Here is a 144,179-nt window from a genome sequence, read left to right on the forward strand (position 1 = left end):
AGGGAGGTTGTTTCTAGAAAAACTTTGGAGGACTTCATTTTCCCAAGTAATCTGTTTTACCAATGTGGCCAATTTGTTTTTTATCGTTTGTTGAGTTCATGTTTTGAGACTTTTTAGTTGGATGTTTTAAAGGTAATGTCAAATCTTTAGATATAAAATCGATTTTAAGTACCAGATTTTCCCAGAGCAAAACAGGCAACATGCCTGTATTATGCTTATATTTAATAGTGACATCTGACTTGATTTTTATGTAAATCTATTTAAATGCTTATAATTCTGAGTAGAGAAAATGCATACTTTTAGTTTTTGTTGTGGTAACCATAATAGAACCCATAAAATTGCTAGGGTAACCCAATCTGACTTAATTCAGCCCCGTCCCCCACCAAAGCAAAGGACTTAGTAGCTCATGTAACTGAAAAATCCAGTGTAGAGTTGTCCTCAGGGATTCAAATACGATTATCGGGATTCTCCAGCTAAGTTGGTCTCACTTCTCCATGAGCCTTCCTCAAAATGGGAAAAGAGTGCTTGGGGCTGGGGAGGATGGGGGAGTAATGAGAGCACGGATAAAGTCTCAGAAAACTACACTGGTGCAAATTGGGTCACGTTCCTATCTTTGAATCTTATTTCTCACTTGATAGCCACTCTAAAAATACTGTGTTCTGTTAAGCCTTCCTTTCCTCTAATTAGTGACTTTACTCCCTCCACCCAGTCTCCTTCCTATTTAGGATTATAATTATTTAAGACAAGCTTATGGCTTTGTGGTTGGTTATAATCTCAGATTAAGTGCTTAACTATTTGGGAATCAATCTGGAATGGATAGAGTCAGCTTTGGATCGCTTGGCCTGGTTAATACAGGTATCAGAACCTGGCTAGCAGATTCCCAAATTCCCTTGGGCCACTTCCTATGCTCATTTACTTTGTGTACTAGCAACTATCCCTAGAGAAAAAAAAAAAAAAGAAACAATTACTGCTCTTCGTTTATTGTTACTGTTGAGTTGCTAAGAACACATCTGTTTGCAGGTAAGCGTGCTGATGACATTTTCCCCAAAACTTTTTTTGTTAAGTATTAGAAGATCTGGGTTTCATCTCTTAAGAGCCCATGGAATCTAGAGATGAGACACTCTTCTTAAGGTATTAAAGTACACGTTTAAACAAAATAGGTTACCTATTAATGTGATGGTCCCAGTAAAATTCTATAATATACAGATATATAGGAATTTGGTGTGAAAAATTTTGAGATCTACTTCAGTACTTGAAAGAAGGGGCAAGAGAAGTATCTTGCCTGTGGTTCTATAGTTTTGTCAAAAACATGTCGTTTTGTTAAAACTACATCCTTGGTGAGAGTTGGGGAAAGAGCAGTTAACAGCAAAGAGGCTTCATTAGAAAAGACCCCAAGTGGGAAGACTTAAAAAAACAAAGCAGACTTAAAGATTTAATCTCAGTTTCACTTGACAACTGTTTATTTACTTTTTTCTTTTTTAAAGATTTATTTATTTATGATACACATAGAAAGAGAGAGGCAGAGACACAGGAGGAGGGAGAAGCAGGCTCCATGCTGGGAGCCTGACGGGACTTGATCCCGGGTCTCCAGGATCATGCCTTGGGCCAAATGCAGGCGCTAAACCGCTGAGCCACCCAGGGATCCCGTTTATTTACTTTTACTTTAGCTAAGATGGACTGGAATTTTCCAAATCAAACTAAAAGCGAGGGAGTGCAGGAGACAATAGGAGAGAAGGCAAGTTTACATGACAAATTCTTACCCTTACACAAGTAAATGCAAGCTCCAGATTGATTCCGCGTGTTTCCTCATCTGGAAGGACCCTTCCCTAAAATTGGATTTGTGAATTGCAGTTTTCTTAACCACTTACCCTCTTCATTGCTTATGTGAAAATTGCAAAGCATATGGGAGAGATTTCTGTGTACATGTCCTAGGCAAGGAAGTTGCCTCATCCATGAGTTTAAAAACACACCTGCTTCTGAGCTGGAGTTTTGGTCATATGTTCTTGCTAAGTTCTTGAATTTTTAATTCAATGAAGATTCTTCATCACTAATGTTTCTCAATGTTTCTTCTGAAGCACAGGTCTGCCTAGGGCTGTGGCTCCATGTGACGCATTGCAAAACAATTTTGTTGACGTATTTAAAATCCATACCAAAAAACTCATTTCACTTCAAATTGGTCATGAAGTATTGGTTTTACATAAAAATTTTAATTACATAAAAATTTTTATTAATAACTTCCTAAAGCTTCAAGCAAATCCATTCTCAAAAAATTGTGTTTCTCCTGAGACTATAACTTCTGTTCCGTTGCATCTTACTCTGAGTATGGGGGGAGTGTGCTTGTGTGTACATATCCTAGGAAACAAGGTGATCTACATTATAGACTCTTTTCCTTGAAGCTTATAGGAACTTTCTGTGTAATCTGCAGTAGAACACTATGCTTAAGAATTACTATAGTAACCAAAGGAATGTGTTCCAGGAAACCCAGAAGATGTGTGTGGAAAGATCATATGAGAAGCACAACTAGGACTTCTAAAATGTTGCATAAAGAGAGTTATAATGCCAAAAAGCTTAATTAAATACTGTACAGAGTAAAGTAATGACAAACATGCTGAAAACATTGGCCTCTGAAAGTCTTGAGGAAGGCAAAAATAAGTGCTGCCTATGGATGAGTGAATGGGTTTTGTTAAGGCGGAGGTTCTCATGGGAGTTTTACCCTCTAGAGGATATTGGTGATGAGGTACTTTTGGTTGTCATGACCAAGGCAGGGGTGCGTTGCTCCTGGCAGCTATGAGTAGAACCAGAGATGCTGCAAAATAGTCTACAATGTCCAAGACAACTTCTCACCACAACGAATAATCTGGTCTAAAATGTCTATACGGCTGGTGGTGAGAACTCTGGGTTAAGGTTAGGAGAGTTGGAGGAGGGTGCTGGGAAAGCAGAAGAGCAGTCAGGGAACACATGCCTTGGCCTCTTGGAGGCCTTGGAATGGAGCCTCACAACAGCCTCCAGCTGGGACCTGGGAGGGAAGATGCTTTAGCCAGATCTGCCCCCTGGGGTGGGAGAGGGCAGCCCTTCTCTTGGAGCCCAGCCCGAAAGGAATTTGCTATCAGAGGGGCCTAGTGTGCTTTCGGAGCATCTCTTTCATCTCTTTGAAAGGTTTTTCTCTGTTTATGTTTAAAATTACCTTAACAGAGGAAGCCTTTCATTCCAATAATGAAATAAAGGCTAAATTGAAGGTGACCAACATTTTCGTGGGAAAACGACTGTCAAATGTAATGAGCAACAACAAAGAGAAATGGCTCTTGTTCAATCCTTTTCCTTTGAATACGGGAAAATGAGGTGGTAATGGGCCACCTCAGAGGACGGAAGGGGAACAGAAAGAAATGCTTTCTAGAGAAGTTCCTGATCCCTTCGAACGTGTGGGCAAGTGAAGCTGTAATTAGCAGCTTTGAAATCTATAACTAAAGAGGGGGGAAAAGACGAACTCTGCTGTAGAGTCCCACTGCCGCCCACCCCACCCACACCCCCCCCCCCCCCCCCCCGTCCCCGCAGCTTTTTATTAATGAATTGGATGGTAAGATGACATTCCGGACTCCTGGAGTTCAGAAATGTTTCCTAACAAAATAGTCTGTTTTCATCTTCTGGGCTTCCACCTTTCCTTAGGCTCACTGAGGGGGCCGTAGGGGAAACTAGCTTTGGAATCTACACTGAAAGCCAAGCAAATCCACACTTTAAGTCAACCCGATTCTTGGAAATTCCCTCCTTCAGAATTAAATTTCCATTTAGTTTTTTAAGAGCTCTTTTTGGAGGGGCTCCTAGGTGTTTGGTGGCGTGGAAGGTAACAGTTGTGAAGACGTATAACACGATTTCTGCATTCAAGGAGCTTAACAGCAGAACGGACAACCACACGAAAACATCAAACACGGCAAAACGTGAAATCCTGGAAAAAGAAGCTTCATAAACTGGCTATGGGAACAGAAAGGGATGGGGCATTGGATTTAATGCTTGCTGATAGAGTTTTCAGTAAATGGGTGTGAGGGGAAAGGCACAGAAGGGAAAGCATGTTAGAGAGAAGGCGGCACAGGGTCCTGTGGTAATTCCTGTAGGGGAAGGGGCTGGAGCAGGGGTGGGAGGGGGCAGGCGGATGGCGAGACGGTGGGGTGGGAAGTAGGCTGGAAAGATGGGAAGAGATAAGGGAAGAGGATTGAGGACATTGAGAGCTGGGAACTGGACTGCTATGGGTGATAGCCAAGGGCGGGGGGGTGTGCGGACGTGCAGTAAGATGAGCTCTGGGTTTTAAGAAGTGATTCTGCCTGTAGTGCGGGTACGGCGGTGGGAATGGGAGGCAGCAGGAGGAAAAGAACTATCCAGAGGCTCTAGCAAAAACATTCTGGCATTCTCTTAGTATCTCATTAGACATCTTTGACCTTGGAAATATATACAGTAATTTATTCAATTAAAAAATCACTCAGCTTTTGTGGTCACAGTCCCTTTGTATTCCAGAGTTTTCTTTTACTTTAGGGTTCAGTGTCCTGCTGAGTCTAGACTCCCTCAGAATCCTCCTTAAATCTAAAGTTTCGTGTTTACAATCTAACCTTTAACCCTTGTATATCATTTACATTCCTCTTGGTGTCTATTTTCTGCTCTTTGGATAAGGAGCTTCCCTTCTTCCCTGAGAGTATGAAATCCACTGTAATTAAAGTGCCAGTGGTTTAGTGTGATTGTTCTTTCTTGTTTTTCTGAGAAGTCCTCCTTGCCCTTTGTGGCTCAGCCCAGGTTATAATCTTGACTTTAATCTCCAGGGACAGTACATGTCCTGTGAGTACTGATTTCAAGAAGGACACTGAGCCTAAACATTCACTTGGAGTAAATTATTTTTTTTATTCCAAGGAAAATTGATGGAAAGTAAACTGATACCCTCTCGGACTGAATGAGAACTCCCATGTTGGTACAAGTGTGAATAGGACTGGAAGTGTTACTTTGCTGAAATCTGAAATCTTGCTAGAACTGTGCTGGGCTGCCTCATATATAGGATCCTCACTCCCACCCCAATCAAGGGGGCATAATGTACTTGTTTTTTTTTCTTGGAGAATAGCAAGTGGTAACAAGACATCTTAAGTGTCCCTCATGGGGGGTTGTAACTCTCCATCTTTTCCTCTTCTCAGTGATTTTTGAAAATCCTTTAGTTAAAAGATAATAAAACATGTTGCAGAGGGACTCATGTTTCTGGCCATGATGGGTTAACTGGGACTGAACTAGCCTTCCTGAATAAACTAGAAGTAGATGAAATATGTGAAGTGACTGTTTTCAGAAATTGGACAGCAGATAGTGCAGGATTCTGATCCCTAAGAGGAATATAACAAGGAACTGTATACCGTGGTCCCGGCTTTCTCTTGGAGGCTGTATTGGCTCGGGCTGCTTTAACAAAATACCATAGACTGGGCGGATTAAACAACTGAAGTTTATGTTTTCATAGTTCTGAAAACCAGAAGTCCAAAACCAGGGTGAGATCAGGGTTGGTTACTAGGGAGGCCTTTCTGGCCTGTGGATGACTGTCTTCTTACTGTGTCCTCAACGTGACTTTTTTTCTGTGCCCACACGGAGAGAGAAAGAACCCTGGTGTCTCTTCTTATAAGGACCCCAGTCCTACGGGATTAGGGCCCCATTCTTCTGAGCTCATTTAGTTACCTTACTAAAGGGCCCATCTCTAAATACAGTCACATTGAGGGTTAGGGCTTCAACATATTGGAGGGAACACAGTTCAGTCCGTAACAGGGGCACTTTCCAGACCAAGGTGCAGAGATCTCAGGCAGAGCGTGTCATTTTACCAAGCAGGGAATGCAGATTGGAGTTCAAGGAGGTGGCTAGAATTTTAGGGCAGAAACCACAGAGATCGGAGCTATGTGAAGAAAGATCCCCAGAAGTCTCTGTAGGAGCTCCCTTGAGTGTTGCAGAAACCCCAGAAGGTTGCAAAAAGAACAAGGAGTTGTAGGCTGAACAATTACTAGAGCTCAAAAGGACTGGGAAACATTCATGTTTTGAGCTGCCAGAATGGACTTATAGGGCATTCAGTCAAGACCCCAGAAGGGTCACACCTTGGCAAGAGGGCCAAACTAGCCCAGAGTAAAGACTGCCCTCAGCTCGCGCCTATGAGCTTAATAAACCTTAAAAGGCTTAACATGATTCAAAATTAATCTAACTGCCTCACAAAACACTCCTGACCCCCAGTAAAAGAAACAACAAAATTTAACACTCCCCAATATAGAGCTTGCAATGTTGATTTAGTAAGAAATTACTGCACGTGAAAAGAAGCAGGAAAATTGTGGGTCATAGCCAGTTGAAAAACCAATAAATAGAAACCACTCAGAAAGGACTAAAATGATGGAATTAGCAAAGATTTTAATAGTCTTTATACATATGTTCAAATATTTAAAAATGAATACAATAATGAGAGAAGTTGAATTAAAAAAAAAAAACAAATGGAATTTCTAGTAGTGAGACAATGCAATATCTTGCATGACTAATTCACTGGAGGAGCTTAAAAGAAGATTAAACACTGATGGAAAGATTGGTGAACTTGAAAACATGGCAAAAGGAGCTAAACTGAAGGAAGAGACCAAAAGACTGAAAAAATTAACAGAGCATCAGTGGCCTGTGGGACAATATTATGAGACCTAATTTTTGAGTAACTAGGATCTCAGGTAGGGGGAATTAAAAAATTGAATAGTGGGAACCCTGGGTGGCGCAGCGGTTTGGCGCCTGCCTTTGGCCAAGGGCACGATCCTGGAGACCCGGGATCGAATCCCACGTCGGGCTCCTGGTGCATGGAGCCTGCTTCTCCCTCTGCCTGTGTCTCTGCCTCTCTCTCTCTCTGTGACTATCATAAATAAATAAAAATTAAAAAAAAAATTGAATAGTGGTGAAAAATGTTCCTCCCAAAATTTTAAGTTTTATCGAAATATAATTCAACCTGCCATACAATTCACTCATTTAAACTATATGATTTGGGACACCTGGGTAGCTCAGCGGTTGGGCGCCTGCTTTTGGCTCAGGTTGCGAGCTCAGGTCATGATCCTGGGGTCCAGGATCAAGTTCTGCATCAGGCTCCCTGCAAGGAGCCTGCTTCTCCCTCTGCCTGTGTCTCTGCCTCTCTCAGTCTGTGTCTCTCATGAATAAACAAATACATTTTTAAAATAAATAAATATATGATTTGAGGTGTATTTACAGGCTTGTGCAACTATCAACTTCAACCTAATTTTAGATCATTTTTGCCCTCCCTAAAACAAACCCCTGCAATCACAGTCAGTTTTAGAGTATTTTCATTCCTCAACCAAAAAGCCTATGCCCATTGGCCATATTCTGCCTTTTCTAGCATCTTCTAGCCTGAGGCAACCACTAATCCTTGTTCTGTCTCTATAGATAATGCTAATCTTGGACAATTCATATAAATGAAGTCCTATAATATGTGGTCTTGTGGGACTGGTTTCTTTCATTTAGCCTAATATTTTCAAGGTTCATCCATGTTTTAGCATGTGGTCAGAACTTCATTTCTTTGTATTGCTGAATAATATCCCCTTGTATGGATATACCACATTCTGTTGCATCAGTTGACGGACATTTGGGTGCTTCTTTAGGAGTGGAGTTACCAGGTCATTTGGAAGCTTTATGTTTAGCATTTCGAGGAACTGCCACACTGTTTTGCAAAGACGCTGTACCATTTTACATTCCCAGCATCACTGTGTGAGTATTCCAATTTCTCTACCTCCTTGCCAACCCTCGTTCTCTCATCTCATTTTCTTATTATAGCCATCCTTGTGGTTATGATGTATTTCATTGTGGGCTTTATTTGCGTTTTTTTTTTTTCTTGAGAGTAAATGATATGGGTCTTTCCAGGTAGTTCTTGGCCTTTTGTATATCTTCCTTGGAGAAATGTCTATTCAGGCCTTTTGCCCATTTTCAATTGGGTTATTTGTCTTATTTATGAGTTGCAAGAGTTCTTTATATATTCTACACACTAGATTTTTGTTACGTATATGATTTGCAGATATTTTCTCCCATTCTGCAGGTTGTCTTTTTACTTTCTTGTGTCTTTGGAGGCATACAAATTTTAATATTGATGAGTTGGTGTCACTTTTTCTTTTGGTATCATATCTGAAAAACCATTGCCTAATTCAAGGTCATTGAGATTTATGCTTATGTTTTCTTTTAATGGTTTTATAGTTTTAGTTCTTACAGTTAGGTCTCTGATTCATTTTGCATTAATTTTTATATATGGTAGGAGGAGGGGGGCTCAATTTTGTCTTTTGCATGTGAGTATCCAGTCATCCGAGACCATTTGTTGAAAAGACTATTGTTTCCTTGTTGAATTGTGCTGTCACCTTCTCAAAAATCAATTGAGTATAGATGTGAGGATTTATATATGGATTCTCAATTCTATTCCATTGATCCATATGTCTAGCCTTATGCCAGGATGACACTATCTTGATCACTGTAGTTTTGTAGTAAGTTTTTTTTTTTTTTTTTTTTTTTTTAAGATTTACTTATTTATTTTGAGAGAGCAAGAGCGAGGGGAGGGGTAGAGGGAGAATCTCCAGCAGACTCCCTGCTGAGCATGGAGCCTGTTGCAGGGCTCTTAGGGGGGGCTTGATCTCTCCACTCTGAGATCATGACCGGAGCAGAAATCAAGAGTCAGACACTTAACTGACTGAGCCACCCAAGTGCCCCTGTAGTAAGTTTTAAAATAGGGATGTATGAATCTTCCAACTTCATTCTGCCTTTTCAAAATTGTTTGGGGGTATTCTGGGTCCCTGGCATTTCCACATGAATTTTAGGATCAGTGTGCCAATTTCTGCAAAAAACCCAGGATTTCGATAGAAATTATGTCAATTCAGGGTGCCTGGGTTGGCTCAGTGGTTGAGCATCTGCCTTGGGCTCGGGTTGTAATCTTAGGGTCCTGGGATTGAGTCCCAAGTCGGACTCCTTGTGTGGAGCCTGCTTCTCCCTCTGCTATGTCTCTGCCTCTCTCTCTGTGTCTCTCATGAATAAATAAATAGAATCTTTTTTAAAAAAAGGAAATTATATTAATCTGTGTATCAGGTTGGTGAGTATTGCTGTCCTAACAATATTAAGTCTTCTGATCCCTGAACATGGGTGACATTCCATTTACTTAGGTCTTTAATTTCTTTAAACAATGTTTTGTAAATTTTAGTGCATGAGTCTTGGCTTCTTTTCTTAAAATTGTAACTAGATATTTTATTTTTTGGTGATATCATAAATGGAACTGTTTCCTTAATTTCATTTCAGAATGTTCATTGCTAGCGTGTAGAGAAATACAACTTATTTTTGTACATTAATCCTATGTTCTGTAACTTTGCTGAACTTGTTTATTCATCCTAAAATTTGTGTGTATGTGTGGACTACTTTGGGTTTTCTATATGTAAGATCACCCCATCTGCAAGCAGAGATAGTTTTACTTTTTTCTTTTTCGATCTGGATGCTTTTTCTTTTTCTTGCCCTGACCAGAACCTCTCATACAATGATAATCAGATCAGAGCAGATATCCTTACCTGTTCTGATCTTGGTGGAAAGCACCCAGTTTTTCACCTTTAAGCCTGATGCTAGCTTTGAAGTTTCCAGAGGATGTCCTCTGTAAGGGTGAGGAGGTTCTCTGCTTTTTCTGCATTTATTGATATGATCATATTTTCTCCCCTTTACTCTGTATTATTGTCTGTTATACTAATTTTCAGATATTAAGCCAGCCCTACATTTCTGGAACAAATTTCACTTGGTCATGGTGTATAATCTTTTCTATATGTTGTAGATTTGGCTTGCTAGCATTTATTGAGAATGTTTACGTATCTGTTCACAAGCAATATAGATCTTTAGTTGCTGTTCTTGTGCTAGTTTTGTCTGATTTGTTATTGGGTTAATACTGGCCTCATAAAATGGTTTAGGATGTGTCTATTCCTCATCTATTTTCTGGAACAACTTGTGAAGAATTCATAATAATTCTTCTCTGAATGTTTGGCAAAAGTCACCAGTGATACTATCTTTTCCTTGGGGTGGAGATTTTCATTGTGGAAATTTAAAAATTACCAGTTTTATCTCTTTACTTATTACAGACCAAGTTACATTTTCCATTTCATTTTATGTCTGTTTCAGTATTTTGTGTATTCCTGGCAATTTCTCCATTTCACTTAAATTATCTGATGTGTCAACATACATCTATTCCTCATTTTCCCTTATAATCCTTTTTATTTACATAATTTTGGTAAACATCCTCTTTTATTCCTGTTTGAAGTGATTTGAGTCTTCTCTCTTTGGCTGTTCTAGCTAAAGTTTTGTCAATTTTGTTCATCTTTTCAAAGAACAAATTTTGGTTTCATTGATTTTTTTTTTCTATTGCTTTTCTACCTTCTGGAAACCAGTAATAAAGGAAAAAATCTTTAAAGCAGCCAGTGAAACACAAGATACATTGCTTATAGAGGCAGACGAAGCCCTGCAATACAGCAGATGATGGAATAGCGCTTGAAATGGATGCATTGATTCTTTAAAAACAGTTGATTAAACAAACACACACACATATTTCCTTTGCATCTGAAGTTGTCAGCTTGATCTCTGCATGAGGCAGCATGTTTTACCAAAAAGAACCCTTCACTGCCCCTGAGTGCCCAGACGACCACTGTGTTCCAGAGTTCTTCAGAGCAGAGGTGGTGATTTTTCTTTCCAGCAAAAAGGAAAAGAACACAAGTAATAGGCCCACTGCCACTGGGCTAGTCCCAGTGTAGGCAGGAGTTTGTGCTGATCCTGATGCTTTTAGGGAAATGTGTTTTCTTCCTGATTTTAGCCCTAATCCAGTCTTTATCAACCTTGGCTGCTCTGTAGAATCAGCTGGGAAGCTTTAAAAAAGTACCGAGGCCCATCTACATGCCAGACCAATTTAAATTTAGAATCTAGTGGTGGAACCAGGCCATCTGATTTTGTGCATATGTGTGTGTCTCTAAAAAAATGCACATATATTAATATAAAATATATGTACATATACTTATATGTTGTATGAGGTGGTTTTTGTTTTGTTTTGTTTTTGTTTTTACTTATGTGAAACTTTTAAAATATATACCAAAGTGGGAAGAACAATGATCTTCAAACTGGTGGTATATTAAAGAAGAGCTAGTTCATATATTTTTTAATGGATAGAGGTGGGTGTCCTATTACATTAAGGTGGGTGGCATTTAGATTCCACTGAATTCATTTTAGAAAGTGATGTTTTATTTAAAAATATCAAGATTCACAGTGCCTTAGAAATAACATTCTTCACAACCACTTAAACTTATTATGAATCCTTATAGATTCAAATGAAAAATATGCAAGGGAGAGCATACATTAAAAACATTTTTTAAGGGCATGAGAAGGGGAAAGTATGAACGTTACTGGTCTGGGCCTTGTCTTTGTAGTTCAGTGAAACAGAAACAGATCCATACTCTAGAACTTCATCTGTTTTAGGATTGACAAACAATAAGCAAGGCAGCAACTTAAATGAGCACTTACAGAATTGTGGGGTATGTGTGATCTAGCACTTTCTATCTGCGATCTGTGGGTAACAGAAGCCAATGTGTTTGTATGGTACAAAGTTACTTTCACTATTATTAATACTTACTGGTACACGTTTTTGTTTTTGTTTTTTTTTAAGATTTTATTTATTCATGACAGACACAGAGAGAGAAAATGAGAGGCAGAGACACAGGCAGAGGAAGAAGCAGGCCCCGTGCAGGAAGTCCGACGTGGGACTCGATCCCGGGACCTGGGCTGCCTTTAATATAACTTTTTAAAATAGTAATAATCATTCTCTTCTGAAATTAGCTTTCATTCCTATTAGTACTTTTAAATTACCTAACCTAAGTCTGTGATCTATTTCTAATTCTTTTGGTCCTCGGGAGAGAGGTGAGGTTTGCTGCGTCTCTGTCTCTGCCTTCACTGAGCACAGCTTGCTGCAGGCGGGACACCCTACCTGTAAGTCACTACCTCTGTGTGAAGTCAATTTTACCTTTTTCAGTTTACAGCTGAGAGAACTGAGGCTCTTGGAGGTTAAGTAACTAGACCAACGGCACAGAGCTAGTTGGTAGGGAGGTGGGACTCGCCCCTGGATTGTCTAACTGATGATTTCCACTTTTTAGCACATGGTTCTCGGGACTCTGGCTCTGGGAAAAGAGCTTCCAGGTGAGGAACCAGAAGGAAGAACATTGGATCAGGGCTGAAGACCAGGGCTCACCTTCTAGTTCCAGGGCCTGGTTAGCTGTGAGACCTAAGTAAGTCACTTAACCATCTTCCAGTCTGTCTGGTTGTTGGGAATTTGCAGGCTTGTGTGAGATTTAAACTGGAATCAATTTATGAGTATGACAGAGGATTCGTTTATCCGGTTTCCTAGCTCTTATTTTGTAGAATTATTCAAAAACCATCAAATTACCTATTGACCACAGAGGAGTTCATGAAACATCACTTGATTTTATGGAATTAGGAATGAGATTCCCCCCGCCCCATCTCTTTTGAATGCTACAGTGAATAGATTTCAAAGTTTGGAAGTATGGAAGTGTGTAGTATCCCTGCCTATTTTGGCAATGGGGAAAGGAGTCAGTGTGGACACAGGAAAATGTGCACATCTTTTTAGATAGAAAAATATTCCCTGTGTACATTCCAGGTAATCGATGAATTGAATGACCCTGAATAGAAAATGTCTAAATTGTTCATGTTAAGCTCTGAATCTGGTCTTTATCTCTGGTGAATTATGTAGAGTTAAAAAACAAGAATATCATTTGTGTTAAAGGAATTTCACTTATTCCTTGGATGAGGAGAGAAGAAATTTCTAAGTTCTGGCTTACATGGTCTGATTCCCTGCTCTAATTTCAAGAATCCAGTTAAAACTTTTGCCGATTCAAAGAACTGTTGCTTCTCCTAAAAAATTGCTTCAGATGTCTTCTATGTTTGTTCACTTATTTCTGGCTAGCCTTTTAAAAAAGAAAAAAGACTAATTTGGGATATTAACTATATATAAAGAGTAATTAATGCAAGCCCATGAACTTAACACTTTGCTAGAGAGATAATCAACGCTCCTGCATAGCTCCCCCCATCACATATGCCTCCAGTGGTGAGCACCAGCCTGAAACCTGACATGTATCATTCCTATGCTTGTCTCTTTCTTTCTTTCTTTCTTTCTTTCTTTCTTTCTTTCTTTCTTTCTTTCTTTCTTTTCTTTCTTTTTCTTTCTTTCTTCCTTGATTTTATTTATTTATTCATGAGAGACACAGAGAGAGAGGGAGAGATACAGGCAGAGGGAGAAGCAGGCTCCCTGCAGGGAGTCCATTGTGGGACTTGATCCCAGGACCCTGGGACCACGCCCTGACCTGAGCCACCCACGCCTTTATTTATGCTTTTTCTACATAGATGTGTCTAGCTAAATAATAGGTGGGATGGTTTTGCATGTTTTAAGACTTCATATAAATAGAATAATATTAAAGGTATTCCTCTTCCCTTTTGATTTTTTTCCTTCAAAGTGAGACTGTTTTGGAGGGCTGTTTATATTGATTCAGATAGTTCTAGTTCATTCATTTTCACTGTTGTATGAAATTCCACTGTGTGGAAATCCACGTCTTAGTTTGGATTGCTGAAACAAAACACCACAGACTTGGGAGCTTATAAACAACATGAATGTATTTCTCAAAGTTCTGGAAGCCCAAAGTCTGTGATCAGGGTGTAGGGTATGGTTGGGTTCTGGTGAAAGCCTTCCTCTTGGCTACAGATTGATTTCTCCTTTTATCCTTACATGGAGGAAAGAGCATGAGCTGACTCTGGGTTCTTCTTATCAGGGTACTATTCCCATTCTAAAGGGCTCTGTCTTTATGACCTAATAATCTCCCAAAGACCCCACCTCCAGATACCACCACCTTGGGGATTAGATTTCAACCTGTGCGTTTTGGAGGAACACAAACAGTCCATTATATCCCACAATTTACCTGTTCTTCTGTCGACGGAAAATTTGTTTTGCTATTACAAACAATGCTGCAGTGCCCAAGCTTGTTTTTGTCTCTTTTGTAAATGTGTTTTTCTCTGGGCTGTATCTGTGTAGGGTTGAAACTTCCATGTATTGGGTGTACACATCCTCATCTTTCCTAGAGAGTGTAGATCGCTGTCCAAAGTGATGCTGACAATTTACATTTTCTCCAAAGGTATTTGAGCATTCCCATAGCTTTTCATCCTTGCTCTCTCAGCTGTCATTACTGGATGGAACAGAGAAGAAGCGCGCGGTGACTCGCACAGAAGAGGTGCGAGTGGTTGGATCAACTCCGCAGACTGGAAATTGAAGCCCTTTAAGGAAAAGGACAAATGTCTGTGGAATAAAATCCAAATTCCTTACCATGACACGCACAGCACTGCCTTACCTGGCCAGCTTCTCCAGCCTCACCTCACTTAGGGTGGCCTTCCTTCTATTACTAGAACATGCAAACTCATTCCCACCTCAGAACTGGATGTTGTCTCTGCCTAGAACACTCTCCTCCCAGCTCATTGCATTACTGGTTTCTTCTTGACCGTTGTATAGCAGCCCCATCGGAGAGACCTTCTCTGACCACAAAATATAAAGTAGTCTTGCTATTTGTCTTCCTGCTTACCCCATAGCTCTCATTTACATTACTGGGTGTTGTGTTTTTTTTTTTTTTTTCATTGTGTTAATCGCAATTTGAAATGATTTACTTTGTTTCTCTCACTGGAATGTAAATCCTATGAGGGCCACATACAATGTCTGACATGTACCAATTTTTTATTGAGTGAGCGAATGTACACCTCGATGCCTTCTCCATTTGGTAACTTGTTACCCTTTCCTAGCACTTCTCCACATTTACTGTCCCAGCATTTTGCTGACCAGTAATGTATAGATTAGGGTGAATGTAAAAGAGCTTGATAGAATCCTATACAGACATTCCATGGTGTCTGCCTATTTCCGTCTGAGATATCCCAAGATCTCACCCATTGACTCTACCCACAGTTGAACCATTCTCTTTGGACTGAAGTCAGGCCATTCCCCTCTACCCGCAATGCCCAGAACAGATGACTCCCACCCTTCTCTCTCCATCTTTCTGGAGGTCAGTGTGGCTTCCATAAATGCTTGGTAAAGGACGAGGTTTCCCTGACTCATTTCTGCCCCTTTCTTACTAACTGGTGGTGTGGAAGACTCCTCAAGGCGCTGAGTGTATATTCATTTACTCATTGTCTGGGCAGTGGTGACTTTGTGGGCATCATCTGAATCACTTGTGATTCCTGCATCCAGCTGACTTTCCTTAAGGATTACTTGTTGCTTCTGGGAGACAATGCCTTGATTATTCTGAGATCGATCAGTTGATTTGCTCACCTTTGTGCCCTCCACCCCTCATGACACCTAGCTCCTGGGCTGGGACAGGTGGTCTCTTTTGGGTACTTCCTGTCCTACTTCTAATCACTGCACTCACCTATTGTTTTGTCATGGTCTCTTTCTCCCTGAGGAGAGGGAACTATGATTGTAAGCTTTGTATCACCAGTGCTTGGCACAAAGTAGTCATTTAATAAATGTGTATTAAGCAGATGGGGTGAATTCTAGACCTGGAATGAAAATCTGGCTTATTAATATATTTGATTTATGCAGAGAGTACCAGCTGTGTCTGACAGAAATTTGTAAGCGGTAGCAACTCAGCTCCAGAGAAAACCAGGTTCTCAAAAAAAAAAAAAAAAGAGAGAAAACCAGGTTCTCCACAAATAGTTGAGGTAAGAACTAGACTTTGCATGGGGCACTGTTAATCTGACCTCCAACCACAACATGAAGCATGGCTGGAGGTAACGCACCCGGAATTCCACTTCATGCCCGTGTCTGTCCCTGGTAGAGATTTCAGTTCATTCATTCGACATATGTCAGGTGTTTATATGTTTTCACATGAACAAGGGAGCAAGAGGCTGATTATTGTCCCATTGTGTTGTCACTTTGCTTAATAATTTCACACAGAGGGAGTGTCTGGCATATTCAGAAAATGACTCAATGGAGAGTATCATCTCTGAAAGAATCTGGGTGGATGTTACACTATCATTTTCTTCTTTTTAATTTTTTTTTATTTATTTATGATAGTCACAGAGAGAGGGAGAGAGAGAGAGGCAGAGACACAGACAGAGGGAGAAGCAGGCTCCATGCACCGGGAGCCCGACGTGGGACTTGATCCCGAGTCTCCAGGATCGCGCCCTGGGCCAAAGGCAGGTGCTAAACCGCTGCGCCACCCAGGGGTCCCCTACACTATCATTTTCATTTCCCAGTGCTAGCCCTGTAGAGCAGCAGTAGACAGTGGGTGCGAACAGCAGCGTTGTTTCACACCTGGGCTCCTCTGTGCATTGTCTACCGCTGGGCCACCACGAGGCATAACAGAGAAACTCCAGTGGTTCTCTTTCTGGCTGTGGACACACATATAGTCTTTTTATCACCTGCTTTTGATTCACCAGTTTGCCTCCAATCAGGGTATTCCTAATTCCTGGATCTCACTCTGTGTCATAGCGGAAAAACTGATAAGACGCTCCCCATCGCTTCTCAGCCTTTTAGCTAAGATCAAGTGTAATACCTGATAAGACATTCCCTCCAAGGAAATGTGTAACTTGAGGAGAGTTATCTTTTCATTATAGATGGTCTTGTTCCAAGTTTAGCAAGAAAGCTTGGGGGGGGGGGGTGTTTTTGAAACAATATAACTCATTTCATATTGCCTCAATCATATTTACATGCTTTAAAATTATTTTATTCTTCTCTATTGAGTATATTCCTAAAAGATTCCTTGCATTGTTTCTGGAATAAGGTAGAGCCTAAAATATATACATATGTAATATTTGTTGTCTCATAGGAAAATGAAACAATAGAATGATCATAATAAATTACTTAGTTTGAAGTAAAAAAAATGTTTTTTTCCTTAAGATTTTATTATTTGAGAGAGAGAGAAAAAGTGAGAGAGCTTGAGCAGCAGAGGGAGAGGGAGAAGCAGACTCCCCCACTGAGCAGGGAGCCCGACCCGGGGCTCCATCCCAGGACCCGGAGATCATGACCTGAGCTGAAGGCAGACCCTTAACCAACTGAGCCACCCAGGCACCCCTGAGGTAAAAAATATTTTTAAGTCATCCTTTGTGTATTATCTAACATAGCTGGGGAAAAGCACAGTGCATTTCTGTGTTTTAAAAAAAATTATTATTAAAGTATAGCATTTGCCTCCGAATATGTGATCGGCATCCCAAATGTTATCAATTTTATTTAGTACCACCGTTAAACCTTAGACTCTAAACGATTTTGCTTTATTTATTCATTCAGTTTTTATAAACTGGTAGTAAATTTACCAGCAAAAATGGAAAACTAACAGTTCCAGAAGGTATTTATTTCTTCACTGAGAAATAATGGACATTTATTTGGCTTATTTGGTAACTTTCTACTTAATAGAGCTTAATTTTCTATGAGTCTCTTTATTTTCAAAATTCGTATTGGCAATGACTTATTTCCCTGCTTGGAAAAAAATTCTTTTTCAAAAACATATCCATACACAAATACAGATAAGAGACCAGAAAGAAACAGAGCACAATTAAAGATGGCTAGCTCCCTGTGCTGGGGGTTATGAGTACTTTTAAAATCTTTATATTTTATACTTTTCTGTAATCTCCTACATTTTCCACAATGAGTCAGTATTACTTTTGTTAGCAGCAAAGGCCACCAATGAAATGTACTTTAAAATATTTGGCTCATATACCTTAAAAAGTTTGCATAGGCTAATACACTGGATGTGTTTTTGACATCTTGATACCAGCAGGGCTTTGCTGCCAACACTATCTAGAGCAAAGAGTTATATACTCTCTTTACTTACCAGTTATATTAAAGTGCATATATGCATGCACTTAATTTTTTTTTGAAGAACTTGTTATTGTGGGGGGGAAAAAAACAACAATGCATGAATTAACAGAGTGGATTATTCAGAACTGAGATTACCTAAAACAGACATATGGAAAAGCAGACATTAATAAATAAAACCTATGGCACACCCGAATCCGCTTTTCATCTATATAGATTTTCAAAATAAGACATACCCTTATTGTCACTTTTAACAAGCCAAACTGTTAAGTAAATAAAACTGCCTTGAAATATGACCCTGATAGATTAATAGATATAGATATGTTTTTTCACTTGGAAACATTTTTACTTTTAATACATTTTTAAAGAGGCAACATCAATTTCTATATTACATGTAATTATGATTTTTAAAGTAAAGATGGTTTTAAAAGGTGAAAGATTTATCTGATTATCTAATCCCCTCTGCTGTTTTCCTGCTAGAACTCTGATAATGGACACTTGGGCTGATTTGCTCATTGGCCTCAGTGGGGTGAGCTAAATGCAAAGAGTCCCAGAAGTGAGTTGTTTAGTTTTCTGACTGCGAGTGTAAGCTAGTGATGACTCAGGATGTGTTCCACATTTGTAAGAAAGCATATTTCTTGGTATTTCCTTGGTCATTACACTTTTCTCTAAATCCCTCACACCCCCTCCCCAAATAACAAAACACATGAAGGCCCCATCGTTTGTTAAGCGTTTTCATTTATTATAGCTGATATTGTTTTCATGGTGTCTTTCCTTACACCGGAATTGTGACAAAGGGCAATTAGTTTCAGAGAAAGTGAGGAAAGGTAGGAAGGTTGCTTTAATTTTTCCCAAACCTGGCTGGAGGGGAAACTTGCGCATCCTTCAAGTTTATGAAACAGGCGTCGAATCTTGATTAAATTGGCCAGTAGCAGCAGGTCATCCTCATTCAGGTATCGGAGAACTGGAATCTCCTCAGGGTTAGGTAGCTTTTCAGCAAAGAGAAAGAGAAGGGAAGCTCAGAGACCACCTGTAGAAGGTGGGAGGTGGGAGGTGGGAGCAGGCCGGTCACATAGAATTTGGATACTTTCAAATGCTTACAGTATAGTCAAGTCATTTACCAGCGTATACTGGGGGGCACCAAGATGCAGCAAACACAGTCCCTCCCCTGGGAGCTGCCCAGTGGGGAGAGCTTGGTCAGGGCTGGCCTAGAAGTGACGAAGGCACCAAGTGGACAGCCTTCCTCACAGAAGGTAGCACCAGAGTTGAGTGTTCAGGAGAGACCGGGATGGCTAAAACTCCTTCCCTTCTAAAATGTGCCCCTACCTCCAGGACGCCTTCCGCACTGACCTCTCCATGACCCTCCCTCGGCCTCTGCCCTTCCCCTTCCTCACAGCCTTTGGTGATTTAGGCTGATGTCTCCTTGCAGCTGCAAGAAGGGGAATGGATCTCTCAGGACACTCTTGCCTGTGTTTCCCATATGCAGATGAAGGACCAGCCTAGGAGGGGTGTTTGGCCTCCGTGGGGTGAGCTAAATGCAAAGAGAGTAACCACTTACCTGCAAGAGACATAAGAACACACAGCAGTTTCAGCCCTCCCTGCATCAGAAGGTAGGTGTGTGTGTAGCAGGGTGGGCATGGGGGGTATCAGATGGATGAATAACAAAGAATGAACTGGCATTTTTACCTTCCCTTCAATCCCAAATTCCATAAAATGACAGAAAATATTTTAAGGGAATGAATCAATAATGGCTCTAGGAAATAGGAAAGATTTTGATCAGCAGGCTCAAAAGACCAGAAGCAGGGAGACTCATTAGAAGCAACTGTAATGATATAAACAAGAGATGGACCAGGCCCAAAAGGCAGACAGGAGGGGTGGCATCAGAGGATGTGAGAAGGGTTGAGACCAGGCATATATGAGGTGAGGCTTGGAGGACTGGCAGGGAACAGATGTGAGGCTGTGACACCGAGAGGGGGAGGACTGCTCCAAAGTGGCCCGAGCTACTGAAAGAATGCAGTTGTCTTTGTCTGAAGTGAAGACTGAGGGTGGGGCAGGCTCTCAGAGGTAATTTTGCTAAACTTTTATCTCCCAAACGGAGGTGCAGGATTGGAATCTGAGATGTACAGGTGAAAAGTTCATGGGAGATCAAATGAAAGGGTTATCAACATTGTAGGTGGTATTTAAAGACAGACTGCATGAGACCCCCCCCCCCCCCAGGGAGTGATCACTGAGGGAGATGAGTATGAGCCCCCATAGGAGGCCTGGAGTCCCTCAATATTTAGAAAATGGGGAGATAGAAAGAGTCAGCAAAGAAAAATGAGAAGAAACAGTTGTTGAGGTGGAAGGAAAATCAACAGTGAACAGTGTCCTGGAAGCAAGGCAAGAAATGCTTCCAGGAGGGGGAAGTGAACAACTGGCCAGTGCCACTGGAGGCCACTCTGTGTAGCATAAATTAACTATAGTGCATATGAAATGTTATGGAGCAATTAAAAATCAAATAGGCAAATATGCTTGGAAATGTGGATGAGGAAAAGCCTTTAATAATCCATAAGTGGAAAACAAAAACAAATAGAATCCTCCCAACAATACAAGCAATACCATCCAATGTTTATTTTAAAAAAGATGTGTGTCAATAATTTATAAATACACTGAAAAGAGAAATACACACCAAATTTTGGGTTGTGATTGCCTTTGAGAAAGAGGTTAGAATAGATGAAAGGATGAAAGAGGAACCTCTATTTTTTACTCTATTTCTCTATTATTTGAATCTTCAAATATGAGAAGGTATTGAACATGTATGTCACTTTTTGTAATTTTTTAAAAACCTAAAGAAAGGGTGATCATGAGGACAGTGAGAAATAAAAAAAACTTTATTTTTTTTTAAAGATTTTATTTATTTATTCATGAAAGACACACAGAGAGAGGCAGAGACACAGGCAGAGGGAGAAGTAGGGTCCGTGCAGGGAGCCTGACGCGGGACTCGATCCCGGGACTCCAGGATCACACCCTGCACTGAAGGTGGCGCTAAACTGCTGAGCCAACCAGGCTGCCCTAGAAAAACTTTTGACATCAAATTCCTTTTTTTTTTTTTTTTTTGCATCAAAATGGCTCTCTTTCTGATTAAAATTTGTTTCTAAGGAGGGAGATGGGGAGAGGGAGAACATTTTTTACATTTTTGGTAAGAATGTATTTACCATGAATGTAATGTACCAAAAGAAGCCTAGCTTATAAATTTCTAACAAATAAAGAAGCTTGTCTGGAGCCTGAGCAGCTGACTGTGTTAGCCAGGCTGACCGAGAATGGGATTGGCTGGGAATAGCACTGAGCACATTGCAGACCCTCACTCTCTGTTGGCTGACTCTGAAGTGTCCCTTTTATTTGTTTTTTTTTTGTTTTTTTTTTTTAAGATTTTATTTATTTATTCATGAGAGACACAGAGAGAGAGAGGCAGAGAGAGAAGCAGGCTCCCTGCAGGGAGCCTGATGCAGGACTCGATCCTGGGACTCTAGGACCATGCCCTGGGCCCAAGGCAGGCGCCAAATCGCTGAGCCACCCAGGTGTCCCTTATTTGGTCTTTATGAGATATTATTCCTGCTTCTGCTAAATATTGAGGTCATATTTCCAATGACCTCAAAAGTGTAGAGTTTTTTGAGATTGACAACACCTTTGAAATCTGGAGCAATCCCTTCCTTCAATGATTGATGAAAACAATTGGCCTCAGTGTTTAAGGGACTTGTTTGGAGCCACACACTAGATATGCTACATGAGCCTCTATTTATGTCTATTTCTATATCAATATATATATTTCAACATTGTTGAGATGTAACTGGCAAACTGTATATGGAGCTATCATTTACTGAGTACTTAGTAGCAAGCACCATGCTAAGAACTTTGCATTCTCAGTGAATCTTCACAACAACCTGTTTGCTAGGAATCATTATCCCCATCTTATAGATGAGGGAACTGAAGTCAAGTTCACCCACTTAGCTAAGTGGCAAAGAAACTACGTCCCTGTAACCTGAAGGCCATGTTCTTAACCATTGCCAGTCACTGAGAGTGTACTCTAGGCCATACCCTGGGTGGGACAGAGGAATCAGAAAGACAGAGATTTTGTCCTTCTGGAGCTCACCGTCCGGGAGGAAAGGCAGGCATAAAGGCAAGTAGGGCAGCATGGTCCAGCAGCAGGCGTGGGGACAGAGGTGAGTTCATGGACACCCCAGGGAAGACCATGATGGACCCTGATTGGGCAAAGGGCTAGGAGGTCTGGGAAGCATCTGTGAGGAGGTGGGACTTATGCTGGGTCTTGAACATAGTTAGAACCCCGGTCTCCTGACTCAGTCCAGGCCTTTCTGCTATAGGGCAGAGGAAAAACACAGTACAAAATCCTAAAACCAAACCCCCAAAGTAGCCTACTTGGTCACCAAGTAAATAGTACATTTTAGTTGGATCCAAATCTGAACTAAAAGGAATTTCTGAAGAATAAACAACAACAAAGTTTGCCCCAATTCCACATGACATCTTCACTGTGTGTTTTTTTTCATTGAATTCTGAAACTTTTTGTGGACGGTACATTACACACAAGGCTAATCTGTCAGTAACAACACTGACCAGAGTCATTTACTCTTATTATTCTAAATGACTTTAACTATTTTCAAAAATGCACCTACCTTCACTTTGGTCCCAACACTGATTCTTGCCTGTTGGCCCATTGCTAGAAAAGTGACTGAAATCTTGTCTTGTTCTAAGATGCGAACTCCAATGTAATGGTTCAAGGCCAGAAAGACAGGTTTAAATGAAACAAAGGGTGAGGAAGCAACAGAACTGGACCAATTCCAAGCCCTTAATCTGTTGCCAGCTTGATCTGAATACTGACCTCCCAAGATATTGATGTATACCCTGGGCAGAAAGGAAATTAAAAATTACCATCATTATAGTAACATTATAATTCAACCTTGAAATTAGCCCTGTCACTTGCTAGCCAAGGGAAGCAACGGTACATGGTAGCCAGTTGCGTACGAATAGCGCAAAACCACAGGTGACTTTGGGAGTGGCAATACTGTGACTGAATTTTATACTAGTTTAAAGTAGTGGATCCAACTCAAGATCCACCGGTGAACCAAACTGGGTCCAAAAGACGGAACCCAGGATGGTAAAGGAGCCTGGAAAACTGTGCTGGGAAGAATGAAGGCGGAGCAGGGAAGTTTTTGGAGAGCAGGAGAGGAGAGCAGACTGTGCCCAAAGAGGGGGGACCAGTGCTTAGATTTTTCCCCAGGACGAAATGAAGACCAGTGGGTGTAAGTCCTGGAGAAGCTCTGATCAGCCACAGTACAGGACAACCATGTTCCAACAGCACCCAGCACAACTGGGAGCCAGGAGTCCTAGAAGGGCTCTAGTCAGGGTGGGGTATGGGCAAGAGAGGCTCAGGGAACATCTCTGAAATGGCTCAGTGCCTTGTGACGGAGGGCAAGGTGGAGCTTAGACAAATTGGGCCTCCCCTGTCTCTTCGCTTAGCTGATGCCACATTTTACTACATCACATACATACGAAGCCCAGCACAATCTGAGCTTCAGTGGCACAAGTGATGACCATTCTAGTTATCTCCTCCTTGTGCTCTCTCACCTTCTTCCAACTTGGATTGCCCTCCCTTTCTTGAGGAGTGGGAAGAGGTACAATTGTGGGTATTTAGAAAGTTGACTGCATTTGATAACAAATTATTATTTTTTTAAAACTAGATGAATTGGCCACGAGGTGCCCCAGAGTGAGAGAACTAATATCTTATTTCCCCACCGTTGATTACTGGCAGCGATCTAATAACAAAAGTACAAATGGGAGATTTAGGTGATTATTTTGTCATACGGGAGAGGAGGAGGGTTTCTTTCATCTTGAAATGTGGATGAAAATAATACCTGGCTAAAATGATCTAGGTCACTCCTTATTTAATAAGCATAATCTTTGAGTCTATACCATGCACTTTGAGTCTATACATGCTTGTAGTGGCAAAGATTCGGAGAGTGCCTGCAAAGAACGTTGGTCCAGCAGGGGAGATGGGCTTGCTACCCAAGAGGCAGCTAGAAAGGGCAATAAGAGTATGCAGAAGTCACATCAGAGGGCCAGGAATTCAGCTAGTGGGGCAGAGGACTTCCCAGACAAGGGCGAAGTCCTAGAAACCAATGAATATCTGGGGACAATTAATACACTGCTCCAACGAATGTGATACAGAACTGCTATTGAATTCTGGAGGATAAGTTGAAATTCTCCGGTTCACATAGGGGTAACAGACTGACTACTACTGCTTTAGACCAAAAAAACACAAACGTCCTAACTCTCTCAAGTATGGGCAGAATGTCCAGACTTTGTCAATCATGGACAGAGTTTCTCAAGATGAGATTGTTATTCCTGTAAAGAATTTAAAGGGAGAGTATCTCTTTCTGAAGAGCTTGAGAAGTTGGAACTGCATTTGAAGTTAGAGCCCAAATTTCACTTTCTCGGGTTAAATCAAATGATGTGAAGTCAGAGTAGATAAGTTCACAGATCAAAATGAGATCAGGATCTCTAGAGATTCTGTTTGTATGTTATTGTTGGTTATGGCTATAGGAATAGAGGAGTAGTTACGGATATAGCTCAAATGATAATAACACACACACAACTATAACAGCACGGTGTAGCAGCTATCCATTATAGATTATTTCCATAGCTGAGGCAGTATAACATTATCAGGCAGGCTCTAGAGAGACCATTTGGGTTTCTATCCCAAAGCCCTGGGGTGACCATGTAATTTATTTAAAGCCTCTTTTTTCTAATATTGAAATTATATGTTCATATTTTCTTATTATTTATGGGAAGAATATGATGAGCTTTGTTTTACATAGTTGCCTGAGATTTTTCCATGGAGAAGGTATGGAGTGACATAAATAAAAACTTTCACTGAGTTGAATATTACTATCTAAAGAGCACTAACTTAAATAATTCTTTTTTTTTTTTTTTAAGATTTTGTTTATTTATTCATGAGAGACAGAGAGAGAGAGAGAGAGAGAGGCAGAGGCACAGGCAGAGGGAGAAGCAGGTTCCATGCAGGGAGCCTAACGTGGGACTAGATCCTGGGTCTCCAGGATCAGGCCCTGGGCTGAAGGCGGCGCTGAACTGCTGAGGCACCCGGGCTGCCCAACTTAAATAATTCTTAAAGCCATTTGATCATTTGAAAGGAAGAAGAACACTTGCAGTTATAAGATGAATAAATTCTAGGGATTTAATGTGATACATAAAGATTCTTGCTAATACTATATATATATATATTTGAAAGTTGCTGAGAGTATATCTTAAGTGTTCTCAACACAAAAAAGAAGTGGTAATTATGTGACATGGTGGGGAGGTGTTAGCTAATGCAATGTGATAATCATTTTACAATATGCAAGTGTATCAAATCAATACATTTTATGCCTTTAACTTGCACAATGATATATGTCAATTATGTCTCAATAAAGTTGGAAAAAAACAAAAGAAAAATAAAATTTCACACACACACACACATACACCACCACCACCACCACCACCACCACCCCTATCCCAAATGGCAGTAAAAGAAACTTAGAAACCTACCAGACATTTCCATTGGGATGATAGCAGGAACTTCTGCCAGAAGAATCTAGCAATGCCAAGATTGCAGGGTCAGTGGGCATGTCTTCTTGGACTATACAAGTGAAACCACTGATTTTGTTGGGCACTCGGATGATGGCTAGGTTTCCAGATGGGTAGCTGAGATCAGATAAGGTCATTTGAGCTGTTCTAATGGTCCTTGACTATGCTGGGAATAAATTCAGCTTATGAGAGAGCCTATGAAACCATTCAGGTATGGGAGCTACTATTACTACAAAAAGGATTTCATGCTTTTCATGGGATCAAAATATGGTTATAAGACACAAAAATCCTCAACAAAATACTAGCAAATGGAATCTAGCAACATTTAAAAGGATTATATACTATGACCCAAAGTGGAGTTTACCCCAGGAATGCAGGGTTGGCTTAACCCCTAAAAATCAATCAGTGAAGCATATTACACTGATAGAATAAAGAGAGAGAGAGAGAGAGAAAAGATCATCTCAATATACACAGAAAAAGCATTTGGCAAAATCCAGTACCTTTTCATGATAACTCAATGAACTAGGAATAAAAGGGAAACTCTTCAACCTGATAGTATCTAACAAAAACCCACAGCTGACATCATATTTATTGGTGAAAGACTGAGTGATTTCCCTCTAAGATCAAGAACCAAACAAAAATGTCCACTCTCCCCGCTTCTATTCATTGCATTTAAGGATCTAACCAGGGAAATTTTCTGAAACAAAAAGAAATGAAAAGCATTCAGATTGGAAAGGAAAGATGTGAAACTATCTCTATTTGCAGATGACATGCTCTTATATAAAGAAAATCCTAAGGAATCCACAAAACAACATATTAGAACTAACAAGTTCAGGAGGGATGTAGGCTACCAATATATAAAAATGTTTAAAAATATATAAGAAATATAGAAAATATATATAAACATATATGTAAATATATTAAAAAGATCAATATATAAAAATAAATTATATTTCTGTATACTGGCAGTGAACATTCTGAAAATGTAGTTAAGAAAATAATTCCATTTACAATAGCATCCAAAAGAATAAAGTCTACTGAGGATAATTTACTGCAGTCCTGTCTAAGCTGATTGGAAGCCTAGAGGTGAAGTAAACCAAGACTGACTGAATCATTTTGAAAAGCAGCCATGGCCTTCAAGAGAATTAAGAATTAAAGCCAGGGCATAAATGATAACTAGTAATAAAAAAAATGGGAGGAGTTATATAAAATTTATTGGTATAATTAAAACAAAACCTACATTTTTTCTCACAGGGCCTAGGGAATGAAATCTTCATTATACTTCCTAGGCCATGAAAGTCATTTTCCTGGCTGATTATTGGTTTGACTAAACTTTTAGGAAACTGTAACTAAACATGACTTTCTCCTATAAACGTGGGGCCTTCATTCACCAAAAAGCTCTCCTCATTTCATAGTTCTGTTTGTTTTTTACTTTCCTTGAAGTAAATAAATGTCCTTTATGTCAAAATAGCAAATGGCCTGGCCATCAGGCGGAAGTTCAAGTGATGAATAACTTAGTGTTCCATAAAGTGGGTATCGGATTTTTGTATTAAAAAATAATGTGCTGCTCGTGGATGTGTAAATTGGTACACATTTTCAGGGGGATAAAATTCATCAAAAGTTTAAAATGTCTGTAATTTCTTACCCACAGTTTCTACCCTGTGACATGCATGTTCCATACATTCAAGGAACTAAGTATGTAATGAAATCTGCTCAAAGCTGTTCATTTAGCTGTGGTACATAATAGCAAAACGTTGTGAAACCACCTTTGTGGATAGGTCAAATGAATTATATAGTATGCAAATTATAATATAGTACATATGGTTATAAAAATGGTTTTTCTTCCTTCCTTCCTTCTTTTTCCTTTCCTTTCCTATCCTATCCTATCCTTCTTTTGAAGATTTTATTTATTTATTTGAGAGAGAGAGAGAGAGAGAGAGAGAGAGCTAGCACCACAAGCAGAGGAAGCAGCAGCAGAAGAGGGAGAAGCAGACTCCCTGCTGAGCAGGGAGCCAGATGCTGGGGCTTGATTACAGGACCCTGAGATCATGACCTGAGCTGAATGCAGAGGCTTAACCAACTGAGCCACCCAGATGCTCCAATGTTGGTGTATTTCTTTATTGCATATATACTATGCATATATTATTACATATACATCATAACATTATTATATAATATTATACAAAGAGGGCAATAACGAGTTGAAAAATTGACTTTTAAAGAATCATATATATGGGCAGCCCGGGTGGCTCAGCGGTTTAACGCCGCCTTCAGCCCAGGGTGTGATCCTGGAGACCCAGGATTGAGTCCCACGTCAGGCTCCCTGCATGGAGCTTGCCTCTCACTCTGCCTGTGTCTGTGCCCCCCACCCCTTCTCTCTGTGTCTCTCATGAGTAAATAAATAAAATCTTTAAAAATAAAAAATAATTAAACAAGAATGTTTATTAAAAATAATGAAAAAAATAAAGAATCATATATATATGCTTATAGAAAAAAGTAAGAAAAGATCTATAAAAAAGATGTTAACAGATTTTCTCTGGGTGGTAGGATTTGGGGTATCATCTATTTTTCCTTTTATAGTTTTCCATATATTTTTTCTTCATCTGTTCTGAAGAAATAAAGCTAATGAAAACTTGTTGAAAGGATACAATATTTGCGTTGTTCCATCCGGAAATGAAGTCAGAAACTTGCTCCCATGTTTGTAGTGCTTCTCTAAGAGCTCATTCTTCATCATCTATATAGACACCACAGAAAAAGGAAAGGACACTTAACCATTAATTGTTCCAGATACAATGCATTTTGATAATAACAGTAAATCTTTGCTTGCTAACAGTGATATAAACCATTTATTAATTTAAATTTTTGTCCCTGCAACAGTGACAGGGAACAATTCTTAGGAATCACTAAAGATTGTTCCTAACCCTGCAGATTACTTGATAAAAATTTCAGGCAGGAATCTAACATTATGTTTCTGTTTGAAAGGGATTTAAAATTTTTTTTACCTTAGTCACATATTACTATAGAAACAAAATGGAAGACTAAATAGCGGCCCTAGCACAATGGAAATATTCTATATGCTGATGATAGTAGTGGTTACATAACTGCCGAATTTCATAGAGCTATACATCTAAAAAAGGTGAATTCTACCGTATATAAATTATAGTTCAATAGACTGACTTTAAACTCAAATATAAGTTGTAGCATCTGGGTCTCTTCGAGGTTGTTCTTAAAGTTATTTGAGCAAAACACTACAGGCATATGAGAAGATGAAGAAAGATCTACAGGGAGCTAATCCTTTTTATGTCTCCAAGTTTAACTATTTTATATGTAATACTCAATAGGGAAATGAATTTGTGCCAAATAATATTTTCTAATGAACTAAAGATTCTATATATTCCTAATCTTGAATTATAGTAAAATAGATTCAAGAATTTCTAGGGCAGGGACACCTGAGTGGTTCAGTGGTTGAGTGTCTGCCTTTGGCTCAGGTCGTGATCCCAGGGTCCTGGGATCGAGTCCCACATCAGGCTTCCTGCATGGAGCCTGCTTCTCCCCCTGCCTGTGTCTCTGCCTCCCTCTCTGTGTCTCTCATGAATAAATAAATAAAATCTTAAAGAAAAAAAAAGTTTCTAGGGTTAAACAATGGAATCACCTGAATAGTCATGTAAATGTTGCCATTTATTTTTAAGATAACACATTTTTTTTCATTTAAAAATTGTGAAATATGAAATATATTCAGAAAAGTGCTAAAACATACTATTTTGTTAATGAGCAATTATAAAGTGAATACCGATTGGTATAGCCATCCAGGTCAAAAACTAGAACAATGCCGATACTCTAGGAGACGCTCTGTGTGTCTATCTCAAAGTTGATACCTTTCTTTCTTAGACACAACCACTAGTGTGATTTCATAGTAATTTCTTTGCACTTTTATAATTTCTGAATATACCTTTAATTTTTCTCCTTTTGAATTTTACATAAGTAAACATGCATCATATATTTTTAATATTTTGTTTCTTTCTGTCAACTTTGTTTGTAGTTTCATGCATGTTCCAGTGTGTAGCTGTGGTCCTCTGACTTTCATTTGTGTATAGTACTTTATAGTATGAATTTATCACTACTTATTTAATGGAGATTTGGGTCATTCCCAGTTTTAGACTATTGTAAATAGTGATAACTGTGAACATTCTTATGCATGTATGCTGATACCCAGTTCCTCTTGGATATTATGACCATTTGAGAAAAACGGGCCAAAAAAGCCCATGAGTGCTTCTTAAAGGAGAAATCTCAAATGGTCAATAAACATGAAAAGGTGCTCAACATCATTAGTAACCTGGGAAAGGAGAATTAAAACCACAACTAGAGAACGGTACACACCTATCATACTGGCAAAGAAAATGTAAAGTCTGATAGTACTGACTATTGGAAAGGATCCAAAGCAACAGTCACTATTGTTTGCCTCTAGTGGATCTATGCAATTCGGTCCAACAATTTGGAAATCATTTTGGCTTTGTCTAGTAATGTGAAAGACAAGCATATCTTAGAATTCAGCAATTCCACCTCTGGGTATAATATCTGAGAGAAGGGCAAATATTATAGCTTAACTTCAGACTCGGATAAATTAAGATTACTTGCTGAAATTTCTAGAGTAAGCAGAAAAATAACAGAAGCAGAGTATAACTTCCAAACTTGTAGAGGTAGTACAAAAAATAGAATGATATATTTTAAGTATCCCACTCCCCCAGAAGACAAGAAAGGATAAAGGAAAAGAAAAATGCATAACAGAGAACAAATAGAAAATATCAAGGCATGTCAGTAATTATATATAAATAGACTACTCCAGTTAATAGACAAAGAATGTCAGATTAGCTCTTTTTTTAAAGGAAAAATTCCAACTATATATATATGATTTTATTTATTTATTTGACAGAGCAAGAGTGCACAAGCAGGAGGAGCGGGAGAGGGAGAAGCAGGCTCCCTGCTGAGCAGGGAAACCAATGCGGGGCTTGATCCCAGGATCCTGGGATCATGACTTGAGCTGAAGACAGATGATTAACCGATTAACTGACTAAGCCACTCAGCTGCTCCCCCCCCCATCAACCATATATTGTTTACAAGAGACACATCTAAAATATAAAGACACAAAAAGATTATAAATAAAAATGATCTAAGAAAATACCAAAGAGTATTACTAGAGATAAAGATTACTTCATAATGATAAAAGTTTTAATCTCCCAGGAAGATATAACATTATAAAATATTCTTCCCATATTAAGATAGGGTGTGCCTGAGCCAAAGGCAGATGCTCATCCACTGAGCCACCCAGGCGTCGCTGAAAGGGAAAATTTTAAATTTCATAATCATAATGGGATATTTTAGCCTACCTCTCTCAAAAATTACAAGGATTATTAGGCCAGAAAAAAGTAATAATAGAATATTTGAACAACCCATTTAATAAATTCAACCTAATCTTCATGGTTTGGAAGATTAAGTATTTTAAAAATGACATTCTTCCCAAATTGATTTGTAGACCCAATGCAACTGCAATTCAAATATTAACAAGAAAAAAAAAACAAATATTAACAAGATTGTATTATTTATTTGTGTTGAAGTAAGGGAGGTCCCGACAAGTTGACTCTAAAATTTACAGGAAATATCAAAAACTTAGAAAAGGCAAGACATTCTTAAAGAAGGCTGAGAGAGAGGAATATGCTCTACCAGATATTAAGATCTATTACCAAATGTATTATTAAGACAATGTAGTGTTGGGGTAGGATAAAGAATTCCATGATACAGAATAAAGAGACCAGAATTAGACTCATGCAGTCATAAACATCTGATGTAGGACAGCAGTGCCATTGCATGGTAATGGAGGAAGGAAAATCTTTTCAAGGGATCCCTGGGTGGCGCAGTGGTTTGGCGCCTGCCTTTGGCCCAGGGCGCGATCCTGGAGACTCGGGATCGAATCCCACGTCAGGCTCCCGGTGCATGGAGCCTGCTTCTCCCTCTGCCTGTGTCTCTGCCTCTCTCTCTCACTGTGTTCCTATCATAAATAAATAAAAATTAAAAATTAAAAAAAAATTAAAAAAAAGGAAAATCTTTTCAATACATGATGCTGGATACAATCAGGCATATATATATATTCAGATTTTATTTATTTGAGATAGAGCAAGCATGAATGGGGGGGTGGGGAGAGGGAGAAAAGGCTCCCCACTGAGCAGGGAGCCCAAGGCAGGGCTCAATCCCAGGACCCTGGGATCATGACCTGAGCTGAAGGCAGACCTTTAACCACCTGAGCCAGCCAGGTGCCCTCCATATTTTTAAATGAAATTAGAACCACTATCTCACATTAAATGTAAAAATCAATTCCAAGTGGATTAAGGACTCCAATGTGAAATGCAGAACTACAGAGATTTCTTTAACATAGGATAATAGCTTTATTACCTCAGGTCAGGGAAGGATTTCCCAACCAATGAAAAAAAGCAGTACCCACGAAGGATTTGATAAATCACAATTAAAATTGTGAAAGACAAGCCAAGAAGGGAGAAGCATTTGTGGCAATATGGCATACAAAGGGCTTATATCCTAAATGTTTAAAGAATTTTTCTAAATCAATGTGAAAAAAGAAAGTCTAATGTACCACTTTTTCTCTTCATCTTTCTTGAATCTCAGACCATCCAATTACACAAAGTATTCTTTAGAATTTCCTTTAGTGAAGGGCTACTAGTGACAAGTTATCTTTGATACTACTAGACAATGTCCTTTTTGGGCACATTTTCTTGAAAAAAATATTTTAACTGGTTATAGACTTCTTGAGTGACCACTATTTTCTTTAAGCCCACTAAAGACATTCCACTGTCTTCTGGCTTCCATTGTTGCTGTTGGGAGGTCATCTGACATAACTCTTCTTTATTTTATTTTTTTAAAAGGTTTTATTTATTTATTCATGAGAGAGAGAGAGAAAGAGAGAGAGAGAGGCAGAGACACAGGCAGAGAAGCAGGCTCCATACAGGGAGCCTGATGTGGGTCTTGATCCCAGGACTCCATGATCATGCCCTGGGAGGAAGGCTGCTGCTCAACCACTGAGTCACCCGGGTGTCCCTGTAACTCTTCTTTAAATACAAACAGAACTTTTTGTTCTCTGCTGCTTTTAAGATTTTTGTTTTCCCTTTGTGTCCTAAAGTTTTGCTCTGACAAATCTAAGATTCTTTTTTCTTTATTTCATCTTGATTAGGATTCATTGGGCTTCTTAAATCTGTGGGCTATTGACATTTATCAGTTCTATAAAATTATCCATTACCTCTTCAAATACTGCCTTTGCCTCATTATCTTTCTCCTCTCCTTTTGGTATTTTGAATAAATATGTTTCAAACACATCATTTTCATATCATAGTCTATATTCTTATTTTGTTCCCATGGAGAATTTTATAATTTTTTTTTACCTTTTTTTCCATGTCATTAGTTCTCTCTTTAGTTGGGCCTAACCTGTGTCTAACTGTCCTCTTTTAAGTTTTTAACTTCAACTGTTATATTTTTCATTTCTATAAGTTCCATTTTTTATTTTCAAACTGATTATGACACTATAGTTTTCTGTTCCTTCTATATGTCTTCAGGATGATATTTTATTTTCATAAGCATAGTTTACTTCAATTTCCAAAGTCTTTGCAGGTCTTTTTAAAATGAGATATTACTCCTCTGGGGTTTGAATTGTGGTGTCACGCTTCCTTGTGTTCTTAATTAGTTTTCACTGTGTGCTAGTAACTGAATCTGAAGGGTAATCTGTAGGAGGAAATTGAGGGCCAGACAGATAACTTTCCTTCAGATATGATTTGGATTTGATTCTGTGGGGTACCTCAGTTCACTGCCACCCCTTAAATTCTATATCACCCAAGAGAAACAAATCTGGTCTCCATAATTTAATTTCTAGAAATCTATCCTGAAGAAATATATAAAAATACATTTATACATAAAGATGTTCAAAGCAATGTTATTTAGCATAACAAAAAACCTGTTAACCTATATGTCCAATAACAGGGGAATGGTTAGATAAACTACATAAAAAAGCACATAGAATTAAAATGCTGTCAATGTAAGATGTATATTAGAGATATTTTTATAATAAATTTTAAAAAAGATAAAAATTACATATGTAATATAATTACAAGTATGTTAACCAAAACCAACGTGTGAAAAGTCTGGAACAGTGCTGTCTGATAGAACTTTTGGTGACCGTGAAAATGTTCTGTGTCTGCACCACAACATGGTAGCCATTCATCACACATAGCTACTTAGCACTCGAAATGTGTGACTAGTGTGACTGAAGAATTACATTTTATTTTTTATTTTTTTAAAGATTTATTTATTCATGAGAGACACACAGAGAGAGAGAGAGAGAGAGTCAGAGACACAGGTAGAGGGAGAAGCAGGCTCCCCATATGGAATCTGATGCAGGACTCCATCCAGGATCTGGGGATCACACTCTGAGCCAAAGGCATATGCTCAATCACTGAGCCACCCAGGTGTCCCAAGAATTACATTTTAAATTGTATTTAATTGTAGTCATTTTAAATTTAGATAGCCATATGTAGTAGTTGCTACCTTATTGGGTGGTGTGGATCTAGAAAATATTGACATATTAACAATGACTTTTGGGAAGTGCTTGAGGCTTTTGGTGATTTTTCTCCCCCTCTTTCTAGTGTTTTAAGGGTTCCAAATGTTCCTTAATGTATAATGATCACATTTTAAAATAAAAAGGCTTTAACCGGAATAACCCCCTATTAGAAAATGTATGTAAAAGCATTATTATAAAGTCTAGTAGAAGTTAAAAAGCCAAGTCTGTACCATTTCTTCCTGACAAAGAGTTAAATGTGTTATGTAGCCAGCCTGTTATATTCATTATGACAGCTTTTACAATTTTAGGTAAAACTGACTTTAAAGAGTCACAAATAAAAAATTACAAGAGAATTACCTTTCCACATGCTATTCTAGCATCACAGCAATCAATGGAAATGTTTCTATCTTTTACTTGGAAATCAAGTAGACTGTCAGCAGTTAGCTCTTTTTCTGGGATATCCACGGAAAGTTGATAAGAAATTGTTTTTAAGTGCTTTGAATCTAATGGGAAAAGAATCACATGAAAGTACATATTTGTTTAAGATGTTCCAAAACCTCTCTTCTGAAATGACATTTCAAACCCTATTACAAATGCATTGCTTCATCACTTTTATTTTTTTATTTTTTTAAAGATTTTATTTATTTATTCATGATAGACAGAGAGAGAGAGAGAGAGAGGCAGAGACACAGGCAGAGGGAGAAGCAGGCTCCATGCAGGGAGCCTGACGCGGGACTCGATCCCAGGACTCCAGGACCGCGCCCTGGGCCAAGGGCAGGCGCCAAACCGCTGAGCCACCCAGGGATCCCCATCCTCACTTTTTTTTTAATGGAAGAAAAATGAAGTTCTTCATTAAAGTGAGTGCCTTCTTTTGTTAAGAGAATGAAAATGTTCTTTTGTTAAAAGAAGAAAGGTGATTTTCATTATGTGGAATGCTGTGGCCTTAAATTTAGTAGGAAATAGTTGAATATCAAGCAACTTTATACTAGGGATTTAGTTTAAACCAAAACAAACATGTATGTTTTCTAAGTATTTTTTCCATGTCTCTCAGTGGTTGAGGAGCAGCCTCAGAAAGATTAACTAATGTACCCCAAACTATAGGGAGCCTATAGGGAGAAAAGCAAGGATACAAACTTCTGATTCTAAAAGTCAGTGCTCCTCCAATATACCCATGCTATAGCAACTGGTCAGCTCTTTGCAGCTTTCTGCAAGGTGCTCTACAGATGTTGCTAATTTATTTCGATAAATAACACAGTAAACTGAACACTAACAACTTCAAAAGGCACATGACTGAAATGCTAGATTTTCTTTTTTTTTTTTTTTTAAGATTTTATTTATTTATTCATGAGAGACACACAGAGAGAGGCAGAGACATAGGCAGAGGGAGAATCAGGCTCCCTGCTGGGAGCCCGATGTGGGACTTGATCCCAGGATCACACCCTGGGCCAAAGGCAGATGCTCAACCACTGAGCTACCCAGACGTCCCTGAAACACCAGATTTTCTGAACCATTTTACTGAGGCATTGACTGGAATAAACATTTTAAATATTTAAATATTATATATATATATATATATATATATATATATATTTTGTCTTGGTCTTGGTCAAACATCTGAGGTTTCTGAGGTACAACTGATCTAGAACATCAGCGTTGAGGGACTCACCTTCTTCAGAAAAATTAACTGGTCCATTTGGTATTATTGCAAATTGTCTGGCAATTTGTCGCTCCTGTTTTCTACGAAATTCAAAAATATGGTAAAAAAATCTGAAAGGTATTTGAAGCTTAAAACAGAATTTTAGTACAAAATTTAACTGTCTAAATGCCATCCATTTTTTTAAATTTATTTTTTATTCTTTTCTATCAGGTAGTTAATGTAGTAATCAGTACATATGGGTCTCTACTCTCTTTAGTCAACAAATTTCTCCAACATGGGAATTCTCAATTGCCCCAAGAGTTTGCCAGTTGGTAGATTTCTACTTTAAATTGGTGAGTTCACAGACTTTCTGGGAGCTTCAGAATCTCTCTAATTTCCCCCCCACCCCCCAAGATCTCAAGTGGGCCTGCATCTCAATATCAAAGGCTACCTCCGCAGGGCTTTTTCCTTTGCTTTGAGTCTATCAGCTTCACTGCCGTGGGCTGCATGAGGGTCAATACAGATTAGTTCAGCTTTAGGGCTTTGGGTTTTTTTTTTTTCCTCATAGATGTAGTCAATCAGATTTTGAAAATAACTGCAACAGCAGGCCTGGAAAACAAAGACGTCATTTTCATCTCACCAGTCCTGGATGAAGATAGCTAGAGGGGGGAAAAAAAAATGGCCAAGCAAATTTGGATACCCATCTGTCGTGACTTTTTTCTGGTAACAGTGTTCTTGAGATGGAGCTCGCAGACCCTACAGTTCATCCATTCCAAGCGTACAAGTCACTGGGTTTTAGTGAATTCACAGACATGTGCGAAACCATCACCGCAGCCAACTTTTAAACATTTGTGTACGTGTTTTTGTGTAGATATATGTTGTCGATCCTCTTGGGCATATACCTAGAATTGTCATTGTTGGGCTATATGTAACTATGTATTTAACTTTTCAGGAAATTGCCAGACGGTTTCTCAAAGGGCCTATGCCATATTATCTTCCCCCTTCGAAGTATAGGAGAGTGCCAGTTTCTCTACATTCTCGCCAGCACTTGTTATTATCCATCTTTTGGATTATGGCCATCATTGTGGGTACGAAACGGTAACCCATTGTGGTTATGATTTGCATTTCCCCAACAGCTAACATGTAACTCTTTTAAGAATTGCAGTGCAGGGAAAGGTGCTGGAGGAAATACTTCCTTTGTTTAAAAATAACATAATTTCCTCTGTAAACCTGCTTTAGAACTTACACCTGTGGGTTCCGAGCTATCATCATCAGAGAAAACATCCATGTTGGAAAGAAATGTTCTTAGATCGCCCCCACAAAATTCACACTGCAGTGACATTTCCTCCTCTTCTTCCTTCAGAGAGGGGAAAATAAAAATGAATTAGTGCCCATACAGAGGCTCTGGGAGAAGTAGGGGTCAGGGCTCAGGGCAGGGCCAGCAAAAGTCCAGTAGGGGAGCAGGGGTGCTGGGGGATGTGCCAAACTGTCAGAATCCCTGGTGGCTCCCAGAAACAGCTGGCAGGGGAACTTTCAGGAGGCTGAGATCCTATATCAGAAGGCACCAAGCCAGGAAGAGCCACATATTCCAGTAATGAGACATTATTTCTGTTCAAGGGTTGGTGAGGCCTGAGGAGGCTGAGGCAGTACTTTGAGGGCCTCTGTCTGGTGCCGTTTGCCGGAGCACAGCTGAGCCCAACAGGAGCTCGTGGGTCCCTAGGACGCCTCCTGAGTGCAAGAAGAAAATTGCACGCGTGACTTTATTGTTGACATCAGAGTCCCTTGTGGGGGAGGGGGTTACAGTGTGTCACCAGATGCAGGCGCTGAAGGATAACACACCTGAGCCCCAGCTGGGGTCTGAGTTCTCCTGTCTGTGCTGCAAGGGTAATTCAGGAGTGTGGGGGAGACCAGGGGAAGCAATGGGAGACTTGGAGTTGGGGGCTCACGGCTTGAGGCTCTCTCTATGGTCATGTGGGTGATCTGAGGTCACGGCTGTGACTGTAGGGGCTCCTGGGCAGGCAAGCAGCCAAGCCTCAGCACAGGCCTCCAGGGGAACCCCTCATCACGCACTTGCAGGTCATGAACACCACCAGGCCAGCTGTGTTCGCCAGTCTCTGGGCCCGGCAAAATGGCCACTGTGGGGCCAAAGGGTGGCTGAGGTGGCCAGCGCAGCCAGGCATTCACCACTCTGGAGTGACGGCCCGTATCTTGAGGCTACTGACACTACCCAAAGATAAGTACTGCCCATGGGTGAGAGCAGAACCCTTGGGGGGGAGGGTAAAGCCCTGTCAGGGAGAGATGGTGGTGACACATCTAGTTTGGCTCCCAAGTGACCTAGCAGGCAGAAAGAGAGGGTGCTAATGCCAGGCCATTTCCATAGTGATTAGCTTCTCAGCCCACAGTCCCTTCCCCCACGGGGTAGCAAGGTGGAGGTGCTTCCAAAGACCACGAATAGGGCGGGGCTGCCACCCGTCAGAGCCCCATCTACCAGACCTCAAACATCTGCCCAAGATCTGGATGCCAGCGTGGGAAAACACCCTGGAAGAAAGGCAACTGGGCTTTCCTCACGTTCAGGACCGTCTCCGGGTGTCAACTGAAGAAAACTCCAGCAACTTCCTGGGGTACAAGCTTTTATGGTTCAGGAAGAGAAAGGAGCTAGGTTTGAATAAAGAATTTCAGGGCAGCCCAGGTGGCTCAGCAGTTTAGCACCACCTTCAGCCCAGGGCCTGATCCTGGAGACCCGGGATCGAGTCCCATGTTGGGCTCCCTGCATGGAGCCTGCTTCTCCCTCTGCCTGTGTCTCTGCTCTACCCCCCTCTCTCTGTGTGTGTCTCTCATGAATAAATAAATAAAATCTTAAAAAAAAAAAAAAAAGAATTTCAGCCTGAAGAGTCCAGAGTTTAGAAACCTGGACCACTATAAACAGGAAGATACTGACTGCTATTACATGACATATTGACTGTGTCACCCCTTCATTAGACTTGCAGAGTGGAATGCACCCCAAGGCGGCAATGTGCCGCATGTCGGTGGGTCCACACAGCACTCCCATTGACCCTGCACACACGTCTGCGGCCTGCTGCCTCACACCACGGCCGGCTCTTATTTCCAGTGAGGGAGCCTGCACCTTTAGCATACCCCAAAGGAAGTAATTCAGGGGGCCCCGATCTGGGAGGGGTGCAGCTCTCTCCACATGGCCAGACCATCCGGGTTTGGAAATAATCATACCAGCAATCAGTCCCTCACTGCTCCAGGGCAGCGGGGCGGTGTGCCATCCCGTGAGAGTTATTACAATGGCCTTTCCCTCGCCCACCAGACAGAGGCACTAATGGGTCACTTGAGATGACTAAGTATGGCAGATGTTCATCTTTGTTTCCAGGCTTGGTGGCCACTGTGACGGGTTGCATCGTGTCCCCTGAAAAGATATTTTGAAGTCCTAATCTCTGGTACCTGTGAATGGGGCTTTGTTTAGCTATGGGTCTTTGCAGATGGAACCAAGTGCAGAGGAGAGATCATCAGGTCATAATCCAAGAAGACTGGTGTCCTTGGAAAAGAGGGACATTGGGACACAGGCTCGCAGAGAATGCTGGGACAGCCAACACGGGGCTGGAGGAAGGCCAAGGTTGGATGGCCACACTGGGGCCGGGGAGGAGGCAAGGAAGGATGCTCCCCTAGAGGCCGGGCTGGCTGATACCTGGGTTTTGAACTCTTAGCCTTTGGAACCGCGAGACAGTAAGTTGCTGTGGTTTTAACCACCTCGTTGGGAGTAGATGGTTCCAGCAATCTTAGCAAAGGAACACAGCCGCCCTAAGTGCTATTCCAGGTAAAAGAGCTCTTTGCCCGCTTTTGTTTTTTAAAGTAGATTCGCTGTCTTCCAGGCAAATCATCCTGTGGCTTATTACATCATTTATTAATAGGCAAAAATTTTAAAACTTCAAAATAGCATGAATTTAAAAATCACCTTGAAGTTAATGCCTAAATTGGAGCTCTCTCCTTTGAATTGCAGAATGGACGGTGGCCCGATGCTCGGCAAGGTCCTCAGGGAAGGCTCGAACAGGGTTATGAAGTCTTCTTTAAACTACGTTTTTAAAAAGAGAGAACTGATGTTTGAGTAAGTGACATTTACCATGAAAACTGAGTACTGTTGGACTGATAAACATTTCTTACCTCCAGCTCACATAAAATACTCAGTTTTCGCTCTTTGGGATTAATTACCCATTTTTCTGAAAAGCATCAATTTGGAAGGAAAGTTTAACACTTTTATAACCATGTGCTCCACTTTCTCGTCACCCACTACCCCCACCACCCCATCACACACTCACACACACACACATACACACACACACACACACAGTTTAAATGCCCTGAAACCTTTTCACCCCATCCTCGAGTATGTTCTCAGGGGAGGGCTTTTCTAGAGGAGGCGGGCGCTGTCCAGTTCAGGCTGGTTCCCCAGGGCCAGTTGGCCTTTGCCCGCAAAGGGAGGGAACTCCAAACATCCACTTACCTCTTAACTTAGAAGCCAGATTTTCATGTTCAGTATCCTTAGATACAGAGGAGGTTTTCTTCCCTGTAAAATGAGTGCACGTTTGTCATCAGTTCTGACAAAGAAGGAAAGCGACGTAATGTAAAACAAGATATGCCTCTTGGAAAAATAAATACCCTATTTGTGTTTGCTTTACCTTATACTTTTTTTTTTTTTGCCTTTTCCAAATAACCTTTTTATCAACAATGAGGACCAGAGGAAAGTCACCCTTGGTGAGCACATTTAAGAGTGTTTCCTTGTTTCTTTCTGGTCCTAGACTACTGCAGAGATGCACATCTTGCTTGATTATAAACGTTGTGTTGCCAACTCTTGTTTTCTGCTTTTCTGAAGTACCGCCTTGTCTACCTTATGTCTGTTACTGTGTAGGAGATTTTTCAGGGGGTGGGGTGCTGAAGGTTCTAGTTTAAGACACTGAACTCAACTATGAGGATTATTCCCTCTGCAGATTCCAGGGCAGCGATGGAAATGGGGAAGGTACCCATCGGCAACTTCGAATAAACATCTAGAAGATTTAGACTGATAGAACTGGAATAGGAAAACCAATCAGATCCACCTACAACAGGACAGAGGTAGAGGAAGGGAGCTGGCCTAGTTGTTCGCGGAGCCAGTGCCAGCAAGGACTGCGGGTGGAGAAATAATTGGGCTTCAGAAAACGATGCACTTCCTATGTGGAGTATCTGAAAACATTTTAAATATGTTTTAGGCATCTTGTCCAACAGAAATACCAGCACAGATATAAAAAAAAAAATGAATGCACAAAGATTTTTATTAAGGCATTCTTTGTTAATGGGGAGAGCTCAAAACATCAAACCAAACCGACTCTGAAATGTCTAGCAATCAGTTTTATTAGGTATAAGCCACAATAACTGTGTATAAGGGAATACTGTGCAGTCGTTCCAGTGAATCAGGTGGACCTTTCATGGCATGGAAAGATGCCCATGATACACTGCTAAGTAAAAAGAAAAATTAGAGACAAAGTTGCCTATTGCTCACAGGAAATGTTGTTTCATAGACTTTCACCTTACAAACTATTAGAATTAATAAGACATTTTTGCAAGGGGGGGGGCAGATACAAGCTTAATATATAGAAATCAATAATTTTCCTTCGCATTGACAATAATTAAAAAAATAAAACCGGGAAAAAAGTGTCCAATTGTTACATCAGTACAACTACAACTGCTAGGAATAAACTAGTAAGAGCTGCGTGAGTCCTCTATGGGAAAAAGAAAAACTATGAGAGGAGATCTGGAAGAAATGGAGAGGCACACCTAGGTTCACGAGGTTCCTGCTTGGTGCAGACCAATGGCCATGAGACGAGGTGGCCCAAACACCTTCCTTGGTAGCCTCGGTAAACAAATCGAAATCTGCCGTAGTCAATTCCTGTAAATGCCTCAAAGTTAAGAATAGCCAACCTGAAAACAGCCAACCAGGCTTTCCCAAATAACTCAACTCTTTAGACTATACTATAGCCAATCAAAAAATTTCCTTGTTTTGCTCTGGTGTCTTCTCTGTCAAAAGCTCTGGCCTCACTCCTGTCTGGGTAGTGCTTCTATCTCCTGTCTGGCACTGCTCTGTTTCAATCCACATTTGCTCAAACTTAGAAATCTGAAAATGCCTCAGTTTGTCTTTTAACACTGCTAGGCCAGGGCCACAAAACAACTCGTCAGAGGCCATTGAAAAATCCCATCAGATTTACATTGACTGTGTGGGTTCATCTGGGGATTATTAACTTTTTAATATTTGGTTCATTTTTTAGGTTAGATTTTGTCAGTCTTCTGGGCAAACCCTCTAGCATCTTTTCACTTTGTTCCCATTGAATAACCTTTGGTTCTCAGTTGATCCTTTGGCTCTCTCTCTCTCCTCAGATTCTCCTCCTACTTACGTTGCTGCAGCCACACCCACTGTCCCCTGGTTCTAGGAGGAGACGCTTGCTAGTCCCAATGCCTGCCCCCAGAGATCACCCTGGCTTGCTCACCCACCTCCTTGAAGCCTTTGCTCAAATATTTTAGTTTCTCAGTGAAGATTTCCCTGAGCACCCTGTGTAACCTTGAACCCCTCCCACCCAACAAATCTTGTCCCTTTCCTCTGCTTTTTCTTCTTAGCACTTCTATCGCCTAATGCACTACATATTTGCTTATTTTTTGTATTATCTATCTCACCATCACCTCTACCTTCCACACTTTAATACCAGATGACTAAGACAGGGGCTTTGTTTTTCTCCATTGCCATTTTCCTAGAAAAGGGTTTGGACAATGACAGGCGCTTGGCATGTGCTAAGGTGCTCAACAAGCATCTGATGAATAAGCGACATAATATAAAACAAACAGAAAAGGCAAAAGGAAAGGCTATTCATAATTACTTACCCTGGGATAAATTACAATTTTAATTTTTGTATTATTTATTTCCTAATGGATGATGTTTAGAAACAGAAGTGCATATCACTTCTTAATAAAAAATGAAGCTATGTATCAAGATATAATGGAGAACATAAATGTTGGCATTTATTACAGACTAGGGGCCAAAGAGTTTAAATATTTAATCTCATTTTGATCTTCATAACAATTCTGTGACTGAGGTATTATTCTTATTACCGACACATGAAGATTCTGAGACTCCTTGGAGCTAAGATTTCATGCCCTGGCATCTCCATGTCAGTTTGCGTTGGGCTGGGATTCAAATCCGGCTCTCCCACCACCTCTCACCACCATGCTCATTCCAATGTGCAAGCCTGTCTCCCAGTTAAAGCTAAGAAATCAAACTACTCACTCCTCTGCCTTCTGCCAGAAAGTTCTTGAAGCCAGCTTTCTTCTGTTTGCACTGATGTTGGAATTCCTGGATACAAAGTGTGATACATAGTCCTGAAGTTTAGACAAAGTGTTAGTTTTGAGTATACCTATGTAGTTGTTAGCAGTTCTTCCAAATATAGTACATTTTAACGGTCAACGCACCTACATGAGAAGATCGTGGTTTCTATTTTCTTTGAAATGTTTTCTTCCATTCTTATCTCTCAGTAAAGTCAGGCACAGTGTGTTTGCATCATAGGGAAAGTACTCCTTCCTAAGCCCCAGAGGCTCCCAGTACCATATTTTTCCCTCTAGGGAATAAATTACTACAACTTTCTCTGTGCATGTGTTTTGGTGGTGGCAGTGACGGTGCGTGTGTTTAAACATTTACTTGAATTTCAATGAGACATTTTGCTCATTTTATTTAAGTAATCTCTATACCCAGTGTGGGGCTCGAATGCACAACCCTGAGATCAAGAGCCGTATGCTCCTCTGACTAAGCCAGCCAGGTGCCTCAATTAAATAGTTTAAAAAATAATACAACTTTTTTTTTTTTTTTTTTTAAGGGTTGAAGTTAAATGCATTGTAACCAAACAATTTGTATTCTTTCTACAAGTAGTTCAGTCACTTGCATTATCACTGACATGACAGGAAGGCAGACATGGACTTTCACTAGTTAAAATGACTGTTAATTGGTAACAAGTAAATAATTATTGCTTCAAGTTCCTTTGCCTCTTTGAATTTCAGGTTTTTAAATAATTTGCTGGATCTTATAAAATTATCAAATCTTTTTCAAATGGATGAGTCAGACTTAGGGCTGTGTCCACCCCGTTTTTTTATTTTTTATTTTTATTTTTTGTTTTTTACCATTTTTAGTTTTCTTAAGTCTCCACCTTCCTTTTTTTGATGCTTGGTTCCTTGGCATCTTGCAGCAGTGGGTTGTTTTAATTCTGAGATGACTGTGTCTTGTAATAAGTGAAGAATAGCTCTGCTGAAGCCACCTGTGCAAGTCTCTGGGGGATTCCTATTTATCTAAGCTCCCAGAGAGACAAGTTACAGGGACCAAGCGTTAAGGTGTAGAGCAATCCCTAGACAATGTTTAACGTTTGGCTTTTTTCCCAATTCAATGGTTAACAACATCGATACATTATTCATCAAGGTCTTTTTGCCTTCCTCAAACCAACACCAAAGCTTGTTCCTGAAATTCTGTGTAAAGTTGGCAGGTGACTGAGGGTAACAGAACTGACACTGAGAACTTACTATGCAGTAGTACCTTCATAGTAGTTGCTTTACTCGCATTATTTCATTCATATTCACAAAAATTAATCAAGGCATCTATTAATATTCTCTTTCTACCAGCAAGGAAACTGAGGCTCTAAGGAACTTCTGAAAAATTGCATGTGGCAGATACAGATGAGGCCTGGACCTATTCGGCTTCAAAACCTGTGTTTCTCCGCATTCATCTCACCACCTACAGTTGATCCCATTTTCAACCAGAAAGGTAATAAACAATAGTAATTAAAGTAATTAAAAAACAGAAGGTGAAACCCTCTTGCACTGTTGCACTGAATGCAAACTGGTGCAGCCACTCTGGAATATAGTGTGGAGGTTCCTCAAAGAGTTAAAAACAGAACTGCCCTACGACCCAGCAATTGCACTACTGGGTATTTACCCCAAAGATACAGATGTAGTGAAACAATGGGACACCTGCCCCCCGATGTTCACAGCAGCAATGTCCATGGTAGCCAAACTGTGGAAGGAGCCTCGGTGTCCTTTGACAGATGACTGGATAAAGAAGATGTGGTCTCTGTATACAGTGGAATATCACTCAGCCATCAGAAAGGATGAATACCCGCCATTTGCTTTGATGTGGATGAACTGGAGGGTATTATGCTGAGTGAAGTAAGTCAATAGGAGAAGGACAATCATCAAATGGTCTCACTCATATGGGGGATATAATAAATAGTGAAAGGGATTATAAAGGAAAGGAGTGGGAAAAATTAGAGAGGGAGACAAACCATGAGAGGCTCCTAACTCTGGGAAACGAACAAAGGGTTGGGAAGGGGAGGTAGGCACAGGTTGGGGTGACTGGGTGACAGGCACTGAGGGGGGCACTTGACCAGATGAGCATTGGGAGTTATACTGTATGCTGGCAAATCGAACTTCAATAAAAAAATAAACCTTTCAAAATTTTTACAGGAAAAAAACTAGGTGAGCCAGTATCGATTGCATTTTTATGGCTTCTTAAGGGCACATTTCCTTAAAAACACCATCTTACCAAAAAAAACAAACAAACAAAAACAAAAAACAAACAAAAACAAAAAACAAAACAAAAAAACAAAAAACACCATCTTACCAAATTCACCAGAGAATGCTTTGAAATATAAAAGAAGCATCTTCTTAAGAAGATTTACGAGGAGAAATTAAGAATTTGATCATGTAAAGAGATGTTCCCCTACAATAAGAAGTTCGGGTCAAGATGTCAGTGGAGCACCCAACTCTCCTTCCCTTCCTTTCCAAGGTCTTCCTGAAATAACACAGACAAACAAAATAATGAAAAAGATAACCCTGGAAAATAAGAAAGGTGTCATCCGTAGACAAATAATACCGAAGTCCTTAAGGAACAAAAAGAAATGGCTTTAGTTTGATGGAAAACCAGAGTGCAGACCACTACAGCTCAAGACAAGAGAGGTAAATAAAGTTCTTCTGGGATGTTCCTAGCTCAGGCTCAACCAAATGCAGAGAGGAGGGACCTGGGACTGCTATCGGAGGAGTTCGAGAAGTTAATTCAAAGCAGTGGGCCAGGCAGGCAAACCCCTTCTTCTCCCCTCATACAGGGGCAGTTGTTTTTATTTACAGATGAAGCCCAAAGAACTGCTTTCTACAGAGTGGGCAGCGTCTCTGGGGAGTTTTAAGGTCGGAAAGAGAAGCAGAGCACAGCATGAGGTTACACAGGACCTGCCTAATAGGCTTGGATGAGAAAGGAGGAAGGCACATGCCACCTAGAAATAAAATTCACGGAGAACTCCAACCACACAGCGACATGTCCTCATCCCAGCCCCAGTTATAGTCGGTATCTACCTGCCTGTTTCCTGCCCACACTCCACCAGAGGCTGGCTCTGACGTCCCCCATCCACTCACGTAGGGCTCCCAACCTGCCAGGCCAGCCCTGGGAGGAGCTACTCAGCTGCAGAAATGACTCCATCCCGGCTACCTACTGGATAAACAGGACTAATCCTGAAAAACAACAACAACAAAAAACAAAAAACAACTTCAAAGAACAAAAAAGAACTTGATTTTTATTTGAGCACTCTAAAAAGAGATTTAAGAGCAATAGTGATTTGAACGGAAACAGAGAACAAGACCTGGCTTCTGGGAAATGACAAATAGGAATACCAAGAGAAGATTTCTTGTTCAAGGGCTGTATATTTTCATATAAATACCCAACAGCTTGAAGCCGTCCAAGAGGGGCCACGGCTATCCAGGAGGGGTTCTGAAGGGAAGAACAGAGACAAATGAAGGGAAGGAAGTAATCCCATATCGCTGGTGTCTGGGACTCAGAATGATCAGCAGTACTGAGTACTAGAAGTCAAAGAACCAATGCCCTCTGAACTCCGAGGAAAAGGGCTTTAAATGCATTCTTTTATGCCAGGTTGTGATGTTGTTAATTAAGGATGAGGGTAAAGTGAAGAAACCTCCAGACAGGCAAGAACTCAGAAATCTGACTACCCACGAGATCTGCATGAGATAATTACCTGAGGAGTTTCTCCAGCAAACAGAGAAGGAATCGAAGCAAGCAAGCACTATGGGAATCAAGGAACGGTGGCCACTGAACCCAGCTCAGGAAAGCTGAAGACACTTAACAACTGAGAGTTGACAAGTTCCCTTTTAGGTGCCAAGTTTTACTGACATAGGATTTTGGGTGTTTTATTTTCTATTTTCTATTTTATTTTTTTGAGTGTGCACGAATCCAATCACATTGTTGGGTTCTCAGCATCAAATCATATTGTTGATCGATTTTCAGTTTTTAGAATCAACCTGTACTGAGTTAACTATGTAAAAACATAATATGAACATAATAAAACTTGGCAAAATAATGACTTTGTGTGAATATATATTACACATTAATATAGTTTGTTATAAAATGTGTATGATTTGTTGTTAATTGGGGGAGAAAGGGGTGAGAGGATAGAAGAAAGTAGAAGTGCATTAGTGTGTTAACTTCATAATGAGTTAGTAGATAGTTGCTAAAGTTGAGAAATCAGATAGTAGAGGTTTAAATAAAGTCCTAAAGGCTAGAAAACCTAAAAAATAACAAATACCAAAAATGAAGAGGGGGGAAATGAGTTATATTTCTCATCTTTCATGGGTAGGAAGCCCATAATTATGGCAAAAATTGATAAATCAGGGAAAGAAAATATGCTGTTTAGAATAATATTGGAGGGGTGGCTGGCTTGCCAAAATCAGTAGGGCATGCCACCCTTGACCTCGGAGGTGTGAGTTTGAGCCACTTGGGGGAAGAGATTACTTAAAAATAAAATTAGAATAGAAACAAACTGTCAGCAATATGTTAACTGGGGATTGGGGGTGTGGTGATGAAGAAGGGCATGGAGATTTTTTATTTTATGCCTTTGTATCCTTTCATATTTAACCATGTGCATGTTACTTTTTTCTTAAGAAGTTGAATTAAAAGGATAAATGAAAACATAACAGCGGAACAGAACAGCCCTCCTCATGCTTAAGAATTTAAAAGTTCCTTGTGAAAGCACAGCTTAGGTGAATGGTCGTTCAAGATTGTGGACTCAGGTTTGCTGTGAGATTTCAGGGAAGATTCATAAAGATGTTCCAAAAAGTACTTCTCTGGTGTCTTCCTGTGCCTGAGGGCTAACAGCAATAACAATAGTTAAGAAAAAGGGAGGGGGAAGACCCTAATTTCCAGTGTCCTTCAGGGAAGGCGTCTGTGATCATTGTCTCAGCCAGCAGAGCCCTCCTCCTCGAATGTTCACAGCCCTTGTTCATGTAGCCCTGGCACAGTGTTATCATTTCATGTTATATTAAGTGGACGGGCCACCTGTGCAGGTAGATGGACAAGGGACCTCGTCTCAATCTCCAAAGTGTCTAACAGCATGGTTTTTCCAAAAAACCTTTGTGGATAAATAAATTCGTTATAAGCGCCCCGGATCATTGGATCATTGGACTCTACTTCCAGACGTGTTCATCCAAGAGGTAACCAACACCAGCTTCAAAAAAAAAAAAATAAGAAAACAAAACATTTTCTTACCGATCTAAATTCATTCCAGGCAGGTCTTTCCGAAATGTCTGAAATATTTTAGGAAAATCTGTTGAAGGAGACATCAAAAGATGTAGCCCCTGCTTCGGAATCAGCGGTTCACAAAAGGCCAAGTTGTGCCCCCCTCCCTAGGCCTCGGGCCCCAGGAGACCTCTGGCAACATCTGAGGACATTTTTGATTATTTCAAAGCGGATTTGGGGGGGGGGGGGGAGTGGGGGCTCAGGGCCAGAGGCAGGCCATCTCCCAACCTCGGCCCCGACAGCAATGTCAGTCCTGGGAGGTGGAGAATCCTCCAAACAACTGCGCTAGCGCAGTGTCCAACGCGGCCTCCCGACCCGGGCGGGCACCGGGCCTGCAGGTGCACCAGGCGCTTCCCCGACGCCCTAACTCGGGAGCGGGAGGGACGGGGGGCGCGGGGGATGCGGGGGGCGCGGGGGGCGCGGGGCCCCTACTTCTCTGGGACGAGGTGCTGGACCCCGCGCTGCTGCTCGGCGTCTCGCTCCAGGACCCGCTGGGCGATGCGCTGAGCGGCGGCGTCGGGCTCAGGCTGGGGCTGGCGACGCTGGCCAGGCGGGGCAGGAGGGGCTCGGAGCCCTCGCAGCTGCTGTGCCCGAAGGCCGCGGCCTCCCACAGGTACGCATCGCTGAACGCCCGGTGCGCCTCCAGCGCCCTCTCCGCCGCCTCCACCAACTCCACCTTCTGCTGCGTCTCCACCTCCTCCACGTCCTCCTCCTCCTCCTCCTCCTCCACCTCCTCCTCCTCCACCTCTACATCCTCCACCACCTCCACCTCCTCCTCCACTTCCTCCTCCTCCTCCTCCACCTCCTCCTCCTCCTCCACGTCCTCCACCACCTCCACGTCCTCCTCCTCCCCCTCCTCCTCCTCCCCCTCCTCCACGTCCTCCTCCTCCTCCTCTTCCTCCTCCCGGCCCTCCTCCTCCGGCTTTCTGAAGCCAGGACTTGAGTACAAGTTGGCCATGGCTGCGGGGAGCAGGGCTGCCACTAGCGCAGTGGCCAGCGCGGCCTCCCGACCGGGGCGGGCCAGAGCACGCAGGCCCGGTGCATCCGTCTCCCTGGGCAACGGGCCTGCCCGCCCATCGCCGCGAGCCCCCGGATTTAAAGGGGCAGGACCCCCTCGCCGCGGGCCCCCCCGCCTTCTCTCCCCTTCTCTCCCCTTCTCTCCCGGGCTCCGGGTCCTCGCTGCGCCTCCCAGCAGGTGGGTGTGCAGGCGGGGGCTCCTGGGGATCCCCTCCTCCCGAGGCCACCTGCTATTTTGGGTTTTGAGTAGGCACTTGCTGCTGGGAACTCACAATCAAACTTTATTACAAAAACAGGTCCCGGCCTCATAGTTTTTTTTTTTTAATTGCATTTGATTTTTTAATTGCATTAAAAAAAATTTTTTTTTTAATTTTTTTATTTATTTATGATAGTCACACACAGAGAGAGAGGCAGAGACATAGGCAGAGGGAGAAGCAGGCTCCATGCAGGGAGCCCCACGCAGGACTCGATCCCAGGACCCCGGGGTCACGGCCTGAGCTGAAGGCAGATGCTCAACCTCTGAGCCATCCTGGTGCCCCAATTAATGAGATTTTTTTTCCAATTAATGAGATTTTTGTACCCTTCCAGTTTTGTGCCTGAGATGGGTGCTTCGCTCTAGTTGCGAGGCCTGGTACCACCTGTGTCATCCTGGGGGCTTTGCTTTCAGTTCATTGCACTTTTGTAAAATATGTGTACACACACAAAACATTTGTATACAGAATAATATGTAAGGGACGTCCACTCACCACCCAGATTGGGACACACATCTTCACTGCAGAGTTCAGCTTCCTTTTTTTTTTTTTATGATTTTATTTATTTATTCATGAGAGACAGACAGAGAGAGAGAGAGAGAGAGGAGAGAAAGAGGCAGAAGCAGGCTCCATGCTGCAGGAAACCTGATGTGGGACTTGATCCCTGGACCCGCGGATCATGCCCTGAGCCAAAGGCAGATGCTCAACCGCTGAGCCACCCAGGCGTCCCTCAGCTTCCTTTTAAAGGCCTCTCAAGTCTGAGAAATGTTCCTGGTGGGATGAATTGGGCTTTTGCTGTTTGACTTCACTTGTAAGGCAGGGGAACAGGGAGCGCAAACCGAGATTCCCTGTGGCGGAGGCCATTCGGTGTTGTTCCAAGGGTGGGGCCTGACCCCTGCATTAAGTGAGCAGGGTTAGGCCTAGAAGTCTCCGGATGTGATCTCTGTTAAATCAGTTGACCACGTTCATGGTCAGTTTCTCTGGGGGTAAATTGGTGGGAATAATACTACTTTACCCCTAAAATGCTTGTGGATATCAGTGAATGTGAAATGGGAGCCTACCACCATCTGTGCATTCGGCCAAAGACCACCCTGGGAACACACCCAGAGTTAAATAGGTTGTCACCAATTACAGCCTGGTGTCTTAGGAAGAGCATGGTGGAAAGAACCTATAGGGTGAGGGTGGTTAGACTCGGTTAGATGATTTGGGAGAAGGTCTAAGCAAGCCAGGTTTTGCTCTGAATCGGACACTGTCAGACAGTGGGGCTCGGTGACCTTATTTTGTGATTAGACAAAATTACCAAGTGGCTTTGTTTTATTGCAATTTTATCCTGGTGTCAGAGTAGCCTTGTGTTTTACTTGGTTTGGGCTGCTGTATCAAAATACCATAAACAGGAGGGTTTAGAAGCAACGGAAATTTATTCTCACAGTGCTAGAGGCTGGGAAGAACAAGATCAGGCTGGCTTGATGTGGATCTAGTGAGAAGCTGCTTCCTGGTTCCCACACGTCCCAGCCCCTGCGCCTCCGACTTTTGGCTCTGTCCTCAGGCGGCAAAAGGAACACAGGAACCCCTTGGGGCCTCTTTTAGAAGAGCCCTAATCCTATTCATGAGGACTCTCCCCTTGTGACCTAATCACCTCCCAAAGGCCTCACCACCAAATACCATCACAATGGAAATTAGGTTTCAGCATAAGTATTTTAAGAGGACAGATTCAGTCCATGGCTTTTTTTTTTTTTTTTTTTTGAAGATTGTATTTATTAACTTGAGAGAGTGTGTGAACAGGGGAGAGGGGGAGAGGGAGAGGGAGAAGCAGACTCCCTGTTGAGCACGGAGCTCAGTGCGAGGATCCCAGGATTGATGCTGGGCTCCATCCGAGGACCCTGGGGTCAGGGCCCGAGCCAAAGGAAGACGCTTAACCGACTGAGCCCCCCAGGTGCCCCTCAGTCTACAGCATCTTGTCTGAGGCTGTTATTCTTCCAGAATGTTTCTGTCCAACAGGAAAAACAAAACGGCCTGGCTGTGTCAGACCAGCTTGTGGTAATAACGAGACCTAGCTGTGAATATTGGGTCAGTTCCTGGCTGCAGGGACTTCCATTTATGAGCTTTCCAGCCCAGAAGACTTGTACTCACAGGGCTCTCAAGGGAGCAGGAAGTGAGAAGTTAGGTATCTGGAATCACTGCGCAATATGGCAAACATTTAACAAGCTCCATGAGCTAGCCCTCTGCTGGGTGCTGGGCCATGGCGTTGACAGGACAGCACCTGCACCTTGGGCAGGAGTCTGGCCAGCTATGGGGCACTGGGGCAGACCGGGGCAGGTGAAGGCCCAAAACCGCCCAAGCACTCCGGAGAATCAGAGAAAAAAAATCCACAGAAAATTGTGAGAAGAAGGAGGGACCTCGTAGGCTAGCAGAGCAGTTGGTACAGATGAGAGAAGATAGTTGAGCTGTTCTGGAAGGAAGGGTAAAATGTGGGTGTTTGGAGAGGAGGTCAAAAACATGCGAAAGCCTGCCCAACCCTTTTCTGGGCAATAAAAGCATTTTGATGCTGGAAGGGACCTCAGAGGTCATGAAATGCGCCAGCTACGGGTACATGGGGAGGTGACTTGTTCCAGGGGAGCAAGCTTGTTTGTTCCCAGGGTCCTCAGAGAGCAGAATGGAAATGAGGACGTGGGGGGTGGGGGATCTGGGGGAGGAGGAGAGAGCAAGGGTCAAAGTGCTGGTGCTTGTTCTGAGTTGCCTGCCTTCAGCTCGGTTCACCCATGGTCACAGCGTTTTCTCAGTGGCGTAGTGAATTCATATATTTTAAAAAACATTTTATTTATTTATTCATGAGAGATAAGGAGAGAGGCAGAGACTCAGGCAGAGGGAGAGGCAGGCTTCCTGCAGGGAGCCCGATGGGGGACTCGATCCCTGGGATCAGGCCCAGAGCCAAAGGCAGACGCTCAACCACTGAGCCACCCAGGTGCCCCTACTGAATTCATTTTTAAGTCAGCCCTATTTAGAGCCTTTGCAAAGGCCTTTTTGAAAGTCTTAAGACTCTCTTCCCTTGGATCCATTTACACTGCAAAAAAAAAAAGTTGATTTCCCCTTAATGGAACATCATTCTCTGTTTGGGCCGATCAGAGACAAGACGGCACTGGGCCATGATTGTACCCCCACCCCCGCCCTCTCCAGGTGCTCTAGGAAATCGTGAGCCTGGGCTTGGACAACCAGACACCATCCCCCCTCACTAACGGACTCTGAGCTTGTTCAGCCTCGGCGCCTTGATCTGAGAGTTCTGATCTGCCTAATTCACGGGGCTATCTTGAGATGCAACTGAATTATTATTTTTATACTATGTTATTAACATCTTTTCTTATGGAGGACTAATCTTATATTTTACTCTCCTTTTGTTTTTTTTTTAATTTTATTTTTTAAAAAGGACTCATTTATTTACCTGAAAGAGAGCATGTGCACACAGGAGCTGGGGGGAGCTGAGGGCCAGGGAGAGGAGCAGACTCCCCGCTGAGCGTGGAGCTGGATGTGGGGCTCAATCCCAGGACCCTGAGATCACGACCTGAGCCAAAATCAGAAGTTGGTCGCTTAACCGACCGAGCCACCCAGGTGCCCCTTGTACTTTACTTCTAGAATCACATAGTTTCGTTTAGAAAATAATGTTACCTTTATAACCTGTAAAATGTTTTCATGTGCTTCCAGTGGTAGGTCCACTTAGCTTTTTTCCCCATCAACAGTAGCGTCCTAGGTAATTGTCACCATCTGGGATATGGTTCCTCTTTCTATTTAGCATTGTCGCTCTGAAAACTGACATGAATGCATCCACTCTGAGAGAGGCAAGAGAGGATTTTTTGCCCAGTGCAAACATTCGCCTGCAGAATATTTTGGTAGACAGTTCTCAGTCCAGAAAGAAAGCATCGGGGTCCCCTCAGAATGCTTTTTTTTTTTTTTTTTTTTTTTTTTTTTTTTACTAAGCGTGGCTCTCATTCATGGTGGAGGGACGAGCACAAAGAACCACACAGCCTTGAGGAGGGCTGGCGACGAATGAGCCTGGCTGTGTTAGGGCCTTAGTCCATTCAGGCTGCGATAACCAAATAACCACACACTGGGTGGCTTAGCAACAGCAGGCCTTTATCTCTCACAGTTCTAGAAACTTGGAAGTCCACCGTCCAAGTGGTGGCAGATTTGGTGTCTGGTGAGGGCCTGCTTCCAGGTTCGTAGACCTCTGGGTTTTGTTTTTGTTTCTGCTCTCTCTTCAGGGGGTGGAAGGGGAAGAGGGCTCTGTGGGGTCTTTTAGAAGAACAAGAATCCCCTTCACAAGGCCCCCCCCCCCCCCCCCCAGGGCCCAGGCACCTCCTCCCAAAGCCCTGACCTCCTGATCCCACCGTGTTGGGCCTGATGTAGTATTTCCCCAGAAGACCTTAGGGGGCACACAAGCGTTTAGACTGTGACAATTAGCTATGAGGGCAATCTCCGTAAATGCCAGGTCCCCCTCCTTTCCTGCAAGCTCCTTTTGCAAGATGATTTCTGAGAGCATGTCTAATGCCTCTTAACTGGCAGCGACATCCACTTTATCTTTCCCTTTAATGTTTTACGTCCAGGGCTGTCCCTGGTTGCTATGCACGCGGCAGAGCCGGCCTTGGGAAAGCTGCTGCAGCCGACACTTGCTTTAGGGACCCCCAAGTCCCTAAAGCGCCCTGCTCTCTCCTCCCTGGTTTCACATCTTCTCACTAGTTGTTTGGAGCTCAAGCCCGGCCGTACAGCCCTGTTGCCTCCACCCCTCTCAATCTCTAAGGGACAAAGGAAGGCTGACGACCGCCTGTATGGGTGGCCGGGGCCGCCGTCGCCCAACACCCCAGACTGGCTGACCGAGGCGACAGAAATGCGTCTTCTCACAGTTGTAGAGGCCAGAAGTCATGACCGAGGAGCCAGTGAATTTGGTTTCTGGGCCGAGCCCTCGTCCTGGCTTGCAGGCGGCTGCTTGGCCTTTCCCGGGAGTCGTGCGAGCACAGTGGAGTCGGGTGGGCTCTCTGGCCTGTCCTCTCACAGGGACACTAATGCCATCGGACCAAGGCCCCACGCTTACCTCACTCAACTTTGCTTCCCTAGAGGCCTCACCTCCAACTGTAACCAGCCCCAGGATCAGGACGTCAACCTCCAGAATTCGGGGAGGGCACAAACTTTCAGGGCACAGCATGCGCCTTGAAGCAGACACCCACGGCGCCAAGGTTTCAGGCGCGCCATTGTGCCACACAGGGTGGCCGAGGCCTGGGGACAGACTAGGGGATCTTGGTGGCTGGACTGCTCATGTCGGACAGGCACTTTCAGGCACAGGGTGGAAGCGTGCTCATCCTTCAAGCGCTTTGTGTTCCTTTGGGTCCTCCAAGAGGAAAAGGCCAAGGTGGGGGAACGCCTGAGAAGAAAAGGCCCAGGAGGAGCCCAAGAGGCTGGGCGTCCCCCGGGCCTGCGTTGCAGGTCTGCGTCCGGAGCCGGAGGGGGGAAGGAAGGCCGGCAGGCTCGGGGGAGCGCGTTAGCCAGCAGTCGGGGCCCTGGAGGTCTGGCAGAGCCGCCAGGAGTGCCCGAGCCAGCGTGCCCGCCCTGGCACCCCCGTTGCACGGTCTTTGGCTGGGGGGTGCGGACTGAGGGGTGGGTGTGCAAGTGGAGTCGCCCGGCCGCAGCGGGGCCCTCCGTCTCCCACCCTCCGCCCTGGCCCTGGTGGCAGGGGGTGAGCAGGGCGCTGCCATGTTGCCATGACCTGCCCTTCCCCTCACGCCCCCAGCTCCTGTCCCGGAAGTGAGCCGTGGCCTCCTCACCTCACTCTCTGGAGCTCTACAGAACGCTTGGCCGGTGGCGTTAGTAAAACAGGTAAGGGCACAGATTCAAGGAGCGGGGCTCCTTGGGTTTAAATCCTGGCCTGGATCCTGACCAGCCGCCTGACCCGGGACACCCCGCTTCTCCGTGCCTCAGTCTCCCCATCTGTAAAATGGGAGCAGTATGGGATCCTCCTGACATGCCCATGAGGTGGGTGCTGGAATCCTCCCCACCGATCTTACAGGCCAGTCATGAGGGTTCAATGAGTCAACATAGTAAAAACCTGGACCAGCTCCTGGCACATTGTCCCGACTGCATTATCTGTTTACATCTGTGATCGTCCGCTGTCTTGGAATTAGTCGGAATTGCAGGAACAGTTTGTGGATGGGGGTGGCCATGTGGATGCTATTTCAAAGCTTGTCAGTGATCCAAAAAATCAGTGGGGTTGAGAAAAAAGGGATTCTTATTTATTCGTGACACACACAGAGGCAGAGACACAGGCAGAGGGAGAAGCAGGCCTCCCGCAAGGAGCCTGATATGGGATTCGAACCTGGATCCCGGGATCACACCCTGAGCCAAAGGCACACACTCAACCCCTGAGCCACCCAGGCGTCCCCAAAAAAGATTTAAAGGTATAGATAAGAAATACTCAAGTGTATTTGTGGCCTGAGAAGGAAGTGGGAGGTTGATTGTAAACTGCTTGTTGGATGGGACTCCCCTCCACTTGTTAGCTCCCTATCATCTCAGTGGCTTTTAGCAAACGAGCATCTGAATCAGTGCCAGCTGACCCTATAGGAATGATCTATGCAGGGGAAGTGTGGAGGTGCACCTGTGAGCAGGCGAGCTACAGCCAGGGTCTCTCTTTGCTTTCTGGATTACAGTGTTTCATCCTTCGCCACAAGGGACTATTGACAATGCATCGGGCCTTGGACTTGCAGGAGGGGCTGGCCATGGGGTGCGAAGTCTTGCTGCATTTCCCAGGGTGAGCTTAATGAGGAGAGGAAGGCCTGTTTGTAGGGAAGAGGCCCTTAGGGCGTGTTTCAGGGCTCTGGATGGCGGGACTCTGTCCTGTCAGGGACTTCTGGAGGTGGATGGGTCAGCTGGGCTTCAGGCGTAGGCTGATTTAGTAAGCCACGGCCCCTACCTCTCCAGGTGTGTCTTGTGAAACCTTTACCCACTTCGGTGTTCAGGTTCTACCCAAGGTCTTTGTGCTCCTTGAATGCCCCGTGCCATCTCTCCTCTGAGGACTTGGAGCATGCTGCTCCTGCTCCCGTCTGCCTTTCCCTGTGTTCACCTGGCTAACGCTCATCTGTCATGATTTCCACCAGGCTCCCCCAACACCCCTTCACCCCTCTGCTGCTCCTCTCAGCGGATGGCACAGATCCTGGGCAGTTTCTGCTTGTTTATTTGTGTCTGTTTTGTAAGTCCCACCAGGGCAGGACACCTATCTATCTTGTCCTCCAACATGTCCTGCAGGCCTAGTAGGTACTTAAAAAAAAGGAGGTGGATCACAGTAGATTAAATGGGTTTTAGCTATAACTTATAATCCCTCACTTCACAGGTGAACAACTCTGGCTCAGAGAAGCCCGGCGGTTTATCTCAGGCCGGAACTAGTTAGTGGCAGCATGAGGACTGCAACTCAAGTCATCTGGCTCCAGGTCGGTCTTGTCTTGACAACGCCACAAAAAGTCCACGTGTCCTTCACGCTGTTATATTCAACCTGGGGCAGTTCTTAAAAATACAAACTTTTAATTAAAATAGACAACATAGAAAAGTGTGCAGATTGTTAAGTGCACAGTGTGGCAAATTTCTCAGAGTTAACACATTAGGACACGTTTTGATGATTAGATAGCAACTAAAATATGTATAATTAGTATAAACTTCATAGACTTGGTGTGAAAATAGTCACATTTTCTTGTCCAACTTAATCATGTTAGCTCTTAAATTAGCTCACCTGCAGAGGCAGCTGAGCAAGGATAATCCACTCCCTAGTTGTTAAGTGCCCGTCTCTTAGGATCGTAAAGATGCAACTCTTGGCCCCTTCTGTTCCCATCTTAGCTGCCTCAGACCAGGTCCCGGGATCCACCACCTCTCAGACCCAGAACTCCTGTCGGCCTTCTCTCCTGAGGTCTTGCTCTTGAGGGAAGACCTTTTCCCTTAAACATCCAGAGGACAAAGGACCTGTAAAGGGGTGTGCTTTCCCTCTAGACATTGGAGCTACTTGCCCTTCTGACCAAATGATAGAGCTTCTAGGAGAGACAACCCTAGGAATTCCCAGGGCCCTGCACATGCCCTCAAGGAGCCTCGTGGCTTAAATAGGCTACAAATTCCCACCCACCCAGTCCATACACTCCTTTGCAATACGATTATCCTTTCCCATCAAGAAGTGAGTCCATTTCTCGACTACTCCAGAATCTGGGCTTGGTCATGTGATTTGTTTTGGCCAATGGGACATCAGCAAACGTGATGTGGGTGAAAGACCAGAGCACTGGTTGGGAAGCTTGGCAGCTTTTGCTGCTGGGAACCCCGAGGTCACTGTGGGCGAGGCTGGGCTAGGCTCTGGACCACGTGGAGCTGGGACAAGCTGGTACAGCCAAGGGCCCTTATGCCTACCAGCTGCCAACCTGCCAAATGTGAATGAGAGCTCCAGCTCACCCACCAACTGGCTACAGGGATGAGCCAGCTGGCCCCGATCAGAACTGCACAGCTGAACTACAGAATCATGAACTAAATGGTGAGTTTTTTGTCTTTGAAGTCACTAAGTTTTGAGGTGGTTTGTTGTATGGCAATAGATGACAGAGTTAAAAGTGATTTTTCTGTTGTAGCCTAGACAGTGCAGTAACTGGAACTTCTCTAAAGGAATGAGTAAACACACATGTGATATGCCTCGGGTACAGTAGCATCCTGGGTACAGATGGAGATAAATACACGTGTATATATGTACATACAAGAGAAGGCTGTTGTTGTTGTTAGAAACAAATCCTGTGGGGACTAGGAATGAGTCATGAGTGGGAGTGAAGAGGCCCTTTAATTTTAGCTCTGTATACACCTCTATATAGGTGTTTTTGCAATAAATATATATTTATAACACCACCTGAGTTGATTTTTTATTTTTGAGAGAGAGAAGAGGAGGAGGGGTGGAAGGAGGGAGGGAGGGAGAGAGAGAGAGAGAGTTAAGCAGGTTCCACGCCAAGCATGGAGCCCAACACGGAACTTGACCTCACAACCCTGAGATCGTGACCTGAGCCGAAATCAAGAGACAGATGCTTAACCGACTGAGCCCCCCAGGTGCCCCAGAATGCAAAATATTTGAATGCAAAATATTTGACTACATTTAAAATGTGTGTAGGGGGCAGCCCGGGTGGCTCAGCGGTTTAGTGCCGCCTTCCGCCCAGGGCGTGATCCTGGAGACCCGGGATCGAGTCCCGTATCGGGCTCCCTGCATGGAGCCTGCTTCTCCTTCTGCCTGTGTCTCTGCCCCTCTCTCTCTCTCTCCTCTCTGTGTATTCTCATGAATAAATAAATAAAATCTTTAAAAATAAATAAATAATAAAATAAAATGTGTGTAGGTTCACCATGATACTCCACAAATAACTGATTTTACTTGGTGGATCATACCTAATCACTGGGTAAATAACCTTCGACATCATGCTGAGGAGCTTTATGTCCCCAACTTGTGGCCTGGGGGACCCAGTCCCCTTTCTTCTCAACCATAGCCCTGTGGGTTTTCCTTCCCTTGGTAGATGGGAGGAGATTGTCTCCATAAGCCTAAATGGTAGAGGCTCACAGCCCCCCCCCCCCCCCAAAGCTCTCTGGTCCCTTTCACGCCTTGTGTCCATTGGTGGGTGTGAGGCAGTAGAGGGAAGGTGGGGGAGAAAGGGGAGGGGGGAGGAAGAAGTAGAAATGTGTCCTGTTATTTCCAGAGGTGAGGAAGCAACTTCTGGTCTTTGGATGGGTTTGGGGGGTAGCCTAGGGGCTTGTTCCATCAACCCATCTGCTGACTCAGAAGCTCCTTCCACCGGATGACTCAGTGGGAAAGTGGTGGGAGCTTAGGTTTTGAGTGCAGAACCATGAAGAGCAGATGGGGTCTGGGATTTCCAGAGACAAAAACACAGAGAAGCAGGGGCTGTGCAGGGGTATGTGTGGGGGTGGCGGATGGGGGTGGGAACATGGCCGAGCAAGAAAAAAACATGGCCAAGCATAGAGGAAAATGTAGGTCACAAAAGTTCTTTACTAAGGATGCGTTTAATTTGGAAACTTGCTGAAAGTTGACAGGTCCCCTGTTTGGTTGTGTTAGCCATCATCCACTGTCACTGTCATGAAGCCCTCTGGTGGACAGTGACTGTTCTTGGTGGCACAGCATTCCTTCTCTCTACTCTCTTGAGGAGAACCCTTTTCATGGGATTTAGATGAGGATGATCTCAAAAACCTCTCTCCATGAGCAGGAGTCAGCCCGCAGTTTCCTAATTCTAGAAAATGCCTAATTCTATTTGGAAATTCTAGGAAAAAAAAAAAAAAGACTCTGTTCTGTCCCTTTTAATATTTTCAGCTCTCCTGTTGACCTTTGGTCTTTGGTCTCTTTTAACCTTGTGAGCACAGTTATTTTTAAGCCTGTATCCCAAAGCGCCTGTATTCGGAAGCCTCCAGATTTGTTTCTGTTGTTTCTTTCCCTGCTGATTTTGTTGCTGTTTTTGTGCACGCAGTCTTATCTCTTTAAATACCTGGGTTTTTAAAATTTGTTTTATACAGTTCACACGTGTCACATTAGTTTCAGGTGTACAACATAGTGATTCAATATACTATACATTATGCTGTGCTCACTACAGGTGTAGCTCCCATCTGTCGCCATGATACCTGGGTATTTACTGATTTTTTATTTTGTGCCAGGCATTGTTATTTGAAAAAAATTGTAGTAGTGATTTGAGGTTTATAAAATATTATCTTTCTCTGGAGAGGAATTACGTTTGCTTTAAGAAGGAACCTAGGAATGCTCTTAATCCAGGATTACCTTAATCCAATTTTGGGTGATTTACAGTGATTGAAAGCTAGATCACATCCCTACCAGGATTATTCCACTTCATCCTTCCACGCAGCCTTCAGTGTCGGGGTCTCAAGTGTGGGGGTTACCAGCACTCCTCTCCCATAGTTGGTGGGCTCTGATTCTCTTTTTTAAAAAACTTCCTTAGCCAATTCAAGGCTATCAAAAGTCTTGCTCGGCCTCTCAGACACCTCTTCTAGAATTGGCAAATGCCCAGGGAGAAAGCAAGCCCACATGTACCACTTTGGATTTCCCTCTTGTCCATTAGCTTAGCTTAGCTATTTAAATTGCCTTGTTACCTCTTCAGTGACTTTCAGTAGATTAAAAAAAAATAAGTAAAGGTGTCTGGCTTTTGTAGAGTTCTTCAGTGGGGAAATTGGTCCAAATGACCAAACCCATTATTTCTAGAAATCCGTTATGTAAAGTGGCAACTATCTTGGATGGGAATATATGTAAAAGGTGGGTTATGGGAATGAGGCGTGAAATCCCAGCCTTAGGAAAGGAAATAGGATTGAAACTCTAGAAAGGAAGATTTGACCATGAAAGAAGTACAGGCTAGGTTGTAACAGAGAGAGATAGCAGTTCAAATAAAATCACAGTGTTTCTCTCTCACATAACATTCCAGAAGACTGTAGTTGAGGTTCTTGAGGCAGCTCTGATCTAGGACCATCCAAGGACCCAGATGTCCTCTGTCTTGCTGCTCTACCAGAGCAAGGTGGTCCTCATTCTTAGAACCAAATAACCATATTAGTATTCCAGTTAGTTGGGGCGGGGGTGGGGGTGGTGGGACAAAGAGGAGGGTAACCAGGTTGTTTGGGATTTTTTTCGAAAGATATAATCTGGAAGTTGAGTGCATCCCTTCCATTCATGGGTTCTTGATCCAGACTAATTATTTGCATAGTCTTATCTAGAGGTAAGAGAGGATTGGTTATGTAATTTCTTGCTAGAAAGCCCTATGATCTGTTAAAAGTTGTGGTGGAATGGGGTGGGCGATGATTGTAATAGTAAGAGGGATAAGGAAAAATGGATCCTGAGGATAACAGTCTCTCTCGTGGCCCTGATTAAGAGACATAGAGAATGAAGTCTCATACCCAGGTGGGCTAATGGGACAAGGAGGAGAGACACCTTCATGACTTCACAAAAAAGTAGGGGCATCTGGTATTTCTGTGTGCTAGGGGAAAATGAATTCTAGTCAAACGTAAGCACGCATCAGAATTACCTGGAAGGTTTGTCAAAATATAGATTGATGAGCCTCACCCCCTAGGCTTTTGATTCTGTGGGTCTGAGATCGTTCTGAGGATTTTTTATTTCACACAGTTTGCCAGATAATGCTGATGTTACAGGTCTGGGGACCAAACCTTGAGAGCACCCTATCTGTGCCGTCATGTTTGGATTGGTTTTATAGGAATTGACAAAGATGGGTGTGTATAGCAATAATACTAAAGTTGAACCCTACATTTCAGTCGTGAAGTTCTGGAATCCTTCACCATTATATTACTGGGGAGATTATTGCGGTTTAGACTGGATCAACTCCTCAACACAAATGAGCATGACCACTTTACTTTTGATTTCCTAATGCTCTGTTTCTTTCTCCAGGCTAATTCCAACAGAATATCTGCAAAGCCATTTAAACTTCTTCACTTGAAACATCTCTGATAAGCAGATTTCACTGTTTACCTCACAAAGATACGTGCAGTGTGTTATTTTTATGGCTGTTTATTCACCTTTTAATGGAACTTTGTTCTTTGGGACACAACGGAATGTGATTTATTTAGTTGCTTCCTCCCCTTTGGCATCGACTAAGTGAGGTAGTTTAATTTCCATATAGTAATTTATAGAATGAAGTCGAAAACAAAGGCAGATCAATTTGAAAATAATTATGTTGGGACGCCGGGGTGGCTCAGTTGGTTAGGCATCCGACTCTTGATTTTGGCTCAGGTCATGATCTCAGGGTCATGAGATTGAGTCCTGTGTGGAGCTCTTCTCTCTCTCCATCTTCTTCTGCTCCTGCCCATATGCTCTGTCTCACTCTCTCTTAAAAAAAAAAAAAAGAATGAAAGAAAGAAAGAAGAATTATGTGTCTGGTGGAAATTACCAAAAACTGGAAGGAATCCATTTATAGGCTTCATTTTTGATGATTGATATCTACAACTTAGCTGAATTTGGATGGTTTTATTTCTGATTCCAAGTGGCATTGAGCAGGCAGGTGGGGGAAAGAAAAGGGGAGAATTTTAACCCTGTAGTATCACAATTGGCCCCAAGCAGGACATTAGGGAACACACTTGGGAAAATGGGAAGGAGCCCAAATATGAAGAGAACAAGAAATGAGGGACAAGTAGGGACAGAAGCAAGGCCCGGTGAGCAGGCCACCACTCAGATGGTCTCAAGCAGCATGTGACTTATCCAGTGCAGTTCTTATTTTCTCAAATCACAGGGAATCCAATATGGTGGAAAGGAGCTGAAGGTATAGTTTCAGAGAAAATTTGGTAAATGTCTTGGTATTAGTTTCAGAGCGAGGTCACGCCAATCATTCTGTCAGCAGTCCAGGCAAAGGCTCTGAATGAAGAGAAAAATAAGAGACCCAGGCCGGAGAAGGTCAGGTAGGACTATGGCTGCAACTCAGCTTTGTCTTGGAAACTTCCAGGGATTTCGATGTCAGATGAGAAGTGACTGTCAGTCAAAACTCCTAGTTTTCTGGGAAACCATGTGCCAGAGAGAGGGTCAACAGTTAGATGCTGGTTCAAACACGCAGGTGAGGCTGCCTGGCCGGACCCAGTGGCCCTCCTGAGGCTGAGTCAGGGAGATGCTTCCTTTGAAGCTACCCAACTGGAACGTCCTGAGGAAATGAAAGAACTTAAGTCCCTCTGAGAAATGGTGCCTCTTAAACACCTCTTACAGAGTCTGGGGTCGTTGCCTTTGTGGAAACAACGCAAAAGCCTGTTGTTGCTTTGCATTTCAGAATGTATGTATTTGTTTCACCAACCCGATAAGGAAACTTGAATTTGAAAGAGGACTTTAGAGCGTATCAAGGAGTACATTTTCCAACTATGTCCTTTATTGAATGTTTTCTTCAAAATTATTAAAGTCTATGTTAGCAGCCCTCCAGGAAACTCCCTTTCGTCCAGACCTCCCCCACTTCCAGTCACTACCCACCCCCCAGGGAAATCCCTGTCCTCTTATCTAAGGGTGTCGATTCATTTTTGTCTGTTTTTGCCCTTAATACAAATAGCACCATACAGCATATACTCCTGCATCTGGCTTCTTTCATGCGTAGCGCTGTGTGTGGAGGTAGATTGTGTATGCTCGTTGCCATACGGTATTCGTTGTCTGATTATGCCAGTTATTTATTGATTATTCTGTTGATGGGTATTTGAATAGCTTCCAACTTGGAGGCTATTATGAATCATGCTGCTAGAACTTTCTAGTCTATGACTTCTGGTGGGCATATATTCATGTTTTGTTGGTGCCTTATTTTTAATTGTAGAAACAGTTTATGATCACCTCCCGCCTTTGTTTCAGGAACTGTCTAGTTGTTGCTATTGGATTTTAAATGGGAGCAAATGGGGGTCTAAGAGCAAAGCTCAGGCGGCTGGCGAGGGTGGTCAGTGTGGTTCTGGAATCCTGCATTAGCAAAGTGGCTCTTTCCACATCTCACCCCTTTCCAAATGTTCTCTTATTTAACCCTTCCAACAGTAGTCCCATTTCCTACCCCGCTATGTTATTTTATTTTTTTAAAAAAGATTTATTTATTTGAGACAAAGAGAGAGAGAGAAAGAGCGAGTGCACATGTGAGCTGGAAGAAGGGGGAGGGTCAGAGGGAGAGAATCTCAAGCAGACTCCCCACTGAGCTTGGAGCGTAAAGCAGGCTTGATCCCATGACCTCAAGATCATGACCTGAGCAGAAACCAAGAGTTACACACTCAACTGATTGAACCACCCAGGTGTCCCTTTTCCCTCCATTTTAGAGATGAGGAAACTGAGGCACAGAGTGGTCAAACATCCTCCTCAAAGCCACATAGGCAGCAGATAGAGGAAATAGAATTGAACCCACGTGGTCTGGCTCCAGAAACTGAGCTCTTTGTCACTCAGCCTTGTCCCTTCTGTACCTCATCCTCCTGTCTCCCCTTTTTTTTTTTTTTTTTGCTTTTTTTAAGGCCTCTAAAAACAACAATTTATTGTCTCGTTAGGGACTGAAAGAAGAAACAAGTTCCCAGGCTGACCCTTCAGCTTTCCTAAGGCCATATGATCACAGCTCACGGTTCAAAAGTAGCATGTATTGGGGTGGGGTAGAGGAGGACAGCATCATTCTGGAAGTCCCCACCACTGCAGATCTCTGTCTCCGGGGGTGTGTCCAGAGCGGGAAGGATCTGGCTAATAGTCAGCCATGGCAGGTACAGTGTTCTATAGTGCCCTGTTCTCCTGGGGCTGACTGACTCCTTCTGGCTGGTGGGGAATGGCTCCTAAGCAGACAGGTCTAAGTCTGGTTCCAAAGTGTTCTGGGCTCTAGACGATTGTCTGTGTTGAGGGCCGGTCTGGCTCAATAGCCCACATAGGCTGGAAAGCAGTTCCCAGTTGAAATAGATACTGTCCCACCAGGGCTCCCCCAGCTTAGTGTAGAAAGGGAGTGGCCATGACCCCAAATTTTTTGAGCTCAGAGACAAAGGCAGCTGGGGTTCTAGCATCACCTCTGCAGAATCCCAAGCCTTCTTCACACTTGGCAAAAAGGCTGGTCCATCCATATTTGAATATGCCTCAGGTTGCCGTCTTAAATGAACCCTCCCATGACAACACATCTCCTTCTAGCTCTTTCCCCTCTTCTGCCCGTTACCTCCTTAGTTCGTGAAGGAGTTGTTTACTCATCTCCTCTCAGTTTCTTCACCTCACTGCAGCCTGAGTTCAGCCCCTACCACTCAGCACGTTAGATCCTGCTAAGGTCACCGGTGACCTCTCTGTTGCTAAATCCAGTGGTTATCGTGTTGTTTCTAATGTTGTTGATCACTCTCTCCTTGAAACTCTTCTGTCTTGACTCAAGTACGTTTCCCTGTTCTCATCCTATCTCTTTCATCTCTCCTCAGCCCTTCTGCTGGCAAATGCTCTTCTATGTGACTTTAACTATATTTCAGTGACCCATGCCTCATCACTAGGCTCCTTCTCTTCTAATTCCACACCTTTCCCCTAAATCAGCTCATCTCCACCTAAGACTCTACATTTACCATCTGCACCCTGAGCACCCCATGAGTTCCAAACTTGTATATCAGACTGTCCACCCCACCTCTCTGCTGACTGTTTCCTGGGCACTGAAATTTAGCTTCTCTGGAATGAACTCATGAGTTCCCCCATCCCCAACCTGCTCCTTCCCTCGGGTTCCCATTCTCAAGTCTATGGTGCTATTATCTATCCAATTGCAGAGTCATCCTTGACTTCTTCCACTTCCCAGCCCCTGAATCCAATCATTCCCTAAGTTTCTTCAAAATTTCTCCTAGTTGAGATTATCTCTCAAATCTCTCTAGTGTCCCCAATTCTAGACTTAAGTTACTCTTCTCTCTGGCCTGGCTTAGTTAAAATCCCTTCCTGAAAGGTCTCCTTACATTCCTTCTTATCTTCGCATTCTTCAAATTGCAGATGGAGTGATCATTGAAAAGTGCAAATTCAATCCCATTATCCAGCTCTCAACTTAAAACCCTTCAAGCAGTGGCGTCTTATTGCTTTTGGGAGAAAGGTCAAAACCCTGAACACAAGTTGCAATATACAATCTTCCTCGTATGATCTGGCTTGTGTCTCTAGCCTCCTTTCCTTGGTGTCTGCACCCCGGCCACACCCACCACCTTTTGATCCCTCCCACTTGCTCAGCTTCCCCACCCCACACGACCTGCACCACTTCAGCACCCTCTATGCCACCGCCCTCTCTTCTGACCATGAACTCATCCTGCAGATCTCCGCTCAAACTTCACTTCCCTAAAAGCCCTCAGACAAGTCAGGACCCTTTGTTGTGTCTCAGAGCCTCCACTTCCCTTTCACAGAGCTGTTTGTGGTTGTAATTACTTCATTTTGTAGACTGTTGCTTGGTCAGTGACCCCTGATAGAATGTCAAACTCCACAAGGGCAGAAACTATTCCTGTGTGGCTGTCTGCCCTATTTCCAGCACCCAAAACAGTCTCTTATCTCCAACAGGGGTTCAGTTGAGTGAATTTTTCAACTCCACCCCTTCTGATTGGTCCTTACTCATATTTTATCAATATGTTTAGGCTGTTCATAAAAATCAGATTAGACTATGTGACTTCGGCCCGTGTGGCTACCATATTACCAGTATCAAAAAGAAATGGTTTTATGCATTCAACATCATTAGCCATCATACAAAACCACGATGAGCTACTACGGCACGTGCACTAAGATGGCCTAGACACGGGTTGGGAAGAATGTGAAGAAGTTGGAACTCGTACGCACAGCTGGTGGGAATGCAAAATGGTGCTGTCACTTTGGGAACAATCTGGCAGGTCCTCAGTAGCGATGAACGTGGAGTCACCATATGACCCAGCAATTCCCTCCCAGAAATAATGCCTCAGAGAAACAGAAACACGTTCACACAGAAGCTCGTTCGTGAATGTTCGGATCGGTGCTATTCAGGGACATCATCCAAATGTTTATTAACCGGTAGCTTGATCATTAAAATGTGGACTATCCATTCAATCAAATATTATTTGGCAGTAAAAAGAAATGACGTATTTACTCATGCTGTGACGTGGCTAAACCTCAAGAACACGCTGAGTAAAAGAAGCTGGTCACAAAGGACCATGCATTATGGGATTCCGTTGTTCTAAAATGGAGAATAGGCAAAATTATAGGGACAAAAAGTAGGTGAGTGGTTGTCTAGAATCAGTGGGGTGTGGGGAAATGAGGAATGACTGCTAAAGGACATGTGGGTTTTTTTCAGGGATGATGAAGATGATCTAGAGTTGACTGTGGTGTCACATAGCTCTGTGGACATACTAGAAGCCATTGAGTTGTGCCCTCTAAGTGGGCGAACTGTAGGACAAGTGAATTATATCACAGTAAAGCTGTTAAGAAGAAAAAGATCTGCATGTGGCTCCTCATTCCATTACCCTCTGCAGACCATGGGCCCCTTAGCTTCGTTTGCTTCGTTTTGATGTGACATTTCACGTCTGTCTGCTTCCTTGAGCTGTGAGGTACACCACAAGCGCAGAGCAGCTAATCGTTCTCAGGATTGCTGCGAGCATTGAGTTAACAAATGCCATGCATTGTGCCTGGCACATGGCAAGTGTGCGCTAAACATTGCCTATTACTATCCGGACCCAAACTCGAAGATTGTATATTGTTACAGAAAAAAATAGAGCCATGACTCATAGTTTGCAACTTAAGTGGCTCTTATTTGTGTGCTTTTGCCAGGCCTGTTGCCTACGTTTAGTTTTTCCCCTTCTGGGAAGTCAAGGGCCCAGGCCTCCCGCTGCTTCATCCTCACCCTATTACTACAGGGTGCAACCATATAGATGAACACGAGGGGGCAACATGTAATTGCAATTAGAAAAAAAAAATGGCATTTTTGAAACTCAGACCAGGTCTAACACATCTAGAATACAGGGAAGCAGAAGGTCTTTCTTTACTATAGGGCCTTGTAGTATCCTTCTGGAGGAGGGAAATATTAGATCAGAAAGGTGTCGCTGCTAGGAGGCTGACCACGGCATTGCTCAGATTTTACCCACATAGGCTGCCAAAAAGAGGCTTGTGACCATTTCCTCACATGCTCCCTTGGGAACACTTAGCTGTGCCTAAGGGCTGGTCCCTCTGAAGGGAGGCTCTGCTGGGAGGCGCCTGGGAGCCTGCCCTTAGGACAGTGCTGCCTTAGTCGCTGTGGAATCTGACCTTGGGGGTTGGGGGGGGGGGCAGTTGTGCTTTAGGCCCTCGGCTTCCCTGAGGTCGCTGCTGGGTTTCAGTTGAGGTAGCTGTGTTCCCACCTGACATGAGTTCTTCAAGGCCAGGAGCCACTCCGTGCCTTCAACCGTTGTGTCCCCAGGAATGTGCAGGGCTTGGCGTGTCCTGGTGAGGCTGGATAAGTGTCTAGTGGACCAAACGATTCTATGACCTGAGCCTGGAAAAAAGAGGGAAATTCTGGCCACCTTGTACACGAGCCATGGGACCTCCCCGAGTAGGCCTGTTCCTTAATTTATTCTTTCTGTAGTAGGAAAGCAGTTCATGCTCAGAATGGGACAAATCAAGCAGAGAGAACACTTAACATACACACAATCCCATCTACCCGAATCTGGGGATACCGCGGATTCTTTTCACTTTGTGTCGGAGCGTACTGTATAAATGTGGCCCTGGGTGTGTGGAAACACGCGGTGTGGACCTTTACGGCAGCGTGGAACATACAGCTCCACTGCACGATGGCACTGTCTCCAGCTAATCCCCCTCTTTTGGGAATCGTCGTGGCTTCCACATTTTCTTTTCTTTTCTTTTTTTAAATTTTTATTTATTTATGATAGTCACAGAGGGAGGGTGGGGGGGGCAGAGACACAGGCAGAGGGAGAAGCAGGCTCCATGCACCGGGAGCCCGACGTGGGATTCGATCCCGTGTCTCCAGGATCGCGCCCTGGGCCAAAGGCAGGCGCCAAACCGCTGCGCCACCCAGGGATCCCCACATTTTCTTTTCAAGAGCAGTCTGCCGAATATCCTCGGAGCTAAACCTCACCCCACATTCTTTATTAGTTCCTTTAGGATAAATTCCCAGAAGCAGAATTTCTGGGTGATGGGTAATTTACAGTGTCACCAACAGCGACAGTGCCCTTGATCGGATGAAAAGTTTTCATTAAACATCAGGCAGGAATTCGGTAATCTTGTCTGCGTAGTGTCATCACGGCTCAAAACGTTTGGCAAACTCTGTGTTTGGTGATCCAGGCGATGATGACTCACGCGGGAAAGTCAATCTTCCTCTTTCCTCTTGCCTCTTGCCTTTGATCTCGGACCCTTCAGGAAAATCCAATTTGTCTCAAAAGGACAAAGAAAGTGACTCTGGAGGAGACTCCGATGAATGTGGCCCCAGGTCAGAAGGTAAGAGAGAGAAATGCAGGGAACGCGGGGCACAAGTGTGAGGTGCCCCAAAGGCCGGCTCTCACTGTGTGTGTCCAGTGGGATTGTTTCAGAAGTTGAACGAGTAGTGTCAGCAGTGTCATGACATTTTCCACGTGTCTTCCTCTTGATTCCATTTGGAAGGGTTTTGTTTTTGTTGTTTGTTTTTTTTTCGTTTTGTTTTTGTTTTTGTTTTTTTCCCTTTTCCTTTCTCCTCTCAGTTCCCCAAACCTTTTTGGAAGTTGGAATGGACCTACTTCCTCAGGAGCTAAAAGACCCTGCTGCTGGCCACGAGGAAGTCAAGTCGGTCACGACTGGCTTTTTTCTTAAAAGGTCCCCAAGTTCCTCTTTCTTTAGATCTTGAAGATAAACACAAAGAACTAAATATTGAAAAATGTGTTTATAGGGCTTTCCTCCTGGGAGGGGAGAGAGCCAGCAGCACCACCTGGGGCTTAGTATTTCTGTCTTGGAGGCCGGGGTGGGGGAGTGGGGGCTCAGGCGTGGCTGTGGATGGACCGGAGAAGGGGTGCAGCCGTTGTACTGGTTTTTACTAAATCCTAGATTTGTTTGCAGAGGTCTGGGGAGAGGACAGATTGGTCCGTGGAGGGAGGGAGGGGACCACAACGAACTCCAGCCACCCCTTGGTGCTGCCGTCTATGTTCTGCGTGGCACAGAAATTCGCAGTGGTTCTGGGAAGCCTACCACGTCCAGCCTTCAGCCTGGTGATCAAGGCTCCTGCAGTTTGACCTTCACCCCGCTTTTCCAGCCTTAATGTCTATGCCTTATTTTTTTTTTAAGATTTTATTTATTCACAAGAGACAAAGAGAGGCAGAGACACAGGCAGAGGGAGAAGCAGGCTCCCTGCAATGTGGGACTCGATCCCAGGACCCGGGGTCACACCCTGGGCAGAAGGCAGATGCTCAACCGCTGAGGCACCTCGGTGTCCCTAAAATTTAATTAATTTAATTAATTTAATTTAATTTAATTTAATTTTATTTAATTTTATTTTATTCTATTTAAGATTTTACTTATTTATTCATGAGAGACACACATAGAGAGGCAGAGACACAGGCAGAGGGAGAAGTGGGCTCCATGCAGGGAGACCGACATGGGACTCGATCCCAGGCCTCTAGGATCGCTCCCTGGGCCACCCAGGTGCCCCAGTGTCTATGCCTTCCAGAAGCCTGCACCGATGATGCTTTGCATCCTTCTGGCCCGGCTGCTCCTGGGCCCCTGCTGTGTGGTGCACGGCCCTCCCCTGAGCTGCGCTGACACTTGCTGTCTGGTGTCTCCCTGCCTCTGCGGTGTGGACACGCTGGTCTCCTCTTGCCCTTTGGGTGTGTGAGGGACTCCCCACGCTGTGGGCCCAACTCCGACCAATGGAGGAGGGAGCTGAAGGCCGAAGACCACCTCGACCCCTGTCTGTTCGGTGGGCAGTTCTGAGGCCCTTCGACGTGGCTCCTTGGAAGTCTCAGGGGCCGAGGCCCCAGGTGCCCACGTGGCGACCAGCTGGGACGCCCCTGTGCTGCTGTCCCTCCCGCCTGCTCCCCTCTCCCCCAGCCCTCGCCACTATTCCTTTCTGGAAACAGCAGCCACCCTCCTGCTTGCTGCTTTCTGGCTATGTTCCCCGCTCTTCATTTCTCCGTTTCTCTAGTATCATTTGGGGGCCACCAAGCATGTTCCTGGCCTAGGGAAGGGCCCTGAAACATAGCCATGAATGAGCCCCTCGCCTTGTTCTTGAGGAGCTGGTGGCTTAAGAGAGGAGGGGGGTAGCTAGACCTGGCCGTGGGGCGTGGCGAAGGCCATTCCAGAGAACCAAGAGGTGGGGGCACCGGCGATAGGACAGTGGATCCAGTTTGGGGTACCTGGGAGGTTTTGTGGAGGGAGAAGTAATTGGCTGGAAGAAAGTGGAAGAAGACCTTTGGGGCCGAGGGAACTCATTTGGGCAGACAGGCAGTCAGGAGTGCTTTATGTCTGGAACCTGTGGAATGTTCGGGGAGATGAAACGGGCATGTGAGGAGTGTACACAGAGGAGTCTATCAGGGTCTGGGTGCTGCTACACGCCCAGAGGTCTGAGAAGGGGCCCGGAGTGACTTATGTGTCTCCTGCCTGGTTTCGTCCCTCTGTCCTGGGTGGCCCTTCCACTCCAGCCCTAGCCTCTGACCGGGGTGGGCGTCTATGTGGACGGACTTGGGACAGGCCTGAGCCTGCCGTGGTGCTCCCGAGAAACGGGGCCTTGCCTCACCTAGTTCATGGTGACATGCAAGGGTTTTCTGGCATCCGTTTCTTGCTTGCAAGGAGAGCCAGCTGGTTCCAGGGCTTCTGGAACAGTTGGGAGTGGTGAGGTCTATCCTTCTTCACCTGCCAGGAGAAGGCCCATATCTCTGCCCCGGTGCACGCTGTGCAGACTCTAGCTTGTGCATGTTTCTGACTTCTCTGCTGTGAAACAGTCCTGCAGGGGGCCTTTCCACGGTCTTCCATCGCCTGGTGGACCAGGCCACTGACTTTCAGGGCAGGGCATCCCGACGGGGCACTGACCCAATCAGGCAGACCCTCTCTTGAGGGCGTCGGGTCAGCAGCAGTTGCTGGAGGGTAGAAATGAAAGGACACACGGAGAAGGCCCTGGGCAGAAGCAATGAGGACAAGAGAAGGAGGGCAGAGGGGTGCCGGGGGGCGGGGGGCTCAGCTGATTGAGCTCCGGTTCTTGGTATTGGCTCCGGCCACGATCTCAGGGTCCCGAGGAAGGGCCCTGCAGCGGGCTCCACATTCAGTGGGGAGTCTGCTGGAGGGTCACTCTCTCTCCCTCTCCCTGCCCTCCCCCATGCACGCTCCCCCTTTCTCTCAAAATAAATAAATAGATAAATAAACTTTAAAAAAAAAGAGGAAGAGCGGCAAGGAGCAGGGTGCTGGCGACAGGGTGGGCAGGGGCGGCCTGGCTGAGTCACAGTGACGCAGCAGCGCTGGGAGCTGGGAGATAGCCAGGCCTCCTGGGGCCGGGAGGAGCCTTCTGTTTCTGGACCCCGCCACAGACCCCAGATCCGTGTGTCTGGCCGGGCCTGTGCTCTCAGGAGCCCATCCAGACCCTGCGCTGCCCGGGTCGGAGGCTGGCCCTGCCACCTACTGCTGTGTGAACTCGGGCAGTTACTTGCCCTCCCTGTGCCTCAGTTTCCTCGTTTGCAAACCGGGCTAATCCTGGTGTCCACCTCGTGGGATTTCGTGATGACCGTAGGAGTTAGGGAGGAGCTGGGCACGTAGGGAGCGCTCTGCAGCCAGGTAGCAGTCTGGGTGTGGGCAGGACTCTCAGCTGGTAACGGAGGAGACTGTGAGGGACCGTTTGCAAATGTGTGGGTGACAGACAGGGAGCCCCCTGGGGCTAGGACCTCCAGGGAGGCTTTACCAGTTCCCGGTTTGAGGGGGTGAGGAGGGGCCAGTTAGCAGACACCCAGCGGTCTCGGGGCGGGCGGGGGACAGGAACTGGGGGCTGTGGTCAGGAGTGCAGCTGGGCCAGTCAGCCCTACAGGGAAGAATTGGGTGGGGGGGGTGACACAGACCCCAAGCCCCACCCTCCCTCCCTGCGATCGCCTGCCCATACCACCCAAAGGCCAATCCAGCTGGAGGCGACGCGGGGAGGCTGGTGGGGAGGCTGGTGGGGAGGTGCACAGTCTGCCCGCCAGGGCCCAGGGCGGGGAGGAGGCCCGACAGCCGGCGAGCCCCCCGATACCAATGCCCACTAACTGCTGCCGCTGTCGTGACGTTACAGGAGATGCTTGTCCCCTCGGAACTGGACGGGTTTGCGTTCCCTGCCAGCCAAGCAGCCCAGCACGGAGCAGGGCCAGCGGGCAGCGGGCGGCGAGGCCCAGCCCGGTGGCGATCGGAACACGCTGCTGCCTGCCGCTGGCCTGGCAGCTGGGCCGGACCCTGCAGGCAGTGGGGCCTGTGGCCTCTGTCCCCGTGCAGGCCGCCCGGGGCTGATGGGCCTGTGACAGGCACAAGCCCTTGGGTCCACCCTGAAGGCCAGGCAGAGGGATCGAAACTTCCACAACCAGGGATCACTGTATTCTTTTCTTCAAGTTTTTAATTCATTTATTTGACAGAGTGAGACCGAGAGAGAGACAGAGAGAGAGAGAGACAGAGAGAGAGAGAGCACGAGCACTAGCAGGGGAGGGGCAGAGGGAGAGGGAGAAGCAGGCTCCCCGCTGAGCAAGGAGCCACGTGGGGCTCAACCCCAGGACCCCGGATCGTGGCCTGAGCCGAAGGCAGACCCTTAACCGAGGGACTGAGCCAGCCCGCGCCCCTGTCTGTATGTATCTAGTCAAGTTTATTTCGCCTACTCTAACAGCACCCCTAACCCCCACCTAGGGGCCGCGGGGGCCCAGTGGCAGAGCGGCTGCCTCCGGCTCGGGGCACCAGCCCAGGGTCCCCGGATCAAGTCCCGCGTCGGGCTCCCTGCAGGGAGCCTGCTTCTCCCTCTGCCTGTCTCTGTCTCTCTGTGTGTTTCTCACAAATAAATAAATAAAATCTTAAAAAAAAAAAAAAATTCCCACCTAGGAAAGTAAAAGAAAAAACAACAACAACAACAAAGGATGAGAAGGTGAAAGTACTCGCAGAGTCCGCAGAGGCGGTGGGAGTTCCTTGTGCTGCTGGGGGCAGCCGGGCCCGAACCCCCGGCCAGCAGGCCCCGGGCGGCAGGACTGCTGAGTCAGGGCCGCGGGGCGCCGGCGGCTGTGCCCAGGCGATTAGGGAGCAAAACTGCTGAGTGGGTGGCTGGTGGGGCACGTCACACCTGTCAGGGGCAGGACGTGCCCGCTGTGCCCGCCAAGAGTCAGGGTGAAGGCCCCCCCCCTTGCCCTCCCTCCAGGCCTCTCTGGGGTCAGTGGCAGGGGTGCCAGGCCCTGGCTCCCAGTGTCTCCCTGACTCGGGTCACTGTGGGCAGGCCCGGGGCCCAGGGCTGTAGGCAGGGGTCGTCAGGAATGCCCCAGGGGGCCGGGGTAGCTTCCCAGCCTCTACCCTTCCCAGCCTCTGGCCCTGCCAGCCTCTGCCCTTCCCAGCCTCTGGCCCTCTCAGCCTCTACCCTTCCCAGCCTCTGGCCCTCTCAGCCTCTACCCTTCCCAGCCTCTGGCCCTGCCAGCCTCTGCCCTTCCCAGCCTCTGGCCCTCCCAGCCTCTGCCCTTCCCAGCCTCTGCCCTCCCAGCCTCTGGCCTTCCGCACCGGGTTAGCGCTGCCCAGGGCATGCTCGTCGCAGCCTGCATGTGAATTTGTGTCCTTTCCAAGGTCTGTATTAGTTACTGCATGCTCTTCTTTTGGAAGTGGGTCTTTTTCTTTCTGGTACTTTTTTTTTTCTTTTAACAATTTTATTTAGTCACGAGAGACGTAGAGAAAGAGGCAGAGACACAGGCAGAGGGAGAAGCAGGCTCCCTGTGGGGAACCTGATGCAGGACTCAATCCCGGGACCCTGGGATCAGGCCCTGAACCGAAGGCAGATGCTCCACCACTGAGCCCCCCAGGTGCCCTTTTCTTCCTGGTACTTTAAACAGTTTTTGTTTGAAAATGACAGGGTGGCACTTCCATAAATGGACAGCCCGACTCACCCTCGATGAGTAACCATCCGCAGCAATGCACTGGAGCGTCTGGCCTCAGGCCTGGCTGACTGATTGGGAGCAGAGGGATTTCCAAATCACTCCATCCCTTTCCGTCCATCGGTGGGCCTGAGAAGCCTCTCTCCCCTCTATCCGTCTGGTCCTTAAGATCTGTAACCAGGGATTTGGAATTGGATTGGAGCCAGAGGGGTGCGGCGGGGGCGGTGAGGGCGTAACAGCCAGCGCTCCGAAAATACACGTAAACACACACACACACACACACACACACAGAGTACACATCGCACCCATACCCATGACCTGTCGCACACAAGTCACAAGGAGAAATCCGTAGCACTCCCTGTACTGGGAATTCTCTACGGTCAGTCAGCTCCCGGGGAGCCTCCCACTGCTCCTGGCTGGACTCCCCTCTGTACCAGCTTGAGCTGAAACCGAGGAACAAGTCTAGGTCCCAGGTGGCTGGTACTAGGAAGGCCCAGAGTGAAGACGCAAAGACATTTGTCGGAATTTCACTAGTTTATCAATGTCCTCAACGACGGGAGCCAAGGCTTTGCTAAACTGCCTAATGGTTTTCAGGCACTAGAGCAAGATTTCCTCACTGTTTGCTATGTAATGGTTCCTATTATGACACACTTTTTAAAGATGACTTTTTTTTTTTTTTTTTTTTTTTTTAATTCATGAGAGACCCAGAGAGAGAGAGGCAGAGACACAGGCAGAGGGAGAAGCAGGCCCCATGCAGGGAACCTGACATGGGACTCCAGGATCACACTCTGGGCCAAAGGCAGACACTCAACTGCTGAGCCACCCAGGGATCCCATACATTTGATTTTTAATAATAGCTGTGCTTATCAATTGAATCTTCAGATTCCTCAAAATTTTGCTCAAAACTTGTGTCAGCTCCAGTATACCAGTGATTGTAACTTTAGTGATTGTAGCCCTGTCTTGAGAACAGGCAAGCTGGCTATGTGCCCCTCATGGGGCCAGTGTCCAGAATAATCTTCGCTCTTCTTACAGGGGCACCTTCCATTCAGCTCTACCTCAAAAGAGTAGCAGTTTGTCTCTCTCCTTATTTCTCTGACTTTATATACTCTACTTCCCTTCTTACTGACTCTGCTCCCCAAATAGTCCTCAAACATACCAGGCATGTCTACCCCAGGGCCTTGGCACTTGCTATTTTTCTTGCCTAGAATATTCTTCCTTTAGATGTCAGCGTGATTCACTCCCTCACCTCCTTCAGATTTTTGCTCATATGTGTCATTTGCTCAGTGAAGCCCTCCCCGACCACCCCATTTATAACTGCAACCCCTCCCCTCCGCTATTCCTCCACTGACTGTGATTTATTTTTATTCCTTCCCTGCTTTATTTTCCTCCATAGCATCAATTACTTTCTTTTTTTTTTAAAATTTTATTTATTTATGATAGGCACACAGTGAGAGAGAGAGAAGCAGAGACACAGGCAGAGGGAGAAGCAGGCTCCATGCACCGGGAGCCCGACGTGGGATTCGATCCCGGGTCTCCAGGATCGCGCCCTGGGCCAAAGGCAGGCGCCAAACCGCTGCGCCACCCAGGGATCCCCATCAATTACTTTCTATATAATACACGACATAAAATCCTCTGGTATATTTTATTTATTTCCTGTTTTTGTCCCTGAGAATGAAAGTAACACAAAGGCTAGTTTTTTTGGTATGTTTTGCTGGATCCTCTGTGTATGAAACAGTGCCTGGCACAGGGTACGTAGTCAATACATATATTTGTTGAATAAATGAATGATTCAGGAGTGGATGCCCAGTAAATGTGTATTGAATAAACAGATGAATGAATGAATGAATGTTGTTTCAAGTCCTGAAAGCACGAAGTTACCAGGGGGAGATGTAAAAAAAAAAAAAAAAAATATCTATCTATCTATCTATCATCAGCTTTACTGAGATATTACTCACATGTCATACAATTCCCCATTTGAAACATACAATTCAATGCTTTTTAGTGTACTCAGAGTTGTGCGACCATCACTAATATCAATTTTAAAACATTCTCATCATTCTAAAAAGAACCCCATGCCCATTAGCAGTCTATTCTTCACTGGCTTACAATATCCCCAGCCCTAGGCAACCATTAATTTACTTGCCATCTCTGTAGATTTGCCTATCCTGTATAGTTCATGTAAATGGAATCGTACAATATGTGACCTTTTATATCTGGTTCTTTCACTTAGCATAACATTTTCAAGGTTCATCTGCCTTACAGCATGTATTAGTGCTTTATTTCTTTATACTGATGAATGATAATCCAGTATATGAATATACCATATTCATTTATCGGTTGGCATACATTTGAGTTTTTCTACTTTTGGCTATAATGAATAATGCTGCTATGAACATTCGTGTACAAGTTTTTGTGTGGGCATATGTTTTCATTTCTCTTGGATGTATACCTAGGAATAGAACTGCTGGGTCATATGATATTCTATGTTTAACATTTTGGAGAACTGCCCCCCCCCCCCCAAGGATGTATGGGATTTTGAATTTCTCCGCATCCTCATCAATGCTCATTAGTATCTGTCTTTTTTATTATACCCATCTTAGGAGAGGTGAAATGATACTGCTTTGTGACTTTGATTTGCATTTCCTTGACGGGCTGATGACATTGAGCGTCTTTTCATGTGCTTATTGGCCTTTTGCATATCTTTGGAGAAATATCTGTTTAGATTCTTTGCCAGCTTTTGAATTTAGGTTGTCTTTTTGTTGAGTTATAAGAATTATTTTTGTATTTTGAATACTAGAGCATTATTAGATGTAAGATTTGTAAAAAGAAAATAATTGTGAGCTGTGTGTCACTCTCTTGATGGTATCCAGTGAAGCACATTTTAAACTTTGATGATATCCAGTTTACCTCCATTTTCTTTTGTTGCTTGTACTTTTGGTGTCATATCTAAGAAATAATAACCTCATTCAAACTCATAAAGATTTATACTTAGAGTTTTATAAGAGTTTTATAGCTTCAGCTCTCACATTTAGGTCTCTGATCCATTTTAAGTTCATTTTAACACGTGGTGTGAGGTAGGGACCAATCTCATTCTTTGGCATATAAATATCTAATCATTCCAGCGCCATTTGTTGAAAAAAACCTATTCTATCCCTATTGAATTGTTTTGGCATCATTGTCTAAAAATGGGAAAATTTAAATCAGATCTGTGTGATCTAATTTGCTTCTTTATGATTTATTTCGGTGGCAGCATTGAAAATTCTAGTCAAAGTGTATTTGGCATAAAATCCATTTAAACTAAAAAAAAATCCATTTAAACTGGTTCAAGAATAGAGAAAATGCTTCTACTGCCTAGATTGCGATTTTTTAACATTTTAGTTTTTAAAAATTATTATTGAGGCATAATTGACATCTAATATTAGTTTTAGGTGCACAATGTAAGATTTTGATATTTGTATATATTGCAAAATGACCATCGGTATGTCTAGTTAATATCTGTCAGCACACATAGTTACATATAATTATTTTTACTTGTGATGAGAACTTTTAAGATTTACTCCTTAGTAGTTTTGAAATATACAATACGTTAGTGTTAACTATAGTCGCCATGCTGTGCATTACATTCCCATGACTTGCTTATTTTATAATTGGAAATGCATATCTTTGACCCCTTTCACCCACTTTACCCCCAGCTCTGGCCACCACTGATCTTTTCTCTGTATTAATGAGCTTGTCCTTTTTTTTTTTTTTTTTTAAGATTCTACATATAAATGAGATCATACGATATTTGTCTTTCTCTGTATGACTCATTTTATTTAGCATAATGCCTTCAAGGTCCATCCATGTTGTTGCAAATGGCAAGATTTTATTCCTTTTTGTGGCTGAATAAATATTCCGTGTGTGTGTGTGTGTGTGTGTGTGTGTGTGTGTGTGTATCGCATTTCCTTTATCCATTCATCCATCGATGGATATTTAGATTGTTCCCATGTTGTAGCTATTGTAAATACAGGCATACCTCATTTTATTGGCTTCATTTTATTGTGTCTTGAAGATATTGTGTTTTTTACAAAATGAAGGCTTGTGGAAACCCTGCGTAGAGTAACTTTTTCAGTGCCATTTTTCCAACAGCATTTGCTCGTTTATGTCCCTGTGTTATGTTTGGTAATTCTTGCAATATTTAAAACTTTTTCATTGTCATTATTGTATTTGTTATGGTGATCTGTAGTCAGTGATCACAACTTGCTGAAAGATCAGATCATGGTTAGCATTTTTTTTTAGCAATGAACGTTTTAAAGTTATGTACATTTTTTAAACATAATGCTATCACATATTTAATAGACTACAGTATAGTATAAACATTTATATGCACTGGGATACTAAAAAATCATTCTTCTTGCTCCAGTGTGATACTCACTTTATTGTGGTGGTCTGGAACTGAACCTGTAATGTCTCCGAGGTATGCTTATAATGCTGCAGTGAATGTTAGGCTGTGATCTTGAATTATTCTTTCCCATTAAAAGAAGCGAAGGTTCCTCAGAGACATAGTTGATGCTAGCTTGAAGGCAGGAAAGAAATGAGGTGACTCTGGAACATCAAAGACTATTAAGTCATATTAAAAGAAACCAGGAATCAAGCTCAATCAATCAGCATTTACCAGGCCATCATGGAATGCTGTGATTGTCAATAAGGATAATACCTACAATGGATTGAAATACATTAAAAAAAAAAAGTTTAAATCCATGATACATAATGATATTTTCAAAATGTTGCTTTATTGGTTACTTTGGAGGATAGAAATGATCTTACTACTTTGTAAACTCATGAAGGAAATAAGCATGTATCTTACCTTTCCTTTGTCAAATGTACTTTTAAATAGTTGAAAAGGGGAAGTCTCTTTTACTATACAAGTTTTCTAGCTAATAAAGATGTAGTGATGGATTTGGAAAATATCATTCTGTCATCCCTAGTAAGGGAGTATGGGCTATCACTGGCCTCGTAACATAACCGATAGAGATCGATGGATTGATTGTTTTTTGTCCTTCCTGTGATGGAAGTACACAATGCCCGAACCACCTATGAAGCAGTCTCATTTAAAAAAAGAAAAAACCAAGTCTGACTTGATTAAGCCTCTTGTCTTAACCACTGATTTAAAAGAAATACAAGGTGCAGAAGATTCGGTTAAGTGATTATCTGGAGATGCAACGAAACTACAGCAAACTGTGATCGGAAATCCGGGTTCTTGAAAAAAGAGTTTCAGAGAAAGAAAAGAGATGGAGAGGGAATCTATAGATTAAAAGAGATGTAACTGCTTTATCAATCATGATGTAGGATCTCACATGGATTCCCATTCAGACAGAATACATCAACCAGAGAAATAAGAAATCTGACTGGGTATTTGATTACATTAAGGAGTTAATTTTAATAGGTGTGATGACAGTATTGTCATGTATCTAAAAAAAAGTATCTATTTTTTAGATACTCTATGCTGAAGTTTTTGGGGATGAAATGATATAAATACCTGGGATTTTATTTTAAAAATCCACATGTGGAGGGCACCTGGGTGGCTCAGTTGAATGTCTTGATTTTGGCTCAGGTCATGATCTCAGGGTGGTGAGATCAAGCCCTGCATTGGGCTCCACACTCAGCGGGGAGTCTGCTTGAAGATTCTCTCTCTCCCCCTGCCCCTACCTGAGCTCGCCCATTCTCTCTCTCTCTCTCTCTCTCTCTCTTTCTGAAACAAATAAATAAATCTTAAAAAAATCCACATATGGATGTAGGTGAGAGTATAGATGAAGCAGGATTGGCCAAGCGTGGATAATTGTTGGAGTTGGTGATGGTACAACAAATTGATTACATGGTCTTCCCTTCCTTATGAAAATTTCATAATAAAAGGTTTTTAAAAAACATTATAAATCTTGGCCACAATAATCACAGAATAAAAATCAGAGAGAGGAAGTGTGTGTTACTTTCTGTAATGGTGGTGGTGGGAGCCGATCCAGTCTAAAACTGAGAAAGGGTAAAGAGTAACAAAGGGGGTTCACTGAGAAGGCATAACAGGCCATCTCCCAGAAAGCTTAGAACAGGAAAAGGAGGGATCCCTGGGTGGCGCAGCGGTTTGGCGCCTGCCTTTGGCCCAGGGCGCGATCCTGGAGACTCGGGATCGAATCCCACGTCAGGCTCCCGGTGCATGGAGCCTGCTTCTCCCTCTGCCTGTGTCTCTGCCTCTCTCTCTCTCTCACTGTGTGCCTATCATAAATAAATAAATTAAAAAAAAAAAAAAAAACAGGAAAAGGAGTGTCACTGGGCCTTGTGGGGTGAAGATTGGGACCTGGAAGGGTCGGCAGTGTGGCTGCTCCCTCCACCTCTCAGAGCCCCTAGCTCCCATGTCTCTGCTTCTCTTGCTGGGCTTACCTTGGCGCAGCCCCACTTCCCAGGACTGTGTGGGTACAGTGCCCACCACAGACAGTCTTCCATTCTCTCAAGAGAATCAGGTTGGTTGCTGCTCAGCCAATGAATGGGCTGGCCTTGGGTTAGGTCATTACCAACTGAGGCCAGCTTTGTGAGTTTGTGGGGGTGTGAGTTATTGGGGTTTGCATAGAGTTTTCCAGAAACTAGGCAAATTCTCTGGAAGGAGTAGGTTTAATCATGGGCTGGCTTTAGCTGTGCAACTTAGCCGGGACAGGGATGGATCAGATAAAGGAGAGGCTAGAATTAGGAGATCAGACAGGGTACTGTTGCACTCAACAAATATTCACTCGATGCCTTCTGTGTAGATAAGCTTGGGTTAGGGGCTGGGGATGTAGGGATAAAGGAAATATGAGAGAGGGAAAACTCTGTAAAGGGGATGGGGAGGTGGACAAGGCTGGCCTAGACACTGAGTGCATTGAGGTTGGTCAGGGAGAGGCTGGTCCTTTCTCTTTGCACATCCTCCCAATTGCCTCAATCCTGCAAAATCCTGTCCAGCTCTCAAGGCCCATTGCATACACCACCTCTTCCAGGAAGCATTTCCAATCTCACTTTGAACTCCATAGCAATTTGCATGTCCTCTGACTGTAATTTGCTTGGTAATGACATAGTTTGTGTAGTTGCACATTTTGTGATCTTAATTGGCCTTTTTTTTTTTTTTTATATCTTCTGCTTTCAGCCTTGAGCCAAACTGTGAGAGTCCCTGTCCTAGCCACCTTTACAGGTGGGCGGGCCTGTTGGAAGGGCCCCAGTCCTGGGCTTCAATCCCATTTTCACCACTTGCAAGCTGGGTGAATTTATTTAAACAAACTCCTTAGCCTTTCTGAGCTTCACTTTCTTCACTTGTTAATGGAAATGATATATTCACCTCAACTTGTTTATGAGAACGAAATCATGTCAAGGATGTAAGAGCACAGAACCAAGCCACGGAACAATTGGTTGGTGTGTACTGAATGAGGAGGACCAAGTTAGGCCTTGCACGGTGAGTAGCATTAGCATAGCTGGAGAGAGGAAAGCGCATACCTCTGGGTATGTATGCCCTCCCGTCCCTTAGGGGACAGGGGCGAAGGGTGGGTTGGCCAGGGAGAAGGGTGGCAAGTGTGCCAGGCTCTGGAGGGGGCATCTCTTCTTGTCAGCAGAAGCCTCTGTAACTCTAGGGCTCGGGTAGCCCGTGTGCTTGTCTGGTGTAATGGAAACTCTGCCTTTGAGCTGCAGTGGGCCTCTTTCTTGGTATCACTGTCCCAGGGACTGGAGCCAGTAACTGGAGCGGTACTTCGGGCTTGTCTCGCAGGAATTAGAGATGGACAGTCTTCTAGCCATGCTCAATAGTGGCCCCTCGGTTCTACTTGAACCCGATATTTTCCTGGGGGGGGGGGTTTGTGACACCAAATTTTGGAGGGTTTCCCCCACCTTGCAGCCACTCTTAGAAGTGGCATTTCTGGGGTCTGGTTCCTCATGTGTCCTCATGTGGCAGTTGTGTGACGTAGCGTGAGTCTTGCTCTCCTCCACCCAGATGATCCCTCCTGGTCTTCTCACCATCCATATGGGGCTGACACCCCCAAAACGATACCTCCACCCTGGCCTCCCCACAGAACTCCAGACTCAAGCAGCTGTCTGGGTGCTGCCTTCGCCCATGTGACTCTCTGGAGTCTCCCTAAAACCAGCTCTTTCCTCGGGTCTCGTTCATCTCAGCAACTGGAATTCACCTTATTTCTACCAGGAGAAACTTAGGAGTGATCACCTTTGGTTCTTCCCCTTTTCTGAGTCCAGGTCCACATCTTCCCATCCAGTCCTTTAGCAACTTTTACCAACCCTACTTTTAAAATTCAGCCCAAATCTGAGGCTCAGTCAGTCGAGTGTCCGACTCTTGGTTTTTGGCTCGGATCATGATCTCAGGGCTGTGGGGTTGAGCCCCACTCCAAGCTCAGTGGGGAGTCTGCTTAGGATTCTCTCTCTCTCTCTCTCTCTCTCTCTCTCTCTCTCTCTCTCTGCATCCCCTGCCGAAACCCAGTACACATGCTCTCTCTCTTTCAAATAAATAAATTAAAAAAAAAAAAAACCCACAGAACTCAGCCCAAATCTGCCCACTTCTATTTAGCTCTCCTCTACCCATCCTTGTCCATGCCATAATTCTGTCTCACCTGGACTAATGCGATATCATCCTAAATGTGCCCACTCTTGCCCATTACTACCATTTTTCTTTGCTGAGCAGCTGGAGCCAGTTTTTAAATTCTGAGTCAGATCCTTCTTAAAATTTTCCAGTGGCTTCCCATTGCACCTGGGAGGAAATCCAAGCCCCTAGCCTTGGACTCACAGGGCAAGGATCTAGCTCCACCGACCTGCCCTCAAACCATCTTCCCCATGTCTGTTGTGCTTTGGCCTCACTGGCTGGTTCTGCCACAGGACCTCTGTCCTTGCTGTTCTCCTCTTGCCTCCGTGCTTCCCTCCAGGTGCTTTCTCCTTGGCTTTCTGTGGCCACTCAGTCTACCGTAGGCGCCTGGTCATCTCTAGCACCTCACTCCATCTATGCTGTCTGCACAGCACTTATTACAGTCTGCTCTTTTCTTGTATTTTGTTATTTATTGTTCGGCCCCCCACTTGAGTATTCGTTCCTTAAGAACGAGCATGGGGCTATTTTTGTTTACTGCTTTATCCCCAAGACCTAGCATGGGGCTAGCACACACTAGGGGCTGAGGGTCTGGGATTTGGTTTTACCCAATTTACAAGCTAGTAAGTTAGCCTTTTCCTAGTTCAGGGAGGTTGAAGGAGACATGAGACTCCAGGGTCAAAAACACAGGAGCTTATTAGTCCCAGGATAGCAGGCCACATAGCATCAGCAAGCTTGCTTCAGGCTCCCTGGCCTCCAGTTCTCATGGGAGACACTGCATGGGTCAGATGGAGGCTGTCCACCCAGTGATTTGGTGTTGTGGATGAGGAACCCTGGACTTGGGGGAATTCATGACCTTTATAGTAAGCAAGCCTGCTCTTCATCCCCAGGGAAGGCATTATTACTTCATCCCTCAAGCTTGCCTGCTGGCAACACAACCCTGTGAAATGGGCCAGGTAAAGACCAGTCAGGCCTGGTATCCCTGGTATACTGACAAGGTATGCAGGAGCAGGAGTGTCCCACAGAGGAGCGTCCCCCCAAGATGCATGTCACAAATATTTGTTGAACAAACGAATGAATGAAAGTAACCCTGTCTTGTGCCCAGGTACCAGGTGCTGATGCCTGCAGCTGGACTCACCTGAGGTCAACACCTGCCTGGATCCATGCCTGTCACTTACTCTTGGATTCCCCTCCACCATTGCTCTTCTCAGCTCTCGTGACACCTCACTCCTACCTACACTGAGGCTGAAAGCTTGTTGAAGTTGGTAGTTACTTCTGTCAATGCCTGAGCCAGATTCCATCTGCTTGCTGGATGGGCCTTTCCCCCAGGGTTTGTGGCTGGGTCTTTCTCCTCAGAACCTGTCCTGGCCTACTACCAATTGTACTGCTGTTCAATGGCCCAAGGTTGGCCCTGTCTAACCCCACAGCCCGAGGGATGTTCACAGTGGTGCTAATAATGGCATTTTCCGGCGCGTATTGGATGTGTAAGACCAGGGGTGCCTGTTGCAGTCCTCCCGCTCCTCAGCCTAGAAAGTACTCCAAGGAATGGCATTCAATTGACCGTTCTCATAAGCCAGATCCAGACTTCGGGTTTGGAAAGTTCAAACGGACAGTATCCTGGGTTGACATAATTTAGTGATGCTGACTGGCCAACAGAGCTCTCAGAGAATGAAGAAATATTTGAAAACCAATTAATTTAATTGGCAGAAAGGTTTAACTGTCAAGTAGTTGGGAAATTTATAATAACCCCCCCAGAACATTCTCACCCTGTAAGCAAATTACATGGGAAGTTAAACTGTATTCAGAAGGCTGTCTGGCAGGCCCCGAATTAGACCCCACACACCCGCACTACTAGGTGATAGGGACGTTTGGTGACATCCTGCTTTGAAAGCCTGATGCATCCGTTTTTATATTAGAAGCTTGAGCCCTCTTGTTTACCCTAAAGAGTTCTTGGTTATGAGCCAATTTTCGCCTCTTGGGCTTTTCTTTTTCAATGTTTCTAGGTTGACAGTTCTCCCTTGTTGAGCAATACGTTCTTTTTCCCCCCCTCTGGATTTTACTTCCAATTATTTTCTATTCATTTACTGCACAACTAATTTGTGAATACATCTTTGTAAAAGATTTGAGCAACATATACATATAGAGAGGGAAAAAAAAAAAAAAACCATGGAAGTTCTCCTTGCTCCCTGTCTCATCCCTCGGCCATCCCCCTCTCCTGTCCCACCTTCAGCGGGACACCAGCAAAGTAAATGTCCTCGTATACATTAAGAATTGGACACGAAGACCACAATATGAAGCAGTGGTTATTTCTGGGAGAGGAATTTGTTAGTGATTTTTATTATTTCTTTATATCTTTTGGTATTAAAAAGGTTTTTTTTTTTTTTAAGATTTTTATTTATTTATTCATGAGAGACAGAGGCAGAGACACAGGCAGAGGGAGAAGCAGGTTCTATGCAGGGAACCTGACATGGGACTTGATCCCTGGACTCCATGTTCACGCCCTGGGCTGAAGGCAGATGTTAAACCACTGAGCCACACAGGGATCCCCTAAAAAGGTTTTTTTTTTTTAAAGCAATAGTTTATATAATCTATAAATAAAAAATATTTCTTAAAAAAAAGAGGAAAAAAGAGCACGCATGGCCTTTGTGATCCTGCAGATATGAGTATGAATGCTGGCCAGAGTCCTCTCTCTCTCTCTCTCTTTCTCTATCTTTTTCTCTCTGTGGCTGGTGCTAATTTGCCTCCTTGAGCCTCAGTTTCCTAATCTGTAAAAAATGAGTGTAACACCACCTTCCTCCCTTACAGATTGTTAGGAATAAAGTATGTGAAAGCTCCCGACACATGATTGTCCCTCACCAAATATATTGCCTTCCAATGAGGAGAAAAGGCATGTTGCCCTGGGACTCCCTTTTCAGATCATTTCTAGTTATAAATGTGAAACGTTCCAAAGCCACAAAATCATGAAGATATTGTGTGCAAGAAGGAAGTATGAGAACAAAATTGTTATAAAGTGCACAGTTATGTGCATGACTTAATACCACTGAACTGTACCCTTAACAATGGGTAACATGGTAATTTTATGTTAAGTATATTTTACCACACACAAAAAAAAGTAAAAAAAAAAAAAAAACAAAAAACAAAAAAACCCCACTGCTAACACGGGAGTGAGAGCACCTTTCCTTTCCCACACCCTTTGAGCCCTGGACTTTCTCAGGTAGAGACGCAAAGCCACATTTTGTGTTTTCTTAGTTTCAATCACAGTGTAGGCATCTCTCCCAGAGGGGCTCTTTCCACCTGTGCTAATTTCCTGTTCTAGTAAATACAGGTCAACATGCAGGATGGAAAGTGGTTTTTGTTTGTATGTTAGAAAACTTCTGGCTAAACAAAGAGACCTCTTTGAGCGCTGGCACCAGCTGGTTCCACGGTCAGGGCAGCAAACCATGAGTGACACCCAACTCTGGGAAATGAACAAAGGGTCGCAGAAGGGGAGGTGGGCGGGGGTTGGGGTGCCTGGGTGACGGGCACTGAGGGGGGCACTTGATGGGATGAGCGCTGGGTGTTAGACTATATATGCTGGAAAATTGAACTTCAATAAAAACAAAACAAAAGGGACGCCTGGGTGGCTCAGTGGTTGGGCGTCTGCCTTTGGCTCAGGGCGTGATCCTGGAGATCTGGGATCGAGTCCCACATCGGGCTCCCTGCATGGAGCCTGCTTCTCCCTCTGCCTCTGTCTCTGCCTCTCTCTCTCTCTCTGTGTCTCTCATGAATAAATAAATAAAATCTTTTAAAAAAAGAAAACAAAACAAAAAAACAAAACATTGGCTCCGCCCTCGGAGAGGACCCTGGGGGAAGGAGTCGAGGCTTTGGCCTTTTGCTGCTGTGACAGCCACCTGCCGCCCCCGTGATCACAGTGCAGTCACAGTAGCCACCGTTTGTCAGGGTCCTACTGTGCGCACACGTCCTAGGCCCTGGGCCTCGCATGGACGTTTCTCCCAGTGACCCTCCAAAGTGGGTGTTAGCTCCTTTTTTATAAATGTGGGAGCTGAGGCCCAGGAAGGCTAGTGATTTGTCAAAAGCCTCCCCCCTGCTAATTACTGGTAGAATCAGGATCCAAATGCCGATCCGCTTTGTCTCTCAAGTCCACACTCTTTTCATGATACTTGGTAGGTCACTTGGCTTATTGTAACTGCAGCATAAAACAAGGGAAAAATGAGAAGAGGGTGGGGTGCGGCCCCCATCAGTGGTTCTCGACTTTAGCTGCATGGTGGAGTCTCCTGGGAAGCTGTAAAAAGACCACAGGAGCTCAGCCCCGCTGCCCAGGGAGTCTAACTGTTCTCATAGACTTTTGTCCTCGGAGGGGCAAGCGGGTCGAGAACCTCTGGTCCTCGCCAGTGCTCCTCAAACTCGGAACTGGATCCAAATCACCTGAGATTCTGTTAAGATGCAGATTCCCATCCAGTCGGTCGGGGATGAGGCCGGAGATGCTACATTTCTGACGAGCTCCCAGGTGATGCTGATGCTGCCGGTCCAGGGACCGCACGTTGAGTAGCGAGGGTCTGAATGATCCTAGGTTACTGTCCCCTTCTAACACACTGTGACAGTAGAGAAAGCGGTTCTAAAGCACTGGTGTTCTGTAGGCACCAAACGTCTGCATCCCTATATCCTGTCCATCCCTACCTGTTACAAACAAGCAATGTCTCTTTGGGTGGTCATAAGGCAAACATCAATAAGGACGCATCATGTCACATGCTGAAGGGTCATGGACTCCAGCACCTGTTCATATCCCAGTTGCTGTGAGCTTAGGCAAGCTGCTTCGTCTCCCTGAACTTTAATTTCCTCAGCTTCAAATTGGGGCTAATAAACCCTTATCCCCATTGGGAGATAGGGAGGGTTTTATGGGTTAATATAGACAAAGCACAAACAGGTGCCCAATAAATGGCAACTGCTGTTATCTTGCTGAACTTCGCAAGCTGATCCCATCTTATGACATAGTTCCCGGTAGGTCAAAGGAACCCTCACCTGTGCCCTCTGCAAGGATCATCAGACCCAGAGTTGCCTTTGATATGAATGTCAGGTGACACTATGACATCAGAAATTTTAGGGCACAGACCCTTCAGGCCAGCATTTCTGCTGTTGCCTAGAGAATGATGGGCAGACAGTTTCCTCCCCTTTCTGGATGGTTAGATTATCTCCCCATCCATTCTCTGTCTACCCGAGGCAAATTCCCCAGGGATTTTTGATAAAAAAACAAACAAAGAAACACAAACAGAAACAAACAAAAAAAAACAGACAATGTTGTCTATTTATTATTTTTAAAAGATTTTATTTATTTGACAGAGGGCAAGAGAGCACAAGCAGGGGGAGCAGCAGAGGGAGAAGCAGGCTTCCCCGCTAAGCAGGGAGCCCCACGTAGGGCTCGATCCCGGGACACTGAGATTGTGACCCGAGCCAAAGGCAGATGCTTAACCGACTGAGCCACCCAAGAGCCCCAACAATGTTAACTCTTGAGGTGTTTCCTTTAATGCTGTCAGCAGCCTGATGTTGATAGTAATTTATTCCATCAGATATTCATGGCATGCCCAGGTACCGGGGATTCAGGGCTGAACAAAAAATTCAGTCTGTCTCCACCCCAGAGTTTGTGGAGGGGAGGCAGACACTAAGCAAATAAAATACACAACTGTAACTGTAGAAAGTGCTATGGAGGAGGAGGACAGGGCACCCTGAAAGAAAATATTAAAGAACTTGTGATACCACCGACTAACTTTCATGTGAAAAGGACGTATGATTGCCCATGTGTAGAATGGATTGGAGCAGGGCACGAGGGAGGGCAAGCAGTTAGGGGCTTACAGCAGTCCAGGCCCGGGTGGTGACAGGGGAGCCCAGGAGAAGTTGCTAGAATCAAGACATGGAGCAAATACCCTTCAATTGCATTAATTATTATAAACTGTTGGCTTGTAGTTTGTTTTTTTAAAAGATTTTATTTATTTGAGGGAGAGAGAGCATGAGCAGGGGGGAGAGGAGGAAGAGGGAGAAGCAGGCTCCCTTGCTGAAGCTGGATCCCAGGACCCCCACGATCATGACCTGAGCCGAAGGCAGGTTAACTGACTGAGCCACCCAGGAGCCCCTGTTGGCTTGTAATTTTAACAGTTTTATAATTTTTCCCTTTTGCTCAATACAGAAGATACAATGTTCTCATCATGAAAAATTCTAACCTGTGGGTGGCTTTCCCTCTGTGGGTCTCATTCATTCATTCATTCATTCATTCATTCTTTAGTCTGTAAAATAGTGGTGGTGATAGCAGGTGTTGGTATCAATAGGGTCTAACATTTTTCCTTCCTCTGTCATTTGGGGACTCTAATACAAACTTAAAGAATTCTTATCTATAAAATTTTAAGCTTCAAATTAGGAGCCGAAGCAGGTTTAATGATCTACAGAGAGTTAGATTTCCTATTCTTTAAAAACTCTTGACTTCCTCTCGTTCGGGCCAGCACAGGTCAGTGGAATTATGATCATACGTTAAGCACAGGCTACATGAGTCAGGAAAGGTCAGGGCCACCGGCGTCTCAAGACAGAACTACAAAGCAAAACTGGTCTCTATGCCCAGGCACCGTGCCTCGCTCTAGACCGTGGGAATCTGAGAGGCAGCTGGAGCATGAGTCACCGGCTAACGCCAGCTGACACACGCTGGGTCACAATTATCCCAGAATCACCTCGTATAAAACTTGGCTGGAATGATTTACACGCCTCAACTTTAAATAGCTCAATTGTCTCGCAGAAATTAGGAGTATAGTAGAAGCATTTAGAAAACAAACCTTCAAAGGTTGCAAGTTAGGAAATGTGGCACCAGAAAGGTCAACTGACCAGCCTAGGCTCACACGGCTGATACTTGGCAAGCCCCAAGCACCTGGGGTTAGGTACAGGGAAGATTTCCCTGGACGGTATTGGAGGGAAGTAGCATGATTCTGCTGCTAGGACAGACACTCAGCTATTCGTTTGAATCCGCTGGTAGTTCCGGGTCCTACTCCATGGTTGAACTCTCGGTGACCTGCCTCTGAAATTCCCCATCATGTACACTGGATGGTTCACTGTGGGCACATCACCCTCTTAATCCCCTAAATGAAAAAAAAAATGTAAAAAAAAAACCAAACCCTAAATATTAAGGAATCAGGGAAACCAAGACTTACTCCTGCTCACAGAAAGGCTGAGAACCTCTGATCTTGAGGTTCGTTGGTTTAAAAAAAAAGTTTTTAAAGTAAAGAATTCAGAATAATGCAAATATGAATATAATATACACTCAGGTTCCTGCCACCCAGAATTAACAACTGTGAACATTTTCTTCCAAAGAATTTTGAGCATCTTTTTTTTTTTTCTTTAGGAAGGCACTGGAAGACACTAGCTGCTGAATCTACCGTCTTGCTTGATCAGCCTGATTTCTATCAAATTAGAATATAAAACTAGGACAGGAGAGGGAAAGAAATTCTTTGTTTTTTAAAAAACAATATAGTAGGTAAGCGGCTCATGTGATGAGTTTTGGCAAATGCCTGTCGCCGGGTTTTAAACTGCATTTGCAACTGGAACTACATAAAAAGATGTTTTAATTTACATAATCTTCTTCTTTTTTTTTTTTTTTTGCTCTTTTCACTTCCTCTTAAAATGGGAATAACCTGGGGATTTTTGTTTGTTTGGGGGCAGAAAATGCTGTTTTAAAAAAGTCAGTACAAGTTAAGTTTACAGATTTCCAGTGACAGAGATTAAAGGGAGCTATGAAATAACTCTGGAAAGTAAAAGTTCAGAGTTTTGTTGCCTAAACCTTTACTTTCATTTATTGAATTCTGGAAACAGTCTGAACCAGGAGTCTGAATTCTGGAATCAGTGCTGCCACTAATGTACTATATGGCTGCTGGCCCATCGCTTTACCTCCTGGGGCTGAAAAGCTAACACTGCACGCTTTAGGAATAACTTGATTCTACCATCTCCATCATTATGGGCTTCTGATTAGAGCGCTCTTTACCTTGGGTACCTTGCTGGTCCTGATTTTGTTCATCACACGGAACAAGAAGGCTTATTAGATAGGGACACGGAGTGGTGGTGACAGGCTAGGCTGGTTTATGCACAAAACACCTTGCCTGGTGCTGTGTCCGCACTCAGCCACATCTGGACCTGCTCGGGCTCTGAGGATCTAAGTCCACCTGTTCCTGGATCCTAGTTTCACCTCTACAGATCCCCCTTGGACAGGCTCGAGTGTGATTCTCTTGTTGACGAGAGCTATAGCTCTCATTCATTTACCAAACTCGTTATAAACACCTTCTTTTGCTCAGGGCACCATTTTCACCCTTATTTGAAGAATAGCCTAGAAGATAAGTTACGTTAGCAATTAATAACCATGTCTGGTATTTCTGCCGCAAATATTTTTGCCATAGACATCTTTGCCACGAACATTTTTTTTGCTGCATAACTAATTGCCCCATAAGCCAATTTTGCTAAAAGATCAAATAACTGGTTTCATTTCTCCATTGGCAGAGTTAATGTATTCAAACTAGTAGTCTGTTTCATTTCTCCATTGACAAAGTTCCCATTTTTGTATTATGTAAATCTGAGCTCGCCCTCCTAATGGTCTGTACAGGGTCTGTAAAGTAGATGTGGTGGTCTTGATGAAACAGTGGATTGTAACGAGGACATATATTGACCTAACAGAAGGTATGGTGAAAAAACTTACGGGAAGTGTGAAATGAGTGTGAATCCAGATTACATTCTACACCAGGAAAATGATGACCTGCTAGTTTCAATGGTAACAGAGCTCAGTTACGGTGCATTGTGCTATCAGCATTCCTTCCACATTTCCCATACAACTTCGGAAGGTCTACCAATGAACATGTGACAATACGCCAAGAACACCAAACAGTGTAGAGGCTTTCACAACGTGATACAAAGCTCTGTTACAAAAATGTATCCTAGTATTGGGAAGCTGATACCTTTTTTTTTTTTTAAGATTTTATTTATTTATTCATGAGAGACACAGAGAGAGAGGCAGAGACACAGGCAGAGGGAGAAGCAGGCTCCATGCAGGGAGCCCGACGTGGGACTCGATCCTGGGTCTCCAGGATCAGGCCCTGGGCTGAAGGCAGATGCTCAACCGCTGAGCCACCCGGGGGTCCCCAACCTTTCTTAATGAAAGAAGAAGTTTTAGCAAATAAAAAAGTGTGATGTTGAACAAGGAGACTAATCCACAAGCAAAAAAAAAAAAAAAAAAAGTATAATGCAATGAATGAAAGACTTGAAGACCAGTGGTTAGATATGATCCACCAAGTAAAATCAATTATTTGTGCAGTGAATCTACACACATTTAAAATATAGTCAAATATTTTGTATTCTGGGGCGCCTGGGGGGGCTCGGTCGGTTAAGCGTCTGACTCTTGATTTCGGCTCAGGTCATGATCGTGGGGTTGTGAGATGGAGCCCTAGGCCAGGCTCTGCACTGGGCGTGGAGCCTGCTTGAAATTCTCCTTTCCCTCTCCTTCCCGCCCCGCCCTCCCCCCACCCCACTTGCACCCTCTCTCTCCAAAAAATATATATATATTTTAAATTCCACAATAAAGACTTTTAAATTTTGTCACTTTTCATTTTGTCCTTTTTTTTTTTAAAGATTTATTTAAAATTTTTAAAAAATTTATTTATGATAGAGAGAGAGAGAGAGAGAGAGAGAGGCAGAGACACAGGCAGAGGGAGAAGCAGGCTCCATGCCGGGAACCCGAAGTGGGACTTGATCCCGGGACTCCAGGATTGCTCCCTGGCCCAAAGGCAGGTGCCAAACCACTGAGCCACCCAGGGATCCCCCATTATGTCCTTTTTTTTTCCCCCATTATGTCCTTTTTAATGACTGTCCCACTTTCGTTTTTTTGTGGGTTTTGTCTTCCATGGCAAAATTGCCCTATGGCTGATCAGTTATGCAGTGAAAATGTTTGTGGCTATAGAAATGTCTATGGCCGAGCTGTGTAGAGTGAAACTTTCTAGAACCTTCCTTAACTGCCAGAACTCTATTCTGGATAAAAAAAATCAACCCTGCATCTCACCTAAAAAACCAAAACCAACTCCAAGGCCATCCCTTCCATCGGGTGCTACTCTAATGCCATGGGGCTGCTAAGTTAAGTAGTCCTTGATCCTCAGGCCTAGGGGGCTAGTATTCTGAATTCCTTTGAGAGTTCGGGGTCAGGACTGAGAGGGTGGGTCACCCTGGCTCAAACCCAGAACTCTCGGTAGAGGACAAGAGTAAATTAGCTCTAGCCAATCCTCTTCCTTCTGATTCTGTAAAGCAGGAGAAGTACTCTTCTTCCACAAGTGCTGGCATGTGAAAGAACATCTCCAGGCACGAGACCAGCAGCACCAAGGGCACTGCCTGGTTCAGGGAGGTGAGTGTGGACTCCAGTTCGAACACAGACCTGTGTCACGACCTTGGACAAATGACCGTTCCTTCATGTGGAAACAGGGATGGCTCCAAGCCCAAGGTGGTGGGGAAGCTTCAGGCACCTGCACATAGTAGGCGCCCAACAAACAAACATCATTCAGCTGGGAAAAAGCAGCACAATATTCATTTTTGGAAAATATTTATTACAAAACTAAAGTGAATGTGGCAAAAAACAACAATCCAACACATACCTTTAAATAGCAAGCATATGACACTGGTTATAAAGCTTTTCCAACTCTACTGATCTAGTCTGTCCCACCATCTACGGTCAAGGGTGGCCTCCGAGGGAAGCCACGTGTAAACAGGTCATCTGTACTAGTGATGAGCAAAAACTAATCATGGGACAACTATCAACGGCCATACGATTCGCTTTCCTAGGCAATTCACCCCAAACACAAGAGAGTGACCAAATCCCAGGAGTGTGTTCACGGGGATCTGCAGTTCTGGTTTCAATCTGGGCGTAGTGGCAGGTGGTGGGGGCATGAAATGGTAGAAAGACAAACAGTATCAGTAGAGGGCAGTCGTAAAGCACCTTTAAAATCTGGACCCTTTCCACAATTTAAGCCAGTAATTCTCAAACTTTATTGTCGAACAGAATCACCTGAGGACAGTGACCGTCACAGGCTCCCCAGACGTGCAGGCGTAAGAGGAGTACTACGGGTGATTCTGCGCACACCGGTTAGCCACCCAGTTTGAGAGACACGGTTTAAAATGCACTGAAACAATTCCTACCCCCCTAGAAACAAGGTAAAAGTAAGGTTAAGGACTCTATCGACAGTCACTGTGCTTTTCGTCAACTTGGAGGGACTAACAGAGGGAGTCCGGCAGGAGGGAGCCTCCAGTTCCCAACACCCTGGTCTACAGGAGCCCTGAGCAACCTGTCAAGTGCTGTTCAGGAAGGGAACAGGATGTAGTAATAAAGTTGATTTTAGATCACAGAACAGACTCCAAATGGCTAAGAGGCCGACCCCACTCCTCCCTGTTTAACGAACTTCGTTGGGCCGAGGCCCGCTGGGAAGCTGCTGCTCAAACGGGACACGGGGGCCACTCGATTTTGTGAAGACGCAGTGAATTAGAACATCTATAGAAAAGAACGAAAACAAAACAAAACGCCTTTATTCACCATGGAGCGCCGTGCCCAGACCATCCCGGCGCCTCACGGACAACACGTGGAGATGGTCACGTTGATTCCCAGGTTGCCGTTATCCGCGAACAGGTGCGCGATGGCTGTGTCGAACACGAGGCAGTCGCTGTTCAGGATGGCCGCGGCCACGCCGTCGTGGATGGAGCGCGGGGTGGCCTCCCAGGTCAGTCTCCGCCGGTTCCCGTTCAGCTCCAGCCTGTAGGCAAAGTTCTCGGCCTGCTTGCGGGTGCCGATGAGCAGCACGATGGCGAAGAACTGCTGGTGGCCCTCGTACTTCTCCTGCTTCTCCAGCACCAGCATGAAGTGGTGGCCAAAGCACGACTGCATCATCACCCAGTCGACGGCCCCGGGCAGGTTAATGTCTGTGGCCAGAAAGACGATGTCCTCCCCCTGGAGGGTGGTGATGCTCTTGTGCGCGTGCATGAGATGGGACATGACGGCCTCCAAGGAGCCCTGCCACTTGCACGAGGCGCCGGGGCAAGGGCAGGAGTAGGGGCGGTATTCACAGATGTCCTCGTGCTCTGGCTTCTCCGTGTGGTGCAGGGTCAGGGAGCAGCCCGTGGTGGCATACTGCAAGGACGGAAAGACACACGGTGAGCCAGCGGCCTTCTCCAGACTCCCCCTGGGCCGGCCTCCGAGAGGGTCACCCCCTCAGGTCGCCGGGGCCTACGCTGAATTCTCCGCTCGAGGGGGCTTAAGCATGTAAGACGGAGAAGTGTGAGGTCCGGATTCGTCGTCAGGACTGCCATCCACCAAATCAGGGGGTGTCCTCAACCGGGGGCCTCCTGCATCGCACGCCCCCGTTCCAACACCGTCGAGAACCTAAGATCCAAAGTGCTCTCGCTATCCGACACCTCAAACGGGATCGTAGAGCCGGCCCCGGAAACTCGGGCCTCCCCCATATTTTCTGTGAATGTCAAGAATTTTTAAAAATTTATTTTGATTTTTTTTTAAAGATTTATTCATGAGAGACACACACAGAGCGAGGCAGAGACACAGGCAGAGGGAGATGCAGGCTCCATGTAGGGAGCCCGACGCGGGACTCGATCCTGGGACCCCGGGGTCATGACCCGAGCCAAAGGCAGATGCTCAACCGCTGAGCCACCCTGGTGCCCCAAGAATTTTTTAAAATTTAAAACGGCTGGTGGATGGGGGGCCTGGGTGGCTCAGTAAAGCGTCCGCCGTCAGCTCAGGTCATGATCCCGGGGTCCTGGGATTGAGCCCTGCATCGGGCTCCTCGCTCCCCCTCTGCCTGCCACTCTGACTGCCTGTGCTCTCTCTCTGTCAAATAAATCTAAAAAAAAAAAAAAAAATTTTTTTTTTTGAATGGCTTAGGCATATGGTTGGGCAAGGGATATGCTCCCTCCAGACTAGTTTTCAAAGACCATGATGAAGACAGTGTCATTCCTCCTGGCGGCCCCCCACCCCCATCCCTAGCTCAGAGGGGCAAGTGGCAGGCAGGCTGTGGGAAGGCTGCCCGTCGGGCTCCGCTCCCACCCGGAGGGACCAGCCGGGCCAGGCCACCCCCGCGTGGACAATCCTGCAACCCCAAGGGACTCTGGGCTGGCTAGTGTGGTTCTAGCCAGTGGAGGTTAAAATGAGAAGGGGCCCAGAACACCCCCACGGGTCCCCGCACCCATCGTCCTGGCCAGGTATGTCAGGCCCTTGTCACACGTCCAGGGGGAAGGGGAACTACACTGGGTTCCAGGGTGAGGCTCCCAGGTGAGGTTTTTGATAGCCCCCCAGTGCTGTCTTAGGGGTGCAGGGACAAGGCCTTTGTCTCCCTTGCACTTGGGGTGACATTCCTGATGAACAGATCACACCGATCTTGGGAAAAAAGAGCACACAGAGGAACTGGACTCCTGCTCCCAACCGTCACGGCGTCGGTGCCTGGATGCCAGCTGGGGAACCAGCCCGCAAGTAGACACGTGCCCAGAGAACTGCGCTGTCGTAAAGAAGAAGGGAACCTGAGTCAACTTTTTATGGGCTGAGTCGAGAAGTCGGAGCTCGCAGTGGCAGGCCGATGGTCCGGGTTACCTCGCCTGGGTCCCCCCGGCCCTTGCTGAGACACGAGGACAGCAAATGAGGCCGGGGCCCGGGTCCCACATCTAAGCTGCGGTGTCCCTTTGTTAACAAAACAAAGCCTCACATCTGGTTTTGGGGACCCTGCCCAGGGAATAACCCCCCCAAGCCGTCAGTCGGTCAGAATTCTAATCTCCGCAGGTGGATTCATCACTGGCAACACGCAGGCCCGGAGCACGTGCTCCATTCGAGGCCCTGGGCTCCAGGCCCTGACAGGGAGCCCAGAAGGGAGAGGAGTGTCCCCTCGAGGAAGAAGAGGGTGCCTCAGGCAAAGAAAGGCAGCTGGCTCCTCCCCTGCACCGAAAGGAAATGATAACCACCTTCAATAGAAATTGCCAGAAATACTTCCCTGGTATGTACCTTGCCCACGGGGAATGCGTATTCATCTTCTTAAACCACGGCCTAATTTTAAAAAAGCATGGGTATAAAAAAAAAACAAAACACCCTTCATAATCAGAAGGAGAAACCCATTTATGTAGCCCTATTTTCTACTTCGTGTTCCTCACAGTTAGGCCCTAAAAAAACCCAAATCCCTATTAACTGTGTTTTAGGCCTCAAGTGTGGCTGGGAATGCAGAAGCTTCGAGGTTCTTCTGCGGGTGATAAGGTGAGGCATCTGTGCCTCGCTTAAAAACCTGGTTACAAAAAAAAAAAAAAAAAACAAAAACACCCCAAAAACCTGCATTATACCCAATAAAAATAGCAAGACTTATCCCAGAGCCCGGCTGAGTCCCAGGCTGAAACAGGGCCCGGGCCTGTGGACCAGAGGAGTTCAGATGGGGCTTTGCCCGCTGCCGCCCACCAACGCTTCCAGGGACGCGCCGAGCTGGGGCAGAGGGTCCAGAGAAGTACACCTGCGCCTCCCCCGAGCCAAGGCCCGGCATGTTCCGCAGGTATTTATCCTCCAGCCACACCGGGGACCTTCCTCGTGTGCGGCTCAGGCAGGAGTATTTATATCCTGAGTTGCTTTGCCTTACGAGCCACATACAGAGAACGGGGACCCTCCCCCAAACCACACACACAGGAAGGGCATTACTTGGCACCCGCCTGGACAGTGACCTTACAAAAAAAAGGTCTTGCTACAGCCTCTGTGAACTTAAATAGGGATTTTTTTTTTTTAAGTGGTAGGTGCTGCTTCTGCTTTTTTTCCCAAACAAGCTGAACTCTGAAGCCAACCTATTCCTTCTGTTTTCCATCGTGGGTGAGGGCGTGTCTTTGTGGCCACTGGGGCCACTTGTATGATGAGCGGGTGAGAGACCATCTTTAAAAAGAAAAGGTCTAAACTTTGAATTTGCGTGCACTTAATATAATATATATATAAAAAAATATAATATATAAATATATATAAATATATAATATATATTATAAATATATAAAAATATATTATATATAAATTATATATTATATATATATAATATATATATACACACGCACTCCTAGGCCTCCCTTCCTGCTTGTCACAGTCTCAGCAACGCTCTGGGGCAGGGGCTCTCCTGCAGGGATCAGAGGGAGGGTGCAGGGTCTGTGAATTCCCCGACACTGGTGGAAGCGTCTAGGTGCCTCTGAGCAGCAAACCCAGATTGCGCCGAGCCCTGGCTTGCATTTCCCCGACAAGCTCCAAGCGTTCCCAAGAACGGCCCACGCTCCATCCTCGAGCCCACAGAAGGGAATCGGCGGCGTGTCCTGCCCTCGCTGTGGTTCCTGCCAAGAGGGGCCGTGAGCAAACCGTGGGGATGAAACCTCAAGTGAGGAGGCAGGGCCAGGTGGCCTCAGGGCCTGGCCAATTTAGTTAATTTTCTGGGTTTCTCATCAGTGGCACTACAGCTCTTCCCTGCTCCCCAAACTGTGAAACCCTTCATGAGACAAAATGGCATAAAGCAAAGCAGCAAGGGCCGTTAATTTGTATGGAAAAGTCTCCAAGCCTTCCTAGTCCCAAAAAACCACCTCTCGTGCTTTTCTGATACCCTCGGACACACCTTGCTAACGGAGGTACAAAACCAACTGAGATAAAGCACAGATGCGCACAGATGCAGTTCAAAGCTTTGGAGTCCTGATGCTGAGATGCTGGGGGTAGGTCCCAGGAAAGGAGCTTGGCGAGGCCACTCCTGTTGTTCAGGATGCGCACTGCAAAAGAGAGGCCAAACGCTATTTTCCTTTCCTGCCGTTTTTCGTACTGGTGGAAGTCTCCTTCGGATTTCCTTTGGTTACCACAAACAGGTCCTTTGTAAAAGCAACGTGATGTCAAGTGAACGTTCAAAAAGTGGGGATGGCTGTACTGACGTTTTAGACCATGTAATTCCTTGTGGGGGAGGCCGTGTTTAGCAGCACCCCTGGCCTCTACCCACTAGATGCCAGTAGCAATCTCCCCCTCCCCCATTGTGACAACCAGAAATGTCACAGGCATGGCCAAGTGTCTGGGGAAGGGCAAAATGGCCCGGGGGTTGATTTTGATGGATGACAAAACCTGGCTGGGCAGCCACAATGACAGCTGTGAGGAGAGGCCCACAGCAGTAAGCCGGTCAGGCTGGTCGCTGCCCCGCCCAGTGGGTGCTGCCCAGGACAGCTCGGGCACGCCAGCCGCCAGCTGGGACCCACAACTAGAACTTGGTGGTTTGCAGATCGTGGAGGGAGGCTAGGGTGCTCGTTCTACCTGTTTTACAGACTGACTCATCCCGGCTACATGGCCAGTCGTGGCCACACTGCGGGCAGAGCCCTCTGCAATCCCCTAGGTGCTCCTCCTCCAGTGCTCTTCCACGGTATGTGATAGCTTAGGAGCCCAAGAATCCCTATCTGGAAGTAAAAGGAAGAATTCACATCTGCCTTAACCGGCAGTCCCCAGGCCACCACACACAAAGCCCACAGTCCCCAGACAGGCTGCTTCTGGGAGCAGGTCCCAACATTGACTCTTCCTTCGATTGCAAGGAGAAAAACAGCCCTGAAAGTGCCTCTCCCCAAGGAAGGCGGAGCAGCACCTCACAAATAAATAACCAGCAGTTAGGCCCTCCCAGCTTCCCTGGTACCTGGCAAGAAAGGTCTGAGGCTTCACTTTTCTCACTCTGGCTCGGGCTGGCCCTACCAAATGTGCAGGGTTCAAAGGACGCCTGCTTTCCTTCAGACGCCCAGTTCTTAGCGTGCACTTGGGAGTCCTGAGACCCGGCCCGGGGGCCGCCTGTGTGGCCTGGGGACTCATGCACGGCTCTAGATGCGGTGCCTCCACAGGGGAGGGGCGGCTCCTTTCCCCCGGGCGGGTGGTGGTGGTGGTGGGACTTTACTGTCAGTAAACCTCTTTTGGGAGAGGGGGACAGAGACCCAAGCACACACAGAAGCCCAAGCTCACGACGATGGAGACAGGGGGAAGATGACCCAGCAGAACGAGAAACAAATGTTGAAACCCCATCTCTGACTTCTCTTTAGAAACTTCGCAGGTTGCGGCGGCGGCTCAAAAGTCTTGTGCAAACACGGTCGGCCACAAGGCAGTGCGGGCCCTGGTGCCTCGTTTTTAAGTCTTTGTAGAAAGAGGTAAGACAGTGCCAGTCCTCTTCCTGGGCACGGGGTGTGAAGGTGGTATCCGAGCTGAAGTTAGGTAGGGCTTTTCCTTTTTTTTTTGGCATGGAAACCCGTTTGCACACAAATATGATGAGGTGCATCAGAAAACACGAGACACCTGTTATTTACCTAGTACACAGTCACATCATATTTGTTTACACAATAACCCTGCTTGGCCGGGGGTGCTAGTGAAGGACATGGATCCTGTGACTGCTTTAGAACAAGTCACTTAATCTATTTAATTAAATGTGAGTCCATGCAATTCCAGAACGATTTCCTGAGCTTCAACCATCAACAGTCGCCTACAGTGGAGGTGCCCTGAGCTCTGGGCCATAGGCACGTCCCTGCTCGGGGACTGTGGGGTAACCGCCCTGGGCCTCCGCCTGCTTACACCTCCAAGGAAACCGAGGCCTATTAGCAAAATACCTGCCAGCACCTCAAAGGAGGGGTCTTTGAGGTGGGGGGAAAAACAAAGCACAATCAATATATTTTTTAAATATTTTGTTGTTGATGCTCATAAACGTTTGAATGAAATCCAAGAAATGACCTTGTCTGAGAGTGAGCACGAGCAAACCTGTGCTCTTCTGTGCATCCAGTGAGCTGTAGTGATCACAAAATGCACCCATGTGGCTAACTGCAGTGCGGGACGCCGGACTGGGGAACCAAAGCTGCCACAGGGGGTATTATTGGGGGCAGCGACATGGACTTGGGATTAGATACTAGTATCGACCGCATGTCACCGTTCCTGATTTTGGTAACTGGACCATAATCACAGAAGACGACGTCCTTGTTCTTAGGAGAAACACAGCACAGCCTTTTGCGGTAAAGGGGCAGGACGCCTCCAATTTCCATGCGAACGGCTACATAAATGTATGTCTGAGTACAGAGCGGCCCAAATGCTAAAGCAAATGGGGCAAAAAGGAAACAGCTGGTGACTCTGGGTAAAGGGCATATAAGAATATTTTTGTATTGCTATTACAACTATTGTGGAAATCTGAAATCATATAAAAATAAAAATGTGTTAAAGAATCCAGGGACTGAGTTAGCATATTTATCCTTTATGCGACAGAGATTCTTTTGGGGGAGTTGGTGGCACGAATTGAGTTTTTATCATACCTGCCTTTTTTTTTTTCTTTTATAAAGAGAATATACGTTTAACTGCGTACCTACAGGTAAACGCAAGGCCAGTCAATAGTTTTTCTCTTACTAGAAGCCCTTGGAATGCATCTTGCTGAACCCATAACATTAATCAACGAAGACGACATGGGTTGTTCTAAGAACCAACACTTCTTTGACCTCCCTCCTGCCCCCCATGGAGGACCAAGCTTTCTCCTTTGCTCCTTTGAGCCTATAAAAGTCTGGGTATCTCACACACCTGTGGCCCCGGCCTGTACAGTTTCGAGCCACTACAGTTGCGGGATCCACCGTGCTTCGTGGTCCAAGGGATACTCCTCTCTGGGGCTCCAGACAGGTCAGAAAGGGGTTCCAGGAATGAAGCTACCCGCGCCCCCCTTTTGCCTACAACAGGTAACCCCCTTTAACTGCTGGGGAGGTGACCTCACTGAGGTAGAGGATGACGTCCTGGCGACTGCCTCGTGTATGATCCGCAGGTCATTAGGGGACTAGTGGTAGAGGCTCTATCTTCTCAGCATTCTCGACACCTGGCTCATATGGGGGTCGTGGCTAAACCTCACCTAGAACTGAAGCGTGCTGCAACTTACCTTTTAGCCACAGGTTCAACTTAGACTTTATCACTTTTTAAAAGGGCCTCTAGCAATTCCAACTAGCTCCTTTGTGCCTCAAAGCGTGATAATCTGTCAGAACCAGCGGATGATGATCCCAGGTTATTTTCTAGGTACTTATGCGTCTATTAACTTCGTTCATTGATTTACTGATTCATTGCCTGCTTCCCGCCCACCTGATATGTGTCGGTAAATGAATAAATATTAGATCTCTCTGCAGAAGATGACTGTTCTTTTTACTGTGTTCATTCTACTTTAGTCGAAAGTCTTACGATGGACCTTAGATTTCAAAAATAAATTCGAAATTCAAAAGCCCTTGAGATCACACGAGGGAAAATGTTTATTTTCGACTTCAGTCACTACGGGTTTGCTATTTTTGATGAATGCTTCTCACATGTTTTATTTACATAGACTATTTGGGGTGGGTGTGTTTGAAGCCCTTCTGAAACCTCACAGAGATGGGGAGATGACGTTGTCATTCGGACAGCTAGGTACTCCTCTTGCTTATAATGGGTTTACGACCACTGGCAGGATACAGCTGGAGCTCAGGTACCTCGTGTGTGTGTGTGTGTGTGTGTGTGTGTGTGTGTGTGACACGGATGGAGCCTCCCATGCCACCTCTGGGCGGGTTGACAAAGATACCGACATCTCACCCCCGGACTCTCGTGAAGTTCACACTCGGGCAACAGGGCAAAGTGAACTCTCTTCTGGTGCCTTCACCGTGATGCTCAGCCTGCATCCGTCTGGCGGCCTTCCTCTAAGAACCTTAGCGGATCCTCAGTGACCCAGGTGCTGCATTCTTCATCTCCACTACGAGGAGGTCCAAAGAGAGACTTCTCCACCAATGGTGCCATGAAGCTCTCCCCAAAGTAGTACGAGAAGCCAGCGTCCGGTCAGTGCCCGCACTGTCGGGCGGTGGTGAGACTAAGAAAATACTGACATCTGACTTCATGAACTTGCTTCTGGAGAGGGCAATTCTAATTAAAATCTTGAGCTTGGGGTGCCTGGGTGGGTCAGTGGTTGAGTGTCTGCCTTTGGCTCAGGTCATGATCCCGGGGTCCCAGGATTCAGTCCTACATCGGGCTCCCCGCAGGGAGCCTGCTTCTCCCCCTGCCTTTGTATCTCTCATGAATAAATAAGTAAAATCTTAAAAACAACAACAACAACAACCTTGGGCTCAAAAATTCTTCCTTCTGCCCGAGAACCCTGACAAACCCCGGGTTGCAGGCAAGTCTTTTACTACAGGTGTCTTTGGAAGACTTTGGTGCCGTATTAGCGCAGTCATCTGAGGACACCTGCTAGAGGGGAGGCCTTACGAAGACTCCTTGGGCTGGCAGGGGTTTGTTTTTCATCTTAGACGCTTTATTAGTTTTTAAGATTTATTTTCTTTTAAGGATTTTATTCATTCATTCATGAGAGACACACATACGCACAGAGGCAGAGACACAGGCAGAGGGAGACGCAGGCTCCATGCAGGGAGCCCAACGTGGGACTTGATCCTGAGACTCTGGGATCGAGACCTGAGCCAGAGGCAGACGCTCAACCGCTGAGCCACCCAGGTGTCCCCAACTTAGACACTGTAAACGAAGGTTGAGTTTTGACTGAATATATGCTTCTCATCTGACCATGGCCAGAGTCAACAGGCCACCACACACTGTCCTGGAGAACCAGGTCTGTAATGTCTCTCCGGAGCGTAGGCTCAAGCAAAGAAAGCCACCCTACAGGAAGAGCCAGAGTTGAAGGCTTTACGCCACAGCACCAGTACGGTGCCCACTTTTTCAGTCTGTCCTTACTCTTCTAGGCCAGGCTCCTGCTGCATAATCACACTGACTGTCCTGAGGCTCTTCGAACAGTGTGACGTCCCTTCCACAGTCTTTATTTCTCAACGAAAGCAATCGAATTCGCTAGACTTAAGTGGTAGAGGTGCTAGATTTTTAGCAACTAAAAATACAAGATGCCCAGTATGTGTCAGGCGGTATTTGGGTTATACTTACACTAAAAAAAAAAAAATTGTCTGAAATTACACCAAAAGTTGTGTGTCTGAAATTCAAACTTAAGTGGGCATCCTGTATTTTTACCTGGCAGTCCTAATAAGCGGGCCTTCTGGTTCCACTGCCATCCCTCCAAAAGTCGGTATGTGAATTTGGAATGGGAAGGCGGATCACTGCTTCTCAGTGGGGTGCAGCGGGGAGCGGAAAAGGCAGGAGTGTGAGGTGGAAGAGGCATCGTGTGTGTGATACAAGGCCCATGCTGCAGCTTCTGTCTCCTGGACTTACAGGCTGCAGGACTTAGGGCAAATGTCTCAGAGAGGATACTGTGGCCTGTTTTCCTTTACAAAGTAACTAGGAAAATAACAAGATCATATATGTAGTTCAGACAAGGTAAACAACATTCTGTACAAGCAGCTCCCCTGGCCTCCCGACGTAACCCCATGGGGATCCTCCATCCCTTCCTTCTTCACCGGCAACCTGCTGCTTGTCCTTCAGAATGCAGCTCTGACCCCACCACTGCGGAGAGGTCTCCAGACTCCTCTCTGCTCTTACTACTTCAGAAGGGCGCTGCTGGCACCTCTGTCTCCCCGGTGGGACTTAGTTACAGAAGGAGGAGGTCGGGGATGAGGTAATGACTGGGTGGGCAGAGGGTGTGTAGGAGGGACAGGCTATAGGAGATTCCCAGGCAAGGGCAGATATGATGAAAAGTTAGCAGGTAATCAAGAGGAGCCAGCTCTGGCCTGAGGTTACCCCAGGGAGAAAAGGGAGGCAGTAGCATTAAGAAAAGCAAAAGGATTAACACCCACTGTAGGGGATGCTGGAGAGAGATGGGCACTCAGTTGTGAAGGATTTTTTTTTTTTTTAGATTTTATTTATTTATTCATGAGAAGCACACAGACCCAGGCAGAGGGAGAAGCAGGCTCCCTGCGGGTAGCCCGATGCAGGGACTCGATCCCAGGACCCCAGGATTACGCCCTGAGCCGAAGGCAGATGCCCAATCATGCCCTTTGGCCCCACCATCCAACTTCTAAGAAGTTATCATTAGGAAATAATTACTTTCTTATGCACGAGCATTGTTACAGCAGTACTTCAAAAGCTAAATTTTTTTTAACAGTAAGGAAATAGAATGATTTGAACGACCACAAACGGGAGCTTGGTTAGGTAACCCTAGTACTGTCGTAATACTACGCAGTCATCAAACACGACCTTCGAGGCTACTTAGCAATGTTGAAAAGCAGTCACTGCGTTAGATGAAAAAATATGCTATGAAATAGTGTGTGGTTTCCCTATCTTACCTACTTTTCTTCGACTGTAAAACTCCACTGATGTAGAGGTAAGTTTGTGTCATGGTTTTTTCCAGGTGAGAGGACTGTAAGAGATTTTATTTTCATACTTTTTATAAATATATATATTCTACATTTAAAAATAATGATCATGACTTTTAAAAACATATTTTACAAGGGCTTCTGGGTGGCTCAGTCGGTTGAGTCCAACTCTGGATCTCAGCTCAGGTCTTGATCTCAGGGCCATGAGTTCAAGCCCCACATTGGGCTCCATGCTGGGTATGGAGCCTACTTTGAAAAAAAATCCCCCCATATTTTCTAATGTTTAAAATAAAATATACATAGTAAAAAACACTGCCTAATCTAACCAGGCTTTCTCTTCTAAAGGCAGTAAAGAAATGAAAAAAGTCTTGTCGCTGAAAAACCAATGGCAAGGCCAATGCGTCCTGGTGTATAAAAACCTCAGTGAGAAGCTCAGTGGGGGAATCTGTGGGAGAAAACAGATTCTTTTCCTTCTTTTTCAAGTTTATGCCTGGACCTGACCTCAGACACTGGCCACTTGTTTTCTGCTAGCTTCTAACTGTGCACATTTATTTAGTGTTTCTTCTGTGCTGGGGCAGTGCTAGGCGCTTTGCAGGAATTATTACCATGCTCCATCCTCACAGCAACCCAGTCGGTATCCCATTTTACCAAGGAGCCACCGAGAGTCTGGAGAGGTGGGGTTGGAGCGGGCGTCTGGACTAGAAGGTTCGAACAGGGCCTCCCTCCAAACTACTGGAGGAAGAGGGAGCCTGGGGAAGGAGTAACCCAAAGACACTACCTTTGTTGATTCCAAGTTTTAAAACGGGGCCCAGGCCCACACATTTAACACAGGTGTAGCTTTCATCCCTCTACAGTGTCTGTGGCTGAAAACTGGGAGGGAGGGTGACCTTCCTCACAGACACCATAGAGTCTAAAAATCACTGTAGAAACTGGAAATGAGAACAGTTTCTCAATTAAAAAAAAAGAAAAAAAAGAATGAGGAGCTAGATGGGCATTTGGGGTAAAGCTGATGCAATTCTGCTAGCGGATTTTCAGTGTCTCTTAGAAGCCTGTGAGAGGACACCCTCAGGTTTAATATAAAGACACATTTAATCAGGGAAACTGTTTGGCTTTCTGATTTTCTGGTGCAGGATGTGCAGAGCGGGGTCGCATTCTGATGCCCCGGGTACGATCACGTCCTGCACAAGTCGCCAGCGATACACAACGGCCCTGAACGCCGGGCACTCACTTTAGCAAACGTGTGGCCACACCGTGTGCCCCTCTCAAGGAGCGGGGCCTTATGAGTTTGAGTGAGAAATGCCACTGTTCACAAATTTCATCAGATGCACAAGTCTGGCTCTTAAGACATTTTATGAGGGGGGCTCCCCGTGGTCCTATGGTTAGGGCACTTTGTATGGAGCTTCAGGAAAAGGGATCTGACACTGAACGGCAGAGTGGGAGCTAATCTCAGGTTGGGGATTTTCTTTTTTTTTTTTTTTTTAATTTTTTTTATTATTATTTATTTATGATAGTCATACAGAGAGAGAGAGAGAGAGGCAGAGACACAGGCAGAGGAGAAGCAGGCTCCATGCACCGGGAGCCCGACGTGGGATTCGATCCCGGGTCTCCAGGATCGCGCCCTGGGCCAAAGGCAGGCACCAAACCGCTGCGCCACCCAGGGATCCCAAGTTGGGGATTTTCTAGGCCAGACCTGCTGCACCTGTTGGCTCTCCCCTCCCCCCTCCTGGTTGTACCAAAGGTCAACCTTGAGTAACAATGATTTACTCCTAGTCCTAGGAGGTGGTGGCCAACTCCGTGTAGAGTCAGCATTAGATTTTAGTGTCCAACAGAGTGTTCCAGTGTTTCTGTTCTTAATTTTATACCGAAAAACCTCAGCCAACTGTGTTCTCGAAAAATCTTGAGCCTCACTGTCCATGTACCTGGCTTGCCAACGCAGGCTTTCGTGAGTAAACCTGTCCCAAGCCTGGGCGGCAGTGAAGACTGCAAGGGCAATGTCCAGAGGAGCTGGTCCTTGTCTCAGGGGAACTTTTTAGATGAAGAAAAGATCTCCGAAATGGTTCCTGCAAACTGGCGTATCCCCTCAGACTTCTAGGTGACGGATCACCCATCACCTAGCAACCACCCTGATAACACCCACCTTCCATTTGAAATGGTGAAGCAAAAGACTTAAAGCTCTAATCTGATCTCAGAGCACCCACCAGCTAGGTATTATCTCCATGCTTTTTAACTGATGAACAGGCAAGCTCAGGGGAGTATGTGACTGGACTGAGGTCACACACAGCCGGGATGGGAATCCAGGTCTGTCTCTTGCCTACTGCTCTCTTCCCTGGGACAGTTTACTAGATTCTGGAATTTTAGGGCACAAAAAGATTCTTTAAAAAAAATTTTTTTTTGAAGATTATTTGAGAGAGAGAGAGAGAGAGAGAGAGAGAGCACAATGACGGAGGGGAGAGGCAGAGGCAGAGGGAGAAGCAGATGCCCGGCTGAGCAGGGACCAGGACTGAGGGCTTGATCCCCCCAGGAGCATGGGATCCTGACCTGAGCCAAAGGCAGACGCTTAACCAGTTGAGCCACCCAGGCGCCCCAAAGATGCTTGATATAATGATTTAGCGCAACTCCTTCTCTTAAAGACACCCGAGTCCAAAGAAATAAACTGACCTGTTGAAAGTCAAACATCCAGTCACTAGGACAACAGTTCAGGTTTCCCCAGGGGCCAGAACAGAATATTCTCTTGGCAAAATACAGATGAAAATAAGCTATAAAATCACCTCCAGTTGGGACCTCTCAGAATTCCAAAGTCCATGTGTGGTAAGAGTAAAATGAGAACTTCCAGGACTCAGTAAATGCTTTCTAAAAGACAACCAGGTCAGAACGTGCACACTGGCAGTTGGAATTTAGTCTCCAGACGTGGCTGGTTTGGCCTGTGAGTTCTGGCTTTAAATATGAATTCAATGCCAATGTTAAGAAAATTGAGATATTTAGCATTTTAAAAATTCAGATTTCTGGCTTTTCTCGGAAAAAAAAAAAAATCCCAAGGTCTAGCAGGCTACATCCACACTGCCACCCCTGCCAATCATCCAGAGCTGAGCAAAAGCAACCCAAATGCAAGGAAGACTGTCTGACTGAGGCTTTCCAGTTCAATAATTATCTGAAGATGCGCTACTAGAAACTTTTAGAGAAAACAAAGGAAAACAAGAAACGCAGAGAAAATGTATCATAGTGTAAGTGGGCTGGAGTGGGTTAGCGTTCCCCACAGTTTGGAGAGAAATACTTGGCTGATATTAAAATAAAATACACTGTTGAGTGGGGGCCCCAATGTGTCAACCTTCACTTCTCCCCCTACACCCACGCGCCACGGAGAGATGGTGGGTTTGCGATACGGGAACAGGATGTCAAAACTTTTCGGGCCTAGAGCAAGCCATAGAATGGACTAAAAATATCACAAGTGGAAGAGAGCCCTAGGCTGCTAGAGATCCTTTTCTTCAAAGGAGACCTGAGCTAACGATGCCTGTGGTGCCTTCTGTCAAAGACACCTGCAGCATCCGTGCCTTTCGTTAAGTGACCCCATCCCTGTGCAAGAAGCCACTTGGCAACAAATCCACTTTCGGGCCACCTGAAGCACGAGCAGTCCAGAGCCGTGATGACTGCCCCCCAGATATTAGGATTGTAGGCTATCTCCCCCTGGCCTTTCCCTCCCACACAGCTCACAGAATTCCTGGCAGTGAACGTTACAGTGGACACGTATGTTGTCGCACTGGGATATTCCCATCAGCGCACTGGGATATTCCCATCAGAGCTAGTAAACTCCTCCGATCAGATGGTTTCGTTAGCTGGTGTCAACCGTAAGTTACAATCTGGAGCCTTGAGGTAAAGGGTCGGTTGCAAAATCCCTACGTAGCACAAAGGAGGTGAGCCTTTGGGGTGCTGGCTCAGGACCTGGCGTACTCATCTGGACAAGTCAGGGAATCTCTCTAGGGGCACTTGTTTCTTCACCTGGAAAGAAGAAAGGCCCGCTCATAAACCATGACCTTCGCACACGGAGGGCACCCTATAACCATTCCAGACAGCTGCCCTTCTTTTCATGGTATTCTAGAAGCTACAGGTCCTTAGAAGTCAAGCCGTTCAGTCCCCTCTTTACAGGTGACGAAATCAAGGTCCCCAAGAGGTGGTCTCTCAGCCAACAGTGGCAGCCCGGTGCTACCCTTGAGACCTGGGCTCTGGTACTGCATCCACCGTTGTTTTCCTCACAGGGGGCAGCCCACGTGGGAGAGACTCAGAGCAGGGAGGGACAGGGACAAGGCAGTCCCTCTGATTTCCAGGAGCAAGCACAAGCCAGCCGAGGGCTAGCGACACAGGCCTGTTTTGTTGAAGTGTGACACAGGTCTTGGCACTCGCCACCTCCCTCGGCCCTCCTCAGCCGACACTATCTTTGGTGCTTGCTGTAAATACGCATCCAAGTTGGGTTTATGGAGGCTAAAAGGCTGAGCTGGGCCGTCAGTAGTTCGGATGACCGGTCAACCAAAGTGGAGGCAGGCATTCTCCGGCCCTGTAAACCTCACACGCGGAAGGGACCCCAAGATCACTTTCCAGGCCGTATGGCGCCTGGGCTGGAGGGGAATGGTGAATGGCTGACTCCTTAATTGCAGCTTGCAAAGTGATGGCTTTCCCCACCTGCCTTCGTTCGCCACGGGGACTTGGAAAGTCACTGACACGTACAGAAACACGGAGGACCCCCGAGTCCCAAGAGAACTGTTCTCCAAGAAGGGTTTCACTAGCATATGGTACATTAGGAGAAAAGATGTTTCAATAGGAACTGGACCCCTAGATCCTGAAAGTGAAACCTCACACTTTATAGAGCATAACTGTTTCCTTCCCTTCCTCTCGGGAGCAACACAATGCTCTTAGGAGATTGCTTCTGTAAAAATAAGTTCTAGAATACTGACTGATACCAAATGTTCCTTTGTGAACTGCAGTTCGCCTAAAGCCATTTCTTCTATTAGCCACGGAAGGTCTGAGAGAATGTGAGCTGAAAAGATAGCTCCCCAGAAATCTTGTGGGGCACCCCCTGCAGCCCCCACAACGTATCTCAAACAGCAAATGCCCCCCTGTGATGCCAACTAACACCAAACCCTCTCTTGATCACTCGGCTGCCTGCCACCTTCTTCATGACCCTAAAAAATCACAGAAATATTTCATCCAAATTTTATGAGAAACACCTACTGGGTTGGGTGAATTAGTTAGCATTATATGAGAAGTAGCTGGAAGCAGAGTTATATATTAAGGTTAACTGAAAACCCACAGCCCAAACACAGCTTCAAAACCTTTATTTGAATATGCTATTTTAAACTGGATTTGTGGCAGGGCACAGACCAAATTAAAACACTCATTCTACTGACTCGAGTCCCAAGCTTCAACTCTCTGGTGGATTATTTTTAATTTAAAAGTAAGCTCTTGCCCTATAAAAATAAGCAGCATCAAGGAGAAACGCAAGACAGCTCAGATGGCCCAAGAGGCAAACAGTTACTTTTACAAAGAGAAAAAAAAAAAAAAAACCCAACTCAAAAGTATTAATGACATTATTTCCATTTCTAAGTTGCAAAAATGGACTTTCTGGTCTGGCTCTAAGTTTCTAATGAGGCACTGTAGGGAAACGGGTCTCTGGAGCTGCTCCTGAGGATTTTTAAGGGGGAGATGTAAGTAAGCAGATGCTATGATGGGGCCGCACCATGCAACACTATGCAGCCCTTCAAAATACAGTGAGAAGAGCCAAGTTCCAGACAGAGAAAAACACGCGTGATGACTTCGGAACAGCAACTTGTACAAGTTGTGCCTGGAGGATGTGTGTGTACTGTGTGTGCGTAGGAACCTTCCCGACACACACTGACATCCAGGGCTTCAGGTTCAGCTGTGAACATGTACTTCAATGTTGCTAGAAAAAGAAAAGCAACAAAATCTGGGACAGCGGTGGGGTGGGGTGGGGTGGGGTGGGGGGTGGGTGGGGAGAGGTCTCGGTCTCTCCCTTGACCCTTCCTAAGACTCGGAGTGGTTTGCATTTTTTTTTTTTTTTTTGCAAGAGCCCCGGTAACTTTCTTAAAACGAAAGCAGGCGGTGGCCTTGGCAGAAGCGCAGCAGCTGCCGCGTGTCCCCCCCCGCCCCCCGCTGCGGTGCCCACGGCCCGGGGTCGTAGCCCCACGCGGCGCGCACACCCAGGTCTCCCCAGGTCTCCCCAGGTCCCGGGAGGGCGAGGGGAGGGGGCGTGGCTTGCAGGGTTTCTCGCTGCTGGAGGAAAGCAGGCTGCGGGCGCCCTGTTTTTAGGGGCGCTCCCGAGGGCTCCCACGTGTCGGGCGGGCGCGGGGTGCGCGAGGCCTCGGGGACCCCGCGGAGCCTCCAGCGGGCCCGCTCCCTCCGTCCTCCCTCCGTCCCCAGCCCCCCGCCCCCGGCAGCCTCCAGGTCCAAGTTGCACTCGAGCAGCCCAGCGCGCGTCCGCGGGCCCCGGGGTGGCAGGAGCCGCGCCGCACCCAGGGACGCGGGCTCAGGTGGGCACGCGGGCGGGGGCGCGCACGCACCGGTCCCCCCCCCCCCCCCTTTAAGCAAGACGGTGCCGCGTGCTCGGGGCTCGAGCGGGCGGGCCGAGGCCGCGGGGCCCCTTACCTTGCAGGGGAACAGGACCGCCGAGGCCACCTTCTCCATAGCCAAGTTCCTGATGCTGGGCGTCAGGGCGCCCCTGCACGTCGGGCAGCAGCTCAGCTTCTGGCGGCATTGGTTGCACACCAGGTGCCCGGCCTGGCACTGCAGGATGGGCGGCAGCACATAGTCGAAGCACACCGGGCACTCGAAGAGCGAGGTCAGCTCGTGGTGCTGCGGGGACACCGGGCCGGCCCCGCCGCCGCCGCCGCCGCCGCCCGGGCCCGAGATCACCGCCGCCGCGGCGGGCACCGCGGCCGAGCCGGGGCCCGCGGCCGAGATGGTGGCGGCGGCCGGGGGCGCAGCCGGGGACGGGGCGTGCTGGGGCGGCGGCGGCTTGCTGCACGGCTTGCTAGCGCTGGGGCCGGTGGAGGACGGGCGGCTCATCGCGCTCCCGAGCCACCATCGGGCCGCGGCCGCCTGCCTGCCGCGGGGCCGCCGGGCTCCCGGCGCCCGAGCTCGCCCCCGCCCCGCCCCGCCCCGGCCCGGCCCGGCCCGGCCCCCCGCCCCGGCCCCCCGCCCCGGCCCCCGGCGGCCCGACCCCCGCGCCGCGCCGCGCCGCGCCGATCCCGGCCCGGCTCCGAGCGGCCGCTGACGCAGGCCCCGGGGGCGCGCGCGGACGTGACGCCGGGACACGTGTGCGGCCGCCCGGCGCGCGGGGACCCGCGGGGCCGCCTCCGCCGCCGCCGCCGCCGCCGCCGCCGCCGCCCAGGCCCCGAGCCGCCCGCCCGCTCCGCCCGCTCCGCCCGCCGCGGCCGCCGCAGCCAGGTCCTCCCGCCCCACCCGGGAGCCAGGCCGGCGGGCGGGGGCGGAACACCCCGGGGCCCCTCTCTCCCCGGCTGAGTCACGGCGCGGGGCGGGCCGCGAGGGGGCGCGAGGGGGCGCGAGGGGGCCGGGGCGGCTCTAGTCCTGGTGCCCGGGCGGGGGGGTACCTGGGCTGGAGGGTGGGGAGTCCCCGGGGTGGGGGATCCCTGAGGTGGGGCTAGGGGTCCCCGGACTGTGGCGGGCGGTGAGGGGTCCCCGGGCTGGGGGGTCCTCGGGGTGGGGGTCCTCGGGATAGGGGGTCCCCGGGGTGGAGGGGTCCCCAGGGTGGGGGGAACGGTGGGAGTCCCCGGGCTGGGGGTGGGGGTCCCCGGGCTGGGGGGTCCCCGGGGTGGGGGAGCGGTGGGGGGTCCCCGGGGTGGGGGGCTCGCGCCCTACGGGTTTCCCCGGGGTTTGCCCCGGACCTGGCGACGCTGGGCTGCGCGGGTGCGGGCGGGGCAGGCGGGAGGGCCCGCGGGCAGGGTGGAGGCCCCGGCAGCCTGTGGACCCCGCCGAGGGGGGGTGGGGGGCGGCGCCTGCGCTTGGCCGCCCCGACCCCGACCTTGTGGCGCTTCCCTGTCGGGTTAGTAAAAGTGGGAGAGAAACAGGACCCCTCGGATAGGCGGGACGGCAGGACTTAGGGACTTGGTAGACCCGCGCCCCTGGCCCACCCACATGGAGGAGCCCCCAGGCCCGGCCGAAGCGCTGCTCCGTGTCAGCTTTTTTTTTTTTTTTTTTTTTTTTAAGTCTTATCGGGGAATGTTGAATGCACAAAATCATCTCAGAAATAGGCCGTGAGAGCCGGGGAGGAACACAGCTCCCTCTTGCACGGGCCTCCGGGAGGACTACATGCATAGAATTGGCGAAATTTGATCAAAGTCTTGAAAAAAAAAAGAATAGACGTGATGTCAAGTCGATCTCTCAGTGAACTTTTTCCTGAACATTTATTATGCGCCAGCCCTTGTCTTTGGGCCCTGAGAATGGCTTTGATTGGGTTTTCATCCCAGTGAGGGAGCGATGCCAAGACGTGCTCCCTCTTGAGCTGCCTAGCTGGGGTGGGATGGGGGTGCAGACATTGTATGGGGGCTAAGGGCCGGCAGGGGAAGGCATTTGGGGGTTTACAGAGACTTGGGAGAACCCCAGCAGGCCTGGTCGGTGCTTTACCTCAATGACAAGTGGTGGCCACCCTAGATTTTTGAATAGCACCGCACCGTGGCTGAATGCGTCTTCAGAAGGGAACCCTGGGGGGATACAGAGCAATAACTAGTATTTTTGGAGTGTCCACTCTGCGCCAGACAAGCATGATTCTGAGGATTTTGTAACAACCTAAGTGACAGGTACTGTTGTTTCTCCATTTTATTGTTGAGGAGACGGGGAGTCGCAGGGAGATTAATCTGCTCAAGATAAAACAGCTGATGATTCTGGAAAACGCTCCAGAGCTCCCTTTTATCTCCTAGTCCATATCCCTTTCATTTAGACCCAACTCCTACTTACAGTCTGGTGAAAGAGTTGAGATTAGCACACTCAACACGGTCAGAAAACAGTCGTAGGGCCTGTAATAATGAAACAACTGGATTTTGTGGGCACGCTTTCCATAAATTCTTTCCCTAGCTGAAATTGAAAGGGGGAAAAATTAATTTCATTTTTACCTTTTTAGAGTACATAGAACGGAAGAGGGACAACAACAAAAATCACCCAACGGTTTTGTTTTTATTGGCGAAAATAGAATGTTTTCCATTTTTAATATCTAAAGCCCATGTGAGTAGAACTGATTACCAGAATTTATCTTCCTTGCCTCCCCCTCTGGCCTCTCGGTGTAGGTGCTGGCCACTCCCCAGCCTGATGCTGGCTTTCGCCTGAGAACCAGGCTCCCTGCCCTTGGCCGTGGTGGTTCAGGAAGCAATTTGGTTTTGGAGACGTGGAAACAACAAGAAAAACAGTTCTCTGCAGAGACGTGGAAACAAGAAAAACAGTTCTCTGCAGAGACAACTGGTTTGTTTTTCTGATAATCCAACGAACCCATCCGCTCTTACGCCGTCAGATGCCTCCCGTGGCATAAAGAAATTTCTTTTTGTTTCCTTCTTTACGTCACTGCACTCTTGATTAGGTCATCCGGGGTAATTAAAGAAAAAAAAAAATCTCCTCTGGGCAGTTGCTGAAGGTAGGTGGGACAAGAGTGGACAGGCCTGCTGGTTGACCCACATGGATGACCCCCTCCAGGCTGCCGGACTGGCCTTTCTAGTCCTGCTTCTTTCTTGTTCCTTCCTTGGGGCTTTTGAATCGGGGAGGGGTGGCCTTTGCAGTGAGCACTGGGAGTGAGAGCACTCTGTACCGCAAGGGGACGTGTGCTATGCTGAGCTGTGTTTATTTGCTCTTGGGAGTTGCTGCTGTTGCCAGGCTTGTGTTTCATGGGTGACCTCGTGGCCTGGGGGGATTGGGGGTGGAGGGGAAGCCCAGTCTTTTGTTATCTCCTCATTCATGACTCATTTACCACATCTGCTGGATCACAGGTTGGCCTCCTTCCCCCACTCCCTGAGTCCGGATTGCGCAAAAGGGACACGTATGAAGCGGGACACCTCTCCTTAACCCTCCTCCCCCTTTGTACTACTGTTTAAAGACGAGGACTGTACCGAGTAACCTTTTTTCCTTTAAAATACTGAGATGGGAAAAAAACAAAACAAAACTGGGATGGGTCTTGTTTAAAAAAAAACAAAACAAAACTCCCAGCTGAGTCCCTAATCTCAAACTGCTGAGCACAATGAAAAATGCTCCAGGTAGACGGACAAGCTCTTGCTCTTCTTTCTATAACTTACAAGTGGTGTGGTTTCGCAAACTGCACTTTTGCGCTTTCAGAGCAAAGTGTGGTCGACCTTTTCTGTTGAGATTTAAAGATGACTCAGGAGTGCATTGAAGCTTGCTGCGTGGAAATTTCTGACGAGGGGAAAGCTAGTGGGAAATTCTGGAGGTGACCGAGGTAGAGACTTTTACTTTTATAAAATACTTTTGTTTCTGGGGTAATTCCACATGCTCAGACTTCTGAGTCATTACGGGTGTTTCTTGAACAACCGGCATGGACTTGGTACCGTGTATTGCACAGCGCATGTATATGCATTTGCATTGGTTTTTTTTTTTTTTTTTGCGTCCATACTTAGCTAACATTTCCCCAGTGCTCATCCTGTGCCACTGTTCCAAACACCGTACATATCTTAATTCTTTTAAACTTCACCATGACCTATAAGGTATATGTTTACAGGTGATAAAGCAGGTACGGAGAGGCCAAGGTATTTGTAGTAAGTAGCCTTGAAGATGCAACCTCTTGGTGTCTGCGCCCTCCCTGTGCAATCCCCTCCCTTTGGGTGACAGCTGGACCTACTAACTCACTTTAAATGACTAGAATGTGGCCAAAGTGATGGAATGTCACCTCTGAGAGTAGGTTCCAAAAAGACTAAGACCCATCTAGCTCTCTATCTGTCTGTGGGGGAAGCCGGCTGCCACCTGCCACCCTGCAAGTAGCCCTATGAGAAGCCTCATACCACAAGGTACTGATGTCTCTCACCAACGGCCAGGGAATATTCCAACACTGGCTGACAATTTGATTGTACTCGTAAGACCCTGAGCCCCAGGACACAGGACCCAGCTAAGCTGATGTGCAGGAATGGTAAGACGATAAATGTGTGTTGTTCTAAGCTACTAAGTCTGAGGGTGATTTGTTATATGGCACTATATAACTAATGATACACTTGTGCAAAGCCCAAAAGCTTGTCTGTAAAAAGAAACGCAAATTATAGACCCCCCCAACTTAAGTTATTTTTATTATAATGCTGCTTAAGTATATAGAACCAAATCTAGGAATAAAATTTTGTATTTTATTTTATTGTAAAATGTCATATGCGACTATACAAACAAATCAGAATGCCAAAAAAAATATCAAGGATTCATGTTTTTTTCCTACTTTGAGTTTAGACTTTTTAAATGATAATTTCATAGGATGGAAGATGTGCTAAAATGAAATCACCATTTAGTTTGGAAACAGTTTCAATGTCCCTCAACACATAGGAAAACCGTCTGTGTAAAGCCATCCTGCAAAAGCCTCTGCAACTTGGACAAGGTCTCAAAGACAAATTGCTCGATAGGAAAAACAAGCCACAACCAAGAAACCCCCAAAGAATCCTGTTTAGTATAAAGAACCAAACAAAACACAAACTACTATTTCTTTGCAGAGCAGAAAGGGCATAGAAAGGCCTAGAAGGAGATAGTGAACTGTTGACAGTGATGGTTTCTACGGAGGGGAGTGTGAAGGGAGGTGGGGAGCTTTTGCTTGGTATTTTCTATATTTCTGTAGTTTCACCTTTTCTTTGTCTTTTTTTATTTTCCCTTTTTTTGCAATGAGAATTTATTCATGTGTAATTAAAAACAAAAAAGTGTTGTTCTTGTCTGTCTGTCCTTGCTTTAGCTGTAGGGTTGGTGCCAGAATGAGTGATGTGCAGCCAGCCAGAAAAAGTGGTCCTTACACTGCATGGAAAGGACCAGGGGCTTCAGTCAGGCCCTTGTATCTGAGAGATGACTTGCTCAAATTGGTAGTTTAATAAGAGCAACTCCAAGGGAGGGTGTGAGGACAACTTGGAGACCACGGAGAGAAGAAAACAGACAGGCTGGGGGGCCTGGTCTCCAAGGGATCCTTCCAGGCACAAGCCAAAATTCAGTCCCGGGGCACAGATGAGGATGGGGTTGTGAGCCAAGCGCTTGTGGCCACTGGTCAGCTAAGTGCAAAGATCTATTTAGTCGGAGGCCAAGGCTACCATCAGACCCAGGCTTGACTTCCCGGGGTGCTAGTAGCCCAGAAGGGGAAGAAAAGTAACCATAGCTCTCTCTTCCACAGTGCTAACTGCACGTTCAGGCACCCTGGTAGGCACGTAACATTTAATTCTTACAAGAATCCTATGATGCACGGACCATTATCCCGTTTTATAGGTGAAGAAAGTAAGGGTCTTGGCTATTTAACATCTTGCCCCGGGTCCCGCAGCTGGTAGGTGACGGAGCCAGTCTTCGGATCGGGGTGTTTTTAACTCCAGTGCCTGTGCTGTTCATCATCACTTGGCCGTCCCACCGAAAATCCTTTAGAAACTCGACAGCAGGGTGAGAAATACCATCCCAGAGGTGGGAAAAGAAAGGAGGATGAAACAGGTGCTTCGTGGATAAGTATGAGGAAGATACTGGGAAAAAGGGACATTATTTCACTTGAGTGTTTCCGTTTTGCTTTCTTAAAATACGTCTTCACGTAACATAACTACCAATGTACAGGATTGGGTGGGTTTTGTTCGGTTGGGCCTGGAATCAGGAGCAGGAGTAGGAGCAGCAGGGAAGGGGGTGAAGGATGCAGTCCAGAGCGAGCGAGCAGTGCGCACAAAGGTATGAGGCTCTTAACATTTTTACGTACCCTGGGGAGGCTTGTGTCCTCTCCCTTTACGTCCTGTCCCACGTCAGACCCCTGCCCTCCTGCTCTTGCTGAGCTAGTGGAGAGGTAGGGGTGCATCTCCCGGACTATTTATTCTTGGATCTCTCGGTTGGTGAGACTAAGTTTAGTCCTTAGAAGTGATGAGAGGCAGAGGGGGGCAGGAGAGAGCCTCCCGAATACCCTCCCCGATCCGTCCTACCTGTCTCCCAGGCCTCACCGAGGATTCCCCAGAAAGCCTCATTCACGTAGGGCCCAACCCAGAACGTGGATCATTGAGAACCAGCAAAATTGACATAACCTTGAGGCCTCGAATACATTCCTCTCCTTCAACATCAATTTCATCAGATTAAAAATCCAATAACAGGCTGTCATTGAGGCTGAGAAAAGGATGGTAATAAAAGGGGGAATCTGACTCCATAATGGAAAGCAGGTGATTTTTTAAAATTGGTTTCTCCAGCTGTCTGCGCTCCGGAGATTCAGAGAAGGTAGAAAAGCCTGGGCACGTAGCTTCCCCCCGGTTCTCCTCGCTTCCTGTGGACGTGCTCCTTCCCCTTCCCTTTGGTTGGCCTGGGTGAGTGGCCCCGATACCGCCCCTATCTGCCTGGCGAGGGCCTGGGGAGTCACGCTCCCTTCTCCCTAGCTCTGTCCCCTCAGTCTCCTGCCCTGTAGGAGGGAGACTCCTACTGTGCCATCCCCGCTGCCCGGCCTCTTCTGTGTACGTCGTCGCCTGGGCACCCGCCTGGTGCCACCAGCCTCACACCTCCAGCACCTCTCTGGCCACCTCTAACATAAATAACCCTGGTAAATGCAAGTCTGGATAACCACGTAATGAGAAATAACATGCAAATCGTTTACCCCGTGATTGCATTCAGCAGGTGTAAAATTAAGCGCTTACTGCGTGCCCTGCGTGGGGTCAGGTCTGCGTAGGCTCTTGGAAGGCAGACAGGGAACTTCCTTCGTGGGGATCCAGGGGGTCTCACATGGAAACAAAAGGTAGGCGGTGCTGGCAGGCCCTGCCCTGGGAATCCGGAACTGGAGAGGCTCCAGGAAGAGGCAACTTGCGCTCTTTAATTCTTCCTCGTGAAGACTATGTACTTCTTTTTCCTCCTCTTCCTGCAAACTGGCTTTTGTTGCTTTCCAGAGCGTAGGGCCAGGTGTAGCCAGCCTGTACGTTTTGAGTTTAGGGTTCTCTCTATTCCAGCTCCTACCACTAGAGAATGAAGCCCTCCCAGATCTTGGCTTCAAGTCCAGGTCTCAGAGGAAAATCTGATTGGCGCAGCTTAGGTCAGCTGGAGATGTCCTGTCCAATGACCAGGGCCGGGCTGCAGCCTACGTCAATGCAAACGTGGCTGCTGGCTGCCCATCTTGTTGAGGGGTAGGAAGAATTCTAAGAAGTGGAGTTTGGGGCCGACTAGATGTCCTAAAAGCTGTCTATTATGTGTTATAAGGAAAGACACGACCTCCAGCTTCTTAGCATGGAAGCCCCATTGGGGAACTTGAGTGGGGAGTTGGGGTTACTTCACACTGATGTAATAAAATCTTTGCTTTTGTGGAAAGAAGTTGGAGTTTGTGATGGAAGTTTCGATCTTGACTTTAAGGAAGCATAAGGCTTTTTGAGTTGTGCAGAGAATGGTTATTTCAGATGGGTTGGTTCCTAGCAGGAAGGTGTGAGAGCGGTAAAGACTGCCTCCTGGGGCCAATTCGGTTTTGAATGGTGAGGGTTGAGATGAGTTGGGGGGGGGGGGGAGGTTTATTGGAAGGATTCCAACACCAAATAGGTTCAGACTTGTCCTGTTAAGGACACTGAATTAGAATGGGTAAGTGGAAACGGAGTGCATTCTGGGATCAGACACATCTCTGTTTGGGTCTGTCCTTTCTTACAGTTTTATGTGATTTGGACAGTTTCCTCTGTATCCTCATCTTGAAAAATAGGGATACTAGTCTTGGCTTCTAGTAAGCATCTGTTGTTTGCGTCTGCCCGGCATCCATGCCCACGCCTGATAAATGCTCCTCAGCGTCACTTTACATGGCCACTCTAGTTTGGGTAGGATTGACCTCACCTCCCAATTTGGGGATGGACACACGGCCCTGGCCAGGATCAACCGTGCGGTCCCTTCCTCAGGGCATTTTATTTCCATCTGTTATAAGTTGTTGTGATTCGCATACAGACCTTTGAGGTCTGGTATGAATGGTGCCTCCTTACATGTGGTGTTTCGTGTACTGCATAACTCGCCCAAATGTACAGAGTATACAGTGTTGCTCGGACCTTGGCCAACTAAAGCAGCCAGCCCCCTGGCCACAGATCAGGGAAAAGGGGGCTGACCCAAGTCTGGCCAACGGGAGGTGTTTGTACCACATAAAAGAGTTAGTCTGAGAGTAATGCCAACACCGCAGACACAAGGGCTCAGAGATAGGGGCGTAAATGCATCATGTGAGTTCCTTGATCCTGAAGCTATGGAATTCTGTCTCTAGGAGAATGATCAGCTATATGGCCTAAAATTTGTGGAGAGACACAGTCCTCCGTGGGTCCCTGTTACTACGAGACCTTTTACTGCCAAGAACCCAAGGCCCTGGCCACTCTTTACTGGACCATTTCTCGTACTGCTGTTTGCAGGCAACAGCCTTGAAAGATGAGTTTCCGTCTGCGTCCACAACAACCAACAGGCTCTCTTCTCGCTTGCTAGAAAAGCGATAGATCTCCCCAGCTCAGTATTCCTCAGCTGTGATGCAGACCTCCCACGTGCAGAGCATCCATCTGAGCCACGCTGTGTAACCCCTGAAGGACTCGGGGTCACCAAATGAGCCTGCTGATGCTCCTGCTGCTTATTGCGCCGTAAGTCGTAACGTCCTGTATCTCTGATCCAGGGGTTTCGTGTCTTCTACCAGCATCCACGAAATAGTGAAAGGCTAATTTACTAGCTTACCAGTAGGGTTCAATCAAATTCCAGGTCTGACGGTAATTCTCTTCTCATTTTTGGGTCTTAAGTCAGAAAGAATTGAGATTCTGTCTCTAGCCACAAAAAGTTCTCACAAATGGTCTCTCTTGTCACGTCAGTTGACCTAACGTATGTGAAAACTTGTAATCTCTACTGGGCTCCCAGGTATCCACGGTCCTATAATAGATGGTTTTGTCAAACAACTTTATTGAAGTAAACCACACATATGTAAAGTGTGTAATTCGATAAGTTTCGACCTGGGTCTGTATTAGTGAAACTTTATCACGAGTACAACACTAGTACACTAGTACAACACTATCACTACTAACGCTAAAGATAGATTATTTTTCCTTTCGTCACACTTATTTTTAACACTTCATTATGGAGGTATTAAAACATACACAATAGTAAAGATAAAGGAAATAGTATAATAAACTCTCAGGTGCCCATCACCCATCCTGTCAACATTTGGCCATTTTTGTTTCATTTACCACCCTCCTACTTTTCTTATTTTAATTTTTTTTACTTTTCTGAAATATCTTATTTTTTTAAATTTATTTAGCAATCTGTACACCTAACATGGGGCTCGAACTCACAACCCCAAGATCAAGATTTGGATGCCGTACCGACTGAGCCAGCCAGGCAGTCACACTGTTCTGGACTATTTTAAAGCAAATTTCAGATACGATACAATTTTACACATAAATACTTTAGTATACATCTTTATAAGATCAGAACTTTTTTCTTTCTGATAAGCATAATAATGTTATCACATAATCCAACAAAATTAATCGTAATTTCATAATATCATTTAAAAGACAATCTTGGGATCCCTGGGTGGTGCAGCGGTTTGGCACCTGCCTTTGGCCCAGGGCGCGATCCTGGAGACCCGGGATCGAATCCCACGTCGGGCTCCCGGTGCATGGAGTCTGCTTCTCCCTCTGCCTATATCTCTGCCTCTCTCTCTCTCTCTCTCTCTCTGTGACTATCATAAATAAATAAATAAAAATTAAAAAAAAATAAAAGACAATCTCTTGTATTCAGTGCCCCCAAATGACTGCAAAAATATCTTTATACGGTTTTATTTTTTGACTCCGATTCCAAACAGGGTCCAAAGATTGCATTTGGTTGATATATCCCTCAGGCATCCTTTAATCTGTACAAGTTTGTCTTGCCTTTTATTTTCCCTTACCATTTCCTAGTTGAAGAAACTGAATCCTCTGTGTAGAATTTCACAAATTCTAGGTTAGGCTAATTGTGCTCTTTGATGGAGAGAGAGAGGCATTCCTCTATTTCTCATATTTCCACGAAACCGGGAATTACGTCTAGAGCTAAACTGCCCATATGGCAAGTACTAGCCAGCCACAGGTGGTGACTGGACATTTTCAATGTGGTTTATCTGAATTAATACCAGACTTCAAAGGCTTATTACTAAAAATTAGAATATCTTATTAACATTTTATATTGATTACATATTAAAATAATATTTTTGATATATTAGCTAAATAGAATGTATTTTAAAATTAATTTCCCCTCTTGGGGTAGCTGGGTGGTTCAGTTGGTTAGGCATCCAACTCTTGATTTTTGGCTCAGGTCATGACCTCAGGGTCATGGGATCAAGCCCTGCTCAGCATGGAGCCTACTTAAGATTCTCTCCCTCTCCCTGTGCTCCACACCCCTCTCACATACTTTCTCTCTCTAAAAATAATAGTAATCATGATAATAATTTTGCCTCTTTATTGTTGTCTTTTTAAATGTAGGAGTTAGAAAATTTAAAATCAGAGTGGAAAAATAATTTAAAATCACATACATAGCTTGTATTATATTTCCACTAGACAGTGCTGGTTTAGAGGCTTAATTAGATTTAGATTCAGGTTTTTTTTTTCTTTTTCGATGAGATAATGTGGTGAATCTCTTCTTGCATCACATCTGACAACACATGTTATCCAGCTGCCCTAACTTTTAATGACGTTAAGATTGATGGGTGGTGAGAAAGAGAAAAACAAGTCCTGTTGGGAGTGGGACTGGGTGGCACACACAGCTAAGACTTTGTGTTCTTCTGTGGAACATCAACAATTTCACATAACATCTATATTATGCGAGGCACGCCAAACACTCTGTGACCATAATGGAGCAAGAGAAAAACATGACAGCTTCATAATCACATCTGTGTAAAAAGAAGAACATTGTTGGGGTGCCTGGGGGGGGGCTTAGTCGGTTAGGCATCTCACTCTTGGTTTCAGCTCAGGTCATGATCTCGGAGTCTTGAGATTGAGCCCCGAGTCGGGCTCTGTGCTCATCAGGGAGTCTGTGGATACTCTCTCCCTCTGCCACTGACCAACCCCCCCCCCCCCACCCCCCCTGCCACCAACTCATGTTCTCTTCTCTCTGTTTCTCTTTCTCTAAAATAAATAAATCTTAAAAAAAAAAAAAAGGAAGAAAAAGAACAACATTGTCTAAACCACAAAACTCCCCCTTTATGGGCAAATATGAGTGGCTGTTGCTTCTTTACCAATTACAGCTTTAGCTTCATTTTGTTCTTTCTGCCTCATAGATGAGAATTATTAAAATACCCAATAATAGAATCACCCTGTTTTCTGACAGCATCCAATTTAGGGCAAAGCTCTGTTTCCTTGAACTCTCCGCCACATCATTACCGAGCCCAAACCTTTTTTTTTTTTTTTTTTGCTTTTTAAACACATATTGATTTATTTTAGAGAGAGAAGGAGAGAGAGTGAGCAAGGAGGGGGCGTGGAGGAGCAGAGGGAGAGACTGCTCAAGCAGACTGGTGTTGAGTGTAGAGCCCGATGCAGGGCTCTATCTCACGACCCTAAGATCAAGACCTAGGCCTAAATCAACAGTCGGACACTCAAACAACTGCACCACCGAGGTGCCGCCCCCCCCAAGTCCAAACCTCCTAAGTTCTTTCTAACACCCTCTTGTTGAGACCTCCATGGCTCCCTTCGGTGTGCGTTCTCTCTCATTGCAATAAGACGATAGGCACAACTTTGACCGCAGGTGTGTTTCTGGCAAACTTTGGCTGGAGGGCATTGACCATGGCTTTAGGTAGTGTCAATCTCCTCCTTCCCCTATCGGGTTTGTTGGGTAGATTTTTAAGAAAGGGGTACAACTTGATGCAATTAGATGTTTTGTCAATCCACAGTTAGTCCCTACTTGCAACCCTTGTGAAACTGAACTTATCAGTCCAATTACTGAAGTCTTTGTACAAACAGACCTATTTGGTCATTGTATTAATTTGCCAGGGGCTACTGTAAAATGTACCACACACTGAGTGGCTTTAAACAACAATTTCGCAGCTGTCTCACAATTCTAGAATCTTAAAGTCCAAGATCAAGATATCGGCAGGGCTGCTTCCTTCTGAGGGCTGTGAGACAAAATCCACTCTATGCCTTTCTGGCTTCTGGTGGTTTGCTGGCAATCTTTGTTTTCCTTTGTTTATAAATACATCACCCTGTTCTCTGCCTTTGATTAACATGGGTTCTTTCTGTGCTTGTATCTGTCTCCAAATTTCCCCTTTATGTGATGACACCAGTCGTATTGGATCAGAGCCCACCCTAATGACTTCGTTTTAATTCGATTACTTCTGTGAAGATCCTGTCTCCAAATAAGGTCACATTGTGAAGTAGTGGGAGCTGGGACTTCAACATGTGTATTTTTTGTTTTTTGTTTTTTTAATTCATGACAGACACAGAGAGAGAGGCAGAGACACAGGCAGAGGGAGAAGCAGGCTCCCTGCGGGGAGCCCAGTGTGGGGCTCGATCCCAGGACCCTAGGATCATGACCTGAGCCAAAGGCAGATGCTCAACTGCTGAGCCACCCGGGGGCCCCTACCTGTGAATTTTTTTAAGGCTACAATTCAACTCGTAACAGTCATTCACAACTATTAGACTGTTTCTGGTGTCCGTAGCTGCCAATCATGGGGGTAAGTGACCATGGATACTTCCTGACAATCTCACTATAACAAGTTTTTATATAAAGTGAGTGTCCAGCCATAGCCCACACACATTTGGGCATTTATTTAATAAACGTGCATTAGTAAGTGGGCTCAGGAACAGTTCACACAATCTGTTCTATAATCTTAGGGAGTCCTGGTTCTCTCCTCTTTAAGGGCCCTAACCCCATTTTATATGAAGGATTCATCTGAGGCAGATGCCCCAGCTAGAGAGGCAGGATTCAGTTATCGCTATGGTGTTATCAAGCAACCAGAATCTGAACTCAGGGCTGGACCTAGGACCATTTCTGTTTCTAGTCCTGGATGCCAACCTTATGGGCAAAGGTGAAGGGTTCGCCTTGATTGTGAAAAGGTGAAGAATGTCTCTAAAACATTTTATCTTGAACCTCAGCAATTTTACCGGTGGCAGTCCATTTATAGTATCCATTATGCTAATAAATGAGTCACTAATTTCACCAATGGAAGCCTATTAATAACATTTATTATAATTAGCTAAGACTCTGGTGTTGATTGAAGGTAGCTGGAGCCTTGTGATACTCCTCTTTGGTGTGTGGCATTTTGATTAAGTGCTAGCTGTGAATTCTTGATTAGGGCAACCAACTGTCCCTAGAGTGTACACTGAGAGTAACAAACACACACATTTGCATCACACTGTCTGAGCTTAAGTATTTAAGAGTAAATTACAGACATCATAACCAGGCCACCCTATTTTCAGACTTGTGCTTGGGAGGGGCCATAATAAATGGATGCAGAAGACCATGGAACTGGGTCAAGTGTGCCCTTGATCAGCTATCTTTGTAACCTTGAGCAAAGCATTTAAATGTTCCGGGTTTCAGTTTCTTCATCTATAAAATGAAAGGCCTGGATTAAATGATCCTTTAAGTTCCCTTTAGCACTTAAATTCTACAATTCAATTCCAAGAGCTAATAATTCAACAAGTATGAAATCATAATACAGAGTGAATACATGGCTCCTCGGAGGAAATGATATGAAGGTGGGATTGGATTAGTTAAGGAGGACTTTGGGGAAGTAAGGCAAAGCCAGTTACCCATGAATTATTTCATTTGACAACATATATGTGTGTGTGTGTGTGTGTGCGCGCGCGCGCACGTTTTAACATATAAGCCCACTGACCTATGTAGATCAAAATGGTTCTTAACACTCTGAGCCCCTGACTTAGAACATTAGACATTCTATGAAATGATCTTGTTGGCTTTTAGAACTTGTAGTTGGTGAGGAGGTGGAGTGTTGGTTTTGCTTGCTCCAAGTTGACGAGTGCTTCAACGGCCGAAGAGTCCTGCGTCCCACCAGTTAAGCTCTTCACTAGGGAGACGTGGAGTAACATGGCTATTTCCATGACTAAAGTCAGAACAATGATGCACATTCCTTTCTGGTTGGGAAGCAAAGGGAAGAACATACTGATTTCATAGACCCTGATTAAAGCAGCATTCACATTTTAAACATTGCCACAGGCACCCGACTTAAATAAACCCTACAAGCAAATTAGCTGTACTTTGAGGGTGTGTAGTTCACAGTACTTCCCAGACTTCCTGCCCACGGGTGGTAGAGGAGAATGTAACAGCTGCCCTTTGTCTGGGATGAAAACACATGCTGGTCAGAAGGGGGAAGGGACAGACTTGCAGTGTCCACAGGAGCCAGGCAGGTAAAGTCAGCAAATGAAGCCAGTTGATATGAATTAATAGTATATGATGGGACAGGCCTGGCCCCATTACAGAGGGAAAGCCACCAACCAGCACCTCTAGCCAGTGCCAGTGGCATCTGTACATCCAAGGCTACCAGCCAAACAGCATGTCCAGGGTGGCCAGACAGTGCAATATTTTGTTTTCCCCTAAAGTTGGAAATCCAGATTTTTATGTGACAGTTTTGATTGTGGAGGGTTTGTAATGAATTCAGCCTTTTGAAGCTTCGTATTCTGAACAAACATCTCTGTGCAATGTGGACATTTAGGTCATTGATTTTTCATGGGGACCAAAACAAGGGCTTTGGACATACCTGGGAACAAAGTTCAGCAAAACGGCTTACTGGCTAGGCAACATCGGGTAGGTACTTAAGATGTCTGGATCTTATTTTTCTCATATGTGCACATGAGAATACTTTACATGTTTGGTGGGGTTATTGTGAATGTTGACTGAGAGAAGGTATTTATTTGACAAGACATGCATACCTTGTCACCTGGCATTTAGTTCAATAAACACAATACTTGTGTTTGTTCTTTTCCTATATACCCTTTAGACTGACGGTTATAAATCGGATGCCCACAGGTCAAATCCAGCCACAAATCCTTTTTTTTTAAAAAAAATTGAGTTATAATTGACATGTAACATCATATTAGTTTCAGGTGTACAATATGGTGATTCGATATTTGTACATATTGCAAAGGAATCCACACAGTAAGCCTAGTTCACATCTATCACCTATATAGTGACGAGCTTTTTTTTTTTTTTTTTTTTTTTTCCTTCTGATGATCGCTTTTAGGACAGATCCTTTAAAAAACTTCTGCGTGGCGGATTTCTTTTCCCCTGGGTTTTCAGCATGCCCTTTTACTGTTAAGACTGAGCATGAACAGCACAGCTTGTCCAGAGGAACTTCAGTCTTCTCTTCCTTGCTCACCAGGATCTGGCTATGTTTTAGGATGTCAATTCCTTGGAACTGTAGTCGCTCATGTGATGTTTGAAGGAAAAGTTATAACAACAACCGACTACTCTGGATGCTGCAAGCCAGCTACTGTGATGGCTACTGTGGCAGGCGTTGCCACTGGACCATTTTAAACCTGATGTCAGCATGTCGAAGGCTTTGCCCTCTGTCTCCCTGCCTACCTGCAGATATGTTAACACTTTGACCTTCTAAGTTGTTTGTTACCCATCAAAACCTCGGGGTGTCTCTGCTTAAACAGCAGAATTCCATGGCAACTTTCGTCTCTGCCTTACTGAGTCACTACCTCGAGGACATGTCAACTTTGCGGTGTGGGACTAGACCGTTTACAGTAACCCATCCTTTTCAGGGTTTTACAAGGCGGGTCTCGGTATTCCTATGTCATTGGAACTTCAGAGCAACTCTGTTTCTACCCCCCTTTGTAAAAGGCGAAAGATTCCTGCCATCTGAAGGGAGACCAGAGTGTTCCTATCCCCCTTTGTGACGTGAGAAGTGACATGTAGTGGAGAAACAAGGCTTGCCTAAGGTTACGAAGTGCACAAATCCCTTTTGAGCTTCCTGTTGTCCGGGGTGGGACGTCAGCCTCCTCTCTTGGTAGGTAGGAGACACGAGCTCTTCAGTTGGTCATTGTCCTCATCAGTCTGCTCCTCTCAGTTTTGCCTGATTCCATAGCCAACCGAATTTGTGCCACTGGCATATGGCACATTCACCTGCCCCTGCGTGCTGTGTGGTGTATTTGCGATCCCTGGTGCGTCAAGCTCTGTTCGGTGATATGAAGCTTCATAGTGCTGATTGTGGAGAATCGATAGAGACCTTAGCACCCGTGTAGAGGCTAACTACTGCAATCAGGATGATAGTAAATTCAGCAAGAGTGTCCTATCTCAGACTTCTCTGGCTTCTGCTCTCCATGATATTTAAATAATCTAATAGCCTTATATGGCTTCAGTTGGCCATGCACCAAAGCATAAACGCTCACTTCCCCCAGCATATTCTGTGCTAAAAGCATGATATACAAAATCCAGCAAACAGTGTTTCCTTATCAAATAATAATTAAAAGGTTATATCGCAAGGGTTCTGGAAATATCATTGCTTCCCCAGGAAATAGCTGTGGAGAGATTTCCCACTGTGGTTTGACAGTAGGTGGCATGGAAATGAGTGCAGTGGCCATGAAAATATGCACGAGTCCCAGAATCCTGAGCCTCAATGAAATATAATGGGCAGCTGGTGGATCTTAACATTTTCAAGCCCGGAAAATTATGATTTGGGGAGCTGTAAGCAGTTTATGCTTCCTAGGGTAGAGCTTGCCAATTTGTCTTCAGGGCTATATCAATCAGAGTCCTTTGGTGCAAGCAACAGAAACAGACTTTGGCTGATTTTAGCAAAAGGGGTTTTATTGGGAGGATATGGGGTACCTCAGAGAACAGGAATAAAAATGGATGAACTATGGTTTTTGATAGAACGAGGAATCAGATGGCAACAGCAACCAGACAGCCTCTTTGGGTCTGCTTTTAGGATGAATGGTCATTTATTTTCAACCTCTTGAGTTGCTTAACTCAAGGTTCAGATTCTAGGGAAGAACGTTTGATTTTCTAACATGTCTCGTACTCATGTCTGGGAGGAAGTGCACTTCGATTGGCCGTCGGGCCACAACTGCCAGCAGTGGAGCTGGATAGTCAGATCCTCCTGCTGATTCCCGAAGACGGGGGCACGATGCCAAGAAGACATCTGCCCCAAGCCAGACCTTCCCTTTGTTCCAGGAAGAACTGCTTCCCCAGGTCCACTGGCTAAACACCCTAAGACAAATATCTGCTGGTCAGGGGGGCAGGATTCAGCCAGACATATGTCAGTTCCCAGGGAAGAGCATCCCAGTTTCTAAGATCAGGTCAGTTGTCCCCTCTTGGTCCCTGGTCACTGCTATAAGCAGCTTGTTACCAAGAAAGGTAAACAGCGATTAAAAAACTGCAAGCAGGGTAACCAGTAATAAACTGAGAGGACTTTCAGTACTGGCAGCAACCCTGTTCCAATCTCCTGAAGGGAAAGAAACCTGGATTCTGATCGTGGAGACTGAGAAGGAGCTGGGTGTGTTGAGTTCGGCCTCCCCTTTCCGGAAGCCAGTGGCAGGCAGGAAGCCGGAATGAACCCGACAACGCGTTCTAGTACAGAGATTCCTAAAGTGTAGTCTCCAGAACGCTGGGGACCCTCAAGACCCTCTCAGACGGTCAACAAGGTCAAAAGTATTTTCACAGCAGTGCTAAGATGCATTGATTGGGGTGTGTGTGTGTGTGTGTGTGTGTGTGCGCGCGCGTGTGTGTGTGAAACTGCTGGTGTCTTAGCATGAAGCAGGGTGGAGACATGAAACTATACTAGTAGTCACTGTTCCTTCCTACCCCACACTCAGGGGCAGGAAGAAAAAAAAGCCAAAAATGAGAGTTTAAGTATATCTTTATGGTTAATTTTATCGCACCAACCGTTGTGTGCACTGCTGCGGCATCCTGGAACAGCATCCTCGTCTACAGGAACAGCACTTGTGGTGGTGTTTGCTTGCGTTGTGAGCTGAAGTCAATTTTTTCCCTCCAGGACACCATTTTCCTTGCTAGTCACTGCTGGCAAACAACCATGGTTATTCAGACTTGGGCATCTGGCAAACGTTTTCTCTAAGGGAGTGATGGTCGTTTCAGGGTAACTGACAGTACCTGATGCTAAGGATACAATTTTTGCTTATAAGAAAAAAAAAGGGGGGGGGGGAGAGAGAAGTTTAGAAAACCTGTATGCACTACCAGAGGCCTGGCTGGTTTCTAATACTTAAAGACTTTTCTGATGATATTGGTGGTGACGTTAATGAATGTGGTTTTGGATATTGTATAATGAAGTGAGGCAACATCTGGAAGGTCTGCTTAACCCAGTGGACCAAAGCTCCCTAAACATTCAGTGCACCATGTTACCAACATCCATTCAAACTGCAAGGCTGGTCAGAGAGTTTTAATGTAACAGAGTTTGAAAAGTTCATTGATGTGGTTTTGTGTTGTACATTGCAATGAAAGAAACTACCACTTGTTGAGTTTTGGTGTAGTATCAAAGCAGAATATCCACAATTATCTGAAAATATTAAAATAGTCCTCCCTCTATCTCCATGAGGCTGAGTTCTCTTGATATATGTCAACCAAAAAAACATATTGTGGGGTGGCTCAGTCGGTTGAGTGTGCGACTCTCAGTTTTGGGTCAAGTCATGATCTCGGGGTCGTGAGACTGAGCTCCGCGCTGGGCTCCATGCTCAGCACAGAATCTGCTGGAGATTCTCTTTCTCTCTCATCCTCTGTCTCCCGCCCCCCCTCCGCTTTCTCTCTCTCTGTGTCTCTAAAAATCAATCAATCAATCTTAAAAAAAGATTGCAAAACAGGCTAAATGCAGAAGCAGCTATGAGAATCCAACCATCTTCTATTAAGCTGGACATTAAGGTTGTAAAAATATATAACAACTATTCTGTTACTTTTTTTAATTTAAGAAAATATAATTATTTTTGACAAAATAAGTCATCTATGTTAATATTCAATGGACTTATTGTTTTTAAATGAATGAATACATAAATATTTAAAACTTTATTAGTTTTAACTCCTACTGTGGTACATAGCTGTTGGTATAACCCAGGTAAATGAAAGCTCTTTGGAATCCTCAATAATTTTTAAGAATTTAAAGGGGTCCTGAGACCAAAAAGTTTGACAACTGCTATTCTAGTGGAATCCCTTTCATGTGGAAGGAAATTTCACGAGTAGGGAAAAAAGGTTGCCCTCTTTAACAAAAAGAAGCCTACCTCGGGCTGCCTGGGGGGCTCAGTGGTTGAGCATCTGCCTTTAGCTCAGGGCATGACCCTGGGGTCCCGGGATCGAGTCCCACATCGGGCTTCCTGCACGGAGCCTGCTTCTCCCTCTGCCTATGTCTCTGCCTCTCTCTCTGTGTCTCTCATGGATAAATAAATAAAATCTTTTTTTTTTTTTTAAAGCCCATCTCAAGAGTTGTTTTGGAAGACACTGTTGACTGGCTTCATTCAATAACTGGGGATTATTCCCATTTCACTGTAGAGGCTGAAAAGCCAAATACTTTCCAAACATCTACTGTGTTCAAAAACAGCCACATGACCTAGTTTGGGAAAATAAAATTGTAGAAGGTGCTGTTGGTAGCCTGTCCTGCTCTCCCTACTGGGATAACGTACCTATCGCCCAGCTGCTGGGAGTTACCTCCAACCAAAGGCTTCCTTCTTGCTGTGAAATGACTGGCTGGGTACGCCACATACCCTAGGCTGAGGTGAGGCTTCAGTGGAACCCACATCTTTGCCGTGCTCCTTCCTTCTGCTTTATACTGCTTTCTTTACTCCCTTCAAGTTTTATTAAAAACACTCCCTCAATCACATACTCACATAAGAACCTCCATTTCAGGCTCTGGAGAAGCCAGTTTAAGACAGACGTGAGCAGAAGTCAGTGGGAGTGCCTTTCTGGGAGAGCATTTGCTTTCTTGATGAACAAAAGGGAAAGGGGAACCTATCCAGTGGGCTTGGCCTCTCTTGCTTCCTCTTGCCTAGATCATTGCTGTGATGTCCAGATCCAGGGCTTCCATCTTGCGGCTAAGAGGCGATAGACATAAAAGAAAGGCCGAAAGAGTCCTAGAGCTAGTACCAGCAGCTCCTACGTCCAGACTTTTATATGTGAGAAAAAACAATTATGTTTGCTTAACTCCATGTTTCTCTTAATTGCCATTGAACACATTACTATCTAATATAGTTGCCATGAGAATATAATGAGAAAGTAAAGGATCTAGTATACAGCAAGCACTCAAAAAATTGTAATGCCTCTCATCTCTATCCAAATTAATTTTCCTGGTTGGAGTTTATGAAAGGCCAAATAAAATTATATAATACCTTTGTATATTATATGTCAAAGTAGCCTTTTCTGAGCTTCTTATATTTTTGAACCAATGCCTTGATTAAGAAAAAGATAACCAGGGGCACCTGAGTGGCTTGGCTGGTTAAGCTTTTTCTGACTCGTGACTTAGGATCAGGTCATGATCTCAGGGTTGTGGGATCGAGTCCCACATGGGGTTCCATGGAGTCGGCTTAAGAGTCTCTCCCTCCTTCTGCCTCTCCCCCTGCTTTCTATCTCTCTCAAAATAAGTAAATAAAATATTTTTAAAAAGAGAGAAAGATAACTAAATAATAGGAAGGAACAGTGAATTTTGCCTTTCCTTCCATTTCAGCAGCAGACGGCTTATGTGTTGGGAGGGTTGACCCAGCTCATTGCTTTAATACCTCCCAAAGCCTTCTGGAAAAATACTTTTGCATTTTATAAAAACATGTTATTTCGTTAGGCTCATATTAGATAACCCTTCGAGTGTATAGCAATAGCACCAATATTTGTACTGAAGCAGAAGAGTATGGTTGAGTGGCTTCGGTGTCAGGAACAGCAGGGCCTTTGTGTGAATTGTGATCCTGTGTACGTATCGCAGTATCTCTTTGTTTTGGGGGGGCACCATGCTTTATGCCTGTGCGTCTTATTATTTATGGAAATAAAGCTTGTCCTCGGAGTAAGGAATCTGCTGGTGACAGGGACATACTGTTTGAAATGCACTGAATGCCTCAGGTTTTCATGGTGTTACATAATGCAATCCAACCCCATTTAGCGAATGTTTACTGAACGCCCACTGTGTGCCGGGCACGGTGAGGCCTGAGGTGGTGAGTCCGTCATGGCCTCTTTTTGGGGTCTCAAGACCTGGGGGGCAGCAGACATATATTCGGGTCACTTGGATACAGGTCTGGTGCTATGATAAAGATGCTGGTAAGGTTCCGTGAGACTTTTGAGGAGGGATTCATTCCTCTTTGGGTGTTGAATAGAGGCCTCTCGATGTCTAGGAGAAAAGCAAACACTCACTGTTTGTGCTTGCTATTTTCTTTCACTTAATTATATGCTAGGACTGTTAAAATATATAACCCTTTCCTGTAGTCTAACTTAATCCTTACCCCACCTCCGTGGGGGTGGGCTTGTCATGTAAATTTACACTGGAAGTGTAAACTGAGGCTCAGCAAAGTTTAAAGTGCTCATGTGGCTTTACCTGATGAAGAACCAGGTATTCTAATGCCAAATTTACTTCTTTCCCCCCCATTTTTTTTACTTTTTTTTTTTTTTTTTTTTTTTTTTTTTTACAATCAACAGCAGTGGTTCACAAGCAAGACTGCACTTTAGAAACTGTCAGGAGGTTTTAAAAGTCCCTAGGCCCAGACTGTACTTCAACCACTGAACCACCCAGACGTCCCTCCTTGTAGTTTTATACCACATTTTGTTTGTACATTCACTGTTGATGAACACTTGGGTTGCGTCCACCTTTGGGCTATTGTGACTAATGCTGCTATGAACATGGGTGACCCTGTTTTCAACTCTTTGGGGTAAATATCCAGAGATGGAATTGCTAGATCATATGGTAATTCTATTTTTAGTTTTTTGAGAAACCACCCATGTGGTTTTCTATATTGGTTGTACCACTTTACATTCCGACCAACAGTGCATCAAGGTTTGTTGTTTTTTTTTTTTAAAGCTCCCTAGTGATTGCTGCAGACAACCAAGATTGAGAACCCCTGTAAGAGACTGATCTCCTAAAGGACAAGACTCTAGTTTATTTCCGGTTGCGGCCATAGCCCTCTACACCATGGCTTTCGTGCTGAGTGGAGTTGCTCCAGGTTGTGTTCGTTTTATTTCTGCATAGCTCTTGTGGGTCTGTAGCAAAACCAGCTTTCCCTATCATGTACGTGTAGTGATAGACCTCTTAAATTTTTTAGTTATGAGCATATATTTCTGCCCTATTCATATTTATTTCTCCTTTGGTGGTAGAGGCACCAAGCATTCAGTAGAAAGTCTTGCCTCTACACCAAATGGAAGAGGAGAAAGAAAACAAGAGAAAGATGGCTGCGCAAGGACCCACGATTTTCCCTGGCTGACTAAAGCTCTCCTAGATGTGACCTAGTAATTAAGCTTCTCCACCAGCCTCCCCGCCATCCTGCTTCTTGCAGACTGAGAAGGAGATTTTGCTACTTAGATTGTGTTCTCCTTGCTGGAAATAGCTAAGGCCAAGCTAAGAGAACGTTTGGGGACTTGATCATAATCATCTTCATCTAAGAGACCCATCACCCCCTGCACACCTCTTATTAAGAATGAGAATCTCTGTGTTTGTATAGGGGGAGAGGCGGGAAGAGAGACACAGAAAGGAGAGGGGAAGCCAAAAGTCATTGCATTCGGTGTCTCTATTTTCTCTTTGGGTTGTCGTCAAGACCGATTTAATCATCTTGATTTAGAAGACTTTTAGTGTCAGCGAGTGGTCTTTTTTATTACTTCTGTCTTCTGCTGGCCTTTCCTGGGCCTCTTATATTTCCATCAGGCAATTGGCATTCTGTCTGAATCAATAGCAGGCAAAGGTCTCTTTCTCAGATACGCAGCACAGTATAGTCTATCCGGAATCAGAAATGAAGAATTATAGTGATCCAGAATCCGGAGAGGCTTTGAGAGATGTCTGACCCAGCCTTATTTTCATCTTGGCCTACAGGAACCATGATGTAGTGGTTAGTGGGAGAGTTGAGACAAGGGCCAGGTATTCTCTGAGTGTGTTATTTTAGCCACATTCTTTGTTTGCACTTATTCCTTTCTTCCTTCAGTATTTCTTTAGCATCTATTATATTTTAGACACGGTGCTGGGCATTGGGAGAAGAGCAACACACAGACCTGTTCCCCATTCTTATGATCTCTCATTGAGGAGACACCTAATTGGCCCTGCAGAGCAGTATAAAGAGAGGCACCCAACCCCCTCAGAGAGGAAGATCAAGGAGGAATTCCTGATGAAGTGATGGTTAAACGAAAAACTGAAGAACAAGTAGGAGTTTGCTAGGGGAGGGCTAGAGAGTATCCAAGAAAGAGCAAAGAATATGTGCAAAGGCCCCAGGCAGAGGAGAGCGGTACATTTGAAGAACTGAGAGAAATTCAGAGAGGGGGAGAGAAACAGGGCTTAGATCAGGTTAGTTCTTGTCAGCCATACTGAGGAATGTGGACTTCGTTCCGAGGGCAGTGGGGATCTGTTGAAAAGTGGCAGCAGGGTTTTAACATGATCAGGATTGCACTGGAGAAAGCTCATTCTTACTGCCACATGGAAGACGGGTTGGAGGTGGGCAAGACAGGGGGCAGAGAGACCAATTGAGAGTCCCGTGTGATAATCTAGATGAGAGAGGATGGTGGCTTGGACCTAGCTTGTGTGTTTTTTGTTTTTTGGACCTAGCTTGTTGCAGAGGGGATACAGAGGTGGGCAGATTTCAGAGGTGTGTCTGATGGATGGGCATGGGAGGTAGATCCACATGGGCACCATATCTTGGGAAGGAACCAGAGACAAAAGATGAGGTCTGAGGAGTAAGGACGAAGATGATGGTGGACATATTGATGCAGAAGAGCCTTTTGGATTCAAAAACACATATCTTTTTTTTTTTTTTGTTAGATTTTATTTATTTATTCATGAGACACAGAGGCAGAGACATAGGCAGAGGGAGAAGCAGGCTCCTTGGGGGAGCCTGATGTGGAACTTGATCCCGGGACCCCAGGATCACTCCCTGAGCCAAAGGCAGGTGCTCAACCACTGAGCCACTCAGGGCCCCTCACAACACATCTTAAATCGACTTACCATATGATGCCTGTTATGCGCCGAGTTGCATTCTCTCCAGATTCATGTGTGGAAGCACCAACCACCAGTACCTCAGAATGTGACTCTATTTGGAGGTGATTAAATTAAAATAAGGCTGTTAAGGTGGGCCCTAATCCAATCTGTCTGGTGTCCTTATAAGAAGAGGAAAATTGGAAACACAAAGAGATACACATGTTTAACCTGATGACACCTTGATGTTGAACTTCCAGCCTCCAGAGCCATGAGCCACTGAACTGGCTTTGTTGAAGCCACCCGTTCTGTGGCATTTCGTTACGCCATCCGCAGCAGACTAATACATCAGACAAGTTGATCATTGACTTCCTTTTCAAATAATTCTTTTAATTTTGTAAATTTTTTAATTTTTATTTTTTGAAGATTTTATTTATTCATGAAAGACATACAGAGAGAGACAGAGGCAGAGGGAGAAGCAGGCTCCCCTCAGGGAGCCCGATGTGGGACTTGATCCGGGGATTCCGGGATCATGCCCTGAGTTGAAGGCAGACGCTCAACCCCTAAGCCATCCAGGTGCCCCTCAACTAATTCTTTTTGAATGAAGATATGCACAGGCAGCCGGACACAGGGCTCTGCAGAGAGGGCCTACCTCTAGGGGTTGGAAGTCCTCGGCACACAGACATAGCTAGAGCTATGAGAGGATGGGGTCACCCACTGTGGGTGGCTGGAGAAGAGAGGAGCGCTAGGCCTAAATGCTGAGAAGGCCATCATTTCTGCACCAGTCAGAGAGGAACCTGGATCCCTGGTACCACAGGAGCCCAGGGCAGGGAGTGATCCTTGTGTCTGAGGCTAAAAGCGTGGGCCACGTGGGCCTGTGAGCTCGGACAGGACTTGCAAGGAAGTGATCGGAAGGGGTCCAGGCTGCAGCACTTGCCAAGCTGGAGGTGGCGGGACAGACATGGTTTACGAGACACTTGGCTAGGTAGGAAGACCAGAACCTAGAGAGAGGCCCAGAAGAATCTTTTTTAAAAGAAAACACATAGGATGCTTGAACAAACCTGAAAGCTGATTAGAAAGGGGCAGGCTCGTCATCAGGAGGGGATCATCAGGAGAACCCAGTCTCCAAGGCCAGAGTTGAGGGCTCCACTGCCCTGGCCAAAGCTGGGCCTCGCCCAGGAGCCCAGGAGCCAGGGAAGGCGAGGTCCAGGTGCAGATGCAGGAGGTGGAGGGAGCTGCTTTCTGGCTGCTTCCTTACTCCGAGAGCAAGGAGAGGGCACCAGCAGACCTCATGGGGGGTGCCATTGGCTGGTGGGTGTCCTATGTCCTATCGCAGATGTGAGGAGTTGGAGGCCGGTCTCCCTGAGAGCTGCGACCTCTGGAGGGATTGAGGCCCCATCCTGAGCCAGATCGTCCCAGGTATGTGACAAACACCTTTGAAAATCTGGTGGGTACAATGACCTTGTTTGGCAGGTGAGAAATTAGGGACCCAGAAGTCAAAATGCTGCCCCAAGTTACATGACCTGTAAGTCCCCCAAGCAGGTTTTGAACCCAGAATCCTTAAAGCCTTCGCCCATGCCGTCCCCAACCCAGACTGGATCAAACTAGTGGGTGCCTTGGCAGACTAAGCATTTGTCTACCCTTAAAACCTACAACGTGTTGGAAATCTGCCTCAGGTTTACCTGCAGGGAGGGTGGAGTTCTGTGATTTGGACTTGCGGAGAAGAGCCCAGTAGTCCCCAACTGGCATGAACATCTCGGTACAACGAAAGGTGTCAGGTCAGTTGGACCCGCTGTTCTTGAGGACTCGGTTCGCAGGGCCTCTCTGGAATTGGATGCCTGCCTGGCTGGGGTGATTTTTGAGGGAGGATTTTGAGGGTGGGAGGAAGTGTGGGGCTCCTCTCCACCCTCCCAACCTAGGAGCTTATTAAATTGCAGATGCTTCGTTATTTACAGATGGTTGAAAGGTAGCGCTGAATCCGTTGGTGTACAGGGCCAAGAAGACATTCGTTGGACGCGCTGCCCCAATACCAGATGGGTGATTGTCCCCTGACATGTACCTTTGTTGTTGTTTTTTGTTTTGTTTTTTTTGCTTGTTTTTTTGTTTTTGTTTTTTGTCTGTCTAGGAAAGATCTAGAGGTGAGTAGCATTTGTACTTCTTCCAGCCACGATCAGTGATCTCCTTAGAAGGAACTTTATAGAGAATTCTATTTTTTCCCCACCTGGTTATATTTTCAATGACATCTTAGTGCCTTTGAAGAGATTTAGATGTGTCCTGGCTGCTGAACTGCTGCCCGGGCCAGCTCTGGCCATACTGTGCCTCAGTTTCTCATAGAGTGTCAAATGATAGCCCTGACTTGTTTTGTGTCTAGAGGTGATTCATCGCTGAAATCCTGCCAGTCATACAGGTCTCCTGCTGTGAGAACCCACCAGAGCTGCCATAACCATGTTTCTATGAATTACTCATGGTTTGTCAAGCCACAGAACGTTTAGCTTCGGAAATGTTGAGGCGCTACCTTGACTGTGTCTGAGACAGTTTTCTTTTCTCACCATGGATGTTTCCACTGAAGTAAAATCCTTACTGTGCCTTGCTGGGTTTTAGGTCAGTTTATTGTAAGCGCTCCAGGCTTAAAAGAAATCAGGCAACCAATAACCAAAAACCTCAGAAAGGGAAATTTAGGGTAGCTGGTTCATGTAATCTTAGCGTCTCATGGGACTCTGTGTTGTGGAGGGGGCAGGAGTATCATAGGGTGACCAGCCCTCATGTTTTGCTGTGACTCGGGGTCCCAGGGATGCCAGGCTTCCAGGATTGAAACCCGGGCAAGTCCTGGGCAAACCAGGATGAGATGCTCATCTTACTTTTTTTTTTTTTAAATAAACGTTTGATTATAGACTACTTTAGGATTTAAAGGAAATTTGTAGGGACTGCTGGGTGGCTCAGTGGTTGAGTGTCTGCCTCCGGCTCAGGGCGTGATCCTGGAGTCCTGGGATCGAGTCCCACATCGGGCTCCCTGCAGGGAGCCTGCTTCTCCCTCTGTCTGTGTCTCTGCCTCTCTCTCTATCTCTCATGGATAAATAAATACAATCTTAAAAAAAAATGAAAAACTGCAAAAATAGAACAGAGTTCCTATATACCCCAAACCCAATTCCCCCTACTATTCATATCTTATATTAGTATGGAATGCTTGTCACAATTAATAGACCCATATTGACACATAATTATTAACTAAAGTCCATCTTTTATTTAGATCTTCTCATTTTTTTTTTTTTTTTTATCTAATGTCCTTTTTCTGGTCCAGGATCCTACCCAGGACTCGTGGTCATGCCTCCTTAGGCTCCTGTTGGCCTTGCCAGTCTCTCCAACTTTCCTCATTTTCGATGACTTGGACAAATTTGAGTCGTACTGGTTGGGTCTGTTGTAGAATGTCCCTCAATAGGGGTCTGTCTGATGTCGTTCTCATGACGAACCTGGGTTTATGCGTTTTGGGGAGTAAGATCACAGAGGTGAAGTGCCGGAGTCGTCGTATCTTATCAAGGACACATACCATCACCTTGTCACTGCTGATGCTAACCTTAGTCACCTGCTGTAGGTCTGTCTGTCAGGTTTCTCCACTGTCCAGTCATATATCCTTTCTTCTCACTTTCCATCCCACGCTCTTTGGAAGTGATTTGCTGTGGGCAGCTCACCCTGGGGGGGTGGGAGGCTGTGCTCTACCTCCTTGGTCAACAAGTGTTTCCATAAATTATTTGGAATTCTTTGTCATGGGAGGTTTGTATACTCTCCCCAGTTGGTTTATGCGTCCGTCCCTCTATTGCTATCAGAATGGACTCACAGACATTTATTGTATACTTGGGATTATATAGCCCAGTACTCCCTTACCTATTGTGTCACACTTCACTAATGACAGGCGACGCTGCACATCTTTTCACATACTTATTTGCCATCTGTATATTTTCTTTGGTCGGGTGTGTGTTCAAATCTTTCCTCCTTTTGAGGTCGATCTGGGACTTGAGGCCGGGTGTGTGTGCGTGTGTGTGTGAAAAACCTGCCAACCCTAGATTTCTTCAGCTGTGGCTTCTGAGACTCTTCTGGAGGCTCAGCCCACCCAATCCTAGGTCCGATCTGAGCAGACCAGGGTGGAGTTGGGAGGTAGACTCTGGAATAGACCTAGGAGGGGTTCAGTCAAAACCATGTGCCTCCGTTTTCAACTTCCTTCTATCCCCCGTCGAATACTTCTTGAAATAGACCAGGATCTAAAATATTTCACGATCCCACAAACATCCACCGCCTTTGCCCACTGTTTAGAACGGATTTAGGCAGCTTCAGCCACAAGACACGTAAGCGTCACAGGCCTGTGAAAGTATCCTGGTTTCTAGGCATTCCGAGTTCACATTCGCCTGGAGCAAGGTGGGCCTGGATGGATGTGTGGACACATGAATAATTCCTTATCTTGAATGCAATTATTTACTCCTTTTTTTTAAAGACAGACCTTAAGGGCTTGGAACCTGAGTTGACGGTCACGGGAGAAAATCAATTCAGGAGAAATGCCATGTAGCACTGTCACACACAAAGGCTTGCTTGTGTTCTTTGATGTTTAAGCCTCTCTGGTAATTTCTCTGAGGTCTACTAGATACAAAGACCCCCTTAAAGTCAAAGACCCATGGCTTTGGTAACTTAACGAACGTCAGTGTTTCAAAGGAAACGTTGCTTACCTGTCAGCAGAGTAGAATTTGGACGAGCCTTTCAATAGAAGCAGCTCATCTGGTGCAACTGAAGGCGGTGTGACCACTAGGGGTCAGGTGATGTCCTGATAAAGGAGGCAGAGTCTGGGGAGAAAGGAGCAGGTGGGGGAGAAGCCTCTCTCTGGTCAGCTTACATTTTTAGAGAGAGGGGTACCCCGTTCCTGGATAGAACCGAGATGTAGGGGTGTAGGGGATCCCTGGGTGGCTCAGTGCTTTAGCACCTGCCTTCGGCCCAGGACATGGTCCTGGAGCCCTGGGATCGAGACCCACGTCGGGCTCCCTGCGTGGACCCTGCTTCTCCCTCTGCCTGTGTCTCTGCCTCTTTCTCTGTCTCTGTCTCTCTCTCTCATGAATAAATAAATAAAGTCTTTTTTTTTTTTTTTAACTGAGATGTAGCCATTCCAAGCTGGAGCAGTAGGACTTTTTGTTTTGTTTTGTTTTGTTTTTTTGGTCTTGAAAGCCAATTCTCTGAAAACCACAGGCCTGTCATCTTGCCTACAATTTCTCTTCTCTTCACATTTTCAAACATCATTATATGTCTCTCTTACCAGCCACATCTGGCCATTCCTGATGGACGTAGGGTGTAGCAAACCTCAAGGTCCAATTTCCCACAACATTATTATGCAGGTGAATTCTGGGTAAAATGAAAAAGGGTCAAAGAAGGGAGTAGGCGGGAGGGGTGGTGCATGGGGAGAAGAAGAACGGTAGGATTAGGCTGATGTCTGCAGCCTCCGTGAGGAGGAAGGATGAGCAGGTGGGGATGAGGGTGATGTCTTTCCTCCTACCCAGACCAAAGAGCTCCAGGCACCTTTGAACCCCAAGTGCCCATCCCACTCTCTTCTCACCTGGGGACAATAAGAGGGTTCCCCTCTGGGGCTGTTGCCCCTCCAGATTCTTGTGCCTATGGCACACATCGCTATTCACTCTCTTCTCTAGTGAGCTCTGATCAGCCTCGGAAGCCTCGGAATGCTTCTCAGCCCAGAGCTTCGGGCTGTCACCGTAGACTTCGCCTCTATTCCAGGTTTGGCAATTGCCTAAGTGTCAGCAAGTTTGTGTCAAACTTGATCGACGTTCATCGCTCCTGCCTGTGTGGTCATCGTTTGCAGTTGTGAGGTCTCTGGAAGTTTGAGAGTCCTCCTTAAAATGTGGTGGGAGTGTTATGACACGATGGCCACACCATGGAGTAGTTGCAGGCACTGACTGGTTTCCAGCGAGGATGGTGTTCCAGATAACAGGTACCGGTCATGTGGCTAGAGACCTCATCCAACATCTCCAGTTTCGTCGTGAGCATATTGTGTCCCGAGTAAAAGTCAGACCTTCTAACCAAAGTTTACTGAAGAGATGAGCCGCTTTACTAAACTAAGCACCTAGAAGTGCAAATTAACACAAGATATCCACTTTTTCCTCGTTGGGTGACAAAAATTAAAAAGACTAAGAACATACGGTGCTGGTGGGGAGTGGGAAAACAGGCCTCTTCACCCATTGTAGCTAAGAATGTGAATTATTACTATTTGGGGATGATATTATGGCCATGTCTATTAAAATAGAAAGATATTTTTGCCTCAAATCTCATATATTCTTCAGAGATAGGAGCATAAGAATATAAAAATAAACAATCGAGGAGGCTTATTGCCTACTTTTTAATGGCAAAACCAAACCAAATTGAGACACCACCTAAATGGGGTATATTTTGGTATAACTTGGTCTATCCATAATTTCAATTTCAGTTGAGTGTGAATGAATGAATTAGATCTATATGAATCGTTCTAGAGGCGATCCGTGGAACCTGTAATGAAAAAGGGAAACTGTGGCATCTTGAATGTAGCGTGAGGCAGTTTTTGTGAGAACAAAAACGTCAAACTCTCTATGTAGGAATAAACGTACACAGCAGGATGAAAGTTCTAGGAGGAGGGTGCCCACTTAGCTTTTTGAGCTTTGGGATGTGGGATAAGAGGAAGTGTGTGTGTATAAGGTGTGAGTATCATGAATTTTCTCTTTAATGCATTTAAAAAATCAGATTCATGTAAATTAATTTAAAAATTGGATAAGAAAACATGGTCCCGGCAAGGTTAAGGCCACGGACCAGAGTCTTAACGACTTCGCTACGGTACAGGTCTGCTGAGCCCAGATCCCCTGTGTTCAATCCTCTGCCCAGGTTGCTGATAAAAATAATAAAAAAAAAAATGTAACTGGCAGAACTTATTAGGCTTCCATTTGA

At 45.4% G+C, this 144,179-nt stretch overlaps 1 protein-coding gene and 1 long non-coding RNA gene across 6 annotated transcripts; both read right to left on the minus strand.

Moving 5' to 3' along the window:
* Positions 1–18,599: 18,599 nt before the first annotated feature.
* ERICH6 (glutamate rich 6) lies at positions 18,600–112,924 on the minus strand. 5 transcript variants are annotated; one of them, XM_072727134.1, is made up of 15 exons: positions 112,682–112,924; positions 75,181–75,339; positions 48,371–48,428; positions 43,073–43,164; positions 40,268–40,330; positions 39,928–39,983; positions 39,722–39,838; positions 37,010–37,120; positions 36,215–36,372; positions 35,794–35,864; positions 34,485–34,630; positions 28,165–28,250; positions 25,478–25,633; positions 22,549–22,777; positions 18,600–18,870 (listed from the first exon to the last, which is right to left on the minus strand). In XM_072727134.1, exons 1-15 carry the CDS (start codon positions 112,788–112,790, stop codon positions 18,607–18,609), a joined length of 1,875 nt encoding a protein of 624 aa, XP_072583235.1. In that variant the 5' UTR covers positions 112,791–112,924; the 3' UTR covers positions 18,600–18,606. The 5 variants fall into 5 exon arrangements, with proteins under 5 accessions (XP_072583235.1, XP_072583236.1, XP_072583239.1 ...); XM_072727135.1 differs by lacking the exon at positions 112,682–112,924 and adding an exon at positions 79,583–79,730; XM_072727138.1 differs by lacking the exons at positions 75,181–75,339; positions 112,682–112,924 and adding exons at positions 48,833–49,061; positions 49,161–49,467.
* LOC112932755 (uncharacterized) lies at positions 62,669–72,364 on the minus strand. The gene is made up of 3 exons (XR_003237550.2): positions 71,838–72,364; positions 68,482–68,615; positions 62,669–63,347 (listed from the first exon to the last, which is right to left on the minus strand). It is a non-coding gene; the product is annotated as an uncharacterized lncRNA (long non-coding RNA).
* Positions 112,925–144,179: the final 31,255 nt, after the last annotated feature.

The sequence above is a fragment of the Vulpes vulpes genome, chromosome 11, assembly GCF_048418805.1.
Source record: "Vulpes vulpes isolate BD-2025 chromosome 11, VulVul3, whole genome shotgun sequence".
Classification (NCBI taxonomy): Eukaryota; Metazoa; Chordata; class Mammalia; order Carnivora; family Canidae; genus Vulpes; species Vulpes vulpes.

Bases quoted from the DNA above. Each gene is read 5' to 3' on its own strand.
- ERICH6 (XM_072727138.1), bottom strand. From the start codon at position 49,358: ATGGCCAACTTGTACTCAAGTCCTGGCTTCAGAAAGCCGGAGGAGGAG. The intron at 49,062-49,160 runs GTGGAGGATGTA...GAGTTGGTGGAG, and splicing joins TGGAGGAGGAGGTGGAGGTG to GCGGCGGAGAGGGCGCTGGA. The intron at 22,778-25,477 runs GTAGGTTTCTAA...CTTTCTGCCCAG, and splicing joins CATCCCAATGGAAATGTCTG to GGTATACATCAATATCTTGG.